General features: G+C 45.9%; 2 protein-coding genes across 4 annotated transcripts; one reads left to right on the top strand and one right to left on the bottom strand.

Moving 5' to 3' along the window:
* Positions 1–10076: 10076 nt before the first annotated feature.
* Positions 10077–20615, bottom strand: c1qa (complement component 1, q subcomponent, A chain). 3 transcript variants are annotated; one of them, XM_065005017.1, is made up of 7 exons: positions 20508–20541; positions 20362–20409; positions 19320–19490; positions 14010–14350; positions 13568–13654; positions 13361–13405; positions 10077–10939 (listed from the first exon to the last, which is right to left on the bottom strand). In XM_065005017.1, exons 1-7 carry the CDS (start codon positions 20524–20526, stop codon positions 10832–10834), a joined length of 819 nt encoding a protein of 272 aa, XP_064861089.1. In that variant the 5' UTR covers positions 20527–20541; the 3' UTR covers positions 10077–10831. The 3 variants fall into 3 exon arrangements, with proteins under 3 accessions (XP_064861089.1, XP_064861090.1, XP_064861091.1); XM_065005018.1 differs by lacking the exon at positions 20362–20409 and having other exon boundaries at positions 20508–20615; XM_065005019.1 differs by lacking the exons at positions 20362–20409; positions 20508–20541 and adding an exon at positions 19668–20119.
* A 31633-nt stretch (positions 20616–52248) lies between these two features.
* Positions 52249–112988, top strand: LOC115114943 (baculoviral IAP repeat-containing protein 2-like). The gene is made up of 15 exons (XM_065005016.1): positions 52249–52354; positions 53732–54551; positions 63225–63339; positions 64695–64860; positions 67217–67326; positions 70043–70217; positions 73548–73818; positions 76111–76210; positions 77491–77569; positions 79875–79923; positions 80512–80624; positions 94348–94477; positions 99001–99099; positions 99636–99788; positions 112720–112988. Exons 2-15 carry the CDS (start codon positions 54458–54460, stop codon positions 112911–112913), a joined length of 1848 nt encoding a protein of 615 aa, XP_064861088.1. The 5' UTR covers positions 52249–52354; positions 53732–54457; the 3' UTR covers positions 112914–112988.
* The last annotated feature ends 27012 nt before the right edge of the window (positions 112989–140000 follow it).

The following is a 140000-nucleotide window of genomic DNA, read 5'->3' as shown; positions in this document are numbered from 1 at the left end:
CCAGTCCCTTCAGCTCCATTCAACCCCTCCCATCTATCTCTAAACACCATCCAGTCCCTTCAGCTCCATTCAACCCCTCCCATCTATCTCTCAACACCATCCAGTCCCACCCTTCAGCTACCCTCAACCCCTCCCATCTATCTCTGAACACCATCCAGTCCCCTCCTTCAGCTCAATTCAACCCCTCCCATCTATCTCTGAACACCATCCAGTCCCTTCAGCTCCATTCAACCCCTCCCATCTATCTCTTAACACCATCCAGTCCTTCAGCTCCCTCAACCCCTCCCATCTATCTCCTAACGCCATCCAGTCCTTCAGCTCCCCTCAACCCCTCCCATCTATCTCCTAACACCATCCAGTCCCTTCAGCTCCCCTCAACCCCTCCCATCTATCTCCTAACGCCATCCAGTCCTTCAGCTCCCCTCAACCCCTCCCATCTATCTCTCAACACCATCCAGGCCCTTCAGCTCCATTCAACCCCTCCCATCTATCTCTGACCACCATCCAGTCCCATTCTTCAGCTCAATTCAACCCCTCCCATCTATCTCTAAACACCATCCAGGCCCTTCAGCTCCATTCAACCCCTCCCATCTATCTCCTAACACCATCCAGTCCTGCAGCTCCCCTCAACCCCTCCCATCTATCTCTGAACACCATCCAGTCCCATCCTTCAGCTCCCCTCAACCCCTCCCATCTATCTCCTAACACCATCCAGTCCTTCAGCTCCCCTCAACCCCTCCCATCTATCTCCTAACACCATCCAGTCCCATCCTTCAGCTCCCCTCAACCCCTCCCATCTATCTCCTAACACCATCCAGTCCCATCCTTCAATTCCCCTCAACCCCTCCCATCTATCTCTGAACACCATCCAGTCCTTCAGCTCCCCTCAACCCCTCCCATCTATCTCCTAACACCATCCAGTCCCACCCTTCAGCTCCATTCAACCTCTCCCATCTATCTCCTAACACCATCCAGTCTTATCCTTCAGCTCCCCTCAACCCCTCCCATCTATCTCCTAACACCATCCAGTCCCACCCTTCAGCTCCATTCAACCTCTCCCATCTATCTCCTAACACCATCCAGTCCCATCCTTCAGCTCCCCTCAACCCCTCCCATCTATCTCCTAACACCATCCAGTCCCATCCTTCAGCTCCCCTCAACCCCTCCCATCTATCTCCTAACACCATCCAGTCCCATCCTTCAGCTCCCCTCAACCCCTCCCATCTATCTCTGACCACCATCCAGTCCCATCCTTCAGCTCCCCTCAACCCCTCCCATCTATCTCTAAACACCATCCAGTCCCATCCTTCAGCTCCATTCAACCCCTCCCATCTATCTCTGAACACCATCCAGTCCCATCCTTCAGCTCCATTCAACCCCTCCCATCTATCTCTGAACACCATCCAGTCCCATCCTTCAGCTCCCTAAACCCCTCCCATCTATCTCTGACCACCATCCAGTCCCATCCTTCAGCTCCCCTCAACCCCTCCCATCTATCTCTGAACACCATCCATTCAGCTCCATTCAACCCCTCCCATCTATCTCTGAACACCATCCAGTCCCATCCTTCAGCTCCCCTCAACCCCTCCCATCTATCTCTAAACACCATCCAGTCCCATCCTTCAGCTCCATTCAACCCCTCCCATCTATCTCTGAACACCATCCAGTCCCATCCTTCAGCTCCATTCAACCCCTCCCATCTATCTCTGAACACCATCCAGTCCCATCCTTCAGCTCCCCTCAACCCCTCCCATCTATCTCTGACCACCATCCAGTCCCATCCTTCAGCTCCCCTCAACCCCTCCCATCTATCTCTGACCACCATCCAGTCCCATCCTTCAGCTCCCCTCAACCCCTCCCATCTATCTCTGAACACCATCCAGTCCCATCCTTCAGCTCCCCTCAACCCCTCCCATCTATCTCTAAACACCATCCAGTCCCATCCTTCAGCTCCCCTCAACCCCTCCCATCTATCTCTGAACACCATCCAGTCCCATCCTTCAGCTCCCCTCAACCCCTCCCATCTATCTCTAAACCCCTCCCATCTATCTCCTAACACCGTGCAGTTTTGATTTCTATATTTTCCCACTGTACTGTGATGCTTCACAAAACTTCTGAACCTTTCTATTCTCATAGCTTCTACAGATTTTAACCTCTTCAGTCGACCCCCTACTTTTTTGAACATTCTGTTAAAAATCGCGCAACATTTCAGCGCCCTGCTACTCATGCCAGGAATATAGTATATGCATTTGCTTAGTCTGTGTGGATAGAAAACACTCAGACGTTTAAAAAACTGGTTAAATCACTGCTGTGGCTTTACCAGAACGGCATTTACATCGAAAAGCACAGGAAAAACTGATCACTGAAAATGGGGAAAATATATCCATGCGCTACTTGAACCCATTGATAAACGTGAACCACAATTAATTGACTGAGGTTGCAGTACCTACAGCTTCCACAGGGTGTCTAGAGTCTTGTCATTTCCCTTCGAGTTTTTTCTTGGTCAAACACATACAGGACACCGTATCTAATCCGGTCTAGGACCGGATATTTTCGTTGAGTTTCTAGCCGGACATTTTTCCAGACGGACAGCTAATGATCTTTACATCGCCTCCTGATGAATTTTATCGCTTATTAACGTTTACTAATACCTAAAGTTGCATTACAAACGTATTTCGAAGTGTTTTGTGAAAGTTTATCGTCGACTTTTTGAATTTTAAAAAATGACGTTACGTTTTGAAACGATGTTTTTTTCGTTTATCACACAGTCTACATATAACGATATCTAGGCTTTATATGGACCGATTTAATCGAAATAAAGACCCAAATAGTGTTTATGGGACATCTAGGAGTGCCAACAAAGAAGATGGTGAAAGGTAATGAATGTTTTCTATTTTATTGTGCGGTTTGTGTAACGCCGAAATGCTAATTATTTTGTTTACGTCCCCTGTGGGTCTTTTGGGGTGTTGCATGCTATCAGATAATAGCTTCTCATGCTTTCGCCGAAAAGCATTTTAAAAATCTGACTTGTTGCCTGGATTCACAACGAGTGTAGCTTTAATTCGATACCCTGCATGTGTATTTTAATGAACGTTTGAGTTTTAACTAATACTATTAGCATTTAGCGTAGCGCATTTGCATTTCCAGAGCTCTAGTTGGGACGCAAGCGTCTCAGGTAGAAGCAAGAGGTTAACTTCTTATGGCTGGGGCTAAATGAAAGATAAAACATTTTGCAAAAAGTATGACTATATTATTGATAAATTGACTATGACTCTTTAAATCACTCTGCAGAGTTAGCTCCAGGTAAATGTAGTTGCCATTCCTGAACCTGCAGGAATGACATGTTACATATGGACAGTACCAAAACAAATGATCTAATGATTCTGTCTCTTCGCAACAAAAATCTGCAGAGCTGGGATGGTTGTATCTCCCATATAAACTCAACAAAAAATAAAAAGTCAATTTTTCAGGTCCCTGTCTTTCAAAGATAATTCATACAAATCCAAATAACTTCACAGCTCTTCATTGTAAAGGGTTTAAACACTGTTTCCCATGCTTGTTCAATGAACCATAAACACTTAATGAACATGCACCTGTGAAATGGTCGTTAAGACACTAACAGCTTCCCCAGATGTTAGGCAATTAAGGTCACATTTAAGAAAACTTAGGACACTAAAGAGGCCTTTCTACTGACTCTGTAAAACACCAAAAGAAAGATGCCCAGGGTCCCTGCTCATCTGTGTGAACGTGACTTAGGCATGCTGCAAGGAGGCATGAGGACTGCAGATGTGGCCAGGGCAATAAATTGCAATATCCGTACTGTGAGACGCCTAAGACAGCGCTACAGGGAGACAGGACAGACAGCTGATCGTCCTCGCAGTGGCAGACCACGTGTAACAACACCGTCACAGGATCGGTACATCCGAACATCACACCTGCGGGACAGGTCCAGGATGGAAACAACAACTGCCCAAGTTACACCAGGAATGCACAATCCCTCCATCAGTGCTCAGACTGTCTGCAATAGGCTGATAGAGGCTGGACTGAGGGCTTGTAGGCCTGTTGTAAGGCAGGTCCTCACCAGACATCACCAGCAACAACGTCGCCTATGGACACAAACCCACCGTCGCTGGACCAGACAGGACTGGCAGAAAGTGCTCTTCACTGATGAGTCGCAGTTTGGTCTCACCAGGGGTGATGGTCGGATTCGCGTTTATCGTCGAAGGAATGAGCGTTACACCGAGGCCTGTACTCTGGAGCGGGATCGATTTGGAGGTGGAGGGTCTGTCATGGTCTGGGACGGTGTGTCACAGCATCATCGGACTGAGCTTGTTGTCATTGCAGGCAATTTCAACTCTGTGTGTTACAGGGAAGACATCCTCCTCCCTCATGTGGTACCCTTCCTGCAGACTCATCCTGACATGACCCTCCAGCATGACAATGTCACCATCCATACTGCTCGTTCTGTGTGTGATTTCCTGGCTCGTTCTGTGTGTTCTGCCATGGCCAGCAAAGAGCCCGGATCTCAATCCCATTGAGCACATCTGGGACCTGTTGGATCGGAGGGTGAGGGCTAGGGCCGTTCCCCTCCAGAAATGTCCGGGAACTTGCAGGTGCCTTGTTGGAAGAGTGGGGAAACATCTTACAGCAAGAACTGGCAAATCTGGTGCAGCCCATGAGGAGGAGATGCACTGCAGTACTTAACGCAGCTGGTGGCCAAATACTGACTGTTGCTTTTGATTTTGACCTCCCCCCTTTTTTCAGGGACACATTATTCAATTTCTGTTAGTGACATGTCTGTGGAACTTGTTCAGTTTGTGTCTCAGTTGTTCAATCTTATGTTCATACAGATATTTACACATTTGTTTATACATTCTTTTTATTTCACCTTTATTTAACCAGGTAGGCTAGTTGAGAACAAGTTCTCATTTACAACTGCGACCTGGCCAAGATAAAGCAAAGTAGTGTGACAAAAACAACAACACAGAGTTACACATGGAATAAACAAACGTACAGTCAGTAACACAATAGAAAATCTGTATACAGTGTGTGCAAATGATCTAAGGAGGTAAGGCAATAAATAGGCCATAGTGACAAAGTAATTACAATATAGCAAATTACACTGGAGTGTAATATGTGCAGATGAGGATGTGCAAGTAGAAATACTGGGGTGCAAAAGAGCAGAAAAACAAAAGCAAATATGGGGATGAGGTAGGTAGTTGGTTGAATGGGCTATTTACAGATGGGCTGTGTACAACTGCAGCGATCGGTGAGCTGCTCTGACAGCTGATGCTTAAAGTTAGCGAGGGAGATATAAGTCTCCAACTTCAGTGATCTTTGCAATTCGTTCCAGTCATTGGCAGCAGAGAACTGGAAGGAAAGGCGGCCAAAGTAGGTGTTGGCTTTGGGGATGACCAGTGAAATATACCTGCTGGAGCACGTGACACGGGTGGGTGCTGCTATGGCGACCAGTGAGCTGAGATAAGGCGGGGCTTTACCAAGCAAAGACCTATAGATGACCTGGAGCCAGTGGGTTTGGCAACGAAAATGTAGCGAGGACCAGCCAACGAGAGCACACAGGTCACAGTGGTGGGTAGTATATGGGGCTTTGGTGACAAAACGGATGGCACTGTGATAGAATGCATCTAATTTGCTGAGTAGAGTGTTGGAGGCTATTTTATAAATGACATCGCCGAAGTCAAGGATCAGTAGGATAGTCAGTTTTGCGAGGGTATGTTTGGCAGCATGACTGAAGGAGGCTTTGTAGTGAAATTGGAAGCCGATTCTAGATTTAATTTTGGATTGGAGGTGCTTAATATGAGTCTGGAAGGAGAGTTTACAGTCTAACCAGACACCTAGGTATTTGTAGTTCTCCACATATTCTAAGTCAGAACCGTCCAGAGTAGTGATGCTGGACGGGCGGGTGGGCGGGTGCGGGCAGCAATCGGTTGAAGAGCATGCATTTCATTTTACTAGCATTTAAGAGCAGTTGGAGGCCACGGAATGAGTGTTGCATGGCGTTGAAGCTCGTTTGGAGGTTTGTTAACACATTGTCCAAAGAAGGGCCAGATGTATACAGAATGGTGTCGTCTGTGTAGAGGTGGATCAGAGAATCAGCAGCAGAAAGAGCGACATCATTGATATATACAGAGAAAAGACATGAGAACTGAACCCTGTGACACCCCCATAGAGACTGCAAGAGGTCCGGACAACAGGCCCTCCGATTTGACACACTGAACTCTGTCTGAGAAGTAGTTGGTGAACCAGGCAAGGCAGTCAGTGAGGGACTTATTTCTGCAGAGATGGATCTTTAAAAGTAAAAGCTCGAACTGTTTGGGCACAGACCTGGATAGTATGACAGAACTCTGCAGCCTCTCTCTACAGTAGATTGCAATTCCGCCCCCTTTAGCAGTTCCATCTTGACTAAAAATGTTGTAGTTGGGGGTGGAAATTTCAGAAGTTTTGGTGGACTTCCTAAGCCAGGATTCAGACATGGCTAAGACATCAGGGTTGGCAGAGTGTGCTAAAGCAGTGAATAAAGCAAACTTGGGGAGGAGGCTTCTGATATTAACATGCATGAACCCAAGGCTTTTACGGCTTCAGAAGTCAACAAATGAGAGTGCCTGGGGAATGGGAATGGAGCTAGGCACTGCAGGGCCTGGATTAATCTCTACATCACCAGAGGAACAGAGGAGGAGTAGGATAAGACTACGGCTAAAGGCTATAAGAACTGGTCATCTGGTGCTTTGGGAACAGAGAATAAAAGGAGCAGGTTTCTGGGTGTCGTAGGATAGATTCAGGGCATAGTGTACAGACAAGGGTATGGTAGGATGAGAGTACTGTGGAGATAAATCCAGGCATTGAGTGACAATGAGAGAGGTTGCATCTCTGGAGGCACCAGTTATGGTGAGGTCTCCGCATGTGTGGGGGGTGGGACAAAAGGGCCTATCTGAAGCATGTTGAGCAGGACTAGGGCCTCCGCAGTAAAATAAAACAACGAGAGCTACCCTAAACAACAGTATACAAGGCATATCGACATTAGAGAGAGGCATAAAGCAATCACAGGTGTTGATTGGGAGAGCTAAGACAACGGGTGAGACAACAACAGGTAAACAGCTAAGACAACAGCAACGGGTCAATGGCGATGAATGGGCAGAGAGGTTAGCTACACACAGGGCCTGAGTTCGAGGCTAGGGCCGACAGTTAAACCAAATTAAGTAGCGTGTTAATGAACAGTCCAGCAGGCATCAGCTGTGTAGCCGTGTGATCATAGGGTCCAGTGAACAGCAATAGATGAAACTGGGAGCTGTTGGGTAGATAATTACTACAGTAGGCGAGCGGGAGACACGGCGTTCAGAAAGCTAGCGGGCTAGCAGATGAATCTTCACTAACATCCACGACGCAGAGGCCGGTTGAGAGCACATCGGCCGAATTACGTCAGCAGACGAGCAGACCAGTCGTGATGGATCGGCGGGGCTCCGTGTCGAGAAAGGGTCCAGGCCAATTGGCAGGAGAGGTATTGTAGTTGGTTTGCAATGATTTGCAACTGCACATGGGGACAAAGATCGTACGTTTTGGAGAAATGTCCTCTGGTCTGATGAAACAAAAATAGAACTGTTTGGCCATAATGACCATCGTTATGTTTGGAGGAAAAAGGTCGAGGCTTGCAAGCCGAAGAACACCATCCCAACCGTGAAGCACGGGGGTGGCAGCATCATGTTGTGAGTGTGCGTTGATGCAAGAGGGACCAGTGCACTTCACAAAATAGATGGCATCATGAGGGAGCAAAATGATGTGGATATATTGAAGCAACATCTCAAGACATCAGTCAGGAAGTTAAAGCTTAGTCGCAAATGGGTCTTCCAAATGGACAATGACCCCAAGCATACTTCCAAAGTTGTGTCAAAATGGCTTAAGGACAACAAAGTCAAGGTATTGGAGTGGCCATCACAAAGACCTGACCTCATTCCTATAGAAAATATGTGGGCAGAACTGAAAAAGCGTGTGCGAGCAAGGAGGCCTACAAACTTGACTCAGTTACATCAGCTCTGTCTGGAGGAATGGGCCAAAATTCATCCAACTTGTTGTGGGAAGCTAGTGGAAGGCTACCTGAAACGTTTGACCCAAGTTAAACCATTTAAAAGCAATGCTACCAAATACTAATTGAGTGTATGTAAACTTCTGACCCACTGGGAATGTGATGAAAGATATAAAAGCTGAAATTAATCATTCTCTCTACTATTATTCTGAAATTTCACATTCTCAAAATAAAGTGGTGATCCTAACTGACCTAAGACAGGGAATTGTTACTAGGATTAAATGTCAGGAATAGTGAAAAATTAAGTTTAAATGTATTTGGCTAAGGTGTATGTAAACTTCCGACGTCATCTGTAGCTGCGATGATCCGGTCCAGAGCTTCCGGTGATGTAGTGAAAAGATTAAATAATGTTAAGTGATGAAAATAAAAGCAGTTGACAGTGAGAGGAAGTTTCTTTTCTCCAATGATCTGTAAGGTCCCTGAGTTGAGCAGTGATTTTCAAACACATATTCAACCACAAAGACCAGAGAGGTTTTCCAATGCCTCGCAAAGAAGGCCATCCATTGTTTGATGGGTAAAAATAAAATAAGAAGCAGACATTGAATATCCTTTTAGCATGGTGACTTTCTTAATTACACTCTGGATGAGGATATTGTATCAATACACCCAGTCACTACAAAGATACATGCGCTAACTCAGTTGCTGGAGGGATTTCATAGTTTAAAGGCTGTGATAGGAGAAAACTGAGGATGGATCAACAATATTGTAGTTACTCCACAATACTAACCTAAATGACATAATAAAAATATTTAAAAACATGCATCCTGTTTACAAAGCACTAAAGTAATACTGCAGAAAAAAGTGGCAAAGAAATGAACTCTTTGTCCTGAATAGAAAGTGTTATGTTTGGGGTGTTTGTTTCCAATACAACACATTACTGAGTACCACTCTCTCACGTTCTGACCATAGTTCTTTTGTGTTTGCTTTGTTTTAGCGTTGGTCAGGACGTGAGCTGAGTGGGCATTCTATGTTGTGTGTCTAGTTTTCCCATTTCTATGTTTGGCCTGATATGGTTCTCAATCAGAGGCAGGTGTTAGTCATTGTCTCTGATTGGGAACCATATTTAGGTAGCCTGTTTTGTGTTGGGTTTTGTTGGGTGGTTGTCTTCTGTCTTCATGTGTCTGCACCAGACAGAACTCTTTGGTTTTTCTTCACATTTGTTATTTTGTTAATGTTTATCGTCTTTATTAAATATGTTGAACACTAACCACGCTTTGGTCCTCTCCTTCGTCCACAGAAAAAATCTGTTACACACTCTCCATACTTTCAAGCACGGTGGTGGCTGCATCATGTTATGGGTATGCTTGTAATCGTTAAGGACTGGGGAGTTTTTCATTATAAAAAAAGAAACGGATTGGAGCTAAGCACAGCCAAATTCAACAGACCCTGGGAAATGAATTCACCTTTCAGCAGGACAATAACCTAAAAACGAGTAAATGTTCCTGAGTGGCCGAGTTACAGTTTTGACTTAATTCTACTTGAAAATTATTGTCTAGCAATGATCAGTAAACAATTTGACAGAACTTTAAGAATTTTATACGAAAACTGGGCAAATACTGCACAATCCAGATGTGTAAAGCTCTTAGAGACGTACCCAGAAAGACTCACAGCTCTTAGAGACTGATCCAGAAAGACTCACAGCTGTAATCGCTGCCAAAGGTTATTCTACAAAGTATTGACTCACAGGTGGGAATATTTATGTCATTGTGACATTTCTGTATTTCATTTTCAATAAATGTGCTACATTACAAAAACATGTTTTCACTTTGTCATAATATTTCATCCATTTTGAATCCAACCTGTAACACAATAAACTGTGGAATAAATCAAGGGTTATGAATCATCTCTGACAGCGCTGTATGTTGCCCTAAGAGTTGGTGGAATCTTATTCAACGTGATTCACAGCTGTAATGGCTGCCGAAGGTGCTTCCAGTATGTATTAACTCTGGGATGTGAAGACATACACAATCAAGACAGCTTCATTTTAAAATTGTATTTTTATTATTCATTTGGAAAATGTTGTATAATTTCTTTAAAATGTGGAGTAGGATGTGTAGATTAAAGAAAAACATCACATGTTAATCCCTTTTGAGATTTAAAGCATCAACAAGTGAAGACTGCCAGGGGTGTGACTTTCACTTGGCACTGTATTTTATATCAATACTGGCAGGGTTGGTATAGATCAGTATAGAACAATATAGATCAGTATAGATCAGTATAGAACAGTATAGATCAGTATAGAACCGTATAGATCAGTATAGATCAGTATAGAACCGTATAGATCAGTATAGAACCGTATAGATCAGTATAGATCAGTATAGAACAGTATAGAACCACATAGATCAGTATAGATCAGTATAGAACAGTATAGATCAGTATAGAACCGTATAGATCAGTATAGATCAGTATAGATCAGTATAGAACCGTATAGATCAGTATAGATCAGTATAGAACAGTATAGAACCACATAGATCAGTATAGAACAGTATAGAACAGTATAGATCAGTACAGATCGGTATAGAACAGTATAGAAAAGTGTAGATCCGTATAGAACAGAATAGAAAAGTGTCGATCAGTATAGATCAGTATAGATGATCAGTATAGAAAAGTATAGAACCTTATGGAACAGTATAGATCAGTATAGAACAGTATAGATCAGTATAGAACAGTGTTAGTAATGGTTGGTTCCCAGGGACAGCTCATGTGACGAGGTCACTGCATGGCGTTGTGACATCACTTCCCGGTGTGGAAGAGCAGGAAGCCGTTGAACACGATCTTCTTGTCCTTCTTGTCTTCCTTCACATTCTCCGGCTGCTCGTCTTTAAATGGCTCCAGCCACACCTGGTTATATTAACACACCTGGTTACACACCTGGTTATATTAACACACCTGGTTATATTAACACACCTGGTTACACACCTGGTTATATTAACACACCTGGTTACACACCTGTTTATAGAATCATTGTGTGCTGTTGGTATGGACGATGCTTCACAAAGACAGCAGTCACATCCCATTCAATCTGACATAATAAGCCAACAGGCCCCAATCATGACAATAAAAATACAACCCTTTAGCATTTCCAAATCAAAATGTACTACTATTAGCTAGCTACATCCCATTGATAACTTATTTCATCAAGTTCTGCACACAAAGTAACCAGTGATCTAAAGTTGAATGCAGTCGTGTTTCACCCAGTCATGGTCACACGTGTTTCACCCAGTCATGGTCACACGTGTTTCACCCAGTCATGGTCACCCGTGTTTCACCCGGTCATGGTCACCCGTGTTTCACCCGGTCATGGTCACCCGTGTTTCACCCAGTCATGGTCACCCCTGTTTCACCCGGTCATGGTCACCCGTGTTTCACCCAGTCATGGTCACCCGTGTTTCACCCAGTCATGGTCACCCCTGTTTCACCCAGTCATGGTCACCCGTGTTTCACCCAGTCATGGTCACCCGTGTTTCACCCAGTCATGGTCACCCGTGTTTCACCCAGTCATGGTCACCCGTGTTTCACCCAGTCATGGTCACCCGTGTTTCACCCAGTCATGGTCACCCGTGTTTCACCCAGTCATGGTCACACGTGTTTCACCCAGTCATGGTCACCCGTGTTTCACCCAGTCATGGTCACCCGTGTTTCACCCAGTCATGGTCACCCGTGTTTCACCCAGTCATGGTCACACGTGTTTCACCCAGTCATGGTCACCCGTGTTTCACCCAGTCATGGTCACACGTGTTTCACCCAGTCATGGTCACACGTGTTTCACCCAGTCATGGTCACCCGTGTTTCACCCAGTCATGGTCACCCGTAGATAGTTAACAGCAAGCGAGATGCAATAATAAAACAGTGCCATGATTATGATCATTTGAACTTCTTGTTGAAAGTTAATCTTGAAAAGGGCGATGGTAACAAATTAGCAAACACATCCTCCTCAGTCCTCAACGATAACACCTACACACTAGCCTACAACACAAACTAACTTGACCATAGGAAAACTAGAGCTCGTGCTATTGGCTCACACTCTCAGCAGTGACATGTCTCTAGCCCTACATTTTCCTTTTTTTTTGTAAAACAGTCCCACCCATTGCAAGTCAAAATGTGATTGGTTGATTCTACTGTCACTCCAAAATTCTGCTCTAATACAGTTGAATGGCAGAGGCTTCTGAAAGCCAATAGCTAAGCTAGTTAGCTGGTTTTATCTCCCCAGAGACCACCAAAGAAAATCCTGATTGGATATTTTTTTCTCTTCACCCTTTCCTCTCTTAACCCTTTCCTTTCCAACACACACTGAAGACATTAAATTAGAATATCATCGAAAATAATAAAGTAATCAGATTACCATTGAAATATTATTGAAAAGATAGAAATGAAATAGAAATTGGAAATTACATTTTTATTTAAAAAAATACATCTATTATTTTATCAACCCTTAGGCCTTCTCTGTAGGTTTAGAAGGCACTTACACTTCACCATTTTCTATGAACAAATAAGGTTTTATATATAAGATGGTTAATTAAATAAAGAGCTAAATTATTGATTATGATATTATTATTTGTGTCCTATAAGAACTCATTGTCACTTCCCACGAGCCGGGTTGTCGTGACGACAACTCACACTCATTCTGATGGTCAATAAATGTATTGTATAGTGTGTGTGTGGCGCTGACCCTGGTGCTAGAGGGGGTACAGCTGACCCTGGTGCTAGAGGGGGTACAGCTGACCCTGGTGCTAGAGGGGGTACAGCTGACCCTGGTGCTAGAGGGGGTACAGCTGGCCCTGGTGCTAGAGGGGGTACAGCTGACCCTGGTGCTAGAGGGGGTACAGCTGACCCTGGTGCTAGAGGGGGTACAGCTGACCCTGGTGCTAGAGGGGGTACACAGCTGACCCTGGTGCTAGAGGGGTACAGCTGACCCTGGTGCTAGAGGGGGTACAGCTGACCCTGGTGCTAGAGGGGGTACAGCTGACCCTGGTGATAAAGGGGGTACAGCTGACCCTGGTGCTAGAGGGGGTACAGCTGACCCTGGTGCTAGAGGGGGTACAGCTGACCCTGGTGCTAGAGGGGGTACAGCTGACCCTGGTGCTAAAGGGGGTACAGCTGGAAGTTGAATGTTTGAAGGAGTACGGGACTATAAAAGGTTTGGGAACCACTGGTATGGAGAATGCTGTGTGGTGATTGGTTAGTTAGGAGGATGCTGTGTGGTGATTGGTTAATATGGATGATACTATGTGCTGATTGGTTAGTATGGAGGATGGTTCCCACCTTGTTGCCGCGTGATAGGTCCAACACCACACCTCCTGACAGAACCTACACATCATGGAATTAACGATAAAATAGTGTTATTAGGAAGAAAAATCTATGTTGTTAAACTCTTTACCCGGTGTCGTCATAGTAACCCAACCTGGTGTCGTCACAGTAACCCAATTTGGTGTCATCAGTCCCTACCTGGTGTTGTCATAGTAACCATACCTGGGTAGTGGCTCTGTTGTTGTAGTCACAGAAACCTAACATCCTCTCTCCCAGGGCGTCACTTTTCAGATACAGACACATGCCCACCTACACACACACACACACACACACACACACACACACACACACACACACAGTTTTACAAGATGTCGAAAGAGAGAGTAATACCTGTCTGTCTGTCTGTCTGTCTGTCTGTCTGTCTGTCTGTCTGTCTGTCTGTCTGTCTGTCAATGTAATACTTGTCTGTCTGTCTGTCTGTCTGTCTGTCTGTCTGTCTGTCTGTCTGTCTGTCTGTCTGTCTGTCTGTCTGTCTGTCTGTCTGTCTGTCAATGTAATACTTGTCTGTCTGTCTGTCTGTCTGTCTGTCTGTCTGTCTGTCTGTCTGTCTGTCTGTCTGTCTGTCTGTCTGTCTGTCTGTCTGTCTGTCTGTCTGTCTGTCTACCTTGGCCTCTGAGTGGAAGACGAAGTAGTAGACTCCAGGTGTGCTGCAGGTGAACATTCCAGTGTTCACACTGATCAGGTTGCTGCTGGTGATGGCGGAGTTATAGGTCAGGGTTTGTTTGTAGGGGGGGTAGGAGATGTCTGTCCGGGACACGGAGAAGGCCGCGCGGTGTTGATGGGATTGGTCCCCGCCCCTCCCTGCAGGGCCAGGGGGGCCAGGGGGCCCAGAGGGACCCTCAGGTCCCAGGTCTCCACTTAAGCCTTTAGGCCCCATGTCCCCGGGGATCCCCCGGCTCCCCTTCCTCCCTTTCAGTCCATGGGGCACCGCATCCGGCTGCAGTGCTGGGAGAAAGATGAGGGAGGGACCGAGGTTTACTAAACAGCAACCATTAGATGTGGACCTCACTTTTCAGCTCAATACCACAGACACTGACCGCCAGACTGACCACCAGACTGACCACCAGACTGACCACCAGACCCTGACCACCAGACTGACCACCAGACTGACCACCAGACTGACTACAGACCCAGACCACCAGACTGACCACCAGACCCTGACCACCAGACTGACCACCAGACTGACCACCAGACTGACCACCAGACCCTGACCACCAGACTGACCACCAGACTGACCACCAGACTGATCACCAAACCCTGACCACCAGACTGACCACCAGACCCTGACCACCAGACCCTGACCAGACTATAACAGACCCTGACCAGACTATAACAGACCCTGACCACCAGACTATAACAGACCCTGACCACCAGACTATAACAGACCCTGACCACCAGACTATAACAGACCCTGACCAGACTATAACAGACCCTGACCACCAGACTATAACAGACCCTGACCACCAGACTATAACAGACCCTGACCACCAGACTATAACAGACCCTGACCACCAGACTGTAACAGACCCTGACCAGACTGTAACAGACCCTGACCACCAGACTATAACAGACCCTTACCACCAGACTATAACAGACCCTGACCACCAGACTATAACAGACCCTGACCACCAGACTATAACAGACCCTGACCACCAGACTATAACAGACCCTGACCAGACTATAACAGACCCTGACCACCAGACTATAACAGACCCTGACCACCAGACTATAACAGACCCTGACCACCAGACTATAACAGACCCTGACCACCAGACTGTAACAGACCCTGACCAGACTATAACAGACCCTGACCAGACTATAACAGACCCTGACCAGACTATAACAGACCCTGACCACCAGACTGTAACAGACCCTGACCACCAGACTATAACAGACCCTGACCACCAGACTATAACAGACCCTGACCACCAGACTATAACAGACCCTGACCAGACTATAACAGACCCTGACCACCAGACTATAACAGACCCTGACCACCAGACTATAACAGACCCTGACCACCAGACTATAACAGACCCTGACCACCAGACTATAACAGACCCTGACCAGACTATAACAGACCCTGACCACCAGACTGTAACAGACCCTGACCACCAGACTGTAACAGACCCTGACCAGACTATAACAGACCCTGACCACCAGACTATAACAGACCCTGACCACCAGACTATAACAGACCCTGACCACCAGACTATAACAGACCCTGACCACCAGACTATAACAGACCCTGACAAGACTATAACAGACCCTGACCACCAGACTATAACAGACCCTGACCACCAGACTATAACAGACCCTGACCACCAGACTGACAAGATATAACAGACCCTGACCACCAGACTATAACAGACCCTGACCACCAGACTATAACAGACCCTGACCAGACTATAACAGACCCTGACCAGACTATAACAGACCCTGACCACCAGACTATAACAGACCCTGACCACCAGACTATAACAGACCCTGACCACCAGACTATAACAGACCCTGACCACCAGACTATAACAGACCCTGACCACCAGACTATAACAGACCCTGACCCACCAGACTATAACAGACCCCAGACTATAACAGACCCACCAGACTATAACAGACCCTGACCACCAGACTATAACAGACCCTGACCACCAGACTATAACAGACCCTGACCACCAGACTATAACAGACCCTGACCACCAGACTATAACAGACCCTGACCACCAGACTATAACAGACCCTGACCAGACTATAACAGACCCTGACCACCAGACTATAACAGACCCTGACCAGACTATAACAGACCCTGACCAGACTATAACAGACCCTGACCACCAGACTATAACAGACCCTGACCACCAGACTATAACAGACCCTGACCACCAGACTATAACAGACCCTGACCACCAGACTATAACAGACCCTGACCACCAGACTATAACAGACCCTGACCACCAGACTATAACAGACCCTGACCACCAGACTATAACAGACCCTGACCACCAGACTGTAACAGACCCTGACCACCAGACTATAACAGACCCTGACCACCAGACTATAACAGACCCTGACCACCAGACTATAACAGACCCTGACCAGACTATAACAGACCCTGACCACCAGACTATAACAGACCCTGACCACCAGACTATAACAGACCCTGACCACCAGACTATAACAGACCCTGACCAGACTGTAACAGACCCTGACCAGACTATAACAGACCCTGACCACCAGACTATAACAGACCCTGACCACCAGACTATAACAGACCCTGACCACTACTAACAGACCCTGACCACCAGACTATAACAGACCCTATAACAGACCCTGACCAGACTATAACAGACCCTGACCACCAGACTATAACAGACCCTGACCAGACTATAACAGACCCTGACCACCAGACTGTAACAGACCCTGACCACCAGACTATAACAGACCCTGACCACCAGACTATAACAGAGACCCTGACCCACCAGACTATAACAGACCCTGACCACCAGACTATAACAGACCCTGACCACCAGACTATAACAGACCCTGACCACCAGACTATAACAGACCCTGACCAGACTGTAACAGACCCTGACCAGACTATAACAGACCCTGACCCAGACTATAACAGACTATAACAGACCCTGACCACCAGACTATAACAGACCCTGACCAGACTATAACAGACCCTATAACAGACCCTGACCACCAGACTATAACAGACCCTGACCACCAGACTATAACAGACCCTGACCACCAGACTATAACAGAGACCCTAACAGACCACCAGACTATAACAGACCCTGACCACCAGACTGACCACCAGATAACAGACCCTGACCAGACTGTAACAGACCCTGACCACCAGACTATAACAGACCCTGACCACCAGACTATAACAGACCCTGACCACCAGACTGTAACAGACCCTGACCACCAGACTATAACAGACCCTGACCACCAGACTATAACAGACCCTGACCAGACTATAACAGACCCTGACCACCAGACTATAACAGACCCTGACCAGACTATAACAGACCCTGACCACCAGACTATAACAGACCCTGACCACCAGACTATAACAGACCCTGACCACCAGACTATAACAGACCCTGACCAGACTATAACAGACCCTGACCACCAGACTATAACAGACCCTGACCACCAGACTATAACAGACCCTGACCAGACTGTAACAGACCCTGACCACCAGACTATAACAGACCCTGACCACCAGACTATAACAGACCCTGACCAGACTATAACAGACCCTGACCACCAGACTATAACAGACCCTGACCAGACTATAACAGACCCTGACCACCAGACTATAACAGACCCTGACCACCAGACTATAACAGACCCTGACCAGACTATAACAGACCCTGACCACCAGACTATAACAGACCCTGACCAGACTATAACAGACCCTGACTATAACAGACCCCAGACTATAACAGACCCTGACCACCAGACTATAACAGACCCTGACCACCAGACTATAACAGACCCTGACCACCAGACTAACAGAACCAGACCCAGACCCACCAGACTATAACAGACCCTGACCCAGACCAGACTATAACAGACCCTGACCACCAGACTATAACAGACCCTGACCACCAGACTATAACAGACCCTGACCAGACTATAACAGACCCTGACCACCAGACTGTAACAGACCCTGACCAGACTATAACAGACCCTGACCACCAGACTATAACAGACCCTGACCACCAGACTATAACAGACCCTGACCACCAGACTATAACAGACCCTGACCACCAGACTATAACAGACCCTGACCACCAGACTATAACAGACCCTGACCACCAGACTATAACAGACCCTGACCACCAGACTATAACAGACCCTGACCACCAGACTATAACAGACCCTGACCACCAGACTATAACAGACCCTGACCAGACTATAACAGACCCTGACCACCAGACTATAACAGACCCTGACCACCAGACTATAACAGACCCTGACCAGACTGTCACAGACCCTGACCACCACACTGTAACAGACCCTGACCAGAGGAGGAGGGAGAGGATGGAGAGGAAGAGAGACAAGGGAGAGGAAGGAGAGGAAGAGAGACAAGGGAGAGGAAGGAGAGGAAGAGAGACAAGGGAGAGGAAGGAGATGAAGAGAGAGAAGGGAGAGGAAGGAGATGAAGAGAGAAAAGGGAGAAGAAGGAGATGAAGAGACAGTAGGGAGAGGAAGAGAGACAAGGGAGAGGAAGGAGATGAAGAGACAATAGGGAGAGGAAGGAGATGAAGAGAGAGAAGGGAGAGGAAGGAGATGAAGAGAGAGAAGGGAGAGGAAGGAGAGGAGGGAGAGGAAGGAGATGAAGAGAGACAAGGGAGAGGAAGGAGAGGTGGGAGAGGAAGAGAGACAAGGGAGAGGAAGGAGAGGAAGAGAGACAAGGGAGAGGAAGGAGAGGAAGAGAGACAAGGGAGAGGAGGGAGAGGAAGAGAGACAAGGGAGAGGAGGGAGAGGAAGAGAGAGAAGGGAGATGAGGGAGAGGAAGAAAGAGAAGGGAGAGGAGGGAGAGGAAGAGAGAGAATGGAGAGGAAGAGAGAGGCGGGAGAGACCCTGACCACACTAACCACACAGTCCTCTTTACTGACAGGTTATGTAACATGCTGTTTCTTCCTCTCCCCTCCTCTTCCACTCTCCCTCCTCTTCCTCTCTCCCTGTCTCCCTTATGTCCCTCCTCTCTCCTCTTCTCCCTTCCTCTCCCTCTCTCTACTTATTTCTTCCCCCTCTCCCTCTCCCCCTCTCCCTCCTCTCTCCTCCTCTCCCCCCTTCTCCCTTCTCTCTTCTCCCTTCTCTCCCTCCCTCCTCTCCTTCCTCTCCCTCCTCTCCCTTCTTTATTTTCTCTCCAATCCCTCCATCTCTCTGTTACCTGGCTCTCCTTTTTCTCCCTTTGCTCCTTGTCGCCCATCCCGGCCTGGAGTTCCTTGCGCTCCTGGTGTTCCGTCCTGGACCAAGCATCCGTTCTGGCATCGCCCCAAGGAAAAGAGCACCGCCACACACACCGCAGACAGTGAAAACCCTGACATCATCCTCGGGAACCCTGAGAGGACAGGACGCAGAGACATGACATCATAGAGGGTCAAATATGACGTCATAGGAGAAATAACTCTATAATACTTTCCCTCCATCCCAGACAACTCCAGATGACTGCTCAAGTTCTATTATTCCACCAACACACCTGAACCCAAAGATTTGATGATTAGTTGATTGGTCTCACCCAAAGGCTTGATGGTTAGTTGATTGGTCTCACCCAAAGGCTTGATGGTTAGTTGATTGGTTCACCCAAAGGCTTGATGGTTAGTTGATTGGTTCACCCAAAGGTTTGATGGTTAGTTGATTGGTTCACCCAAAGGCTTGATGGTTAGTTGATTGGTCTCACCCAAAGGCTTGATGGTTAGTGTATTGGTTCACCCAAAGGCTTGATGGTTAGTTGATTGGTTCACCCAAAGGCTTGATGGTTAGTTGATTGGTTCACCCAAAGGTTTGATGGCTAGTTGATTGGTTCACCCAAAGGCTTGGTGGTTAGTTGATTGGTTCACCCAAAGGCTTGGTGGTTAGTTGATTGGTTCACCCAAAGGCTTGGTGGTTAGTTGATTGGTTCACCCAAAGGCTTGGTGGTTAGTTGATTGGTTCACACAAAGGCTTGATGGTTAGATGATTGGTTCACCCAAAGGCTTGATGGTGATATGCTGATAACCCCCCCCCCCAAGAGGTTTCACAGGTTTCCCAACCCCCCTCCCCCAAGAGGTTTCACAGGTTTCCCAAACCTCTCCCCTCCCCTCCCCCAAGAGGTTTCACAGGTTTCCCAAACCTCCCCCCCCTTCCCCTCTCCCCCAAGAGGTTTCACAGCCCCCCCTACCCCTCCCTGCCCCCAAGAGGTTTCACAGGGCAGAGGAGAGAGTTGGGGAAACCTGGGTTAGAGCATGGAGCTGGTAACTCTTTCCACCTCTGATCCTCTCCTGCTCTCCAAAAAGACAAAAATCATTGACTAAACTCTATTACAAATAAATCTCTACATAACATGTCTATTTAATATGTGTAGATATGTGTCACTCACCAGTGTTTTTGATCAGCATAGAACAGGGACGCCTCGTCTGTCTGTTCCGTCTTTTTAGTTATGTTGAATAAAGTCCATCCTGCAGTTATTACATTGATCACACACACACACACACACACACACACACACACACACACACACACACACAAGCCTGCAGCGTACACACACACACACACACACACACACACACACACACACACACACACACACACACACACACACACACACACACACACACACACACACACACACACACACACACAAGCCTGCAGCACACACACACACACACACACACACACACACAAGCCTGCAGCGTACACACACACACACACACACACACACACACACACACACACACAAGCCTGCAGCACACACACACACACACACACACACACACACACAAGCCTGCAGCACACACACACACACACACACACACACACACACAAGCCTGCAGCGTACACACACACACTGAAACACATGAGTCAGTAGCTTTATTTCCTCAAACTCTGTTTTGACACAAATTGACAACAGAATTTCAGCTTATAGGGAAGGACATTCAACAAGCACAGCACTTACACAGTCTGATGATTGGCTGAGAGAAATGTATAATAAAAAGATTGTGGGAGCTGTTTTGACATTACATTATATGCTGGAAAAACGTAGGTGTTATGGCTTTACTGCTATATTGTGGATAAAGAGTTACCTGTCTAACAGAACACAGAGGGTGTTCTTTAATGGAAGCCTCGCCAACATAATCCAGGTAGAATTAGGAATTCCCCAGGGTAGCTGTCTAGGCCCCTTACTTTAAAAAAAATATTTACTAATGACATGCCATTGACTTTGAGTGAAGCGGATGACTCAACACTATACACGTCAGCTACTACAGAGATTGAAATGACTGCAACACTTAACAAAGAGCTGCAGTTAGTTTCAGAATGGGTGGCAAGGTATAAGTTAGTCCTAAGTTTTTCCAAAACTAAAAGCATTGTATTTGGGACAAATCATTCACTAAACCCGAAACCTCAATGAAATCTGGTAATAAATAATGAAGAAATTGAGCACGTTGAGGTGACAAAATTGTTTGGAGTAACCCTTGGATTATAAACTGTCATGGTCAAAACATATTGATACAACAGTAGCCAAGATGGGGAGAAGTCTGTCCATAATAAAGAGCAGTCTGTTTAAAGGACTAGCACACAGCTCAGACAGCCATGCCCCACAAATCAAATCAAATTTATTTGTCACATACACATGGTTAGCAGATGTTAATGCGAGTGTAGCGAAATGCTTGTGCTTCTAGTTCCGACAATGCAGTAATAACCAACGAGTAATTTAACCTAACAATTCCAAAACTACTACCTTATACACACAAGTGTAAAGGGATAAAGAATATGTACATAAAGATATGAATGAGTGATGGTACAGAAGGGCATAGGCAAGATGCAGTAGATGGTATCGAGTACAGTATATACATATGAGAAGAGTAGTGTAGGGTATGTAAACAAAGTGGCATAGTTTAAAGTGGCTAGTGATACATGTATTACATAAGGATGCAGTAGATGATATAGAGTACAGTATATACATATACATATGAGATGGATAATGTAGGGTATGTAAACATTATATTAAGTAGCATTGTTTAAAGTGGCTAGTGATATATTTTACATCAATTTCCATCAATTCCCATTATTAAAGTGGCTGGAGTTGAGTCAGTGTGTTGGCAGCAGCCACTCAATGTTAGTGGTGGCTGTTTAACAGTCTGATGGCCTTGAGATAGAAGCTGTTTTTCAGTCTCTCGGTCCCAGCTTTGATGCACCTGTACTGACCTCGCCTTCTGGATGATAACGGGGTGAACAGGCAGTGGCTCGGGTGGTTGTTGTCCTTGATTATCTTTATGGCCTTCCTGTGACATCGGGTGGTGTAGGTGTCCTGGAGGGCAGGTAGTTTGCCCCCGGTGATGCGTTGTGCAGACCTCACTACCCTCTGGAGAGCCTTATGGTTGTGGGCGGAGCAGTTGCCGTACCAGGCGGTGATACAGCCCGACAGGATGCTCTCGATTGTGCATCTGTAGAAGTTTGTGGGTGTTTTTGGTGACAAGCCGAATTTCTTCAGCCTCCTGAGGTTGAAGAGGCGCTGTTGCGCCTTCTTCATGATGCTGTCTGTGTGGGTGGACCAATTCATTTTGTCTGTGATGTGTATGCCGAGGAACTTAAAACCTACTACCTACTGTCCCATCGATGTGGATAGGGGGGTGCTCCCTCTGCTGTTTCCTGAAGTCCACAATCATCTCCTTAGTTTTGTTGATGTTGAGTGTGAGGTTATTTTCCTGACACCACACTCCGAGGGCCCTCACCTCCTCCCTGTAGGCAGTCTCGTTGTTGTTGGTAATCAAGCCTACCACTGTAGTGTCGTCCGCAAACTTGATGATTGAGTTGGAGGCGTGCGTGGCCACGCAGTCGTGGGTGAACAGGGAGTACAGGAGAGGGCTCAGAACGCACCCTTGTGGGGCCCCAGTGTTGAGGATCAGCGGGGTGGAGATGCTGTTACCTACCCTCACCACCTGGGGGCGGCCCGTCAGGAAGTCCAGTACCCAGTTGCACAGGGCGGGGTCGAGACCCAGGGTCTCGAGCTTGATGACGAGTTTGGAGGGTACTATGGTGTTAAATGCTGTAGTCGATGAACAGCATTCTCACATAGGTATTCCTCTTGTCCAGATGGGTTAGGGCCGTGTGCAGTGTGGAGGCATATAGCAGAGTAGTGGGGGGGTAAATGTACTACATCACTGATGGTGTAGAGTGGGGGGTAAATGTACTACATCACTGATGGTGTAGAGTGGGAGGGTAAATGTACTACATCACTGATGGTCTAGAGTAGTGGAGGGTAAATGTACTACATCACTGATGGTGTAGAGTGGGAGGGTAAATGTACTACATCACTGATGGTGTAGAGTGGGAGGGTAAATGTACTACATCACTGATGGTGTAGAGTAGTGGAGGGTAAATGTACTACATCACTGATGGTGTAGAGTGGGGGGTAAATGTACTACATCACTGATGGTGTAGAGTGGGGGGTAAATGTACTACATCACTGATGGTGTAGAGTGGGGGGTAAATGTACTACATCACTGATGGTGTAGAGTGGGGGGGTAAATGTACTACATCACTGATGGTGTAGAGTAGTGGAGGGTAAATGTACTACATCACTGATGGTCTAGAGTAGTGGAGGGTAAATGTACTACATCACTGATGGTGTAGAGTAGTGGAGGGTAAATGTACTACATCACTGATGGTATAGAGTAGTGGAGGGTAAATGTACTACATCACTGATGGTGTAGAGTAGTGGAGGGTAAATGTACTACATCACTGACGGTGTAGAGTGGGGGGGTAAATGTACTACATCACTGATGGTGTAGAGTGGGGGGGTAAATGTACTACATCACTGATGGTGTAGAGTGGGGGGGTAAATGTACTACATCACTGATGGTGTAGAGTGGGAGGGTAAATGTACTACATCACTGATGGTGTAGAGTGAGAGGGTAAATGTACTACATCACTGATGGTGTAGAGTGGGAGGGTAAATGTACTACATCACTGATGGTGTAGAGTGGGAGGGTAAATGTACTACATCACTGATGGTGTAGAGTAGTGGAGGGTAAATGTACTACATCACTGATGGTGTAGAGTGGGGGGTAAATGTACTACATCACTGATGGTGTAGAGTAGTGGAGGGTAAATGTACTACATCACTGATGGTGTAGAGTGGGGGGGTAAATGTACTACATCACTGATGGTGTAGAGTACTGGAGGGTAAATGTACTACATCACTGATGGTGTAGAGTGGGGGGGTAAATGTACTACATCACTGATGGTGTAGAGTGGGGGGGGTAAATGTACTACATCACTGATGGTGTAGAGTGGGAGGGTACATGGCATTCTGAGAAAACATCAATAACATTACACTGTTCATACATGCACATTATGTTAGCTAGCCAGCCAGGCATCTAACGTCAGCTAGCCAGCTAATCAATTAACCATTAGGCTATAACTATCAATACAAACTGATTATCATAGCTAGCTAAAGTTAACAAAATAAGTTCAATGTTAGCTAGCTAACATTAGGCTATAACTAGTAATGCAAGATGGCATTCCGAGAAAACATCACTAACGTTACAAACTTCATACACTTAAGGTAATGTTAGCTAGCAAGCCAGCCATCTAATCTCCGCTAGCTAGCTAATAGCAAGCTTTAACTTGGGGTCTTTTGTTTAGACATATAACGTTAACTAGCTAGCTAAAAAAAAAAAAAAAATCCCAAACGATAGAGTAACGTTACTAGCAATACAAACCGATTGTCATAGCTTGTGTAGAGGACTGCTAATTCCTATGTAGGTGACATTACACTACTATAGCTGAGACAACGTATTTTCATAAGTAAAACAGGTTGGGCCCCATACAGGATATTTCTCACACACACACTCACTCAAATCATCCAGAACACTGTCACAACAGGATACTCCTAGCCACAGGTGCTAGCCGGCAGTTCGGCCACAACTCCCCTGAAGATAGGGACGCACACACATTACACACTGACCCCAGAAGACAGGGACGACGCACATACAGTACACACATAGCTGCCGAGGACACCCAGATAAGACACCCACAGATTGGCAGAAAGCCTAGACTTAGAGACAAACTAGCACACACACATAATCTCCCTCCCAGCCGAACATTGTGTGACATCTGGTGCGCACACACCAGATCTACTTTTCAGCTGAACATGGTGTGACGACCAAGAACAGGCATGGCAGGATTCTACGATGACGGACAGACAACAGAGCCAATGCCGGATGACTACACCCCAGCCTGATCCAATCCGAAGATCCGATCTCCTAGAAATCAACCTACTTTCTGTTGTGTATATGAAGCTTGTATTCACTGTTAGCAAGGTTCCTTTCTGCTAGTCTCTGATGAGCTAACAGAGGGGCCCGTATATACGCTGTACCAGATATCTTCACTCTGAATAAACCTGTCGCTTGTCGTACAATCTACCACCTTGTCTGCATCGATCCTTGACCGACTCACCCTTTATCATATCCCATTATCAACACTTGCTAAAGTTAACCAAATTAGGTTCAATGTTAGCTAGCAAGCCAGCCATTGAACTCCAGCTGGCTAGCTAACAGCAAGCTTTAACTTGCAATGAAAACAACTTTCTGTACTGCAAATTCAGAAACGTACCTGAATCTATAGCTAGATTCTTACTCATGTACATGGATGAAAGCTTCACTGCAACACCTCCTATGTCGGTTACGTTCAGTTTGCACATCTTTTTTTGGCCCATTATGCCAAGTCACTCTGAGCATTAAGGAGGGAGGAGACGGTGGGAAAGAGTTCACTGGGGTTAGATTCAGAAGCTTGACATTTAGAGAAAGTGGCTTTAGCAGCACATACAGAGGAAGACAATGTAGAGAGGAGGAAAGGATGATAGGTCCTCCGGAAATTTAGTTTTTCTCCATTTTCACTCAGCTGCCTGTTCTGTAAGTTCGCAATGAGTCACTCAGCCACAGAGCAGGGCCCAGAGGGGACTAACTATCCTTCTGGGACAGTTACAGCCCTCGAGGGGCCTAACTATCAGTCTAGGACAGTTACAGCCCTCGAGGGGCCTAACTATCAGTCTGGGACAGTTACAGCCCTCGAGGGGCCTAACTATCAGTCTAGGAAAGTTACAGCCCTCGAGGGGCCTAACTATCAGCCTGGGACAGTTACAGCCCTCGAGGGGCCTAACTATCAGCCTGGGACAGTTACAGCCCTCGAGGGGCCTAACTATCAGCCTGGGACAGTTACAGCCCTCGAGGGGCCTAACTATCAGCCTGGGACAGTTACAGCCCTCGAGGGGCCTAACTATCAGCCTGGGACAGTTACAGCCCTCGAGGGGCCTAACTATCAGCCTGGGACAGTTACAGCCCTCGAGGGGCCTAACTATCAGCCTGGGACAGTTACAGCCCTCGAGGGGCCTAACTATCAGCCTGGGACAGTTACAGCCCTCGAGGGGCCTAACTATCAGCCTGGGACAGTTACAGCCCTCGAGGGGCCTAACTATCAGCCTGGGACAGTTACAGCCCTCGAGGGGCCTAACTATCAGCCTGGGACAGTTCTTTTTTTTTTTTTTTTTTTTTTTTTTTCTCCCAACTTTATTTAACCAGGTAGGCTAGTTGAGAACACCTTTATTTAACCAGGTAGGCTAGTTGAGAACACCTTTATTTAACCAGGTAGGCTAGTTGACAACACGTTCTCATTTACAACTGCGACCTGGCCAAGATAAAGCAAAGCAGTGCGACACAAACAACAACACAGTGTTACACATAAACAAACATACAGTCAATAACACAATAGAAAACATCTATATAGTACACTATATTCAGCATGTGCAAATGAGGTAGGATGCAAATGAGGTAGGATAAGGTAGGTCTGATGGCCAGGCAATAAATAGGCCATAGTGGCAAAATAATTACAATATAGCAATTCAACACTGGAGTGATATATATGCAGAAGATGAATGTACAAGTAGAGATACTAGGGTGCAAAGGAGCAAAATAAATAAAATAAATAACAATATGGTGATGAGGTAGTTGGATGGGCTATTTACAGATGGGCTGTGTAGAGGTACAGTGATCTGTGAGCTGCTCTGACAGCTGGTGCTTAAAGCTAGTGAGGGATATATGAGTCTCCAGCTTCAGTGGTTTTTGCATTTCGTTCCAGTCATTGGCAGCAGAGAACTGGAAGGAAAGGCGGCCGAAGGAGGAATTGGCTTTGGGGATGACCAGTGAAATATACCTGCTGGAGCGAGTGCTGCGGGTGGGTGCTGCTCTGGTGACCAGTGAGCTGAGATAAAGCGGGGCTTTACCTAGCAACGACTTACAGATATGAAACGAGGGCCAGCCAACAAGAGCATACAGGTCGCAGTGGTGGGTAGTATATGGGGCTTTGGTGACAAAACGGATTGCACTGTGATAGACTGCATCCAATTTGCTGAGTAGAGTGTTGGAGGCTATTTTGAAAATGACATCACCGAAGTCAAAAATCTGTAGAATAGTCAGTTTTCTTAGGGTATGTTTAACAGCATGAGTGAAGGATGCTTTGTTGCGAAATAGGAAGCCAATTCTAGATTTAATTTTGGATTGGAGATGCTTAATGTGAGTCTGGAAGGAGAGTTTACAGTCTAACCAGACACCTAGGTATTTGTAGTTCTCCACATATTCTAAGTCAGAACCGTCCAGAGTAGTGATGCTGGACGGGTGGGTAGGTGTGGGCAGCGATCGGTTGAAGAGCATGCATTTAGTTTTGCTTGCATTTAAGAGCAGTTGGAGGCCACGGAAGGAGAGTTGTATGGCATTGAAGCTCGTCTGGAGATGAGTTAACACAGTGTCCAAAGAAGGGCCAGATGTCTACAGAATGGTGTCGTCTGCGTAGAGGTGGATCAGAGAATCACCAGCAGCAAGAGCAACATCATTATTGTATACAGAGAAAAGAGTCGTCCCGAGGATTGAACCCTGTGGCACCCCCATAGAGACTGCCAGAGGTCCGGACAACAGTTCTCCGATTTGACACACTGAACTCTGTCTGAGAACCAGGCGAGGCAGGCATTTGAGAAACCAAGGCTGTTTCTGCCGATAAGAATGTGGTGATTGACAGAGTCGAAAGCTTTGGCCAGGTCGATGAATACAGCTGCACAGTATTGTCTCTTATCGATGGCGGTTATGATATCGTTTAGGACCTTGAGCGTGGCTGAGGTGCACCCATGACCAGCTCGGAAACCAGATTGCATAGCGGAGAAGGGGGATTTGAAATGGTCGGTGATCTGTTTGTTAACTTTGCTTTCGAAGACCTTAGAAAGGCATGGTAGGATAGATATAGGTCTGTAGCAGTTTGGGTCTAGAGTGTCTCCCCATTTGAAGAGGGGATGACTGCTGCAACTTTCCAATCTTTGGGGATCTCAGACTTTCGTATTGAAAGAGAGGTTGAACAGGCTAGTAATAGGGGTTGCAACAATTTCGGAGGATAGTCTCAGAAATAGAGGGTCCAGATTGTACGGGTCCAGGTTTTGCAGCTCTTTCAGAACATCTGCTATCTGGATTTGGGTAAAGGAGAACCTGGAGAGGCTTGGGCGAGTAGCTGCGGGGGGGGCGGAGCTGCTGGCCGAGGTTGGAGTAGCCAGGCGGAAGGCATGGCCAGCCGTTGAGGAATGCTTGTTGAAGTTTTCGATAATCATGGATTTATCGGTGGTGACCGTGTTACCTAGCCTCAGTGCAGTGGGCAGCTGGGAGGAGGTGCTCTTGTTCTCCATGGACTTCACAGTGTCCCAGAACTTTTTGGAGTTGGAGCTACAGGATGCAAACTTCTGCCTGAAGAAGCTGGCCTTAGCTTTCCTGACTGACTGCGTGTATTGGTTCCTCACTTCCCTGAACAGTTGCATATCGCGGGGACTATTCGATGCTATTGCAGTCCGCCACAGGATGTTTTTGTGCTGGTCGAGGGCAGTCAGGTCTGGAGTGAACCAAGGGCTATATCTGTTCTTAGTTCTGCATTTTTTGAACGGAGCATGCTTATCTAAAATGGTGAGGAAGTTACTTTTAAAGAATGACCAGGCATCCTCAACTGACGGGATGAGGTCAATGTCCTTCCAGGATACCCGGGCCAGGTCGATTAGAAAGGCCTGCTCACAGAAGTGTTTTAGGGAGCGTTTGACAGTGATGAGGGTGGTCGTTTGACTGCGGCTCCGTAGCGGAGGCAGTGATCGCTGAGATCCTGGTTGAAGACAGCGGAGGTGTATTTGGAGGGCCAGTCTATGAGGGTGCCCTTGTTTACAGAGTTAGGGTTGTACCTGGTGGGTTCCTTGATGATTTGTGTGAGATTGAGGGCATCTAGCTTAGATTGTAGGACTGCCGGGGTGTTAAGCATATCCCAGTTTAGGTCACCTAAAAGAACAAACTCTGAAGCTAGATGGGGGGCGATCAATTCACAAATGGTGTCCAGGGCACAGCTGGGAGCTGAGGGGGGTCGGTAGCAGGCGGCAACAGTGAGAGACTTATTTCTGGAGAGAGTAATTTTCAAAATTAGTAGTTCGAACTGTTTGGGTATGGACCTGGAAAGTATGACATTACTTTGCAGGCTATCTCTGCAGTAGACTGCAACTCCTCCCCCTTTGGCAGTTCTATCTTGACGAAAGATGTTATAGTTGGGTATGGAAATCTCAGAATTTTTGGTGGCCTTCCTGAGCCAGGATTCAGACACGGCAAGGACATCCGGGTTAGCAGAGTGTGCTAAAGCAGTGAGTAAAACAAACTTAGGGAGGAGGCTTCTGATGTTGACATGCATGAAACCAAGGCTTTTTTGATCACAGAAGTAAACAAATGAGGGTGCCTGGGGACATGCAGGGCCTGGGTTTACCTCCACATCACCCGCGGAACAGAGAAGGAGTAGTATGAGGGTGCGGCTAAAGGCTATCAAAACTGGTCGCCTAGAGGGTTGGGGACAGAGAATAAGAGGAGCAGGTTTCTGGGCATGGTAGAATATATTCAGGGCATAATGCGCAGACAGGGGGCAGTTAGCGGACCGGGGCTAAAACAAGGTAGCAGTTAGCGGACCGGGGCTAAACAAGCTAGCAGTTAGCAGGCCGAATTAGCAAGCAAGGAGATAGCAAGAGCTAGAGAGTTAGCCTTTGGGGGACGTCGCGATGGGGTGAGTCTGTTTATTCCTCTTCATGCGGTGACATCGATAGACCGGTCGTGGGTCCGGATATTGTAGCCCAGGAGTATGCTACGGTGGTAGCACAGGAGCTCTGGCCGGGCTAGCTTCAAGCTAAGTGGGTGGAAACGCTAGCCAGGAGTAATCATCCGGGGTTGCGGTTAGCTAGATAGCTAGTTGTGAAGATCCAGCTGAAAATGTTCCGTTTGCGGTGGGAATCCGGGGATAAAATAATAATAATAATAGGTCCGTTATGCTCTGGTTAGAGTCGCGTTGTTCGAACTGGCGAGAGCTTTCCGAGCTAAAGGTTAGCTGATGACCGGTTAGCTGAAGACCGCTAGCAATGTTTTGCTGACTGATAGCTGGTAGTTAGCTGGCTAGCTTCAGTTGAGGGGTTCCGGATCCGAAGTAAATATAAATACTTTAGGAAAAATAGCTACATTGGGTGAGGCGGGTTGCGGGTTGCAGGAGAGTGTTTGGAAGTTGAGGTTTAGCAAAATGTTTTAAAAGATATGCGAAGAAAAATATGTAAAAACGAAAAAATATATACAAGGGACACGACACGACAAGACGTCTTACTGCTACGCCATCTTGTTGCCCTTCGTTGATTGCTCCTCTTACTCCGCTATCAGATGGAGGATGAGAGGCTCCCCTGGTGAACGGAAACACCGGCCAGTCGGACAACAAACGACAAGGCGGAGATGCATCTGACAAGTGCGAATGCACGTGCATTTGCAATATGTTTCAATGGGCATTTACCATCACGAATTTGGCATGCTCAAAAATCCTGCAGGAATGCGAAATTGACTGGCCCGATGAACTCGGGATGGCTGGGCAGTGATTCTGGTTCCTCTCCATCGCTCGTTAGGGTTGATTTCAGATTGTCACTTTGGTGATGGTACCTCACTGTTTAAACATATTGAAAATGGACAAAAGTCACCAGCAAGTCACCGTCCATCAGTCAATTAGATATCATTCTGACACCAAACTGATGCAAACTGACACCAAACCCACTTTTTCCAACTCGTTTAGAAGCCAACTATCACATACTTCAGAGCTGGCCCAAAATTCACGACGCCTTCTGTTCAAACCATAATAAAAACGTAAAACACGTAGTTACGTTCTAGCTGCGGGTCCAGTTCTAACATTATGTGTAGGCCTAGCTGAGGCGACCCCGAATTCCAAGTTTCGACTCGATAGGACATTTGGTGCCCGAGCAAGACCCTAATTGGTGCTGAAAATCCATTTTTTTCCATGCCTTGCTACGGGGTCCTTGAATGAGCTATCGGACAGAAACGTTGGGGTCCGTCTATATGGGCCGAGGTGGTCGCAATGCACCTAGTCTTGCGATTTTCGTGATGCAAAAATGAATTGAAGTTATTGCAAATGTACAAGGCTGTTTCTCGGTCCGAGAACCTTCTAGAGCCACGTTACTCACCACGCACTATCGACCTGAGGTCTAGAACAGGTTTCTAAAGTTTCAGAACTCTGGGTCTGACGGTTCTTTAATAGTTCGAACAAGGTTAACTAATGCAGGCAGTGTCTGTCTCTACGCACCCCAATATGTCCCTCCTTCCAAGCTGTGTGTGTGTGTGTGTGATTTAGTTTTTCTTTGAAATTTTATGGGAGAAATGACTGACTTACAGTTCATGGGGGTTGCCTAATCACACATATGAAGTTTGAAAAGATCTGAACTTTTTAACCCTTCGAAACAGCACCTATGACACCATTTTAAGGCACTTCCGGTTTACACAGGAAGCTGAAAGTTTACACATATCCTCATAGGCCTAGACACCATCTTGTTTGGGGCCAACTGCCCATTATGCCAAACCTATGCTCACCAAGTTTCGGCTTCGAAATATTTTCCGTTTAGGAGATAAGGCCACGTCGTGATTCGTGATGTTTTGTACATTTGCAATATGATTGCATTCGCCCTCTTGTGGGATTTACCGGGACAGCGGAAAAATGACCAAAATTGGATTATTTTATAAAACGGAAACCGAATCTCCGAGAGAGTTCGTTTGATGACTTCCCGGAAGATCCAGCCCTGCCGCACGGCCCGACGCCGTCCGCAAATTTTACAAACGTTTTTGGACGTCTAGTAAAGGACCGTACATTTGCAATGTGGTCTTTCTCACTAACCATATGGCGAATGTCAAAATGTTCCCTTAAGGTATGTTTAGTAACCTAGCTAAGTTTTATTTTCCCTTAGGTAGTCAGCTGTTGTTGTATGTAGATATTTTTGTGAGAAATTTAACACAACAAGGCTGTGAAATTGATATAATAGTATTATATTATATTATGTTGTTGAACAAGGTTATAAAGTTAGCAAGAATAACTTTAATAATGGTAGACTTATGTTAAGTATTTAGGACATATTCTAAGCCAACAAGATAGGGATATATGACATCTGTGGTGATCCAGGATCATTGAGAGTATCGAGATAAACTTGATCAACAATGTAATAATCTTAGAGATTACTAATCTTTTAAATTCAGCAATTTCTTTACCTCTCTTCATGGCTGTTTGTCTTATTTCATACTTCATTAATTCCCAATATTTCCCATAAGACTTAAATAGTTGGGCTTTCCTCCAATTTGTACAATTGTCTTGTATAATATCTTTGGCATCCATCTTGAAATTATCATCTTCCAACAGTCTACTATTGAGTTTCCAATAACTCTGATTCGGTTTAACTTCAGATCCATTAATATTTAAAGATAACAATATATAACTTTATGATCAGTAAGAATTGATGGTTCAATGGATACCTTGACTACAGAATGATCTAATGAATTAGAAATCAACCAGAAGTCAGTTCTTGACATGTCCTTGTTACTCCAAGTTTTTTTATCAGGATATTTAGATCTCCAAGTATCGACTAATCCAAGATCAAGACATAAATTATTAAACTCAGGATTAACTAACTAATCCAAGATTAAACTCAGGATTAACAATGCTGGATCTGTTAGGAGGGGGATATCTGTCAATCAGCACATTAGATACAGAATTAAAATCTCCACCTAAAATAATCTTGAAATACACCTATAACTCTATTAATCTCTTCTTCAAATTCTTGAAATAATATCCTGTTGTTTTGTTTGTTGTTTGGATGCATAAATATTCCCTAATAAAAACTAACTAACGTCCAGAGTGGGGAGTCTTACTACTGATGACCTTCCCTTTAAATGCACCTCTTAAAACTGCTACACCTGCAGAGTGGGGAGTCTTACTACTGATGACCTTCCCTTTAAATGCACCTCTTAAAACTGCTACACCTGCAGAGTGGGGAGTCTTACTACTGATGACCTTCCCTTTAAATGCACCTCTTAAAACTGCTACACCTGCAGAGTGGGGAGTCTTACTACTGATGACCTTCCCTTTAAATGCACCTCTTAAAACTGCTACACCTGCAGAGTGGGGAGTCTTACTACTGATGACCTCCCCTTTAAATGCACCTCTTAAACGGCTTCGCCTGCAGAGTGGGGAGTCTTACTACAGATGACCTTCCCTTTAAATGCACCTCTTAAAACTGCTTCACCTGCAGAGTGGTGAGTCTTATTACTGATGACCTTCCCTTTAAATGCACCTCTTAAAACGGCTTCACCTGCAGAGTGGGGAGTCTTACTACTGATGACCTCCCCTTTAAATGCACCTCTTAAAACGGCTTCGCCTGCAGAGTGGGGAGTCTTACTACAGATGACCTTCCCTTTAAATGCACCTCTTAAAACTGCTTCACCTGCAGAGTGGTGAGTCTTATTACTGATGACCTTCCCTTTAAATGCACCTCTTAAAACTGCTTCACCTGCAGAGTGGGGAGTCTTACTACTGATGACCTCCCCTTTAAATGCACCTCTTAAAACTGCTTCACCTGCAGAGTGGGGAGTCTTACTACTGATGACCTCCCCTTTAAATGCACCTCTTAAAACTGCTTCACCTGCAGAGTGGGGAGTCTTACTACTGATGACCTTCCCTTTAAATGCACCTCTTAAAACTGCTTCACCGGGAGTCTTACTACTGATGACCTCCCCTTTAATCCCCTTTAAATGCACCTCTTAAAACTGCTACACCTGCAGAGTGGGGAGTCTTACTACTGATGACCTCCCCTTTAATCCCCTTTAAATGCACCTCTTAAAACTGCTTCACCTGCAGAGTGGGGAGTCTTACTACTGATGACCTTCCCATTAAATGCACCTCTTAAAACGGCTTCACCTGCAGAGTGGGGAGTCTTACTACTGATGATCTCCCCTTTAAATGCACCTCTTAAAACTGCTTTACCTGCAGAGTGGGGAGTCTTACTACTGATGACCTTCCCATTAAATGCACCTCTTAAAACGGCTTCACCTGCAGAGTGGGGAGTCTTACTACTGATGATCTCCCCTTTAAATGCACCTCTTAAAACTGCTTCACCTGCAGAGTGGGGAGTCTTACTACTGATGACCTTCCCTTTAAATGCACCTCTTAAAACTGCTTCACCTGCAGAGTGGGGAGTCTTACTACTGATGACCTTCCCTTTAAATGCACCTCTTAAAACTGCTTCACCTGCAGAGTGGGGAGTCTTACTACTGATGACCTCCCCTTTAAATGCACCTCTTAAAACTGCTACACCTGCAGAGTGGGGAGTCTTGCTACTGATGACCTTCCCTTTAAATGCACCTCTTAAAACTGCTTCACCTGCAGAGTGGGGAGTCTTACTACTGATGACCTCCCCTTTAAATGCACCTCTTAAAACTGCTACACCTGCAGAGTGGGGAGTCTTACTACTGATGACCTCCCCTTTAATCCCCTTTAAATGCACCTCTTAAAACTGCTTCACCTGCAGAGTGGGGAGTCTTACTACTGATGACCTTCCCTTTAAATGCACCTCTTAAAACTGCTACACCTGCAGAGTGGGGAGTCTTACTACTGATGACCTTCCCTTTAAATGCACCTCTTAAAACGGCTTCACCTGCAGAGTGGGGAGTCTTACTACTGATGACCTCCCCTTTAAATGCACCTCTTAAAACGGCTTCGCCTGCAGAGTGGGGAGTCTTACTACAGATGACCTTCCCTTTAAATGCACCTCTTAAAACTGCTTCACCTGCAGAGTGGTGAGTCTTATTACTGATGACCTTCCCTTTAAATGCACCTCTTAAAACTGCTTCACCTGCAGAGTGGGGAGTCTTACTACTGATGACCTCCCCTTTAAATGCACCTCTTAAAACTGCTTCACCTGCAGAGTGGGGAGTCTTACTACTGATGACCTCCCCTTTAATCCCCTTTAAATGCACCTCTTAAAACTGCTTCACCTGCAGAGTGGGGAGTCTTACTACTGATGACCTTCCCATTAAATGCACCTCTTAAAACGGCTTCACCTGCAGAGTGGGGAGTCTTACTACTGATGATCTCCCCTTTAAATGCACCTCTTAAAACTGCTTTACCTGCAGAGTGGGGAGTCTTACTACTGATGACCTTCCCATTAAATGCACCTCTTAAAACGGCTTCACCTGCAGAGTGGGGAGTCTTACTACTGATGATCTCCCCTTTAAATGCACCTCTTAAAACTGCTTCACCTGCAGAGTGGGGAGTCTTACTACTGATGACCTTCCCTTTAAATGCACCTCTTAAAACTGCTTCACCTGCAGAGTGGGGAGTCTTACTACTGATGACCTTCCCTTTAAATGCACCTCTTAAAACTGCTTCACCTGCAGAGTGGGGAGTCTTACTACTGATGACCTCCCCTTTAAATGCACCTCTTAAAACTGCTACACCTGCAGAGTGGGGAGTCTTGCTACTGATGACCTTCCCTTTAAATGCACCTCTTAAAACTGCTTCACCTGCAGAGTGGGGAGTCTTACTACTGATGACCTCCCCTTTAAATGCACCTCTTAAAACTGCTACACCTGCAGAGTGGGGAGTCTTACTACTGATGACCTCCCCTTTAATCCCCTTTAAATGCACCTCTTAAAACTGCTTCACCTGCAGAGTGGGGAGTCTTACTACTGATGACCTTCCCTTTAAATGCACCTCTTAAAACTGCTACACCTGCAGAGTGGGGAGTCTTACTACTGATGACCTTCCCTTTAAATGCACCTCTTAAAACGGCTTCACCTGCAGAGTGGTGAGTCTTACTACTGATGACCTCCCTTTAAATGCACCTCTTAAAACGGCTTCGCCTGCAGAGTGGGGAGTCTTACTACAGATGACCTTCCCTTTAAATGCACCTCTTAAAACTGCTTCACCTGCAGAGTGGTGAGTCTTATTACTGACCTTCCCTTTAAACTCTTAAAACTGCTTCACCCTGGGGAGTCTTAAATGACCTCCCCTTTAAAACTCTTAAAACTGCTTCACCTGCAGAGTGGGGAGTCTTACTACTGATGACCTCCCCTTTAAATGCACCTCTTAAAACTGCTACACCTGCAGAGTGGGGAGTCTTACTACTGATGACCTCCCCTTTAATCCCCTTTAAATGCACCTCTTAAAACTGCTTCACCTGCAGAGTGGGGAGTCTTACTACTGATGACCTTCCCTTTAAATGCACCTCTTAAAACTGCTTCACCTGCAGAGTGGGGAGTCTTACTACTGATGACCTCCCCTTTAATCCCCTTTAAATGCACCTCTTAAAACTGCTACACCTGCAGAGTGGGGAGTCTTACTACTGATGACCTCCCCTTTAAATGCACCTCTTAAAACTGCTTCGCCTGCAGAGTGGTGAGTCTTATTACTGATGACCTCCCCTTTAAATGCACCTCTTAAAACTGCTTCACCTGCAGAGTGTTTGTTGCCATATGATAACCAGATATCGTTACCCCATTGATTTTTCCAAAAAGATAGTAAGGAAGAACAAGCATGAGTCTCTTGTAAAAAGTAAAAGTCTGCATTAAACCGTTTGCAATACAGGAAAATAGCCTTACGCTTGAGTAAATTACGAATACCCCTGACATTAATAGAACAAAGAGATTAAGACAAACTTCAACCAACAACCTTGTTATGCTAATATGAGCTTTTCCTAAGGATATGTAACTCAAAAGGATTTCCATCCCATTATTATCCCCTCCAACAAAAAACAAATATTGGTCATAAAGTATTGTTACTCCCACAAGGGGGAGACATTGTGTAGACTTTACAATAAGCAGTTATTCACCAACAGTTAGTGTTCAGTTTACCAGTTCTCAGGTCAGCCTTTTCTCATTCTTTTCACCTGGCAATCAGTTTACCAGTTCTCAGATCTGTCTGAGTTATACTCTGTCTCAAATGTTCTGATTTGGCCACATTTCTTTCCCATCTATGATCATTCTTGCATCGATAAAAATGGCAGTTTTCCCTGCCTTTCAGGCTACAGCCACCATCGGCCACAGTTTCTCTCTTATCACTTTGTCTGCTGAGGTCAGATCCTCTGTGAACATCAATTTTAGCTTGATGAGGAATTCACAATTCTTCGCTCGCCTCCAGAGAAGCTCTTGTGCAGATCTGTTCTTCGCTCGCCTCCAGAGAAGATCCCGTGTAGATCTGTTCTTCACTCTCCTCCAGAGAAGGTCCCGTGTAGATCTGTTCTTCACTCTCCTCCAGAGAAGGTCCCGTGTAGATCTGTTCTTCACTCTCCTCCAGAGAAGGTCCCGTGTAGATCTGTTCTTCACTCTCCTCCAGAGAAGGTCCCGTGTAGATCTGTTCTTCACTCTCCTCCAGAGAAGGTCCCGTGTAGATCTGTTCTTCACTCTCCTCCAGAGAAGGTCCCGTGTAGATCTGTTCTTCACTCTCCTCCAGAGAAGGTCCCGTGTAGATCTGTTCTTCACTCTCCTCCAGAGAAGGTCCCGTGTAGATCTGTTAGTGAACCGGGTGATGGTTGACCTCGGTCTCTTGATCCTTGAATCTTCCCAAACGATGAACGAAGTCTACATTTTCCTTAAGTTTAGCTTTTGATTCGGGAATGACAGCTCCACAGATGTCAACAACTCTGGAATGTCAGCTCCACAGATGACAACAACTCTGGAATGACAGCTCCACAGATGTCAACAACTCTGGAATGTCAACAACTCTGGAATGACAGCTCCACAGATGACAACAACTCTGGAATGTCAGCTCCACAGATGTCAACAACTCTGGAATGACAGCTCCACAGATGTCAACAACTCTGGAATGACAGCTCCACAGATGTCAACAACTCTGGAATGTCAACAACTCTGGAATGACAGCTCCACAGACGACAACAACTCTGGAATGACAGCTCCACAGATGTCAACAACTCTGGAATGTCAACAACTCTGGAATGACAGCTCCACAGATGACAACAACTCTGGAATGACAGCTCCACAGATGAAAACAACTCTGGAATGTCAGCTCCACAGATGTCAACAACTCTGGAATGTCAACAACTCTGGAATGACAGCTCCACAGATGACAACAACTCTGGAATGTCAGCTCCACAGATGTCAACAACTCTGGAATGTCAGCTCCACAGATGACAACAACTCTGGAATGACAGCTCCACAGATGTCAACAACTCTAGAATGTCAACAACTCTGGAATGACAGCTCCACAGATGACAACAACTCTGGAATGTCAGCTCCACAGATGTCAACAACTCTGGAATGTCAGCTCCACAGATGACAACAACTCTGGAATGACAGCTCCACAGATGTCAACAACTCTGGAATGACAGCTCCACAGATGCCAACAACTCTGGAATGACAGCTCCACAGATGTCAACAACTCTGGAATGACAGCTCCACAGATGTCAACAACTCTGGAATGACAGCTCCACAGATGAAAACAACTCTGGAATGTCAGCTCCACAGATGTCAATAACTCTGGAATGTCAACAACTCTGGAATGACAGCTCCACAGATGTCAACAACTCTGGAATGACAGCTCCACAGATGACAACAACTCTGGAATGACAGCTCCACAGACGCCAACAACTCTGGAATGTCAACAACTCTGGAATGACAGCTCCACAGACGCCAACAACTCTGGAATGACAGCTCCACAGATGTCAACAACTCTGGAATGTCAACAACTCTGGAATGACAGCTCCACAGATGACAACAACTCTGGAATGTCAGCTCCACAGATGTCAACAACTCTGGAATGTCAGCTCCACAGATGACAACAACTCTGGAATGACAGCTCCACAGATGTCAACAACTCTGGAATGACAGCTCCACAGATGCCAACAACTCTGGAATGACAGCTCCACAGATGTCAACAACTCTGGAATGACAGCTCCACAGATGTCAACAACTCTGGAATGACAGCTCCACAGATGAAAACAACTCTGGAATGTCAGCTCCACAGATGTCAATAACTCTGGAATGTCAACAACTCTGGAATGACAGCTCCACAGATGTCAACAACTCTGGAATGACAGCTCCACAGATGACAACAACTCTGGAATGACAGCTCCACAGACGCCAACAACTCTGGAATGTCAACAACTCTGGAATGACAGCTCCACAGACGCCAACAACTCTGGAATGACAGCTCCACAGATGTCAACAACTCTGGAATGTCAACAACTCTGGAATGACAGCTCCACAGATGACAACAACTCTGGAATGTCAGCTCCACAGATGTCAACAACTCTGGAATGTCAGCTCCACAGATGACAACAACTCTGGAATGACAGCTCCACAGATGTCAACAACTCTGGAATGACAGCTCCACAGATGCCAACAACTCTGGAATGACAGCTCCACAGATGTCAACAACTCTGGAATGACAGCTCCACAGATGTCAACAACTCTGGAATGACAGCTCCACAGATGAAAACAACTCTGGAATGTCAGCTCCACAGATGTCAATAACTCTGGAATGTCAACAACTCTGGAATGACAGCTCCACAGATGTCAACAACTCTGGAATGACAGCTCCACAGATGACAACAACTCTGGAATGACAGCTCCACAGACGCCAACAACTCTGGAATGTCAACAACTCTGGAATGACAGCTCAACAACTCTGGAATGACAGCTCCACAGATGTCAACAACTCTGGAATGACAGCTCCACAGATGTCATCAACTCTGGAATGACAGCTCCACAGATGAAAACAACTCTGGAATGTCAGCTCCACAGATGTCAATAACTCTGGAATGTCAACAACTCTGGAATGACAGCTCCACAGACGCCAAATACTCTGGAATGACAGCTCCACAGATGTCAACAACTCTGGAATGACAGCTCCACAGACGCCAACAACTCTGGAATGACAGCTCCACAGATGACAACAACTCTGGAATGTCAGCTCCACAGATGTCAACAACTCTGGAATGTCAGCTCCACAGATGACAACAACTCTGGAATGACAGCTCCACAGATGTCAATAACTCTGGAATGTCAACAACTCTGGAATGACAGCTCCACAGATGTCAACAACTCTGGAATGACAGCTCCACAGATGTTAACAACTCTGGAATGTCAACAACTCTGGAATGTCAGCTCCACAGATGACAACAACTCTGGAATGACAGCTCCACAGATGACAACAACTCTGGAATGACAGCTCCACAGATGTCAACAACTCTGGAATGTCAACAACTCTGGAATGACAGCTCCACAGATGTCAACAACTCTGGAATGACAGCTCCACAGATGACAACAACTCTGGAATGACAGCTCCACAGATGTTAACAACTCTGGAATGTCAACAACTCTGGAATGACAGCTCCACAGATGTCAACAACTCTGGAATGACAGCTCCACAGATGTCAACAACTCTGGAATGTCAACAACTCTGGAATGACAGCTCCACAGACGCCAACAACTCTGGAATGACAGCTCCACAGATGTCAACAACTCTGGAATGACAGCTCCACAGACGTCAACAACTCTGGAATGACAGCTCCACAGATGTCAACAACTCTGGAATGTCAACAACTCTGGAATGACAGCTCCACAGATGACAACAACTCTGGAATGACAGCTCCACAGATGTTAACAACTCTGGAATGTCAACAACTCTGGAATGACAGCTCCACAGATGTCAACAACTCTGGAATGACAGCTCCACAGATGTCAACAACTCTGGAATGTCAACAACTCTGGAATGACAGCTCCACAGATGACAACAACTCTGGAATGTCAGCTCCACAGATGTCAACAACTCTGGAATGTCAGCTCCACAGATGACAACAACTCTGGAATGACAGCTCCACAGATGTCAACAACTCTGGAATGTCAACAACTCTGGAATGACAGCTCCACAGATGACAACAACTCTGGAATGTCAGCTCCACAGATGTCAACAACTCTGGAATGTCAGCTCCACAGATGACAACAACTCTGGAATGACAGCTCCACAGATGTCAATAACTCTGGAATGTCAACAACTCTGGAATGACAGCTCCACAGATGTCAACAACTCTGGAATGACAGCTCCACAGATGCCAACAACTCTGGAATGACAGCTCCACAGATGTCAACAACTCTGGAATGACAGCTCCACAGATGTCAACAACTCTGGAATGACAGCTCCACAGATGAAAACAACTCTGGAATGTCAGCTCCACAGATGTCAATAACTCTGGAATGTCAACAACTCTGGAATGACAGCTCCACAGATGTCAACAACTCTGGAATGACAGCTCCACAGATGACAACAACTCTGGAATGACAGCTCCACAGACGCCAACAACTCTGGAATGTCAACAACTCTGGAATGACAGCTCCACAGACGCCAACAACTCTGGAATGACAGCTCCACAGATGTCAACAACTCTGGAATGACAGCTCCACAGATGTCATCAACTCTGGAATGACAGCTCCACAGATGAAAACAACTCTGGAATGTCAGCTCCACAGATGTCAACAACTCTGGAATGTCAACAACTCTGGAATGACAGCTCCACAGACGCCAACAACTCTGGAATGACAGCTCCACAGATGTCAACAACTCTGGAATGACAGCTCCACAGACGTCAACAACTCTGGAATGACAGCTCCACAGATGTCAACAACTCTGGAATGTCAACAACTCTGGAATGACAGCTCCACAGATGACAACAACTCTGGAATGTCAGCTCCACAGATGTCAACAACTCTGGAATGTCAGCTCCACAGATGACAACAACTCTGGAATGACAGCTCCACAGATGTCAATAACTCTGGAATGTCAACAACTCTGGAATGACAGCTCCACAGATGTCAACAACTCTGGAATGACAGCTCCACAGATGTCAACAACTCTGGAATGTCAGCTCCACAGATGTCAACAACTCTGGAATGACAGCTCCACAGATGTCAACAACTCTGGAATGACAGCTCCACAGATGTTAACAACTCTGGAATGTCAACAACTCTGGAATGTCAGCTCCACAGATGACAACAACTCTGGAATGACAGCTCCACAGATGACAACAACTCTGGAATGACAGCTCCACAGATGTCAACAACTCTGGAATGTCAACAACTCTGGAATGACAGCTCCACAGATGTCAACAACTCTGGAATGACAGCTCCACAGATGACAACAACTCTGGAATGACAGCTCCACAGATGTTAACAACTCTGGAATGTCAACAACTCTGGAATGACAGCTCCACAGATGTCAACAACTCTGGAATGACAGCTCCACAGATGTCAACAACTCTGGAATGTCAACAACTCTGGAATGACAGCTCCACAGACGCCAACAACTCTGGAATGACAGCTCCACAGATGTCAACAACTCTGGAATGACAGCTCCACAGACGTCAACAACTCTGGAATGACAGCTCCACAGATGTCAACAACTCTGGAATGTCAACAACTCTGGAATGACAGCTCCACAGATGTCAACAACTCTGGAATGACAGCTCCACAGATGACAACAACTCTGGAATGACAGCTCCACAGATGTTAACAACTCTGGAATGTCAACAACTCTGGAATGACAGCTCCACAGATGTCAACAACTCTGGAATGACAGCTCCACAGATGTCAACAACTCTGGAATGTCAACAACTCTGGAATGACAGCTCCACAGACGCCAACAACTCTGGAATGACAGCTCCACAGATGTCAACAACTCTGGAATGACAGCTCCACAGATGTTAACAACTCTGGAATGACAGCTCCACAGACATCAACAACTCTGGAATGACAGCTCCACAGATGTCAACAACTCTGGAATGACAGCTCCACAGATGACAACAACTCTGGAATGACAGCTCCACAGATGTCAACAGCTCTGCATTTGATGTCCTCACCCGCCTGCTCTGGAATTCCATTGAGCCTCAGGTTCCACCTGCGCTGGTATCTCTCCGCCTCATTCACCTTCTGCTCGAGTTCAACCACCTTCTTTTTATTTTCCTGGCAGATAACTTCCACTTTCTTCATGTCACTTTTGAGGTTTTTCACTTCTCCAAAGATAAAGTCAACAGATTTTTACATTGCCTCAGTTTTCATCATATTCTCCCTATTCTCCTCCAAGCCATTTTCCCTTTCATCTATCTTTGCTGTCAAAAGCATTACAATATTGTTTTGTATCTCAAGAAGTGACATACCCTCTTGGCCTCTCATCTTTTCCCCCTGGGGCTTGACTGGAGTGCCGGGGTCGTAAGGTAACGGCCTGAGCTGGGGACTGGAGGGGCACAATTTGTGAGCATTGTTGTCCGTGCTCACCACATTTTCATCACCCATTGCAGTATTCCCCCCCACAGTTACATTGTGAAGAGGAGTTCCCAAAATGTCCATCTGACGATCTCTCCATTTCTTTCCTTTTGGTTCTGGTCTTGGAAGTTTCCATGTACGTTCGACAAGCTAGTTTTTGAGCTAGCTAGCTTATCTGGCTATCTAGTGTTGTCACAAACTTAGTTTTAGAGGTGAATAACTTGGAGAAAGTAATCAATTACTTTGGCAAACAAACTAAACAATATTCACACAGGGTTTTATGGCCTTAGAAATTACCCATATTTGGGTAAGGAACTCCAATAATTTCTTCAGCTACCAAAACAAATGATCTGCACTGACCACCATCTTGCGCGTGCTCCCCTATCAGCTAGCTAGCTATCTACAGCAGGTCACGGTGGGTAGGGGGCTTGTTAGCTAGCTAGATAGCTAGCTAGATTTTTCTGCACAGTCGATAGCGCGCTGGACTTCGGGCTAGAAGGTTGAGGGTTCGAGACCTGGTTCCTGCCTGTTTCATTACAATACTATAGCTAAGTGAAATATCAACTGGTTAAAGTCATATTAGCTTGTTATCTTGATGTAGGCCTATTTATCATTGTAGATTAAAAACTCAGGAGGATTCCGCTACCCCATTGGATCCACCTATTTACTCCCATCAACTCACCACCGCTGCCCGCTACGCCACCTGGATATATCTACCCATTCACATTCACTTGTAAATAAATACTCACCTTCTTCCTACTCTCCTTGTCCTGGTCTGCTTCTGGGTTCGATTTTGAAAGAACGTGACAGAACGATCCGGCCAAGGATGAACCCAGTGGACCTGGACTCCGTTTGCCATGCCATTACCCAGCAGGGGAAGACATTGGGACAACACAAGACGGCGCTACAGGAGATAGCGGGTTCAATCCAGAACTTATCTGCTAGCTTGACACAAATCCAGGATCAGCTCAGTTTGCCGGCGATTCATTCACCATCTGTTTCACCCATCTCACCTGCCGTGTCTGGTGCGGTTTCCTTCCGTGAGCCCAAGGTTCCGACACCGGAGAAGTACGAGGGAGATCTGGGAGGATGCCGTTCATTTCTTTTACAGTGTGGGTTGGTTTTTGATCTGCAGCCCTACTCTTACGCCAAGGCTAGGATAGCTTTTGTTATTGAGCTGCTGCGTGGTAGAGCTCTGGAATGGGCTTCAGCTGTTTGGGAACGACGGGACACATGCATGATGTCATACCAGGGTTTCACGGCAGAGATGAGAAAGCTTTTTGACCATCCAGTCCGAGGTAAGGACGCAGCTAAACGTTTGTTCTCTCTTCGCCAAGGAACTCGCAGTGTGGCAGACTTTGTGATAGAATTCAGGACATTGGCTGTGGAGAGTGGTTGGAATGAGGAATCACTACAAGCGTTTTTTACCAGGGGTTGTCGGAGCAACTCAAGGACGAGCTGATCTCCTATCCAGAGCCTAGTGACCTAGATAGTTTGGTCACCTTAGCTATTCGGGTAGATAATAGAGTCCGAGAGAGAAGGAGGGAGAAGCAGTGGGGTCCATCTAATCAATCTGAGACTCGGTTACCATTCGGGTCAGGAAGTGGACCAGAACGGGTTGATCATTTTCCCTCACACGGGATTAGTGGAGGAGTCCTGCCGCCAGATCCTGAACCTATGCAAGTGGGGCGGCACGGGTTAACTAAGGACGAGCACCAACGTAGACGTGAGACCAACAGCTGCCTCTACTGTGGTAGCTCGGGACATTACATCTCCATTTGTCCTCAGCGCCCGTTAAACTGCTCGGCTCGTTAAGTTTGGGAGGTTTGTTAGCGAGCCAGTTTCAACCTCTCAAGAGCCCTGTCAGACCTCGTTTTCCTGCTTCCCTCATAAATAAGAATCAGAGTTTAGCGATTAACGCTTTCATCGATTCAGGTGCCGATGACAGCTTCATTGATGCCGACTTAGTGGAACAGCTGGGGCTTTCCAAGGAGCAATTACCGGAAGCCATTTAAGCAACCACTCTGAACGGCAGTAGTCTGGCATGGATCACTATGAGGACTGAACCGGTTAAGATGTTGTTGTCGGGGAATCATTCAGAGGTTATTTCTTTTTTCATTTTGCCTTCCCCCCATGTTCCTCTGGTTCTTGGATACCCCTGGCTAAGAGAACACAATCCTTCGTTCGATTGGGTGACTGGTAAGGTAACTAGTTGGAGCATTGAGTGCCATGCTAACTGCCTCAGGACTGCCTGTTCTCATGCTGTCCCCAGTCGGGTCAGTGAGTCTGCTCCTCCTGATTTGTCCCTGGTTCCTGAAACATATCACGAGTTGGGTGAGGTGTTCAGTAAGCAGAAAGCTCAGTCACTTCCTCCCCACCGACCTTATGATTGTACAATTAAGCTGTTCCCTGGAGCTGCCTTTCCCAAGGGACGGTTATACAGTATTTCTCGACCTGAGCGGGAAGCCCTGGAGACCTACATAAAGGAGTCTCTTGCTGCAGGTCTCATTCGTCCCTCGTCATCACCCCTGGGAGCTGGATTTTTTTTTGTGAGTAAGAAGGATGGCTCTCTTCGACCGTGTATTGATTATCGGGGGTTGAATGATATTACGGTCAAGAACAAGTACCCCTTGCCCTTGATGAGCTCCGCTTTCGATTCTTTACAGGGTGCTACTGTGTTTACGAAGCTTGATCTACGCAATGCGTATCATCTGGTTCGGATCAAAGAGGGGGACGAGTGGTTGACTGGATTCAATACACCTATGGGACATTTCGAGTACCAGGTGATGCCGTTTGGACTTTCCAACGCTCCAGCAGTGTTCCAAAGTTTGGTGAATGACGTGCTGAGGGATATGATCGGTCTGTTTGTGTTCGTTTACCTGGATGACATTCTGATTTTATCCAAAGAGCTTTCCAGCCACATCCAGCATGTTAAGCAGGTCCTGCAGCGGTTATTGGAGAACCGTCTGTTTGTGAAGGCAGAGAAGTGTGATTTTCACGCCCACACTACATCCTTCCTCGGGTACATCATCTCCAGGGGTGAGATCAAGATGGACCAAGAGAAGGTTCGGGCGGTTCGGGATTGGGCCCGGCCCGGTACGAGATTGCAGCTCCAGAGATTCCTGGGATTTGCGAACTTCTATCGGAGGTTTATCTGTGATTACAGCTGGGTGGCCGCCCCTTTAACTGCTCTGACGTCTTGCACCAGAATTTTCTGTTGGACTCCTGAGGCAGACTGAGCATTTCTGAACTTGAAGAGCCGATTCACCAATGCGCCGATTCTCTCTCAACCTGACACTTCCCGTCAGTTTGTTGTTGAGGTGGACGCGTCTGATGTGGGAGTGGGCGCCATCCTGTCCCAGCGTAGCTCCACTGACTGTAAACTCCATCCCTGCACCTTCTACTCTTGTCGTCTTTCACCAGCTGAGAGAAACTACGATGTGGGTAACCGGGAGCTTCTCGCTGTGGAGCTTGCCTTGGAGGAGTGGCGTCACTGGTTGGAGGGAGCGGAGCAACCGTTTGTGGTCTGGACTGACCACAAGAATCTGGCTTACGTGCAATCGGCTAAACGTCTCAACTCCCGTCAGGCCAGGTGGGCTTTGTTTTTTGGACGCTTCAATTTTTCCCTGACGTTCCGACCTGGGTCGAAGAACGGCAAAGCGGACGCCTTGTCCCGGATGTTCTCCAAGACGGATGAGAGTGGGGCCAAGACTGAGACGATTCTTCCCCAGAACGTTGTCGTGGGAGCCCTTACATGGAGGATTGAGGAGGAGGTGATGGCGGCTCTTCGGACGCAGTCCGGCCCCGGTAACGGTCCACCCGGTCGGTTGTTCGTGCCTGAGTCGGTCCGTTCTGCTGTTCTTCAGTGGTCCCATGCCAGCAAGATAGCTTGTCACCCTGGCGTTGCTCGGACTATGGCGCTACTGCGCAGACGATTTTGGTGGCCTGCCATGGGAGAAGATACCCGGAGGTTTGTTGCCGCATGTCCTGTTTGTGCTCAGAACAAAAGTACCAATCGGCCCAGCTCTGGGCTTCTTCACCCCCTACCTATTCCTCGGCGACCTTGGTCGCATCTGGCCCTGGATTTTGTCACGGGATTGCCCCCTTCTGTTGGGAACACGGTCATTCTGACCATTGTGGACAGATTCAGCAAGTTTGCTCATTTTGCCCCTCTCTCCAAGCTTCCATCTGCCACGGAGACGTCCGAGATCCTGGTTAGGGAGGTTTTCAGGGTCCACGGATTGTTTCTGACCGTGGTCCTCAGTTTACCTCTGCTGTCTGGAGATCCTTCTGTTTGGCCATTGGAGCTACAGTCAGTCTCACTTCTGGATTTCACCCACAATCTAATGGTCAGGCGGAGAGAGCCAACCAGAAGATGGAGTCCACGCTGCGTTGTCTTGTCTCCTCTGATCCCACCTCTTGGTCATCTCAATTACCCTGGGTCGAGTATGCCCATAATACCCTTCCTTCATCTGCCACTGGGATGTCCCCCTTCCAATGCCTGTACGGATACCAACCTCCCTTGTTTCCTTCTCAGGAGAGGGATCTTTCGGTTCCTTCTGTCCAGGCCCACATTCGTCGTTGCCACCGGACCGGGCCAGGAAGGTCCTCCTTAGAGTTTCTGACCGGTATCAGATCCAGGCGAATCGTCGCCGTATTCCTGCTCCCGCTTATACCATCGGAGATAAGGTTTGGTTGGCTACACGGGATCTTCCTCTACGGACTGAGTCGAGGAAACTGTCACCAAAGTTCATTGGTCCGTTTGTGGTGGAGAGAATCATTAACCCTGTTGTGGTCCGACTCAAATTGCTGGCAACGCTTCGAGTACACCCCACCTTTCATGTCTCCTGCCTCAAGCCGGTTCTCCTCAGTCCTCTGTTGCCCCCTCCTCCTCGTCCTCCTCCTCCTCGGATGATCGGAGGTGGTCCTGCCTACACGGTGCGCCGCATAATGGATTCCAGACGGCGGGGTCGAGGTTTCCAATATCTCGTGGATTGGGAAGGATATGGGCCAGAGGAGAGGAGTTGGATTCCTCGGCGTCAGATCCTTGAGGACGACCTGCTTCGTGACTTCTACCGCCTCCACCCTGGCGCTCCAGGTAGTCCGCCCGGTGGCGTTCGTCGGAGGGGGGGTACTGTCAAGTTGGATAGAATTTGTTTGTTGTTTTTTACGTACGAATCCCGCTTCCTGAGTCTGTGTTTGCCTGTGTTTCTGTCCTGGAGTGTGTTTCCGGTGTCCTGGAACAGACAGACTATCTTACCTGTATACATCATCATGCATGATGGATGCGTCTTCCTGTCACAGACGCCATGCCATGGTTGCCCTTAGTTTGAAGATGTAATCCGGAGACAGGTGTTTTCTCCATCTCTTTAGCAACTGTAGCTCTGTAGCTTAACCAACAAGGCTCGTAATTTAACAATTTTATTCATATTTACAGATGCCATACATGTTTGTTATTAAGGCACATGAAAGTTCACATGTTCAAGAAGACATCCCCCCCCCATTTAAAAAAAATGGCTCTCCTGTGAAGTCGTGACTTACGCCATATGCCTAATAATACGAGCAGAACAGCTAATGTAAACCAGGGAAATAATGCACTATCATGCCCTGTGCCCCCACCCAAACCAAAACAACCCTCCCCTATTTTGGACCACCCCTCCCCTGTAAAGGTTGATCTGTCCCTAAATGCAAATGCATCTTTGTAAATGATTTGTTATAAATGATGTCTGAGTGTCTGTATTTACTATGGATCCCCATTGGTATTCTTCCTGGGATTCAGCAAAATTAAGGCAGTTTATACAATTTTAAAAACATTACAATACATTCACAGATTTCACAACAGACCGTGTCCCCTCAGGCCCCTAATCCACCACTACCACATATCTACAGTACTAAATCCATGTGTATGTGTGTCACACCCTGATCTGTTTCACCTGTCCTTGTGATTGTCTCCACCCTCCTCCAGGTGTCGCCTATCTTCCCCATTATCCCCTGTGTATTTATACCTGTGTTCTCTGTTTGTCTGTTGCCAGTTAATTTTGTTCGTCAAGCGGTTCCCCCTTGCTCCTGTCTTTTTTAGTTCCTGTTTTCTAGTTTTCCCGGTTTTAACCATTCTGCCTGCCCTGACCCTGCCCTGACCCTGAGCCTGAGCCTGACCCTGCCCCTGAGCCTGCCCCTGACCCTGCCCCTGACCCTGCCCTGACCCTGAGCCTGACCCTGACCCTGCCCCTGACCCTGCCCTGACCCTGACCCTGAGCCTGCCCCTGCCTGCCATTCTGTACCTTGTTGACCTTTATTATGGACAGACTTCTCCCCATCTTAGCTACTGTTGTATCAATATGTTTTGACCATGACAGTTTACAATCCAGGGTTACTCCAAGCAGTTTAGCCATCTCAAATTGCTCAATTTCCACCTTATTTATTACAAGATTTAGTTGAAGTTTAGTGAATGATTTGTACAAATACAATGCTTTTAGTTTAAGAAATATTTAGGGTTCATTTATTCCTTGCCACCCACTCTGAAACGAACTGCTACTCTTTATGTGTTGCAGTAATTTCAGTCGCTGTAGTAGTTGACGTGTATTGTGTTGAATCATCAGCATATATAGACACTCTGGCTTTACTCAAAGCCAGTGGCATGACGTTAGTAAAGATTGGAAAAAGTAAGGGGCCTAAACAGTTGCCCTGGGGAATTCCTGATTCTACCTGGATTATGTTTGAGAGGCTTCTATTAAAGAGCACCCTCTGTGTTCTGTTAGACAAGTATTCTAGGTCCCAAGAAACAAAGAGATCTTCTGTTGAATCTGACAATTCATCTTGATGGTTGTACAGTTGCCTCAAATAAAACTGTGAAGGACCTCGGCATTACTCTGGACCCTGATCTCTCTTTTTCTCTCTGACGAACATATCAAGACTGTTTCAAAGACAGCTTTTTTCCATCTACGTAACATTGCAAAAATCAGAAACTTTCTGTCCAAAAATGATGCAGAAAAATGTATCCATGCTTTTGTTACTTCTAGGTTAGACTACTGCAATGCTCTACTTTACGGCTACATAAAGCACTAAATAAACTTCAGTTAGTGCTAAATACGGCTGCTAGAATCCTGACTAGAACCCCAAAAATTGCTAGCCTCTACACTGGCTTCCTGTTAAGGCAAGGGCTGATTTCAAGGTTTTACTGCTAACCTACAAAGCATTACATGGGCTTGCTCCTACCGATCTCTCCGATTTGGTCCTGCTGTACATACCTACACGTACGCTACGGTCACCAGACGCAGGCCTCCTAATTGTCCCTAGAATTTCTAATCAAACAGCTGGAGGCAGGGCTTTCTCCTATAGAGCTCCATTTTTATGGAATGGTCTGCCTACCCATGTGAGAGACGCCAACTCGGTCTCAACCTTTAAGTCTTTACTGAAGACTCATCTCTTCAGTGGGTCCTATGATTGAGTGTAGTCTGGCCCAGGAGTGTGAAGGTGAACGGAAAGGCAATGGAGCAACGAACCGAACCGCCCTTGCTGTCTCTGCCTGGCCGGTTCCCCTCTTTTCACTGGGATTCTCTGCCTCTAACCCTATTACAGGGGCTGAGTCACTGGCTTACTAGGGCTCTTTCATACCGTCCCTAAGAGGATAGCGTCACTTGAGTGGGTTGAGTTTTTCCTAGCCACCGTGCTTCTACACCTGCATTGCTTGCTGTTTGGGGTTTTAGGCTGGGTTTCTGTACAGCACTTTGAGATATCAGCTGATGTAAGAAAGGCTATATAAATACATTTGATTTGAGTTGATACCCTTTTTCCACATTATAGCAGGGGGTGAAAAGCCATAACACAAGTTTTTCCAGCAGCAGACTATGATCAATAATGTTAAAAGCCACACTGAAGTCTAAAAAGACAGCCCTCACAATACTTGTATACATTTTATCATGTGCCTCTGGCAACAACAAAAAAATCTTAAAGCTGCATTGTTGGTTAAGGGCTTTTTTAAGTAAGCATTTCACAAATGCCTGTTGTATTTGGAGGATGTGACAAATATAATTTGATTTGATTTATCAGTAAATGTAAAAAAAAACATTTTTTAAATCAATCTATACTTTTAAGTATATTTGAGCAATTCCATTTACTTTTTGTACTTAAGTACATTTAAAACCAAATAAATGTAGACTTTTACTCAAGTAGCATTTTACTGGTTGACTCACTTTTACTTGAGTAATTTTCTAGTAAGGTATATTTATTGGGTACTTTTTGCACCACTGGGAAAACATCAACAGGTGAACTGGCCGTTGTCTATGAGGGTAACATCGATCAAAAGTTTCATGCGTTAACGTTGCAGATGTTACACTAACACACATTCACACCATATTTGACTAAACCACCCACAAGGTACGGTGCAAATAATACTGGTAATTCCCCTTGTGTGTAGGCGAATCGAGTCATAAGCATAGATATAAGGTTCCGCGTGTGGTCTGTAGTCTTTCTGGTTAGGCTGCTGTTAGTTTAGTTCTACTTCCTCCCTGTGATCTGCCTGAATAACTGTTGGACAAAAGTAAGTTAAGCATTTTATTACTCTGTTGTCATGTTCATATTACACACCATAAAATGATCGATCATGTGATCTAAATTAAAACCGACAGTGTCCATTCACGGACAAGCATACATTTCCTATAATGGATGTTGTAACCTCGCCTACTGTACATTTTAAACAACATGGTGTGTAAAACTTATTGAAAATGAAAATGTTGTTTGAAAAAATGTAATTGATTATGGTCAAAAAAATGTGATATTATTATTCAAGGAAATATTACATTTGTTATGTTATTTTGTTTTGCTATGAAATGGCCTGTCATTATAGATGGAATTATCGTGATAACTAATACTTCATCACATTGACGTTTCTTTCTACATAGAGGACTATAGACAGTGGAATTTCTATAACTACTTGGTTTCTTCTCGGGTAAAAAAAAAAAACAACAACGTCGTGGTCACATTTACCGGAACGGAAGTGACGACTGACTGAGGTATTTGTAGAGACTCGCCTTTGATCCGAGATATTTCTTTCTGGAGGGTGAGTCACTGGTCTAACGCCAGAAGGACGGGGACTTAACAGACCTATTTAACCAAGGTTCCCCTTCTGCTTCTGCTGACTGTACTATTTACATATTATCCCCTGTAACCACGTAGCTAGTTAGTTAGCAGTTATGGATAACAACAATGTTCTGACGCCATTTAGCTACACAGACAACACCCGCTAACGTTAGCTAGCTCGTTTAAAAAAAAAGTTTCACCATCTCAGACAATTTGATACATGTTTGTGCACCACAAATTAAAATGTGAAATCACAGCAGATACTAAAAAGTTGTACTGGAGGGGAAATTAACTCTGGAGGGGAAATTAAGCAATATGACTTCGTGCTCCATACAATGCCATTTTAACCTAACTAGCTGACTACCACTGTAGCAAGTCAGCTTGCTGTATTTCAAAATATTACGCGGTGTGTGCGTGTAGGCAACATTTTAAACCTGGTCTGAGGGAAACACTACATACATGGTATGATAAAATCGTCGCTGTGTAGCTTATATGTGTCCTTTGTCTTATTCATTTCCTCCCAATTCAAAAGCAGGAAGTGCTGAACCCGTCACACCAGCTGTTGTCTGAATATGTTTAACCACGTAGCTATGTAAAGCATTCATTACAGGGAAAATCAACCAGTAGGACACGTTGTATTAATGCGATGTTCCTCTGTCTCTCCCCTACAAGCCACCACACCTGCTGTTGTCTAAATAATGGAATTAGCTGTATGTAATTTAGCTGTAATTTGGACCCAGGAAGAGTAGACGCTGCCTCTGCACCAGCTAATTGTTGATCCTAATAATTGCTACTAATATAACATTCTACTAATGTGATATTTCTGTCTCCCCTACAGGTGTTATCAACATTTCTGCAGTAAAGGAGGACAACTTTTACTCTCCCATTAAACCTTCCTCTCAGACAGATACATTTCTTAGTCTGGTTCATCTCTGCTGCCATGGAGACGTAAACAACCCCAGGAGGGTTGTTCCATTCAGGGGGAGAGGGGTGACCAGCCATACCCAGGGCTGTGTGTGTGTGTGTGTGTGTGTGTGTGTTCTGTCCATATTCACCAAGTGGACAGAGTGGTGTGGCCTAGTCTGGTGGTTACAGACAGACAGACAGACAGAGGCAGACAGACACTTCTCTGTGGCTCAGACATGACTGACTACTTACTTTTTCAATAAAATAATCTGCTAAATGGCATATCATATATTATTATAAGGTGTTCTGGCATATTGTGATATACTATTATGACACAAGGTTGTCGGTTTCTCTTCTGTAGGTTGTTAGTCAGATCAGTTCCGGAACCTTCAGTTTTATTTCCAGGCTGATGTGTGAGATGACAGGAAACGCATACTGTTTCCATCAATCACGTGTGTTTTCGTGTGTGTGTGTGTGTGTGTGTTCCCCCTGCCCTGGGTTACTCATCCCTCTCTCCCTGAGGAGAATGGCCCTTCCTTTTCTCTAATTCTACAAACTCTTCATCAAAAAAATCCATCTAGAAGCAAAATCTAGACTCTAATAGCTGTATATCTAGATTCTAGGCTGTCTATATCTAGACTGTCTACCCTGTTTGTAAATGGACACCCTAGTCCATCTCCAGAAGAGCCCGTTCCTCATTGGTCTGTGTCGAAACGGAGCCCCAGTTAACCTGCAGTATGACAACTCCTCAGGTAGGCCTCACACAGACACACATTGCAGTATGACAGTTCCTCAGGTAGGCCTCACACAGACACATTAGACACACATTGCAGTATGACAGTTCCTCAGGTAGGCCTCACACAGACACGTTAGACACACATTGCAGTATGACAGTTCCTCAGGTAGGCCTCACACAGACACGTTAGACACACATTGCAGTATGACAGTTCCTCAGGTAGGCCTCACACAGACACGTTAGACACACATTGCAGTATGACAACTCCTCAGGTAGGCCTCACACAGACACAGACACGTTAGACACACATTGCAGTATGACAGTTCCTCAGGTAGGCCTGACACAGACACAGACACAAACACGTTAGACACAAGGAATCCTGTACAGAATAAACATATTCCAAAACATGCATGTTGTTTGCAACAAAACACTAAAGTAAAACTGCAAAAAATGTGGCAAATGGACCAACTTTATGTCCTGAATACAAAGCGTTATGTTTTGGGACAAATCCAACAATGCATCACTGAGTACCGCTTCATATTTTCAAGCATTGTGGTGGCTGCATCACGTTATGGGTATGCTTGTCATCAGCATGGACTAGGGAATGGCGCAACGGTCTAAGGCACTATATCGCAGTGCTAGAGGCGTCACTACAGACCCTGGTTCGATCCCTGGCCGTGATCGGGAGTCCCAAAGGGTGGCGCATAATTTGCCCAGCGTCGTCCGGGTGAAGGGAGGTTTTGGCCGGGGGGGGTGCTTTACTTGGCTCATCGTGCTCTAGCGACTCCTTGTGGCGGACCGGGCGCCTGCAGGCTGACCTCGGTCGTCAGGTAGGCCGTCATTGTAAATAAGAATTTGTTCTTAACTGACTTGCCTATTTTAAATAAAGTAAAATACAAATTGTCTGGCTGGATTAACGTTGGCAGGCGCCTCATTCTTTTGAAGCAGACAGCAGTTGCTGCTATCATCCATGGACATTAGAAACATGGCAATATCTGTATGACGCATGCATGGGACGAGTGAAAGAAACATATATTTGTTCTCATCACCGTATGACTCTGTCAAAAGACTGCTATTGAGAACCACTAATCTCATTTTTGGCTTGGGGAATTCCTGTGGGTGGGATGGGAACTGTTAGTCTTGTTCGTCACCTTTGTTTTCTCTGTCTAGGTGTACCTGTTTTGTGTACTGTACCTTTTCTTAAAAATAATACAAAACAAACATTTGAAGACAACAACAAAAAAGACCCGGGTTGCAAAAAATGACCAGAAGTATGTGGACACCTGCTAGTTGAACATCTCATTCCAAGGTCATGGACATTAATATGGAGTTGGTCCCCCTTTGCTGCTATAACAGCCTCCACTCTTCTGGGAAGTCATTAATATGGAGTTGGTCCCCCCTTTGCTGCTATAACAGCCTCCACTCTTCTGGGAAGTCATTAATATGGAGTTGGTCCCCCCTTTGCTGCTATAACAGCCTCCACTCTTCTGGGAAGTCATTAATATGGAGTTGGTCCCCCTCTTTGCTGCTATAACAGCCTCCACTCTTCTGGGAAGTCATTAATATGGAGTTGGTCCCCTCTTTGCTGCTATAACAGCCTCCACTCTTCTGGGAAGTCATTAATATGGAGTTGGTCCCCCTTTGCTGCTATAACAGCCTCCACTCTTCTGGGAAGTCATTAATATGGAGTTGGTCCCCTCTTTGCTGCTATAACAGCCTCCACTCTTCTGGGAAGTCATTAATATGGAGTTGGTCCCCTCTTTGCTGCTATAACAGCCTCCACTCTTCTGGGAAGTCATTAAAATGGAGTTGGTCCCCCCTTTGCTGCTATAACAGCTCTTCTGGGAAGTCATTAATATGGAGTTGGTCCCCTCTTTGCTGCTATAACAGCCTCCACTCTTCTGGGAAGTCATTAATATGGAGTTGGTCCCCTCTTTGCTGCTATAACAGCCTCCACTCTTCTGGGAAGTCATTAATATGGAGTTGGTCCCCCCTTTGCTGCTATAACAGCCTCCACTCTTCTGGGAAGTCATTAATATGGAGTTGGTCCCCTCTTTGCTGCTATAACAGCCTCCACTTCTGGGAAGTCATTAATATGGAGTTTCTGCCTCCACTCTTCTGGGAAGTCATTAATATGGAGTTGGTCCCCCCTTTGCTGCTATAACAGCCTCCACTCTTCTGGGAAGTCATTAATATGGAGTTGGTCCCCCTCTTTGCTGCTATAACAGCCTCCACTCTTCTGGGAAGTCATTAATATGGAGTTGGTCCCCTCTTTGCTGCTATAACAGCCTCCACTCTTCTGGGAAGTCATTAAAATGGAGTTGGTCCCCCCTTTGCTGCTATAACAGCCTCCACTCTTCTGGGAAGTCATTAATATGGAGTTGGTCCCCTCTTTGCTGCTATAACAGCCTCCACTCTTCTGGGAAGTCATTAATATGGAGTTGGTCCCCCCTTTGCTGCTATAACAGCCTCCACTCTTCTGGGAAGTCATTAATATGGAGTTGGTCCCCCCCTTTGCTGCTATAACAGCCTCCACTCTTCTGGGAAGTCATTAAAATGGAGTTGGTCCCCCCTTTGCTGCTATAACAGCCTCCACTCTTCTGGGAAGTCATTAATATGGAGTTGGTCCCCCCTTTGCTGCTATAACAGCCTCCACTCTTCAGGGAGGCTTTCCACTAGATGTTGGAACATTGCTGCGGGGACTTGCTTCCATTCAGCCACAAGAGCGTTAGTGAGGTCGGAAACTGATGTTGGGCGATTTAGGCCTGGCTCGCAGTCGGCATTTCAATTAATCCCAAAGGTGTTCGATGGTGTTGAGGTCAGGGCTCTATGCAGGCCAATCAAGTTCTTCCACACCGATCTCCGATCTTCACAACCCATTTCTGTATGGACCTTGCTTTGTGCACGGGAGCATTGTCATGCCGAAACAGGAAACTGTTGCCACAAAGTTGGAAGCACAGAATCGTCTAGAATGTCATTGTATGCTGTAGCGTTAAGATTTCCCTTCACTGGAACTAAGGGGCCTGAACCATGAAAAACAGCCCCAGACCATTATTCCTCCTCCACCAAACTTTACAGTTGGAACTATACATTGGGGCAGGTAGTGTTCCCTTGGCATCCGCCAAACCCAGACTCTTCCGCTGGACAACCAGATCGTGAAGCGAGATTCATCACTCCAGAGAATGCATTTCAACTGCTCCAGAGTCCAATGGCGGTGAGCTTTACCCCACTCCACCCGATGCTTGGCATTTCGGGTGGTGATCTTAGGCTTTTATTTGGCTGCTCTGCCACGGAAACCCATTTTCGTGAAGCTCCCGACGAACAGTTATTGTGCTGACGTTGCTTTCAGAGACAGTTTGGAACTAAGTAGTGAGTGTTGCAACTGAGGACAGACGATTTTTACACGCTTCAGCACTCGGCGGTCCCGTTCTGTGAGCTTGTGTGGCCTACCATTTCGCTGTTAAGCCTATGTTGCTCGTTTCCACTTCACAATAACAGCACTTACAGTTGACTGGGGCAGCTCTAACAGGGCAGAAATTTGATGAACCTACATGTTGAAAAGGAGGCATCCTATGATGGTGCCACGTTAAAGGTCACTGAGCTCTTCCGTAAGTCCATTCTCCTGCCAATGTTTGTCTATGGAGATTGCATGGCGCTGTGCTCAATTTTCTACACCTGTCAGCAACGGGTGTGGCTGAAATAACTGAATCCACAGTTTTTGTTTTTGTCACCTTTTTCCACATTTTGTTGTGTTACAGCCTTATTCTAAAATGTATTACATTGATAAAGGGGGAAAAACAATCTGCGCACAATACCTCATAATAACAAAGAAAAAAGAAGTTTTAAAAAAATGTTTGCAAATTGCAAAAAAAATAAATAAGCTGAACACAGTTCCATAAGTATTCAGACCCTACACAATACTAGCAATACCCCATAATGACATCACAATACCCCATAATGACATCACAATACCCCATAATGACATCACAATACCCCATAATGACATCACAATACCCCATAATGACATCACAATACCCCATAATTACAAAATAAATGTCCCAAGTATTCAGACCCTTTACTCAGTACTTTGTTGAAGCCCCTTTGGCAGCGATTACAGCATCGAGTCTTCTTGGGTATGATGCTACAAGCTTGGCACACCTGTATTTGGGGAGTTTCTCCCATTCTTCTCTGCAGATCCTCTCAAGCTCTGTCAGGTTGGATGGGGAGTGTTATTTTCAGGTCTCAGAGATGTTAGATCGGGTTCAAGTCCGGGCTCTGGTTTGGCTTATCAAGGACATTGAGACTTTTCCCGAAGCCACTCCTGTGTTGTCTTGGCAGTGTGCTTAGGGTCCTTGTCCTGTTGGAAGATGAACCATAACCCCAGGCTGATGTCCTGAGCTCTCTTCCCCTCAAGGATCTCTCTGTACTTTGGTCTGTTCGTCTGTCCCTCGATCATGACTCGTCTCCAAGTCACTGAAAACCACAGTATGATGCTGCCACCACCATGCTTCACCGTAGGAATGGTGCCTGGTTTCCTCCAGATGTGACGCTTGGCATTCGATATTGGTTTCATCAGATTGAATCTTGTTTCTCGTGGTCTGAGAGTACACACTGTACACACACACACTCACCTTACAGACACACTGTACACACACACACACACACTGTACACACACACACTCACCTTACAGACACACTGTACACACACACACACACACACTGTACACACACACACTCACCTTACAGACACACTGTACACACACACACACACACACACACACACTGTACACACACTCACCTTACAGACACGCTGTACACACACACACACCTTACACACGCTGCACACACACTCACCTTACACACGCTGCACACACACACACCTTACAGACACGCTGTACACACACACACACACACACTCACCTTACACACGCTGTACACACACACACACCTTACAGACACGCTGTACACACACACACCTTACACACGCTGTACACACACTCACCTTACAGACACACTGTACACTCTAGTCAAGGACCATATCACCTCCACCCTACCTGACACCCTAGACCCACTCCAATTTGCTTACCGCCCAAATAGGTCCACAGACGATGCAATCTCAACCACACTGCCCTAACCCATCTGGACAAGAGGAATACCTATGTGAGAATGCTGTTCATCGACTACAGCTCGGCATTTAACACCATAGTACCCTCCAAGCTCGTCATCAAGCTCGAGACCCTGGGTCTCGACCCCGCCCTGTGCAACTGGGTACTGGACTTCCTGACGGGCCGCCCCCAGGTGGTGAGGGTAGGCAACATCTCCACCCCGCTGATCCTCAACACTGGGGCCCCACAAGGGTGCGTTCTGAGCCCTCTCCTGTACTCCCTGTTCACCCACGACTGCGTGGCCACGCACGCCTCCAACTCAATCATCAAGTTTGCGGACGACACAACAGTGGAAGGCTTGATTACCAACAACGACGAGACGGCCTACAGGGAGGAGGTGAGGGCCCTCGGAGTGTGGTGTCAGGAAAATAACCTCACACTCAACGTCAACAAAACTAAGGAGATGATTGTGGACTTCAGGAAACAGCAGAGGGAACACCCCCCTATCCACATCGATGGAACAGTAGTGGAGAGGGTAGTAAGTTTTAAGTTCCTCGGCATACACATCACAGACAAACTGAATTGGTCCACCCACACAGACAGCATCGTGAAGAAGGCGCAGCAGCGCCTCTTCAACCTCAGGAGGCTGAAGAAATTCGGCTTGTCACCAAAAGCACTCACAAACTTCTACAGATGCACAATCGAGAGCATCCTGGCGGGCTGTATCACCGCCTGGTACGGCAACTGCTCCGCCCTCAACCGTAAGGCTCTCCAGAGGGTAGTGAGGTCTGCACAACGCATCACCGGGGGCAAACTACCTGCCCTCCAGGACACCTACACCACCCGATGTTACAGGAAGGCCATAAAGATCATCAAGAACAACAACCACCCGAGCCACTGCCTGTTCACCCCATTATCATCCAGAAGGCGAGGTCAGTACAGGTGCATCAAAGCTGGGACCGAGAGACTGAAAAACAGCTTCTATCTCAAGGCCATCAGACTGTTAAACAGCCACCACTAACATTGAGTGGCCGCTGCCAACACACTGACATTGACACTGACTCAACTCCAGCCACTTTAATAATGGGAATTGATGGGAAATGATGTAAAATATATCACTAGCCACTTTAAACAATGCTACCTAATATAATGTTTACATACCCTACATTATTAATCTCATATGTATACGTATATACTGTACTCTATATCATCTACTGCATCTTTATGTAATACATGTATCACTAGCCACTTTAACTATGCCACTTTGTTTACATACTCATCTCATATGTATATACTGTACTCAATACCATCTACTGTATCTTGCCTATGCTGCTCTGTACCATCACTCATTCATATATCCTTATGTACATATTCCTTATCCCCTTACACTGTGTATAAGACAGTAGTTTTGGAATTGTTAGCTAGATTACTTGTTGGTTATCACTGCATTGTCGGAACTAGAAGCACAAGCATTTCGCTACACTCGCATTAACATCTGCTAACCATGTGTATGTGACAAATAAATTTGATTTGATTTTTGATTTGATTTTGACTCACCTTACACACGCTGTACACACACACTCACCTTACAGACGCTGTACACACACACTCACCTTACAGACGCTGTACACACACACTCACCTTACAGACGCTGTACACACACACTCACCTTACACACGCTGTACACACACTCACCTTACACACGCTGTACACACACACTCACCTTACACACGCTGTACACACTCACCTTACACACGCTGTACACACACACTCACCTTACACACGCTGTACACACACACACCTTACAGACGCTGTACACACACACCTTACACACGCTGTACACACACACTCACCTTACACACGCTGTACACACACTCACCTTACACACGCTGTACACACACTCACCTTACACACGCTGTACACACGCGCACCTTACACACGCTGTACACACACTCACCTTACAGACGCTGTACACACTCACCTTACACACACTGTACACACACTCACCTTACACACGCTGTACACACACTCACCTTACAGACGCTGTACACACACTCACCTTACACACGCTGTACACACACACTCACCTTACACACGCTGTACAGACACTCACCTTACACACGCTGTACACACACTCACCTTACACGCTGTACACACACACACCTTACACACGCTACACACGCTGTACACACACACTCACCTTACACACGCTGTACACACACTCACCTTACACACGCTGTACACACACTCACCTTACACACGCTGTACACACACTCACCTTACACACGCTGTACACACACTCACCTTACACACGCTGTACACACACTCACCTTACACACGCTGTACACACACTCACCTTACACACGCTGTACACACACTCACCTTACACACGCTGTACACACACTCACCTTACACACGCTGTACACACACTCACCTTACACACGCTGTACACACACACACCTTACACACGCTGTACACACGCTGTACACACACTCACCTTACACACGCTGTACACACACACACCTTACACACGCTGTACACACACTCACCTTACACACGCTGTACACACACTCACCTTACACACGCTGTACACACACACACCTTACACACGCTGTACACACACACCACACACGCTGTACACACCTTACACACGCTGTACACACACTCACCTTACACACGCTGTACACACGCTGTACACACACTCACCTTACACACGCTGTACACACACTCACCTTACAGACGCTGTACACACACACACCTTACACACGCTGTACACACACTCACCTTACACACGCTGTACACACACACACCTTACACACGCTGTACACACACTCACCTTACACACGCTGTACACACGCTGTACACACACTCACCTTACACACGCTGTACACACACTCACCTTACAGACGCTGTACACACACACACCTTACAGACGCTGTACACACACACACCTTACACACGCTGTACACACACTCACCTTACACACGCTGTACATACACTCACCTTACAGACGCTGTACACACACTCACCTTACAGACGCTGTACACACACACTCACCTTACACACGCTGTACACACACTCACCTTACACACGCTGTACACACACTCACCTTACACACGCTGTACACACACTCACCTTACACACGCTGTACACACACTCACCTTACACACGCTGTACACACACTCACCTTACACACGCTGTACACACACTCACCTTACACACGCTGTACACACACTCACCTTACACACGCTGTACACACACTCACCTTACACACGCTGTACACACACTCACCTTACACACGCTGTACACACACTCACCTTACACACGCTGTACACACACTCACCTTACACACGCTGTACACACACTCACCTTACACACGCTGTACACACACTCACCTTACACACGATGTACACACACTCACCTTACACACGCTGTACACACACTCACCTTACACACGCTGTACACACACTCACCTTACACACGCTGTACACACACTCACCTTACACACGCTGTACACACACTCACCTTACACACGCTGTACACACACTCACCTTATAAAGTTGTGATTATTATTTTCTCCTCAGAACTGTTCCGTATCTCGACCTTTGCCCTCTTCCCGACTGCAGCTGTAACAGAGCGCACCCTGGCCAGGGCAGGATGGTTCTATACTGGTGTTGGAGACAGGGTGCAGTGTTTCAGGTGGGTGATGGTTCTATACTGGTGTTGGAGACAGGGTGCAGTGTTTCAGGTGGGTGATGGTTCTATACTGGTGTTGGAGACAGGGTGCAGTGTTTCAGGTGGGTGATGGTTCTATACTGGTGTTGGAGACAGGGTGCAGTGTTTCAGGTGGGTGATGGTTCTATACTGGTGTTGGAGACAGGGTGCAGTGTTTCAGGTGGGTGATGGTTCTATACTGGTGTTGGAGACAGGGTGCAGTGTTTCAGGTGGGTGATGGTTCTATACTGGTGTTGGAGACAGGGTGCAGTGTTTCAGGTGGGTGATGGTTCTATACTGGTGTTGGAGACAGGGTGCAGTGTTTCAGGTGGGTGATGGTTCTATACTGGTGTTGGAGACGGGGTGCAGTGTTTCAGGTGGGTGATGGTTCTATACTGGTGTTGGAGACAGGGTGCAGTGTTTCAGGTGGGTGATGGTTCTATACTGGTGTTGGAGACAGGGTGCAGTGTTTCAGGTGGGTGATGGTTCTATACTGGTGTTGGAGACAGGGTGCAGTGTTTCAGGTGGGTGATGGTTCTATACTGGTGTTGGAGACAGGGTGCAGTGTTTCAGGTGGGTGATGGTTCTATACTGGTGTTGGAGACAGGGTGCAGTGTTTCAGGTGGGTGATGGTTCTATACTGGTGTTGGAGACAGGGTGCAGTGTTTCAGGTGGGTGATGGTTCTGTACTGGTGTTGGAGACAGGGTGCAGTGTTTCAGGTGGGTGATGGTTCTATACTGGTGTTGGAGACACCTACCTACTAATTGATGTGACATCTAATTGATATGCTCCAGGTGTAACGTGACATCTAATTGATATGCTCCAGGTGTAACGTGACATCTAATTGTTATGCTCCAGGTGTAACGTGACATCTAATTGATATGCTCCAGGTGTAACGTGACATCTAATTGTTATGCTCCAGGTGTAACGTGACATCTAATTGTTATGCTCCAGGTGTAACGTGACATCTAATTGATATGCTCCAGGTGTAACGTGACATCTAATTGATATGCTCCAGGTGTAACGTGACATCTAATTGATATGCTCCAGGTGTAACGTGACATCTAATGGATATGCTCCAGGTGTAACGTGACATCTAATTGTTATGCTCCAGGTGTAACGTGACATCTAATTGATATGCTCCAGGTGTAACGTGACATCTAATTGATATGCTCCAGGTGTAACGTGACATCTAATTGATATGCTCCAGGTGTAACGTGACATCTAATTGATATGCTCCAGGTGTAACGTGACATCTAATTGATATGCTCCAGGTGTAACCTGACATCTAATTGATATGCTCCAGGTGTAACGTGACATCTAATTGTTGCTGCTCCAGGTGTAATGTGACAGCGGAGGGATGGCAGACAGGTGACTGTCCTACCGAGAGACACAGACATCTGTCTCCTTCTTGCGCCTTCATCCAGAGTCTACCCTCTACTGCCAACCTCCTCTCCTCTTCTCACAGCGCCTTCTCTCCGCTATGCAACGCGCACGTCATACCGGTGAGATCGGTGTGATGATGATGATTAAATTGTATTTGTCACATGTTCCGAATACAGCAGGTGTCGACCTGATGGGGGTAATGGTTGTGGTAATGATGGTTTTTGTGGTGATGATGGTGGTGGGGGTTATAATGATAGTTATGGTGGTGGGGGTTATAATGATCGTTGGGGTGATGATGATGGTGGGGGTTATAATGATCGTTGGGGTGATGATGGTGGGGGTTATAATGATAGTTGGGGTGATGGTGGTGGGGGTTATAATGATCGTTGGGGTGATGATGATGGTGGGGGTTATAATGATCGTTGGGGTGATGATGGTGGGGGTTATAATGATAGTTGTGGTGATGGATGGTGGTGGGGGTTATAATGATCGTTGGGGTGATGATGGTGGGGGTTATAATGATAGTTGTGGTGATGGGGGTGATGGTGGTGGGGGTTATAATGATAGTTGGGGTGATGATGGTGGGGGTTATAATGATCGTTGGGGTGATGATGCTGGGGGTTATAATGATCGTTGGGGTGATGATGCTGGTGGGGGTTATAATGATCGTTGGGGTGATGATGCTGGTGGGGGTTATAATGATTGTTGGGGTGATGATGGTGGTGGGGGTTATAATGATGGGGTGATGATGGTGTTATAATGGGGGTGATGGTGGTGGGGGTTATAAATGTTGTGGTGATGGGGTGATGGTGGTGGGGGTTATAATGATTGTTGGGGTGATGATGGTGGGGGTTATAATGATGGTGGGGGTTATAATGATGATGATGATGGTGGGGGTTATAATGATAGTTGTGATGGTGGGGGTTATAATGATCGTTGTGGTGGTGATGGTGGGGGTTATAATGATCGTTGGGGTGATGATGGTGGGGTTATAATGATAGTTGGGGTGATGATGGTGGGGTTATAATGATCGTTGGGGTGATGATGGTGGGGGTTATAATGATAGTTGTGGTGATGGTGGTGGGGGTTATAATGATAGTTGGGGTGATGATGGTGGGGGTTATAATGATAGTTGGGGTGATGATGGTGGGGGTTATAATGATAGTTGTGATGGTGGGGGTTATAATGATGGTGGTGGTGGGGGTTATAATGATAGTTGGGGTGATGATGGTGGGGGTTATAATGATAGTTGTGATGATGGTGGGGGTTATAATGATCGTTGGGGTGATGATGGTGGGGGTTATAATGATAGTTGGGGTGATGATGGTGGGGGTTATAATGATCGTTGGGGTGATGATGGTGGGGGTTATAATGATAGTTGTGGTGATGATGATGGTGGGGGTTATAATGATTGTTGGGGTGATGATGGTGGGGGTTATAATGATAGTTGTGGTGATGATGGTGGGGGTTATAATGATAGTTGGGGTGATGATGGTGGGGGTTATAATGATAGTTGGGGTGATGATGGTGTTGGGGGTTATAATGATAGTTGTGGTGATGGTGATGGTGGTGGGGGTTATAATGATTGTTGGGGTGATGATGGTGGGGTTATAATGATAGTTGTGGTGATGATGGTGGGGGTTATAATGATAGTTGGTGGTGGGGGTTATAATGATGATGATGATGGTGGGGGTTATAATGATAGTTGGGGTGATGATGGTGGGGGTTATAATGATAGTTGTGGTGGTGGGGGTTATAATGATAGTTGTGGTGATGATGCTGGGGTTATAATGATCGTTGGGGTGATGATGGTGGGGGTTATAATGATAGTTGTGGTGGTGGGGGTTATAATGATAGTTGGGGTGATGATGGTGGGGGTTATAATGATCGTTGGGGTGATGATGGTGGGGGTTATAATGATAGTTGTGGTGGTGGGGGGTTATAATGATAGTTGGGGTGATGATGGTGGGGGTTATAATGATAGTTGGGGTGATGATGGTGGGGGTTATAATGATAGTTGGGGTGATGATGGTGGGGGTTATAATGATAGTTGGGGTGATGATGGTGGGGGTTATAATGATAGTTGGGGTGATGATGGTGGGGGTTATAATGATCGTTGGGGTGATGATGGTGGGGGTTATAATGATAGTTGGGGTGATGATGGTGGGGGTTATAATGATAGTTGTGGTGATGGGGTGATGATGGTGGGGGTTATAATGATCGTTGGGGTGATGGTGGTGGGGGTTATAATGATCGTTGGGGTGATGATGGTGGGGGTTATAATGATAGTTGGGGTGGTGATGGTGGGGGTTATAATGATCTTTGGTGGTGATGATGGTGGGGGTTATAATGATAGTTGGGGTGATGATGGTGGGGGTTATAATGATTGTTGGGGTGATGATGGTGGGGGTTATAATGATCGTTGGGGTGATGATGGTGGGGGTGATGTCTAATAACGTGTGTTATCTCTCCCAGGTGTCAGGACCTGGCCCTGCCCCCCTCCCCGTCTCTGCCCCGGTGTCCTGTGAACAGCCCAGTGTCCCACCCCCCTCTGGCCCACTGAGCTCCCGAGAAGTAGAGGACATGTAAGGCTCCTATTGGCTGTTTCTACGCTCCTATTGGCTGTTTCTACGCTCTGATTGGCTGGCTGCAATAACATTTATTTAAGCATTTTTTTACATTTATTTGTCAAATGTTCTCTAAAACCTTTCTGTAGATGTTACAAGGGAAATATTAAATAACTACTTTAATACATGAGACTAATAACTAGGGATGTGACAAATTGACCATTTTTCATAACTTTTAAGCCAAAACAAATATTTAAACGATAAGCAAAAAAGTGTCAAATGACACGTGCATTAGCAATGCGGATTATGGTCGTACCGCTGCTATTGCATGTGACTGCTAGTGGGCAATGAAGTTCTGTGTAACGCATTCATGGTTCTAGACTGGTAGGCTGTATTCATGGTTCTAGACTGGTAGGCTGTATTCATGGTTCTAGACTGGTAGGCTGTATTCATATATCTAGACTGGTAGGATGTATTCATGGTTCTAGACTGGTAGGCTGTATTCATGGTTCTAGACAGGTAGGCTGTATTCATGGTTCTAGACTGGTAGGGTGTATTCATGGATCTAGACTGGTAGGCTGTATTCATGGTTCTAGACTGGTAGGCTGTATTCGTGGTTCTAGCCTGGTAGGCTGTATTCGTGGTTCTAGACTGGTAGGCTGTATTCGTGGTTCTAGACTGGTAGGCTGTATTCGTGGTTCTAGACTGGTAGGCTGTATTCATGGTTCTAGACTGGTAGCCTGTATTCATGGTTCTAGACTGGTAGGCTGTATTCATGGTTCTAGACTGGTAGGCTGTATTCATGGTTCTAGACTGGTAGGCTGTATTCATGGTTCTAGACTGGTAGGCTGTATTCATGGTTCTAGACTGGTAGGCTGTATTATGTCGTGGTTCTAGACTAGGCTGTATTCATGGTTCTAGACTGGTAGGCTGTATTCATGGTTCTAGACTGGTAGGCTGTATTCATGGTTCTAGACTGGTAGGCTGTATTTGGTTCTAGACTGGTAGGCTGTATTCGTGGTTCTAGACTGGTAGGGCTGTTCTAGACTGGTAGGCTGGTTCTAGTTCTAGACTGGTAGGCTGTTCTATTCATGGTTCTAGACTGGTAGGCTGTATTCTAGACTGGTAGGCTGTATTCATGGTTCTAGACTGGTAGGCTGTATTCATGGTTCTAGACTGGTAGGCTGTATTCGTGGTTCTAGACTGGTAGGCTGTATTCATGGTTCGGGAGCCCCGGGTGATGTAGTAACCAAAAAAAGTGTTAAACAAATCAAAATATATTTGAGGTTCTTTAAAGTAGCCACCCTTTGCCTTGATGACAGCTTTGCACACTCTTGGCATTCTCTCAACCAGCTTCATGAGGTAGTCACCTGGAATGCATTTCAATTAACAGGTGTGCCTTGTTAAATGTTCATTTTTGGAATTTCTTTCCTTTACACGTTTGAGCCAAAAGGTGCTGTGATAAGGTAAGGGAAATATACAGAAAGACCAAGTTCATATTATGGCAAGAACAGCTCAAAATAAGTAAAGAGAAACGACAGTCCATCATTACTTTAAGACATGAAGGTCAGTCAATCTGGAAAATTTAAAGAATTTGAAAATTATATGAACTCTTAACTCAATAAAATCTTTGCAATTGTTTCATGTTGAATTTATTCTGGTTGAGTATTTTTAACATACATTCAGAACTGAAAATGAACCTAACTTTAACGTCTGAAAAATATATATTTTAAAATATAATTTTGCTAACTGGGTAAGGGTTCAGATTTTTTGGGAACACACTGAAAAGGAACTGTTTATCAGTCATCGCAAATTTGGATTCAAATGGCATGAGTTGGGTGTTTCTGAATTCATGCATCTTAAGGTAAAGGGCTGGAATTTGGTCTCGATGCTCAAACAGCAACGTGTGGATCTAGATAATTACACTGCAATGCATAGTCGATGCACTACTGGCCGGGTTTACATTCAACATGGCTAACTGTGTTGTGAGAGGCTGGTCTTGGTTGAGGAAATGTAGGTTAGCTAGCAGTGTTTGTGCAGAGAAACTGACTTCTGACTGCACACGTACCTAATCTCGCCAGTTGGACTGTAATCATGGTGGAGTACATGACTAGATGAGCGTTGTATCTATTAGAAAGTAGCAGCGTGGCGGTTTCCAAAAGTTTGGTGTTGACAATCGACTTTACTTAGCTAGCTAGTTAGCCATGCTTTATGGAAGAATGTACTGTAGCTAAGTAGGATATATTGTCAACATTGAGTTGTGGTTGTCTGAATAAAGGTGGCAAGTGTAATGTTCACTTTCAGGACTCTGTAGTCTCGTTGTTATCCTAGATATTGAGCTACGTTTTTGCAAGAAATTTTATTTTTTTCCCTAATGCTAACGACCAGGTAAGAACTCTGTTATGTGGTTCTCGGAAATGGCCGGATGGCTCATGACGAGGCAGGGAGTGGGTTGTGTATCTCCAATCAAGTTGACTTGCATAGTTTCATTGACATTGGTGTCATTTTGGCTTAGATATGATGGAAGGGAGATTTGAAATTAACATCGAGCATCAATCAATCCCTACTATTGAAATCTAGAGTTGCGCTTTCGCCTTCAGCAACCTACTAAGAAGTTGAATATTTAAAGCCCCGTTTGAATAATAATGTAAAAGGAGGACCACGGTGTCAATGTGTTGTTTTACAGGGTCAGCCATAGTTGTACGGCCCACTATATTTGATGATGTGTCTGTAGGTCCCACCAGAGACCCCCTACCTGTCACAACCCCAGTATGAGGAGAGAGCAGGACCGTCTGGACTCCTTCCACTCCTGGATCCTGTCCATCATCACCCCCTCTGAGCTGGCTAAGGCTGGCTTCTATTACCTGGGACAGGGAGACCGCGTGGCCTGCTTCACCTGTGGAGGACAGGTACTATACTACTGCTACATTTTACATGTTAATCTTTTAGCAGTTCCACAGCCACTTAAAGTACTAATTATATAAACTCAGCAAAAAAAATAAACGTCCTCTCACTGTCAACTCTGTTTATTTTCAGCAAACTTAACATGTGTAAATATTTGTATGAACATAACAAGATTCAACAACTGAGACATAAACTGAACAAGTTCCACAGACATGGAATAATGTGTCCCTGAACAAAGGGGGGGTCAAAATTAGAGGTCGACCGATTAATCGGCATGGCTGATTAATTAGGGCCGATTTCACGGTTTCATAACAATGGGTTTATTGTTATGATTACATTATAATCCACGAGGAAACTGCCTGTTAGGGCAGGCTGACCGCCTGTTAGGGCAGGCTGACCGCCTGTTAGGGCAGGCTGACCACCTGTTAGGGCAGGCTGACCACCTGTTAGGGCAGGCTGACCACCTGTTAGGGCAGGCTGACCACCTGTTAGGGCAGGCTGACCACCTGTTAGGGCAGGCTGACCACCTGTTAGGGACCACCTGTTAGGGACCACCTGTTAGGGACCACCTGTTAGGGCAGGCTGACCGCCTGTTAGGGACCACCTGTTAGGGCAGGCTGACCGCCTGTTAGGGCAGGCTGACCACCTGTTAGGGCAGACCACCTGTTACCTGACCTGTTAGGGACCACCTGTTAGGGACCACCTGTTAGGGCAGGCTGACCACCTGTTAGGGCAGGCTGACCACCTGTTAGGGCAGGCTGACCACCTGTTAGGGCAGGCTGACCACCTGTTAGGGCAGGCTGACCACCTGTTAGGGACCACCTGTTAGGGACCACCTGTTAGGGCAGGCTGACCACCTGTTAGGGCAGGCTGACCACCTGTTAGGGCAGGCTGACCGCCTGTTAGGGACCACCTGTTAGGGCAGGCTGACCGCCTGTTAGGGCAGGCTGACCACCTGTTAGGGCAGGCTGACCACCTGTTAGGGCAGGCTGACCACCTGTTAGGGCAGGCTGACCACCTGTTAGGGCAGGCTGACCACCTGTTAGGGACCACCTGTTAGGGCAGGCTGACCACCTGTTAGGGCAGGCTGACCACCTGTTAGGGCAGGCTGACCACCTGTTAGGGCAGGCTGACCACCTGTTAGGGCAGGCTGACCACCTGTTAGGGCAGGACCACCTAGGGACCACCTGTTAGGGACCACCTGTTAGGGCAGGCTGACCACCTGTTAGGGCAGGCTGACCACCTGTTAGGGCAGGCTGACCACCTGTTAGGGCAGGCTGACCGCCTGTTAGGGCAGGCTGACCGCCTGTTAGGGCAGGCTGACAGGCTGACCGCCTGTTAGGGCAGGCTGACCGCCTGTTAGGGACAGCCTGCCCGCCTGTTAGGGACAACCTGTTAGGGCAGGCTGGCCTGAGGGCAGGCTGACCACCTGTTAGGGCAGGCTGACCACCTGTTAGGGCAGGCTGACCACCTGTTAGGGCAGGCTGACCACCTGTTAGGGCAGGCTGACCACCTGTTAGGGACCACCTGTTAGGGCAGGCTGACCACCTGTTAGGGCAGGCTGACCACCTGTTAGGGCAGGCTGACCACCTGTTAGGGACCACCTGTTAGGGCAGGCTGACCACCTGTTAGGGCAGGCTGACCACCTGTTAGGGCAGGCTGACCACCTGTTAGGCAAGTGCAGCTTCAAAATTACCTTGTGGGTGCGATGAGCCACTAGCTAGCATTAAACTTATAAAGAACAATCAATCTTCACATTATCACTAGTTAACTACACATGGTTGATGATATTACTAGGTTAACTAGCTTGTCCTGCGTTGCATATAATCAATGAGGTGCCTGTTAATTTATCATCCAATCCCAGCCTATTCCTACCATTCCATAAAATGGAGCTCTATAGGAGAAAGCCCTGCCTCCAGCTGTTTGTGTAGAAATTCTAGGGACAATTAGGAGGCCTGCGTCTTGTGACCGTAGCGTACGTGTAGGTATGTACGGCAGGACCAAATCAGAGAGATAGGTAGGAGCAAGCCCATGTAATGCTTTGTAGGTTAGCAGTAAAACCTTTAATCAGGAAGCCAGTGTAGGGAGGCTAGCACTGGAGTAATACGATCACATTTTTAGGTTCTAGTCAGGATTCTAGCAGCCGTATTCAGCACTAAATGCAGTTTATTTAGTGCTTTATAGCCGGAGAGTAAAGCATTGCAGTAGTCTAATCTAGAAGTGACAAAAGCATGGATACATTTTTCTGCATCGTTTTTAGACTAGTGTACGTTTTTTTTGGTTCAATGTTACGAAGAAAATGTCCATGTTTTAGGTCAGTTAGGATCACCACTTTATTTTAAGAATGTGAAATGTCAGAATAATCGTTGAGAGAATGATTTATTTCAGCTTTTATTTCTTTCCCAGTGGGTCAGAAGTTCACATACACTCAATTAGTATTTGGTAGCATTGCCTTTTTAAATGGTTTAACTTGGGTCAAATGTTTCAGGTAGCCTTCCACAAGCTTCCTACAATAAGTTCTAAGTTCTAATAAGTTCTCCTGTAGGGGGTGGGTTTCAAAGACCCTCCCCATTATTGATTAAGGGGACCTTAAGATTCATATGTTTTTCTGCAGGCCTTATAATAAGACACTTGCTATGTATCTGAAAACTCTGCCACTATACGTTGCACAAGCATCTATATTAGTCATTGTGGTTAAGCCCGGGCTGTTGTGAGAGTGTGATTGCAGGCTGGGTCTGAGTCAGACCGAAACTAGATAAAGAGAAGTAACAACTCTGGTTTTGACATTTTGATCTTGTGACACAGTGGACAATCCTAATAAATTCACAGAAGCTACTGTACTCGGTTTCTAAATGTTCTGGTAATGTAAATTACATGTTAATGGGAATTACCATATTCTGAAATGTTATGTTAATATAAATTACCATATTCTAAATGTTATGCTAATGTGAATTACCATAATGTAAATGTTCTGTTAATGTGAATTACCATATTCCAAATGTCATGTTAATATGAATTACCATATTCTGAATGTTATGTTAATATAAATTACCATATTCTAAATGTTATGCTAATGTGAATTACCATAATGTACATGTTCTGTTAATGTGAATTACCATATTCTAAATGTTCTATTAATGTGAATTACCATAATCTAAATGTGATTTCTGTTATTCTGAGCACCGTGGTTGGACACCCTAATGGGTTACACACCCAATGCATATGGGTCTGGTAAATTTCTCAAAAGGCGGGTAAATGAAAATCTTCCCGGTCACTTTGTCCAGAGAGCGAGAGATATGATTGATTGAATCTCGTTCCTCTCTGTGTGTCTCTAGCTCAGTAACTGGGAGCCAGGAGACCGGGCCGTGTCGGAGCACCAGAGACATTACCCCAACTGTCACTTCGTCAGAGGAGACCGGGCCGACAACGTGTCCATGGCGGGTGGGGCTAGAGGTGTAGGGGTGCCCCCCGGCCCCCCAGGTCTCAGCAACGTGTCTAACCCAGCCATGCAGCAGCGTGAGGAGAGGTTGCTGACCTTCGTCCACTGGCCCTTACGTATCCCCGTGCGCCCTGACCAGCTGGCCAAGGCAGGGTTCTACTACGTCGGTAAGAGAGACTCAGAATTATATATTTAATTATATACACCTCTCAGCCCCCCGGGGCAGAAGCCCCGGCCCCCCAGGCCCTTGCGCATCCCCGTGCGCCCTGACCAGCTGGCCAAGGCAGGGTTCTACTACGTCGGTAAGAGAGACTCAGAATGATATATTTAATTATATACACCTCTCAGCCCCCCGGGGCAGAAGCCCCGGCCCCCCAGGCCCTTGCGTATCCCCGTGCGCCCTGACCAGCTGGCCAAGGCAGGGTTCTACTACGTCGGTAAGAGAGACTCAGAATTATATATTTAATTATATACACCTCTCAGCCCCCCGGGGCAGAAGCATTGGCCCCCAGGCCCTTACGTGTCCCGTGCGCCTGACCAGCTGGCCAAGGCAGGGTTCTACTACGTCGGTAAGAGAGACTCAGAATTATATATTTAATTATATACACCCTCAGCCCCCGGGGCAGAAGCCCTTACCCCCAGGCCCTGCGTATCCCCGTGCGCCCTGACCAGCTGGCCAAGGCAGGGCCCTCAGCCCCGGGGCAGAAGCCTGGCCCCCAGGTCTGCGCCTGACCAGCTGGCCAAGGCAGGGTTCTACGGTGTAAGAGAGACTCAGAATTATATATTTAATTATATACACCTTCAGCCCCCGGGGCAGAAGCCCCCCCCCATTGATCGTGCGCCTGACCAAGGGTTCTACTACGTCGGTGAGAGAGACTCAGAATTATATATTTAATTATATACACTGCTCAGCCCCCGGGGCAGAAGCCCCTGCCCCCAGGCCCCCTTACGTATCCCCGTGCGCCCTGACCAGCTGGCCAAGGCAGGGTTCTACTACCGGTAAGAGAGACTCAGAATTATATATTTAATTATATACACCTCTCAGCCCCCCGGGGCAGAAGCCCCGGCCCCCCAGGCCCTTGCGTATCCCCGTGCGCCCCTGACCAGCTGGCCAAGGCAGGGCCCTAAGAGAGACCAGAATTATATATTTAATTATATACACCTCTCAGCCCCCGGGCAGGGTTCAGGCCCTATCCCCGTGCGCCTGACCAGCTGGCCAAGGCAGGGTTCTCAGAGAGACTCAGAATTATATATTTAATTATATACACCTCTCAGCCCCCCGGGGCAGAAGCCCCGGCCCCCCAGGCCCTTGCGTATCCCCGTGCGCCCTGACCAGCTGGCCAAGGCAGGGTTCTACTACGTCGGTAAGAGAGACTCAGAATTATATATTTAATTATATACACCTCTCAGCCCCCGGGGCAGAAGCCCGGCCCCCAGGCCCTTGCGTATCCCCGTGCGCCCTGACCAGCTGGCCAAGGCAGGGTTCCAGTCGGTAGAGAGACTCAGAATTATATATTTAATTATATACACCTCTCAGGAGGGCAGAAGGCCCCCAGGCCCTTGCGTATCCCCGTGCGCCTGACCAGCTGGCCAAGGCAGGGTTCTACTACGTCGGTGAGAGAGACTCAGAATTATATATTTAATTATATACACCTCAGCCCCGGGCATATCCCCGTGCGCAATGACCAGCTGGCCAAGGCAGGGTTCTTACGTTAAGAGACTCAGAATTATATATTTAATTATATACACCTCTCAGCCCCCCGGGGCAGAAGCCCCGGCCCCCCAGGCCCTTGCGTATCCCCGTGCGCCCTGACCAGCTGGCCAAGGCAGGGTTCTACTACGTCGGTGAGAGAGACTCAGCATCTGCATTCCAATATAACATTTAGTTAACATGTAGTTTATACTTTTTTTTTTTGTTTAACAGGTAAGTCATTGGCAACAAATGCCCTGTTAGTATCCCCATAGACACTGTTCCTGTGATCGGAGGAACCTTGGAGCTCCTGCTGTTCCCCTGGGCTTTACCCAAACATTTACCTCCTAATCTGACCCTGTGTGTGTGTTGCAGGGTGTAATGATGATGGTGTGTGTGTGTGTTGCAGGGTGTAATGATGATGGTGTGTGTGTGTGTTGCAGGGTGTAATGATGATGGTGTGTGTGTGTTGCAGGGTGTAATGATGATGATGATGGTGTGTGTGTGTGTTGCAGGGCGTAATGATGATGATGATGTGTGTGTGTGTGTTGCAGGGTGTAATGATGATGGTGTGTGTGTGTTGCAGGGTGTAATGATGATGATGATGATGGTGTGTGTGTGTGTTGCAGGGTGTAATGATGATGGTGTGTGTGTGTTGCAGGGTGTAATGATGATGATGTGTGTGTGTGTTGCAGGGTGTAATGATGATGGTGTGTGTGTGTGTTGCAGGGTGTAATGATGATGATGATGGTGTGTGTGTGTGTTGCAGGGCGAAATGATGACGTGAAGTGTTTCTGCTGTGACGGGGGTCTGAGATGCTGGGAGTCAGGTGACGACCCCTGGGTGGAGCACGCCAAATGGTTCCCTAGGTAACCACCCCTTACAGCGTTTTCCAGATTACGTGTGTGTTAGTGACAAGCTGATTGAACAACTGGAAAATAGTACTAGACCGAGCCAGTAGTCAGCTCTCTGAACTGGTCAACAAATAGTACTAGACCGAGCCAGTAGTCAGCTCTCTGAACTGGTCAACAAATAGTACTAGACCGAGCCAGTAGTCAGCTCTCTGAACTGGTCAACAAATAGTACTAGACCGAGCCAGTAGTCAGCTCTCTGAACTGGTGACTAGAAGCCAGTAGTCAGCTCTCTGAACTGGTCAACAAATAGTACTAGACCAGCCAGTAGTCAGCTCTCTGAACTGGTCAACAAATAGTACTAGACCGAACCAGTAGTCAGTTCTCTGAACTGGTCAACAAATAGTACTAGACCGAGCCAGTAGTCGGCTCTCTGAACTGGTCAACAAATAGTACTAGACCGAGCCAGTAGTCAGCTCTCTGAACTGGTCAACAAATAGTAGACCTTCTGGCCAGTAGTCAGCTCTCTGAACTGGTCAACAAATAGTACTAGACCGAGCCAGTAGTCAGCTCTCTGAACTGGTCAACAGTACAACCGAGCCAGTAGTCAGCTCTCTGAACTGGTCAACAAATAGTACTAGCGAGCCAGTAGTCGGCTCTCTGAACTGGTCAACAAATAGTACTAGACCGAGCCAGTAGACGGCTCTCTGAACTGGTCAACAAATAGTACTAGACCGAGCCAGTAGTCGGCTCTCTGAATTGGTCAACAAATAGTACTAGACCGAGCCAGTAGTCAGCTCTCTGAACTGGTCAACAAATAGTACTAGACCGAGCCAGTAGTCGGCTCTCTGAACTGGTCAACAAATAGTACTAGACCGAGCCAGTAGTCGGCTCTCTGAACTGGTCAACAAATAGTACTAGACCGAGCCAGTAGTCGGCTCTCTGAATTGGTCAACAAATAGTACTAGACCGAGCCAGTAGTCAGCTCTCTGAACTGGTCAACAAATAGTACTAGACCGAGCCAGTAGTCGGCTCTCTGAACTGGTCAACAAATAGTACTAGACCGAGCCAGTAGTCAGCTCTCTGAACTGGTCAACAAATAGTACTAGACCGAGCCAGTAGTCAGCTCTCTGAACTGGTCAACAAATAGTACTAGACCGAGCCAGTAGTCGGCTCTCTGAACTGGTCAACAAATAGTACTAGACCGAGCCAGTAGTCAGCTCTCTGAACTGGTCAACTCACTCATCACCTTCAGTATATGTTACTATGGTAACCCGTCAGTATATATTAACCTCTAGGTGTCAGTACCTGCTCCAGGAGAAAGGTCAGGAGTTTGTCCATCAGATCCAGGCTCGCTTCCCTCGGCTCTTTGAACAGGTAACACCTGCTTCTGTCTATACACCGTATTCACACCTAACATCAATGACCTGTCTATACACCGTATTCACACCCTAACATCAATGACCTGTCTATACACCGTATTCACACCCTAACATCAATGACCTGTCTATACACCGTATTCACACCTAACATCAATGACCTGTCTATACACCGTATTCACACCCTAACATCAATGACCTGTCTATACACCGTATTCACACCCTAACATCAATGACCTGTCTATACACTGTCTATACACCGTATTCACACCCTAACATCAATGACCTGTCTATACACCGTATTCACACCCTAACATCAATGACCTGTCTATACACCGTATTCACACCTAACATCAATGACCTGTCTATACACTGTCTATACACCATATTCACACCCTAACATCAATGACCTGTCTATACACTGTCTATACACCGTATTCACACCCTAACATCAATGACCTGTCTATACACCGTATTCACACCCTAACATCAATGACCTGTCTATACACCGTATTCACACCTAACATCAATGACCTGTCTATACACTGTCTATACACCGTATTCACACCCTAACATCAATGACCTGTCTATACACCGTCTATACACCGTATTCACACCCTAACATCAATGACCTGTCTATACACTGTCTATACACCGTATTCACACCCTAACATCAATGACCTGTCTATACACCGTATTCACACCTAACATCAATGACCTGTCTATACACCGTATTCACACCTAACATCAATGACCTGTCTATACACCGTATTCACACCCTAACATCAATGACCTGTCTATACACCGTATTCACACCCTAACATCAATGACCTGTCTATACACTGTCTTCACACCCTAACATCAATGACCTGTCTATACACTGTCTATACACCGTATTCACACCCTAACATCAATGACCTGTCTATACACCGTATTCACACCCTAACATCAATGACCTGTCTATACACCGTATTCACACCCTAACATCAATGACCTGTCTATACACCGTATTCACACCCTAACATCAATGACCTGTCTATACACTGTCTATACACCGTATTCACACCTAACATCAATGACCTGTCTATACACCGTATTCACACCTAACATCAATGACCTGTCTATACACCGTATTCACACCCTAACATCAATGACCTGTCTATACACTGTCTATACACCGTATTCACACCCTAACATCAATGACCTGTCTATACACCGTATTCACACCCTAACATCAATGACCTGTCTATACACCGTATTCACACCTAACATCAATGACCTGTCTATACACCGTATTCACACCCTAACATCAATGACCTGTCTATACACTGTCTATACACCGTATTCACACCCTAACATCAATGACCTGTCTATACACCGTATTCACACCCTAACATCAATGACCTGTCTATACACCGTATTCACACCCTAACATCAATGACCTGTCTATACACCGTATTCACACCTAACATCAATGACCTGTCTATACACCGTATTCACACCCTAACATCAATGACCTGTCTATACACCGTCTATACACCGTATTCACACCTAACATCAATGACCTGTCTATACACCGTATTCACACCTAACATCAATGACCTGTCTATACACTGTCTATACACCGTATTCACACCCTAACATCAATGACCTGTCTATACACTGTCTATACACCGTATTCACACCCTAACATCAATGACCTGTCTATACACTGTCTATACACCGTATTCACACCCTAACATCAATGACCTGTCTATACACCGTATTCACACCTAACATCAATGACCTGTCTATACACCGTATTCACACCCTAACATCAATGACCTGTCTATACACCGTATTCACACCCTAACATCAATGACCTGTCTATACACTGTCTATACACCGTATTCACACCCTAACATCAATGACCTGTCTATACACTGTCTATACACCGTATTCACACCCTAACATCAATGACCTGTCTATACACCGTATTCACACCCTAACATCAATGACCTGTCTATACACCGTATTCACACCTAACATCAATGACCTGTCTATACACCGTATTCACACCCTAACATCAATGACCTGTCTATACACTGTCTATACACCGTATTCACACCCTAACATCAATGACCTGTCTATACACCGTATTCACACCTAACATCAATGACCTGTCTATACAATCATATATTGATTAGGTGTGTATTGATTAGGTGTCTGGTAGAACATTGTGATGTGAATAAAGATCCATCATCTGACTGATCTGACTATCAGTCGAAACAGGAAGTTAACTCTTCTGGCTCCTCCCACTACAGCTCTTGACCAATGGGGACAGCATCTCCAGGGAGTTTGTGGACCCACCAAGTGAGTAACAAAGTTTTTGGACACTTGGTGTCTTGACAATATATAACAAAAAATTATTTTAAACTATTATAAACTATTATTGTAGTTTATTATTGTATTATTGTAGTTTTTTAAATATAGTAGCTGCTGTGTGTTTACAGCTAATTAACTGAACACCTGACTTTACCATCTTACTTATAGCAAGTTAACTAAACAGGCAGAAGAATAAATAGGTGTTGTAGGAAAAACAGGAAAACAGACTAAACTCTGACAACATCCAGAGATGAAGAACTCTCCTTTCCTCTCTCCCTCCCGCTCTCCCTCGTTCTCTCTCCCTCCCGCTCTCCCTCTTCTCTCTCGCTCTCTCCCTCTTTCTCTCCCCTCTTCTCCCTCCCCTCTTCTCTCCCGCTCTCTCCCTCCCGCTCTCCCTCCTTCTCGCTCACCCTCTCCCTCCCGCTCTCCCTCCTTCTCGCTCACCCTCTCCCTCTTCTCTCCCGCTCTCTCCCCCCCCTCTTCCCTCTCCCTCCTTCTCGCTCACCCTCTCCCTCCCGCTCTCCCTCCTTCTCGCTCACCCTCTCCCTCCCTCTCACCCCTCCCGCTCTCCTCTAGTGGTGAACCTGGGTCCAGGTGAGGAGCGGTCAGAAGATGCAGTGATGATGAACACTCCGGTGGTTGTGTCGGCTCTAGAGATGGGATTTGAGCGTGGCCTGGTCAAGCAGACGGTACATAATCTAATTATATTCCATGACGCTGAGTGACTCCCTGTCCTGCGTGTGTCTAGAAAAATACACTGAACAAAAATCTAAACACAACATGTAAAGTGTTGGTTTCATGAACTGAAATAAAATATCCCCGATTTTTATTTTATTTTATTTTTTCCCCATACACACAGAAAGCATATCTCTCAAATTCTACGCACAAATGTGTTTACCTCCCTGTTAGTGAGCATTTGTCCTTTAACAAAAGAATCCATCCACCTGACAGGTGTGGCATATCGATAAAATGCCACTCTAAAATGTGCAGTTTTGTCACACAACACATTGCCACGAAGTCTCAAGTTTTGAGGGAGCGTGTAGTTGGCATGCTGACTGCAGGAATGTCCATCAGAGCTGTTGCCAGAGAATTGAATGTTCATTTCTCTACCATAAGCCACCTCCAACATTGTTTTAGAGAATTTGGCAGCAAGTCCAACTGACCTCATAACCGCAGACCACGTGTATGGCGTCGTGTGGGCGAGAGGTTTGCTGATGTCAACGTTGTGAACAGAGTGCCCCATGGGTAATGGTATGGGCAGGCATAAGGTACAGACAACGAACACGACGACATTTGAATGCACTGAAATACCGTGACGAGATGCTGAGGCCCGTTGTGAGGCCATTTTTTTTTTTTAAGGTATCCGTTAGCAACAGATGCAGATCTGTATTCCCAGTCATGTGACCTCTATAGATTAGGGGCCTAATGAATGTATTCCCAGTCATGTGACCTCTATAGATTAGGGACCTAATGAATGTATTCCCAGTCATGTGACCTCTATAGATTAGGGGCCTAATGAATGTATTCCCAGTCATGTGACCTCTATAGATTAGGACCTAATGAATGTATTCCCAGTCATGTGACCTCTATAGATTAGGGACCTAATGAATGTATTCCCAGTCATGTGACCTCTATAGATTAGGGGCCTAATGAATGTATTCCCAGTCATGTGACCTCTATAGATTAGGGACCTAATGAATGTATTCCCAGTCATGTGACCTCTATAGATTAGGGGCCTAATGAATGTATTCCCAGTCATGTGACCTCTATAGATTAGGGCCTAATGAATGTATTCCCAGTCATGTGACCTCTATAGATTAGGGCCTAATGAATGTATTCCCAGTCATGTGACCTCTATAGATTAGGGCCTAATGAATGTATTCCCAGTCATGTGACCTCTATAGATTAGGGCCTAATGAATGTATTCCCAGTCATGTGACCTCTATAGATTAGGGACCTAATGAATGTATTCCCAGTCATGTGACCTCTATAGATTAGGGGCCTAATGAATGTATTCCCAGTCATGTGACCTCTATAGATTAGGGCCTAATGAATGTATTCCCAGTCATGTGACCTCTATAGATTAGGGACCTCTAGATTAGGGAATGTATTCCCAGTCATGTGACCTCTATAGATTAGGGCCTAATGAATGTATTCCCAGTCATGTGACCTCCATAGATTAGGACCTAATGAATGTATTCCCAGTCATGTGACCTCTATAGATTAGGGCCTAATGAATGTATTCCCAGTCATGTGACCTCTATAGATTAGGGACCTAATGAATGTATTCCCAGTCATGTGACCTCTATAGATTAGGGGCCTAATGAATGTATTCCCAGTCATGTGAAATCCATAGATTAGGGCCTAATGAATGTATTCCCAGTCATGTGACCTCTATAGATTAGGGACCTAATGAATGTATTCCCAGTCATGTGACCTCTATAGATTAGGGGCCTAATGAATGTATTCCCAGTCATGTGACCTCTATAGATTAGGGCCTAATGAATGTATTCCCAGTCATGTGACCTCTATAGATTAGGACCTAATGAATGTATTCCCAGTCATGTGAAATCCATAGATTAGGGCCTAATGAATGTATTCCCAGTCATGTGACCTCTATAGATTAGGGCCTAATGAATGTATTCCCAGTCATGTGACCTCTATAGATTAGGGCCTAATGAATGTATTCCCAGTCATGTGACCTCCATAGATTAGGGCCTAATGAATGTATTCCCAGTCATGTGACCTCCATAGATTAGGGCCTAATGAATGTATTCCCAGTCATGTGACCTCCATAGATTAGGGCCTAATGAATGTATTCCCAGTCATGTGACCTCCATAGATTAGGGCCTAATGAATGTATTCCCAGTCATGTGACCTCCATAGATTAGGGGCCTAATGAATGTATTCCCAGTCATGTGACCTCTATAGATTAGGGCCCTAATGAATGTATTCCCAGTCATGTGACCTCTATAGATTAGGGCCCTAATGAATGTATTCCCAGTCATGTGACCTCTATAGATTAGGACCTAATGAATGTATTCCCAGTCATGTGACCTCCATAGATTAGGGCCCTAATGAATGTATTCCCAGTCATGTGACCTCTATAGATTAGGACCTAATGAATGTATTCCCAGTCATGTGACCTCTATAGATTAGGGGCCTAATGAATGTATTCCCAGTCATGTGACCTCTATAGATTAGGGCCTAATGAATGTATTCCCAGTCATGTGACCTCTATAGATTAGGGCCTAATGAATGTATTCCCAGTCATGTGACCTCCATAGATTCATGGGCCTAATGAATGTATTCCCAGTCATGTGACCTCTATAGATTAGGGCCTAATGAATGTATTCCCAGTCATGTGACCTCTATAGATTAGGGGCCTAATGAATGTATTCCCAGTCATGTGACCTCTATAGATTAGGGGCCTAATGAATGTATTCCCAGTCATGTGACCTCTATAGATTAGGGCCTAATGAATGTATTCCCAGTCATGTGACCTCCATAGATTAGGGACCTAATGAATGTATTCCCAGTCATGTGACCTCTATAGATTAGGGGCCTAATGAATGTATTCCCAGTCATGTGACCTCTATAGATTAGGGCCTAATGAATGTATTCCCAGTCATGTGACCTCTATAGATTAGGACCTAATGAATGTATTCCCAGTCATGTGACCTCTATAGATTAGGGCCTAATGAATGTATTCCCAGTCATGTGACCTCCATAGATTAGGGACCTAATGAATGTATTCCCAGTCATGTGACCTCTATAGATTAGGACCTAATGAATGTATTCCCAGTCATGTGACCTCTATAGATTAGGGCCTAATGAATGTATTCCCAGTCATGTGAAATCCATAGATTAGGACCTAATGAATGTATTCCCAGTCATGTGAAATCCATAGATTAGGACCTAATGAATGTATTCCCAGTCATGTGACCTCTATAGATTAGGGCCTAATGAATGTATTCCCAGTCATGTGACCTCTATAGATTAGGGCCTAATGAATGTATTCCCAGTCATGTGACCTCTATAGATTAGGGCCTAATGAATGTATTCCCAGTCATGTGACCTCTATAGATTAGGGCCTAATGAATGTATTCCCAGTCATGTGACCTCTATAGATTAGGGCCTAATGAATGTATTCCCAGTCATGTGACCTCTATAGATTAGGGCCCTAATGAATGTATTCCCAGTCAGGTGACCTCTATAGATTAGGACCTAATGAATGTATTCCCAGTCATGTGACCTCCATAGATTAGGGCCTAATGAATGTATTCCCAGTCATGTGAAATCCATAGATTAGGGGCCTAATGAATGTATTCCCAGTCATGTGACCTCTATAGATTAGGACCTAATGAATGTATTCCCAGTCATGTGACCTCCATAGATTAGGGCCTAATGAATGTATTCCCAGTCATGTGACCTCTATAGATTAGGGACCTAATGAATGTATTCCCAGTCATGTGACCTCTATAGATTAGGGACCTAATGAATGTATTCCCAGTCATGTGACCTCTATAGATTAGGGACCTAATGAATGTATTCCCAGTCATGTGACCTCTATAGATTAGGGGCCTAATGAATGTATTGCCAGTCATGTGACCTCCATAGATTAGGACCTAATGAATGTATTCCCAGTCATGTGAAATCTATAGATTAGGACCTAATGAATGTATTCCCAGTCATGTGAAATCTATAGATTAGGACCTAATGAATGTATTCCCAGTCATGTGAAATCCATAGATTAGGGCCTAATGAATGTATTCCCAGTCATGTGAAATCTATAGATTAGGGCCTAATGAATGTATTCCCAGTCATGTGAAATCTATAGATTAGGGGCCTAATGAATGTATTCCCAGTCATGTGACCTCCATAGATTAGGACCTAATGAATGTATTCCCAGTCATGTGACCTCTATAGATTAGGACCTAATGAATGTATTCCCAGTCATGTGAAATCCATAGATTAGGGGCCTAATGAATGTATTCCCAGTCATGTGAAATCCATAGATTAGGGCCTAATGAATGTATTCCCAGTCATGTGAAATCCATAGATTAGGGGCCTAATGAATGTATTCCCAGTCATGTGACCTCCATAGATTAGGACCTAATGAATGTATTCCCAGTCATGTGACCTCCATAGATTAGGGCCTAATGAATGTATTCCCAGTCATGTGAAATCCATAGATTAGGGGCCTAATGAATGTATTCCCAGTCATGTGAAATCCATAGATTAGGGCCTAATGAATGTATTCCCAGTCATGTGACCTCTATAGATTAGGACCTAATGAATGTATTCCCAGTCATGTGAAATCCATAGATTAGGGGCTAATGAATGTATTCCCAGTCATGTGAAATCCATAGATTAGGGCCTAATGAATGTATTCCCAGTCATGTGACCTCCATAGATTAGGGCCCTAATGAATGTATTCCCAGTCATGTGAAATCCATAGATTAGGGGCCTAATGAATGTATTCCCAGTCATGTGAAATCCATAGATTAGGGCCTAATGAATGTATTCCCAGTCATGTGAAATCCATAGATTAGGGGCCTAATGAATGTATTCCCAGTCATGTGAAATCCATAGATTAGGACCTAATGAATGTATTCCCAGTCATGTGAAATCCATAGATTAGGGCCTAATGAATGTATTCCCAGTCATGTGAAATCCATAGATTAGGGGCCTAATGAATGTATTCCCAGTCATGTGAAATCTATAGATTAGGGCCTAATGAATGTATTCCCAGTCATGTGAAATCCATAGATTAGGGCCTAATGAATGTATTCCCAGTCATGTGAAATCCATAGATTAGGGCCTAATGAATGTATTCCCAGTCATGTGACCTCCATAGATTAGGGCCTAATGAATGTATTCCCAGTCATGTGAAATCCATAGATTAGGGCCTAATGAATGTATTCCCAGTCATGTGAAATCCATAGATTAGGGCCTAATGAATGTATTCCCAGTCATGTGAAATCTATAGATTAGGGCCTAATGAATGTATTCCCAGTCATGTGAAATCCATAGATTAGGGCCTAATGAATGTATTCCCAGTCATGTGAAATCTATAGATTAGGGCCTAATGAATGTATTCCCAGTCATGTGAAATCCATAGATTAGGACCTAATGAATGTATTCCCAGTCATGTGAAATCCATAGATTAGGACCTAATGAATGTATTCCCAGTCATGTGAAATCCATAGATTAGGGGCCTAATGAATGTATTCCCAGTCATGTGAAATCCATAGATTAGGGCCTAATGAATGTATTCCCAGTCATGTGAAATCCATAGATTAGGGGCCTAATGAATGTATTCCCAGTCATGTGAAATCCATAGATTAGGGACCTAATGAATGTATTCCCAGTCATGTGAAATCCATAGATTAGGGCCTAATGAATGTATTCCCAGTCATGTGAAATCCATAGATTAGGGCCTAATGAATGTATTCCCAGTCATGTGAAATCCATAGATTAGGGCCTAATGAATGTATTCCCAGTCATGTGAAATCCATAGATTAGGACCTAATGAATGTATTCCCAGTCATGTGAAATCCATAGATTAGGGCCTAATGAATGTATTCCCAGTCATGTGAAATCCATAGATTAGGGCCTAATGAATGTATTCCCAGTCATGTGAAATCCATAGATTAGGGCCTAATGAATGTATTCCCAGTCATGTGAAATCCATAGATTAGGGGCCTAATGAATGTATTCCCAGTCATGTGAAATCCATAGATTAGGGCCTAATGAATGTATTCCCAGTCATGTGAAATCCATAGATTAGGGGCCTAATGAATGTATTCCCAGTCATGTGACCTCCATAGATTAGGGGCCTAATGAATGTATTCCCAGTCATGTGAAATCCATAGATTAGGGCCCAATGAATGGGCCCTAATGAATGTATTCCCAGTCATGTGAAATCCATAGATTAGGGACCTAATGAATGTATTCCCAGTCATGTGAAATCCATAGATTAGGGGCCTAATGAATGTATTCCCAGTCATGTGAAATCCATAGATTAGGGCCTAATGAATGTATTCCCAGTCATGTGAAATCCATAGATTAGGGCCTAATGAATGTATTCCCAGTCATGTGACCTCCATAGATTAGGGCCTAATGAATGTATTCCCAGTCATGTGACCTCCATAGATTAGGGCCTAATGAATGTATTCCCAGTCATGTGAAATCCATAGATTAGGGCCTAATGAATGTATTCCCAGTCATGTGAAATCCATAGATTAGGGCCTAATGAATGTATTCCCAGTCATGTGAAATCCATAGATTAGGGGCCTAATGAATGTATTCCCAGTCATGTGACCTCCATAGATTAGGGACCTAATGAATGTATTCCCAGTCATGTGAAATCCATAGATTAGGGCCTAATGAATGTATTCCCAGTCATGTGAAATCCATAGATTAGGGCCTAATGAATGTATTCCCAGTCATGTGAAATCCATAGATTAGGGGCCTAATGAATGTATTCCCAGTCATGTGACCTCCATAGATTAGGGACCTAATGAATGTATTCCCAGTCATGTGAAATCCATAGATTAGGGCCTAATGAATGTATTCCCAGTCATGTGAAATCCATAGATTAGGGGCCTAATGAATGTATTCCCAGTCATGTGAAATCCATAGATTAGGGCCTAATGAATGTATTCCCAGTCATGTGAAATCCATAGATTAGGACCTAATGAATGTATTCCCAGTCATGTGAAATCCATAGATTAGGGGCCTAATGAATGTATTCCCAGTCATGTGAAATCCATAGATTAGGGCCTAATGAATGTATTCCCAGTCATGTGACCTCCATAGATTAGGGGCCTAATGAATGTATTCCCAGTCATGTGAAATCCATAGATTAGGGCCTAATGAATGTATTCCCAGTCATGTGAAATCCATAGATTAGGGCCTAATGAATGTATTCCCAGTCATGTGACCTCCATAGATTAGGGCCTAATGAATGTATTCCCAGTCATGTGAAATCCATAGATTAGGGGCCTAATGAATGTATTCCCAGTCATGTGAAATCCATAGATTAGGGCCTAATGAATGTATTCCCAGTCATGTGACCTCTATAGATTAGGACCTAATGAATGTATTCCCAGTCATGTGAAATCTATAGATTAGGGCCTAATGAATGTATTCCCAGTCATGTGAAATCCATAGATTAGGGCCTAATGAATGTATTCCCAGTCATGTGAAATCCATAGATTAGGGCCTAATGAATGTATTCCCAGTCATGTGAAATCCATAGATTAGGGCCTAATGAATGTATTCCCAGTCATGTGAAATCCATAGATTAGGGGCCTAATGAATGTATTCCCAGTCATGTGAAATCCATAGATTAGGGCCTAATGAATGTATTCCCAGTCATGTGAAATCCATAGATTAGGGCCTAATGAATGTATTCCCAGTCATGTGAAATCTATAGATTAGGGCCTAATGAATGTATTCCCAGTCATGTGAAATCCATAGATTAGGGCCTAATGAATGTATTCCCAGTCATGTGACCTCCATAGATTAGGGCCCTAATGAATGTATTCCCAGTCATGTGACCTCTATAGATTAGGACCTAATGAATGTATTCCCAGTCATGTGAAATCTATAGATTAGGGCCTAATGAATGTATTCCCAGTCATGTGAAATCCATAGATTAGGGCCTAATGAATGTATTCCCAGTCATGTGAAATCCATAGATTAGGGCCCTAATGAATGTATTCCCAGTCATGTGAAATCCATAGATTAGGGCCTAATGAATGTATTCCCAGTCATGTGAAATCTATAGATTAGGGCCTAATGAATGTATTCCCAGTCATGTGAAATCCATAGATTAGGGCCTAATGAATGTATTCCCAGTCATGTGAAATCCATAGATTAGGGGCCTAATGAATGTATTCCCAGTCATGTGAAATCTATAGATTAGGGGCTAATGAATGTATTCCCAGTCATGTGAAATCTATAGATTAGGGCCTAATGAATGTATTCCCAGTCATGTGAAATCCATAGATTAGGGCCTAATGAATGTATTCCCAGTCATGTGAAATCCATAGATTAGGGCCTAATGAATGTATTCCCAGTCATGTGAAATCCATAGATTAGGGCCTAATGAATGTATTCCCAGTCATGTGAAATCTATAGATTAGGACCTAATGAATGTATTCCCAGTCATGTGAAATCTATAGATTAGGACCTAATGAATGTATTCCCAGTCATGTGAAATCCATAGATTAGGGCCTAATGAATGTATTCCCAGTCATGTGAAATCCATAGATTAGGGCCTAATGAATGTATTCCCAGTCATGTGAAATCCATAGATTAGGGCCTAATGAATGTATTCCCAGTCATGTGAAATCCATAGATTAGGGCCTAATGAATGTATTCCCAGTCATGTGAAATCCATAGATTAGGGCCTAATGAATGTATTCCCAGTCATGTGACCTCCATAGATTAGGGACCTAATGAATGTATTCCCAGTCATGTGAAATCCATAGATTAGGGGCCTAATGAATGTATTCCCAGTCATGTGAAATCCATAGATTAGGGCCTAATGAATGTATTCCCAGTCATGTGAAATCCATAGATTAGGGGCCTAATGAATGTATTCCCAGTCATGTGACCTCCATAGATTAGGGACCTAATGAATGTATTCCCAGTCATGTGAAATCCATAGATTAGGGCCTAATGAATGTATTCCCAGTCATGTGACCTCCATAGATTAGGGGCCTAATGAATGTATTCCCAGTCATGTGAAATCTATAGATTAGGGGCCTAATGAATGTATTCCCAGTCATGTGACCTCCATAGATTAGGGGCCTAATGAATGTATTCCCAGTCATGTGAAATCCATAGATTAGGGGCCTAATGAATGTATTCCCAGTCATGTGAAATCTATAGATTAGGGCCTAATGAATGTATTCCCAGTCATGTGAAATCCATAGATTAGGGCCTAATGAATGTATTCCCAGTCATGTGACCTCCATAGATTAGGACCTAATGAATGTATTCCCAGTCATGTGAAATCCATAGATTAGGGCCTAATGAATGTATTCCCAGTCATGTGAAATCTATAGATTAGGGCCTAATGAATGTATTCCCAGTCATGTGAAATCCATAGATTAGGGCCTAATGAATGTATTCCCAGTCATGTGAAATCCATAGATTAGGGGCCTAATGAATGTATTCCCAGTCATGTGAAATCCATAGATTAGGGCCTAATGAATGTATTCCCAGTCATGTGAAATCCATAGATTAGGGCCTAATGAATGTATTCCCAGTCATGTGAAATCCATAGATTAGGGCCTAATGAATGTATTCCCAGTCATGTGAAATCCATAGATTAGGGCCTAATGAATGTATTCCCAGTCATGTGAAATCTATAGATTAGGACCTAATGAATGTATTCCCAGTCATGTGAAATCTATAGATTAGGACCTAATGAATGTATTCCCAGTCATGTGAAATCCATAGATTAGGGCCTAATGAATGTATTCCCAGTCATGTGAAATCCATAGATTAGGGCCTAATGAATGTATTCCCAGTCATGTGAAATCCATAGATTAGGGCCTAATGAATGTATTCCCAGTCAGTCATCCCCAGTGAAATCCATAGATTAGGGGCCTAATGAATGTATTCCCAGTCATGTGAAATCCATAGATTAGGGCCTAATGAATGTATTCCCAGTCATGTGAAATCCATAGATTAGGGCCTAATGAATGTATTCCCAGTCATGTGAAATCTATAGATTAGGGCCTAATGAATGTATTCCCAGTCATGTGAAATCCATAGATTAGGGCCTAATGAATGTATTCCCAGTCATGTGAAATCCATAGATTAGGGACCTAATGAATGTATTCCCAGTCATGTGAAATCCATAGATTAGACCCAATGGACCTAATGAATGTATTCCCAGTCATGTGAAATCCATAGATTAGGGCCTAATGAATGTATTCCCAGTCATGTGAAATCCATAGATTAGGGGCCTAATGAATGTATTCCCAGTCATGTGAAATCCATAGATTAGGGCCTAATGAATGTATTCCCAGTCATGTGAAATCCATAGATTAGGGCCTAATGAATGTATTCCCAGTCATGTGAAATCCATAGATTAGGGGCCTAATGAATGTATTCCCAGTCATGTGAAATCATAGATTGCCTAATGAAATCCATCAGATTAGGACCCTAATGAATGTATTCCCCAGTCATGTGAAATCCATAGATTAGGGGCCTAATGAATGTATTCCCAGTCATGTGAAATCCATAGATTAGGGGCCTAATGAATGTATTCCCAGTCATGTGAAATCCATAGATTAGGGCCTAATGAATGTATTCCCAGTCATGTGAAATCCATAGATTAGGGGCCTAATGAATGTATTCCCAGTCATGTGAAATCCATAGATTAGGGCCTAATGAATGTATTCCCAGTCATGTGAAATCCATAGATTAGGGCCTAATGAATGTATTCCCAGTCATGTGAAATCCATAGATTAGGGGCCTAATGAATGTATTCCCAGTCATGTGAAATCTATAGATTAGGGCCTAATGAATGTATTCCCAGTCATGTGAAATCCATAGATTAGGGCCTAATGAATGTATTCCCAGTCATGTGAAATCCATAGATTAGGGCCTAATGAATGTATTCCCAGTCATGTGAAATCTATAGATTAGGGCCTAATGAATGTATTCCCAGTCATGTGAAATCCATAGATTAGGGCCTAATGAATGTATTCCCAGTCATGTGAAATCCATAGATTAGGGCCTAATGAATGTATTCCCAGTCATGTGACCTCCATAGATTAGGGACCTAATGAATGTATTCCCAGTCATGTGAAATCCATAGATTAGGGCCTAATGAATGTATTCCCAGTCATGTGAAATCCATAGATTAGGGCCTAATGAATGTATTCCCAGTCATGTGAAATCCATAGATTAGGGCCTAATGAATGTATTCCCAGTCATGTGAAATCCATAGATTAGGGGACCTAATGAATGTATTCCCAGTCATGTGAAATCCATAGATTAGGGCCTAATGAATGTATTCCCAGTCATGTGAAATCCATAGATTAGGGGCCTAATGAATGTATTCCCAGTCATGTGAAATCCATAGATTAGGGCCTAATGAATGTATTCCCAGTCATGTGACCTCTATAGATTAGGACCTAATGAATGTATTCCCAGTCATGTGAAATCCATAGATTAGGGCCTAATGAATGTATTCCCAGTCATGTGAAATCCATAGATTAGGGCCTAATGAATGTATTCCCAGTCATGTGAAATCCATAGATTAGGGCCTAATGAATGTATTCCCAGTCATGTGAAATCCATAGATTAGGGACCTAATGAATGTATTCCCAGTCATGTGAAATCCATAGATTAGGGGCCTAATGAATGTATTCCCAGTCATGTGAAATCCATAGATTAGGGGCCTAATGAATGTATTCCCAGTCATGTGAAATCCATAGATTAGGGGCCTAATGAATGTATTCCCAGTCATGTGAAATCCATAGATTAGGGCCTAATGAATGTATTCCCAGTCATGTGAAATCCATAGATTAGGGGCCTAATGAATGTATTCCCAGTCATGTGACCTCCATAGATTAGGGCCTAATGAATGTATTCCCAGTCATGTGAAATCCATAGATTAGGGCCTAATGAATGTATTCCCAGTCATGTGAAATCCATAGATTAGGGCCTAATGAATGTATTCCCAGTCATGTGAAATCCATAGATTAGGGCCTAATGAATGTATTCCCAGTCATGTGAAATCCATAGACCTCCATAGATTAGGGACCTAATGAATGTATTCCCAGTCATGTGAAATTCCAGTCATGTGAAATTAGATTAGGGCCTAATGAATGTATTCCCAGTCATGTGACCTCCATAGATTAGGGACCTAATGAATGTATTCCCAGTCATGTGAAATCCATAGATTAGGGCCTAATGAATGTATTCCCAGTCATGTGAAATCCATAGATTAGGGGCCTAATGAATGTATTCCCAGTCATGTGAAATCCATAGATCAGGGCCTAATGAATGTATTCCCAGTCATGTGAAATCCATAGATCAGGGCCTAATGAATGTATTCCCAGTCATGTGAAATCCATAGATTAGGGCCTAATGAATGTATTGCCTAATGAATGTATTCCCAGTCATGTGACCTCCATAGATTAGGGACCTAATGAATGTATTCCCAGTCATGTGAAATCCATAGATTAGGGCCTAATGAATGTATTCCCAGTCATGTGAAATCCATAGATTAGGGCCTAATGAATGTATTTCAATGGACTGATTTCCTCATATGATCTGTAACTCAGTGGAATCATTGCATGTTGCGTTTTTATATCATTGTTCAGTGTATATTTCCATTAACCTGTGGTGACATCCCATCCCGTTGTCATCATCTGACACTAATTAGCATAACGCAACGGACATAAATCTTCCTATTCATGAAAATCACAAGTGAAATATATTGAGACACAGCTTAGCCTTTTGTTAATCACCCTGTCGTCTCAGATTTTCAAAATATGCTTTAGAGGCAACGCTAGACAAGCATTTGTGTAAGTTTATCATAGCCTAGCATAGCATTATGCCTTGCTAGCAGCAGGCAACCTTGTCACGGAAATCAGAAAAGCAATCAAATTAAATCGTTTACCTTTGATGAACTTCAGATGTTTTCACTCACGAGACTCCCAGATAGACAGCCAAAGTTCATTTTTTTCCCAAAATATTATTTTTGAAGGCGAAATAGCTCCGTTTGTTCTTCACGTTTGGCTGAGAAATCGCCCGGAAATTGCGGTCACCACAACGCCGAAAAAACATTCCAAATTAGCTCCATAATATCGACAGAAACATGGCAAACGTTGTTTATAATCCTCAAGGTGTTTTTCTAATATCTATTCCATAATATATCCGTCGGGACAATTCGTTTTTCTCTAGGACCGATTGGAGTAATGGCTACCTCTGTATTTTACGTGAGAATCTCTCTCGGAGCCACCATGTGACCACTTACGCAATGTGGCCTCCTACGGCTATTCTTCAACAGAAATGCGTAAAACTACGTCACAATGCTGTAGACACCTTGGGGAATACGTAGAAAGCTCGTTGATGGTACATTCATAGCCAAATAGGGAGTCATTGGAACGCAGCGCTTTCAAAAACCTGGTGCACTTCCGGATTGGATTTTCCTCAGGCTTTCGCCTGCAACATCAGTTCTGTTATACTCACAGACAATATCGTTAGTTTTTTATCCAAAGCTGTCAATTATATCCATATTCTAGCATCTTTTCCTGACAAAATATCCCGTTTAAAACGGGAACGTTTTTTTTTCAAAAATGAAAATACTGCCCCCTAACATCAAGAGGTTTTAAGCAGAGGGACTCAGTCTTGTGTGTCTATAATCTACAGGTCCAGAGTAAGATCCTGACCATCGGAGAGAACTACAAGACGGTCCAGGAACTGGTCTCAGACCTGCTGTCTGCCGAGGACCAAAAGAGAGAGGAGGAGAAAGAGAAGCTGACCGAGGAGATGGCTTCTGGTACGGCTGATGGGAGGGAGGGAGGGAGGGAGGGAGGGAGATGCTGACCGAGGAGATGGCTGTGAGTACGGAGGGAGGGAGGGAGGGAGGGGAGATGCTGACCGAGGAGATGGCTTCTGGTACGGAGGGAGGGAGGGAGGGAGGGAGGGGAGATGCTGACCGAGGAGATGGCTTGTGGTACGGAGGGAGGGAGGGAGGAGGGAGGGAGGGAGGGAGGGGAGATGCTGACCGAGGAGATGGCTTGTGGTACGGAGGGAGGGAGGGAGGGAGGGAGGGAGGGGGAGATGCTGACCGAGGAGATGGCTTCTGGTACGGCTGATGGGAGGGAGGGAGGGGAGATGCTGACCGAGGAGATGGCTTGTGGTACGGAGGGAGGGAGGGAGGGAGGGGAGATGCTGACCGAGGAGATGGCTTCTGGTACGGCTGATGGGAGGGAGGGAGGGAGATGCTGACCGAGGAGATGGCTTGTGGTACGGAGGGAGGGAGGGAGGGAGGGGAGATGCTGACCGAGGAGATGGCTTGTGGTACGGAGGGAGGGGAGATGCTGACCGAGGAGATGGCTTGTGGTACGGAGGGAGGGAGATGCTGACCGAGGAGATGGCTTGGGAGGGAGGGAGGGAGGGAGGGGAGATGCTGACCGAGGAGATGGCTTGTGGTACGGAGGGAGGGAGGGAGGGAGGGGAGATGCTGACCGAGGAGATGGCTTGTGGTACGGAGGGAGGGGAGATGCTGACCGAGGAGATGGCTTGTGGTACGGAGGGAGGGGAGGGAGGGAGGGAGGGGAGATGCTGACCGAGGAGATGGCGTGTGGTACGGAGGGAGGGAGGGAGGGAGGGAGGGGAGATGCTGACCGAGGAGATGGCTTGGGAGGGAGGGAGGGGAGATGCTGACCGAGGAGATGGCTTGGGAGGGAGGGAGGGGAGATGCTGACCGAGGAGATGGCTTGGGAGGGAGGGAGGGGAGATGCTGACCGAGGAGATGGCTTGGGAGGGAGGGAGGGGAGATGCTGACCGAGGAGATGGCTTCTGGTACAGCAGACGTCTGTTTCTAGGGTTCAAATCAAATTGTATTTGTCATATGCTTACACAGCGGGTGGATACCAAGAGCTGAATAAATACACAACGAGTAACGATAACTTGGCTCTATATACACACGGAGTAGCAAGTCAACGTGCAGGGGTATGAGGTATGTACAGTACCGTTCAAAAGTTTGGTGTCACTTAGAAGTTTCCCTGTTTTTGGAAGAAAAGCTTTTTTTGTCCATTAAAATAACATCAATTTGGTCAGAAATACAGTGTAGACATTGTTAATGTTGTAAATGACTATTGTAGCTGGAAAACGTCTGATTTCTAATGGAATATCTACATAGGAGTACACAGGCCCATTATCAGCAACCATCACTCCTGTGTTCCAATGGAATATCTATCAGCAACCATCAGTGTTCCAAGAATATCTACAGGTGAGGCCCATTATCAGCAACCATCACTCCTGTGTTCCAATGGAATATCTACATAGGTGTACACAGGCCCATTATCAGCAACCATCCCATTGTGTTTCAACGTTGTGTTAGCTAATATAAAGTTTATCATTTTAAAAGGCTAATTGATCATTAGAAAACCCTTTTGCAATTGTGAGCACAGCTGGAAACTGTTGTGCTGATTAAAGAAGCAATAAAACTGGCCTCCTTTAGACTAGTTGAGAATCTGGAGCATCAGCATTTGTGGGTTCGATTACAGGCTCAAAATGGGCAGAAACAAAGACCTTTCTTCTGAAACTCATCAGTCTATTCTTGTTCTGAGAAATGAAGGCTATTCCATGCAAGAAATTGCCAAGAAACTTAGGATCTCGTACAATACTGTGTACTACTCCCTTCACAGAACAGGGAAAACTGGCCCTAACCAGAATAGAAAGAGTGAGAGGCCCCGGTGCACAACTGAGCAAGAGGACAAGTACATTAGAGTGTCTAGTTTGAGAAACAGACGCCTCACAAGTCCTCAACTAGCAGCTTCATTAAATAGGACCCGCAAAACAGGGTTTTCTTTTGCCCATCTTAATCTTTTCTTTTTATTGGCCAGTCTGAGATGTGGCTCTGTCTTGACAACTCTGCCTAGAAGGCCGGCATCCCAGAGTTGCCTCTTCACTGTTGACGTGGAGACTGGTGTTTTGCAGGTACTATTTAATGAAGCTGCCAGTTGAGGACTTGTGAGGCGTCTGTTTCTCAAACTAGACACTAATGTACTTGTCCTCTTGCCCTCCGTTTCCTGTAGTCCACGATCAGCTCCTTTGTCTTGCTGACATTGAGGGAGAAGCTGTTGTCCTCTGGATTGGCCCAGTTAATAAGCTTCTGGTGCCAGACTCCAACTGAATCGAATGCCAACGCTCTCTCCCTCTCCCAACGCTCTCTCCCTCTCCCAACGCTCTCTCCCTCTCCCAACGCTCTCTCCCTCTCCCAACGCGCTCTCTCCCTCTCCCAACGCGCTCTCTCCCTCTCCCAACGCTCTCTCCCTCTCCCAACGCTCTCTCTCCCTCTCCCAACGCTCTCTCTCCCTCTCCCAACGCTCTCTCCCTCTCCCAACGCTCTCTCCCTCTCCCAACGCTCTCTCCCTCTCCCAACGCTCTCTCCCTCTCCCAACGCTCTCTCCCTCTCCCAACGCTCTCTCCCTCTCCCAACGCTCTCTCCCTCTCCCAACGCGCTCTCCCTCTCCCAACGCGCTCTCTCCCTCTCCCAACGCGCTCTCTCCCTCTCCCAACGCGCTCTCTCCCTCTCCCAACGCGCTCTCTCCCTCTCCCAACGCGCTCTCTCCTCTCCCAACGCGCTCTCTCCCTCTCCCAACGCGCTCTTCCCTCTCCCAACGCGCTCTCCCTCTCCCAACGCGCTCTCTTCCTCTCCCAACGCGCTCTCCCCTCTCCCAACGCGCTCTCCCTCTCCCAACGCTCTCTCCCTCTCCCAACGCGCTCTCCTCTCTCTCCCTCTCCCAACGCTCTCTCCCTCTCCCAACGCTCTCTCCCTCTCCCAACGCTCTCTCCCTCTCCCAACGCGCTCTCTCTCCCTCTCCCAACGCTCTCTCCCTCTCCCAACGCGCTCTCCCTCTCCCAACGCGCTCTCTCCCTCTCCCAACGCTCTCTCCCTCTCCCAACGCGCTCTCTCCCTCTCCCAACGCGCTCTCTCCCTCTCCCAACGCGCTCTCTCCCTCTCCCAACGCTCTCTCCCTCTCCCAACGCGCTCTCTCTCCCTCTCCCAACGCTCTCTCCCTCTCCCAACGCCTCCCTCTCCCAACGCTCTCTCCCTCTCCCAACGCTCTCTCCCTCTCCCAACGCTCTCTCCCTCTCCCAACGCTCTCTCCCTCTCCCAACGCTCTCTCCTCTCCCAACTCTCCCTCTCCCAACGCTCCCTCTCCCAACGCTCTCTCCCTCTCCCAACGCTCTCTCCCTCTCCCAACGCTCTCTCCCTCTCCCAACGCTCTCTCCCTCTCCCAACGCTCTCTCCCTCTCCCAACGCGCTCTCCCTCTCCCAACGCGCTCTCTCCCTCTCCCAACGCTCTCTCCCTCTCCCAACGCGCTCTCTCCCTCTCCCAACGCGCTCTCTCCCTCTCCCAACGCTTCCTCTCCCAACGCTCTCTCCCTCTCCCAACGCCTCTCCCTCTCCCAACGCTCTCTCCCTCTCCCAACGCGCTCTCTCCCTCTCCCAACGCTCTCCCTCTCCCAACGCTCTCTCCCTCTCCCAACGCTCTCTCTCCCTCTCCCAACGCTCTCTCCTCTCCCAACGCGCTCTTCCCTCTCCCAACGCGCTCTCTCCCTCTCCTAACGCTCTCTCCCTCTCCCAACGCTCTCCCTCTCCCAACGCTCTCTCCCTCTCCTAACGCTCTCTCCCTCTCCCAACGCTCTTCCCTCTCCTAACGCTCTCTCCCTCTCCCTCTCCCAACGCGCTCTCTCCCTCTCCCAACGCTCTCTCCCTCTCCCAACGCTCTCTCCCTCTCCCAACGCTCTCTCTCCTCTCCCAACGCTCTCTCTCCCTCTCCCAACGCGCTCTCTCCCTCTCCCAACGCTCTCTCTCCCTCTCCCAACGCGCTCCTCTCCCTCTCCCAACGCGCCTCTCCCTCTCCCAACGCGCTCTCCTCTCTCCCAACGCTCTCTCCCTCTCCCAACGCTCTCTCCCTCTCCCAACGCGCTCTCCCTCTCCCAACGCGCTCTCTCCCTCTCCCAACGCTCTCTCCCTCTCCCAACGCGCTCTCCCTCTCCCAACGCTCTCTCTCCCTCTCCCAACGCGCTCTCTCCCTCTCCCAACGCTCTCTCTCCCTCTCCCAACGCTCTCTCTCCCTCTCCCAACGCTCTCTCTCCCTCTCCCAACGCTCTCTCTCCCTCTCCCAACGCTCTCTCTCCCTCTCCCAACGCGCTCTCTCCCTCTCCCAACGCTCTCTCTCCCTCTCCCAACGCGCTCTCTCCCTCTCCCAACGCGCTCTCTCCCTCTCCCAACGCTCTCTCTCCCTCTCCCAATGCGCTCTCCCCTGTCTCTCCTCTCTCCAGATGGTAATTCGTTCTTGAAGAGACACCAGGCAGCGTTGGTCCTGCGCCTGAAGAGTGTTGAGTCTGTCCTGGAGCACCTCCGAGAGCAGAATGTCATCAGTACGTCTATACTACTAATATATTACTACAGTACTAATGAATATTATATTATTATTTATGTTGTGAAGAGTGTTGAGTCTGTCTTGAACCTCCTCAGGGAACAGAACTTCATCAGTATGTTACTAATACATGGTATATACTACAAGCTGCTACTACTACAATATTAATGTTTAGTCGGTCCTGGAGCGCCCATCAGTATATCTTTATACTATTACAAATATACTACTAGCTACTACTACAGTACTATATTGATGTTATGATACCTCTACAGTAGGTGAGGAATACAGTGGTCTACAGGGCCAGTCCTCTCAGCAGCAGACAGCCAGACTGATAGACTTGGTGCTGACCTCTGACCCCTGTCTCTTCAGGTGGAGAGGAATACAGTGGTCTCCAGGGCCAGTCCTCCCAGCAGCCGACCTCTAACCCCCTGTCTCTTCAGGTGGAGAGGAAGACAGTGGTCTCCAGGGCCAGTCCTCTCAGTAGCAGACAGTCAAACTGATAGACTTGGTGCTAACCTCTGACCCCTGTCTCTTCAGGTGGAGAGGAATACAGTGGTCTCCAGGGCCAGTCCTCCCAGCAGCAGACAGCCAGACTGATAGACTTGGTCTTGACTAAAGGGAACGCAGCAGCTGAGGTCTTCAGAAACTGGATCCAGAAGAACGATGTCTACCTGCTCAGAGACCTTATGGGTAAACCTTACTTCTGACCTTTCAACTCTTACCCCTTACCTCACACCCTAACTTCTTTTCCCCTTACCCTAACCTGCTAGAGACTTTGCCTTGAACATCCCTCACTGTGGCTCGCCCTAGTCCCCTAACTCCTAGTCCCTTTACTTCCTAGATCCCTAACTCCTAGTCCCTTTACTTCCTAGCTCCCTAACTCCTAGTCCCTTTACTTCCTAGCTCCCTAACTCCTAGTCCCTTTACTTCCTAGCTCCCTAACTCCTAGTCCCTTTACTTCCTAGCTCCCTAACTCCTAGTCCCTTTACTTCCTAGCTCCCTAACTCCTAGTCCCTTTACTTCCTAGCTCCCTAACTTCTAGTCCCTTTACTCCCTAGCTCTCTTCTGCTCCTAATCCTCAATTTCCTAAGACCCCTAGCTCCCTAACCCCTAGTCCCTTCTGCTCTCTCTGGAAACCTCAGCTCCTTCACCCCTAGTTTTGGAATCCTCAGCTCCTTCACCCCTTGTCATGGGGTGTGCAGCTCCAGCCTTCCAGGTTTAGGAAGGATGGTGGGATGTGTTGTATCGTTCTGAGCTTGTCTGTGGGAATGATTGGTGGGTAGATCAGGGGTCAGGCACACAACTGATCTAGATCAGCCTACTAAACCATCAGATTGACCCATCCTTGTATAGAAAGGTTATTTTACAGCTCAGGGCCATGCTGAGCCTGAGTTATAAAGTATCGTACAGTTAGTCCCACTTCACCCAGCTCAGTCCAGTTAGTCCCACTTCACCCAGTTCAGTCTAGTTAGTCCCACTTCACCCAGCTCAGTCTAGTTAGTCCCACTTCACCCAGCTCAGTCTAGTTAGTCCCACTTCACCCAGCTCAGTCTAGTTAGTCCCACTTCACTCAGTTCAGTCTAGTTAGTCCCACTTCACCCAGCTCAGTTCAGTTCAGTTAGTCCCACTTCACCCAGCTCAGTTCAGTCTAGTTAGTCCCACTTCACTCAGTCCAGTTAGTCCCACTTCACCCAGCTCAGTTCAGTTAGTCCCACTTCACTCAGTTCAGTCTAGTTAGTCCCACTTCACTCAGTTCAGTCCAGTTAGTCCCACTTCACCCAGTCCAGTTAGTCCCACTTCACTCAGTTCAGTCTAGTTAGTCCCACTTCACTCAGTTCAGTCCAGTTAGTCCCACTTCATCCAGCTCAGTTCAGTTCAGTTAGTCCCACTTCACCCAACTCAGTTCAGTTCAGTTAGTCCCACTTCACCCAGCTCAGTCCAGATAGTCCCACTTCACTCAGTTCAGTCTAGTTAGTCCCACTTCACTCAGTTCAGTCTAGTTAGTCCCACTTCACCCAGTTCAGTTAGTCCCACTTCACCCAGCTCAGTTCAGTTAGTCCCACTTCACTCAGTCCAGTTAGTCCCACTTCACCCAGCTCAGTTCAGTTAGTCCCACTTCACCCAGTTCAGTTAGTCCCACTTCACCCAGCTCAGTTCAGTTAGTCCCACTTCACTCAGTCCAGTTAGTCCCACTTCACTCAGTTCAGTTAGTCCCACTTCACCCAGTTCAGTTCAGTTAGTCCCACTTCACTCAGTCCAGTTAGTCCCACTTCACTCAGTCCAGTTAGTCCCACTTCACTCAGTTCAGTTAGTCCCACTTCACCCAGTTCAGTTCAGTTAGTCCCACTTCACTCAGTCCAGTTAGTCCCACTTCACTCAGTCCAGTTAGTCCCACTTCACTCAGTTCAGTTAGTCCCACTTCACCCAGTTCAGTTAGTCCCACTTCACCCAGCTCAGTTCAGTTAGTCCCACTTCACCCAGTTCAGTTCAGTTAGTCCCACTTCACTCAGTTCAGTTAGTCCCACTTCACCAGTTCAGCTCAGTAGTCCCACTCAGTTAGTCCCACTTCAGTTCAGTTAGTCCCACTTCACCCAGTTCAGTCCAGTTAGTCCCACTTCACCCAGTTAGCTCAGTCCAGTTAGTCCCACTTCACCCAGCTCAGTCCAGTTAGTCCCACCCAGTTCAGTCAGTTAGTCCCCCAGCTCAGTCCAGTTAGTTAGTCCCACTTCACCCAGTTCAGTCCAGTTAGTCCCACTTCACCCAGCTCAGTTCAGTTAGTCCCACTTCACCCAGCTCAGTTCAGTTAGTCCCACTTCACCCAGTTCAGTCCAGTTAGTCCCACTTCACCCAGCTCAGTTCAGTTAGTCCCACTTCACTCAGTTCAGTCCAGTTAGTCCCACTTCACCCAGTTCAGTCCAGTTAGTCCCACTTCACCCAGTTCAGTCCAGTTAGTCCCACTTCACTCAGTTCAGTCTAGTTAGTCCCACTTCACTCAGTTCAGTCTAGTTAGTCCCACTTCACTCAGTTCAGTCTAGTTAGTCCCACTTCACCCAGCTCAGTCCAGTTAGTCCCACTTCACCCAGCTCAGTCCAGTTAGTCCCACTTCACCCAGTTCAGTTCAGTTAGTCCCACTTCACCCAGCTCAGTCCAGTTAGTCCCACTTCACCCAGCTCAGTCCAGTTAGTCCCACTTCACAGTCCAGTCCCACTCAGTCAGTTCAGTTAGTCCCACTTCACTCAGTTCAGTCCAGTTAGTCCCACTTCACAGCCCAGTCCAGTTAGTCCCACTTCACCCAGTCCAGTTAGTCCCACTTCACCCAGTTCAGTTCAGTTAGTCCCACTTCACCCAGCTCAGTTCAGTTCAGTTAGTCCCACTTCACCCAGCTCAGTTCAGTTAGTCCCACTTCACAGTTCCAGTTAGTCCCACTTCACCCAGCTCAGTTCAGTTAGTCCCACTTCACCCAGCTCAGTTCAGTTAGTCCCACTTCACTCAGTCCAGTTAGTCCCACTTCACCCAGTCCAGTTAGTCCCACTTCACCCAGTTCAGTTAGTCCCACTTCACCCAGTTCAGTTCAGTTAGTCCCACTTCACCCAGCTCAGTTCAGTTAGTCCCACTTCACCCAGCTCAGTTCAGTTAGTCCCACTTCACCCAGCTCAGTTCAGTTAGTCCCACTTCACCCAGTTCAGTCCAGTTAGTCCCACTTCACCCAGTTCAGTCCAGTTAGTCCCACTTCACTCCAGTTAGTCAGCTTCACCCAGTCCAGTTAGTCCCACTTCACCCAGTTAGTCCCACTTCAGCTCAGTTCAGTTAGTCCCACTTCACCCAGCTCAGTCCAGTAGTCAGTCACCCAGCTCAGTCCAGTTAGTCCCACTTCACCCAGTCCCACTTCACCCAGCTCAGTCCAGTTAGTCCCACTTCACCCAGTTCAGCTCAGTCCAGTTAGTCCCACTTCACCCAGCTCAGTCCAGTTAGTCCCACTTCACCCAGCTCAGCTCAGTCCAGTTAGTCCCACTTCACCCAGTTCAGTCCAGTTAGTCCCACTTCACCCAGTTCAGTCCAGTTAGTCCCACTTCACCCAGCTCAGTCCAGTTAGTCCCACTTCACCCAGCTCAGTTCAGTTAGTCCCACTTCACCCAGCTCAGTCCAGTTAGTCCCACTTCACCCAGCTCAGTCCAGTTAGTCCCACTTCACTCAGTCCAGTTAGTCCCACTTCACCCAGCTCAGTCCAGTTAGTCCCACTTCACCCAGCTCAGTCCAGTTAGTCCCACTTCACCCAGCCAGTCCAGTTAGTCCCACTTCACCCAGCTCAGTCCAGTTAGTCCCACTTCACCCAGCTCAGCTCAGTCCAGTTAGTCCCAGTTCAGTCCAGTTAGTCCCACTTCACCCAGCTCAGTCTCAGTTAGTCCCACTTCACCCAGCTCAGTCCAGTTAGTCCCACTTCACCCAGCTCAGTCCAGATAGTCCCACTTCACCCAGTCCAGATAGTCCCACTTCACCCAGCTCAGTCCAGTTAGTCCCACTTCACCCAGCTCAGCTCAGTCCAGTTAGTCCCACTTCACCCAGCTCAGTCCAGTTAGTCCCACTTCACCCAGCTCAGTCCAGTTAGTCCCACTTCACCCAGCTCAGTCCAGTTAGTCCCACTTCACCCAGCTCAGTCCAGTTAGTCCCACTTCACCCAGCTCAGTCCAGATAGTCCCACTTCACCCAGCTCAGTCCAGATAGTCCCACTTCACCCAGCTCAGCTCAGTCCAGTTAGTCCCACTTCACCCAGCTCAGTTCAGTTCAGTTAGTCCCAGTTCACCCAGCCACAGTCCAGTCCCACTTCACCCAGCTCAGTCCAGTTTAATTTCAAACTTATGTTTAATTCTTGTTCTCACCCAGCTGACACTTCACCCAGCTCAGTTCCAGTTAGTCCCAGCCCAGCTCAAATCCAGTTAGTCCCATCACCAAGTCAAGATCTCACCCAGGTAGTCCCATCACCCAGCTCAGCTCAGTCCAGATAGTCCCACTTCACCCACTTTCCACATAGTCCCACTTCACCCAGCTCAGTCCAGAGTCCCACTTCACCCAGCTGCCAGCTATAGACACACACAGTCCAGTTAGTCCCACTTCACCCACAGTCCTGGCAAATAGACACACATGACACTCAGCCCAGCTATAGACACACACCAAGTCTGCCTGGCTATATACACACACACACTTTCACACACACACTGCCTGGCTATAGACACACACACACTGCCTAGCTATAGACACACACACACTTTCACACACACACTGCCTGGCTATAGACACACATACACTGCCTAGCTATAGACACACACACGCTGCCTGGCTATATACACACACACACTTTCACACACACACTGCCTAGCTATAGACACACACACACTGCCTAGCTATAGACACACACACACTGCCTGGCTATATACACACACACTTTACACACACACTGCCTAGCTATAGACACACACACACTATATACCTGGCTATATACACACACACATAGACTGGCTATAGACACACACACACTGCCTGGCTATATACACACACTTTCACACACACACTGCCTAGCTATAGACACACACACACTGCCTAGCTATAGACACACACACACTGCCTGGCTATATACACACACACACTTTCACACACACACTGCCTAGCTATAGACACACACACACTGCCTGGCTATATACACACACACTTTCACACACACACTGCCTAGCTATAGACACACACACACTGCCTGGCTATAGACACACACACACTGCCTGGCTATATACACACACACTTTCACACACACACTGCCTAGCTATAGACACACACACACTGCCTAGCTATAGACACACACACACTGCCTGGCTATATACACACACACACTTTCACACACACACTGCCTAGCTATAGACACACACACACTGCCTGGCTATATACACACACACTTTCACACACACACTGCCTAGCTATAGACACACACACACTGCCTGGCTATATACACACACACTTTCACACACACACTGCCTAGCTATAGACACACACACACTGCCTGGCTATATACACACACACTTTCACACACACACTGCCTAGCTATAGACACACACACACTGCCTGGCTATATACACACACACTTTCACACACACACTGCCTAGCTATAGACACACACACTGCCTGGCTATAGACACACACACACACACACAAACACACACACACTGCCTGGCTATAGACACACACACACTGCCTGGCTATAGACACACACACACACTGCCTAGCTATAGACACACACACACTGCCTAGCTATAGACACACACACACTGCCTGGCTATAGACACACACACACACACTGCCTAGCTATAGACACACACACACTGCCTAGCTATAGACACACACACACTGCCTAGCTATAGACACACACACACTGCCTAGCTATAGACACACACACACTGCCTGGCTATATACACACACACTTTCACACACACACTGCCTAGCTATAGACACACACACACTGCCTGGCTATAGACACACACACACTGCCTGGCTATATACACACACACTTTCACACACACACTGCCTAGCTATAGACACACACACACTGCCTGGCTATATACACACACACACAGCTTCACACACACACTGCCTAGCTATAGACACACACACACTGCCTGGCTATAGACACACACACACTGCCTGGCTATATACACACACACTTTCACACACACACTGCCTAGCTATAGACACACACACACTGCCTAGCTATAGACACACACACACTGCCTGGCTATATACACACACACACTTTCACACACACACTGCCTAGCTATAGACACACACACACTGCCTGGCTATATACACACACACTTTCACACACACACTGCCTAGCTATAGACACACACACACTGCCTGGCTATAGACACACACACACTGCCTGGCTATATACACACACACTTTCACACACACACACTGCCTAGCTATAGACACACACACACTGCCTAGCTATAGACACACACACACTGCCTGGCTATATACACACACACACTTTCACACACACACTGCCTAGCTATAGACACACACACACTGCCTGGCTATATACACACACACTTTCACACACACACTGCCTAGCTATAGACACACACACACTGCCTGGCTATATACACACACACTTTCACACACACACTGCCTAGCTATAGACACACACACACTGCCTGGCTGGCTATACACACACACTTTCACACACACACTGCCTAGCTATAGACACACACACACTGCCTGGACATATACACACACACACTTTCACACACACACTGCCTAGCTATAGACACACACACACTGCCTGGCTATAGACACACACACACTGCCAGCACAAGACACACACACACTGCCTGGCTATAGACACACACACACTGCCTGGCTATAGACACACACACACACACTGCCTAGCTATAGACACACACACACTGCCTAGCTATAGACACACACACACTGCCTAGCTATAGACACACACACACTGCCTAGCTATAGACACACACACTGCCTGGCACATACACTTTCACACACACACTGCCTAGCTATAGACACACACACACTGCCTAGCTATAGACACACACACACTGCCTGGCTATATACACACACACTTTCACACACACACTGCCTAGCTATAGACACACACACACTGCCTAGCTATAGACACACACACACTGCCTGGCTATATACACACACACTTTCACACACACACTGCCTAGCTATAGACACACACACACTGCCTGGCTATATACACACACACTTTCACACACACACTGCCTAGCTATAGACACACACACACTGCCTGGCTATATACACACACACTTTCACACACACACTGCCTAGCTATAGACACACACACACTGCCTAGCTATAGACACACACACACTGCCTGGCTATATACACACACACACTGCCTTTCACACACACACTGCCTAGCTATAGACACACACACACTGCCTGGCTATATACACACACACACTTTCACACACACACTGCCTAGCTATAGACACACACACACTGCCTGGCTATAGACACACACACACTGCCTGGCTATATACACACACACACACACACACACTGCCTAGCTATAGACACACACACACTGCCTAGCTATAGACACACACACACTGCCTGGCTATATACACACACACACACTTTCACACACACACTGCCTAGACACACACAGCTATAGACACACACACACTGCCTGGCTATATACACACACACACTTTCACACACACACTGCCTAGCTATAGACACACACACACTGCCTGGCTATATACACACACACTTTCACACACACACTGCCTAGCTATAGACACACACACACTGCCTGGCTATATACACACACACTTTCACACACACACTGCCTAGCTATAGACACACACACACTGCCTGGCTATATACACACACACTTTCACACACACACTGCCTAGCTATAGACACACACACTGCCTGGCTATAGACACACACACACACACACACAAACACACACACACTGGCTGGCTATAGACACACACACACTGCCTGGCTATAGACACACACACACTGCCTAGCTATAGACACACACACACTGCCTAGCTATAGACACACACACACTGCCTAGCTATAGACACACACACACACACTGCCTAGCTATAGACACACACACACTGCCTAGCTATAGACACACACACACTGCCTAGCTATAGACACACACACACACACTGCCTGGCTATAGACACACACACACTGCCTGGCTATAGACACACACACACTGCCTATATATAGACACACACACACTGCCTAGATATAGACACACACACACACACACTGCCTGGCTATAGACACACACACACTGCCTGGCTATAGACACACACACACTGCCTGGCTATATACACACACACACTGCCTGGCTATAGACACACACACACACACACACACTGCCTGGCTATAGACACACACACACTGCCTGGCTATAGACACACACACACTGCCTGGCTATAGACACACACACACTGCCTAGCTATAGACACACACACACTGCCTAGCTATAGACACACACACACACACACACTGCCTGGCTATAGACACACACACACTGCCTGGCTATAGACACACACACACTGCCTGGCTATAGACACACACACACTGCCTGGCTATAGACACACACACACTGCCTAGCTATAGACACACACACACTGCCTGGCTATAGACACACACACACTGCCTGGCTATAGACACACACACACTGCCTGGCTATAGACACACACACACTGCCTGGCTATAGACACACACACACACACACACACACACACTGCCTGGATATAGACACACACACACTGCCTGGCTATAGACACACACACACTGCCTAGCTATAGACACACACACACTGCCTAGCTATAGACACACACACACTGCCTGGCTATAGACACACACACACTGCCTAGCTATAGACACACACACACTGCCTAGCTATAGACACACACACACGCACTGCCTGGCTATAGACACACACACACTGCCTGGCTATAGACACACACACACTGCCTGGCTATAGACACACACACACTGCCTGGCTATAGACACACACACACTGCCTAGCTATAGACACACACACACTGCCTGGCTATAGACACACACACACTGCCTGGCTATAGACACACACACACTGCCTGGCTATAGACACACACACACTGCCTGGCTATAGACACACACACACTGCCTGGCTATAGACACACACACACTGCCTGGCTATAGACACACACACACTGCCTGGCTATAGACACACACACACACACTGCCTGGCTATAGACACACACACACACTGCCTGGCTATAGACACACACACACACACTGCCTGGCTATAGACACACACACACACACACTGCCTAGCTATAGACACACACACACTGCCTAGCTATAGACACACACACACACACACACACACACACACACACACACTGCCTGGCTATAGACACACACACACACACTGCCTAGCTATAGACACACACACACACACACACTGCCTGGCTATAGACACACACACACTGCCTAGCTATAGACACACACACACACACACTGCCTGGCTATAGACACACACACACTGCCTGGCTATAGACACACACACACACACTGCCTGGCTATAGACACACACACACACACTGCCTGGCTATAGACACACACACACACACTGCCTGGCTATAGACACACACACACACACACACTGCCTAGCTATAGACACACACACACTGCCTAGCTATAGACACACACACACTGCCTAGCTATAGACACACACACACTGCCTAGCTATAGACACACACACACTGCCTGGCTATAGACACACACACACTGCCTAGCTATAGACACACACACACTGCTATAGACACACCACAGCTATAGACACACACACACTGCCTAGCTATAGACACACACACACTGCCTAGCTATAGACACACACACACTGCCTGGCTATAGACACACACACACACACTGCCTAGCTATAGACACACACACACACACTGCCTAGCTATAGACACACACACACACTGCCTAGCTATAGACACACACACACACTGCCTAGCTATAGACACACACACACACACTGCCTAGCTATAGACACACACACACACTGCCTAGCTATAGACACACACACACACTGCCTGGCTATAGACACACACACACACACTGCCTAGCTATAGACACACACACACACACTGCCTAGATATAGACACACACACACACACTGCCTAGCTATAGACACACACACACTGCCTAGCTATAGACACACACACACTGCCTGGCTATAGACACACACACACTGCCTAGCTATAGACACACACACACTGCCTAGCTATAGACACACACACACTGCCTAGCTATAGACACACACACACTGCCTGGCTATAGACACACACACACACACTGCCTAGCTATAGACACACTGCCTAGCTATAGACACACACACACTGCCTGGCTATAGACACACACACACACACTGCCTAGCTATAGACACACACACACTGCCTGGCTATAGACACACACACACTGCCTAGCTATAGACACACACACACTGCCTAGCTATAGACACACACACACTGCCTGGCTATAGACACACACACACTGCCTGGCTATAGACACACACACACACACACACTGCCTGGCTATAGACACACACACACACACACACTGCCTGGCTATAGACACACACACACACACTGCCTGGCTATAGACACACACACACTGCCTAGCTATAGACACACACACACTGCCTGGCTATAGACACACACACACACACACTGCCTAGCTATAGACACACTGCCTAGCTATAGACACACACACTGCCTGGCTATAGACACACACACACACTGCCTAGCTATAGACACACACACACACACACTGCCTGGCTATAGACACACACACACACACACTGCCTGGCTATAGACACACACACACACACTGCCTGGCTATAGACACACACACACACACACACACACACACACACTGCCTGGCTATAGACACACACACACACACACTGCCTGGCTATAGACACACACACACACTGCCTGGCTATAGACATTTACATTTACATTTAAGTCATTTAGCAGACGCTCTTATCCAGAGCGACTTACAAATTGGACACACACACACACACACTGCCTGGCTATAGACACACACACACTGCCTGGCCTGGCTATACACACACACACACACACACACACACACCTCTACATACAGGGCTTTTTTTCTGCTTGTAGCTTTGGCTTAGAGACCTGCTGGCCTGTGGAAGGAGGCCTTGGAACTGGGATGGATGGGCGGGGTCAGAAGTGTCATCCTATGGGAGGGGTTTAATCTCCTGAGAGCTGCTATTGGCTGTCAGCGGTGATTGAGTGGGTGGTTCTGAGGCCTCATCACCTCGCACTAGTAAGAGAGAGGTGTGTGCGTTACCACGTGTCAGTCTGTGTTTGTGTGGGTTTGTCTCCGTCCGTTTGCTCATCACACGCGACATGTCAGACACCACTGGCCCGATTTCTGATGAAACTCCGGTGAGAGATGCGTTTGCCATAGAGATCTGTCATTTGGACAATTACACTGATTTTCCAGATGGTGGCGCTAATAACCATCAGTTGAAAATGCTAACTTTGAAAGGGGACGCCCCTAACCCCGTTTGATCCAAAGTCGTGAAATTCAGCACATAGGACCCTCTCTTCACAAGGAACACATTTTCCTCGGGTCCACCAAGATGGATTTAACAGAAGTTAGAATTTAGTGAAATAAAAATGACAACACTACTCATCTGGCACCGAATTAATGATCTGCGGCATCTATGGACAATGGTCTCTCAACGCAATACTTTCCAGACCTAGTACCTAAAACGACTTGGCCTTTATTGACCAATATGTATTCACGTGGGCAGGCATATAAATCGGTCAACGATATTCGTATTGTAACTAAATTTGGTACACATGCTGCAACCACTGTCAAGACTCAACATGTGTGAGGACATCGACCACACGGTGGCGCTATAATAGCCACATATTTATCTCTTTATATTCAGTCTATTCACAAAGTATTCAGACCCCTTGACCTTTTTCCACATTTTGTTACGTTACAGCCTTATTCTACAATGGATTAAATTGTTTGTTTTTTAAACTTCCATCTACACAAAATACCCCATTATGACATCACAATACCCCACAATGACATCATAATATCCCATAATGACGAAGCAAAAACAGGTAGGTTCACCTCTGATGGCCCCAAGGGGGAGCACTGCATCACTGATGGCCCCAAGGGGGAGCGCTGCATCACTGATGGCCCCAAGGGGGAGCGCTGCATCACTGATGGCCCCAAGGGGAGCACTGCATCACTGATGGCCCCAAGGGGAGCACTGCATCACTGATGGCCCCAAGGGGAGCGCTGCATCACTGATGGCCCCAAGCATCACTGATGGCCCCAAGGGGAGCGCTGCATCACTGATGGCCCCAAGGGGAGCGCTGCATCACTGATGGCCCCAAGGGGAGCGCACAGCATCACTGATGGATGGCCCCAAGGGGAGCGCTGCATCACTGATGGCCCCCATCACTGATGGCCCCAAGGGGAGCGCTGCATCACTGATGGCCCCAAGGGGAGCGCTGCATCACTGATGGCCCCAAGGGGAGCGCTGCATCACTGATGGCCCCAAGGGGAGCGCTGCATCACTGATGGCCCCAAGGGGAGCGCTGCATCACTGATGGCCCCAAGGGGAGCACTGCATCACTGATGGCCCCAAGGGGAGCGCTGCATCACTGATGGCCCCAAGGGGGAGCGCTGCATCACTGATGGCCCCAAGGGGAGCACTGCATCACTGATGGCCCCAAGGGGGAGCGCTGCATCATTAAAATCCCTAAGCAAGCAAGGTGGAAAACTCTGCCGTTTTGCCTTTGAGCAAGGCAGTTAGTCAACAACAACTGTTCCCTGGGCGCCGATGACGTTGATTATGGCCCCCTGCACCTCTGATTCAGGAAGACACATTTCAGTTGAACTGCTGAGGCATTCTCTTTCCCTTCCTGTTTATTGTTGTTTTTCACTTTGCATCTCTATTCTTCCCCCTCCTCCTCTTCCCCTCCCTCCTCTCCCCCTCCAGACCTGCCGATGGAGGAGCAGCTACGGCGCCTGCAGGAGGAGCGGACCTGCAAGGTGTGTATGGACAAGGAGGTGAACATTGTCTTCATCCCGTGTGGTCACCTGGTGGTCTGTAAGGAGTGTGCTCCCTCTCTGAGGAAATGTCCCATCTGCAGAGGACTGGTCAAGGGCACCGTCCGAACCTTCCTCTCCTAGAAGACCGAAGAGGAACCAGGCTTGATGTTAGGCGCTGGTAGATCTGTGAAATAAAATAAATATATCTCAAATAAATCAAGTGTTATTCTTCTCAGGATGTAATTAGAACCATTTTCTTCAACGTTTCATTCAACTCAAACTCTACATTCTCAGTCAGGATAACAGCCCACTGTAGAAACCAAACAGCATTCTCAGTCAGGATAACAGCCCACTGTAGAAACCAAACAACATTCTCAGTCAGGATAACAGCCCACTGTAGAAACCAAACAACATTCTCAGTCAGGATAACAGCCCACTGTAGAAACCAAACAGCATTCTCAGTCAGGATAACAGCCCACTGTAGAAACCAAACAGCATTCTCAGTCAGGATAACAGCCCACAGAAACCAAACAGCATTCTCAGTCAACAGCCCACTGTAGAAACCAAACAGCATTCTCAGTCAGGATAACAGCCCACTGTAGAAACCAAACAGCATTCTCAGTCAGGATAACAGCCCACTGTAGAAACCAAACAGCATTCTCAGTCAGGATAACAGCCCACTGTAGAAACCAAACAGCATTCTCAGTCAGGATAAAATCCCACTGTAGAAACCAAACAGCATTCTCAGTCAGGATAACAGCCCACTGTAGAAACCAAACAACATTCTCAGTCAGGATAACAGCCCACTGTAGAAACCAAACAACATTCTCAGTCAGGATAACAGCCCACTGTAGAAACCAAACAGCATTCTCAGTCAGGATAACAGCCCACTGTAGAAACCAAAAAGCATTCTCAGTCAGGATAACAGCCCACTGTAGAAACCAAAGCATTCTCAGTCAGGATAACAGCCCACTGTAGAAACCAAACAGCATTCTCAGTCAGGATAACAGCCCACTGTAGAAACCAAACAACATTCTCAGTCAGGATAACAGCCCACTGTAGAAACCAAACAACATTCTCAGTCAGGATAACAGCCCACTGTAGAAACCAAACAGCATTCTCAGTCAGGATAACAGCCCACTGTAGAAACCAAACAGCATTCTCAGTCAGGATAACAGCCCACTGTAGAAACCAAACAACATTCTCAGTCAGGATAACAGCCCACTGTAGAAACCAAACAGCATTCTCAGTCAGGATAACAGCCCACTGTAGAAACCAAACAGCATTCTCAGTCAGGATAACAGCCCACTGTAGAAACCAAACAGCATTCTCAGTCAGGATAACAGCCCACTGTAGAAACCAAACAGCATTCTCAGTCAGGATAACAGCCCACTGTAGAAACCAAACAGCATTCTCAGTCAGGATAACAGCCCACTGTAGAAACCAAACAGCATTCTCAGTCAGGATAACAGCCCACTGTAGAAACCAAACAGCATTCTCAGTCAGGATAACAGCCCACTGTAGAAACCAAACAGCATTCTCAGTCAGGATAACAGCCCACTGTAGAAACCAAACAGCATTCTCAGTCAGGATAACAGCCCACTGTAGAAACCAAACAGCATTCTCAGTCAGGATAACAGCCCACTGTAGAAACCAAACAGCATTCTCAGTCAGGATAACAGCCCACTGTAGAAACCAAACAGCATTCTCAGTCAGCATTCTCAGTCAGGATAACAGCCCACTGTAGAAACCAAACAACATTCTCAGTCAGGATAACAGCCCACTGTAGAAACCAAACAACATTCTCAGTCAGGATAACAGCCCACTGTAGAAACCAAACAACATTCTCAGTCAGGATAACAGCCCACTGTAGAAACCAAACATTCTCAGTCAGGATAACAGCCCACTGTAGAAACCAAACAACATTCTCAGTCAGGATAACAGCCCACTGTAGAAACCAAACAGCATTCTCAGTCAGGATAACAGCCCACTGTAGAAACCAAACAACATTCTCAGTCAGGATAACAGCCCACTGTAGAAACCAAACAACATTCTCAGTCAGGATAACAGCCCACTGTAGAAACCAAACAACATTCTCAGTCAGGATAACAGCCCACTGTAGAAACCAAACAACATTCTCAGTCAGGATAACAGCCCACTGTAGAAACCAAACAACATTCTCAGTCAGGATAACAGCCCACTGTAGAAACCAAACAACATTCTCAGTCAGGATAACAGCCCACTGTAGAAACCAAACAGCATTCTCAGTCAGGATAACAGCCCACTGTAGAAACCAAACAGCATTCTCAGTCACACATTCTCAGTCAGGATAACAGCCCACTCAGTCAGGAAACTGTAGAAACCAAACAACATTCTCAGTCAGGATAACAGCCCACTGTAGAAACCAAACAACATTCTCAGTCAGGATAACAGCCCACTGTAGAAACCAAACAACATTCTCAGTCAGGATAACAGCCCACTGTAGAAACCAAACAACATTCTCAGTCAGGATAACAGCCCACTGTAGAAACCAAACAACATTCTCAGTCAGGATAACAGCCCACTGTAGAAACCAAACAGCATTCTCAGTCAGGATAACAGCCCACTGTAGAAACCAAACAACATTCTCAGTCAGGATAACAGCCCACTGTAGAAACCAAACAACATTCTCAGTCAGGATAACAGCCCACTGTAGAAACCAAACAACATTCTCAGTCAGGATAACAGCCCACTGTAGAAACCAAACAACATTCTCAGTCAGGATAACAGCCCACTGTAGAAACCAAACAACATTCTCAGTCAGGATAACAGCCCACTGTAGAAACCAAACAACATTCTCAGTCAGGATAACAGCCCACTGTAGAAACCAAACAACATTCTCAGTCAGGATAACAGCCCACTGTAGAAACCAAACAGCATTCTCAGTCAGGATAACAGCCCACTGTAGAAACCAAACAACATTCTCAGTCAGGATAACAGCCCACTGTAGAAACCAAACAGCATTCTCAGTCAGGATAACAGCCCACTGTAGAAACCAAACAGCATTCTCAGTCAGGATAACAGCCCACTGTAGAAACCAAACAGCATTCTCAGTCAGGATAACAGCCCACTGTAGAAACCAAACAGCATTCTCAGTCAGGATAACAGCCCACTGTAGAAACCAAACAGCATTCTCAGTCAGGATAACAGCCCACTGTAGAAACCAAACAGCATTCTCAGTCAGGATAACAGCCCACTGTAGAAACCAAACAGCATTCTCAGTCAGGATAACAGCCCACTGTAGAAACCAAACAGCATTCTCAGTCTGTAGAAACCAAACAGCATTCTCAGTCAGGATAACAGCCCACTGTAGAAACCAAACAGCATTCTCAGTCAGGATAACAGCCCACTGTAGAAACCAAACAGCATTCTCAGTCAGGATAACAGCCCACTGTAGAAACCAAAAACCAAACAGCATTCTCAGTCAGGATAACAGCCCACTGTAGAAACCAAACAGCATTCTCAGTCAGGATAACAGCCCACTGTAGAAACCAAACAGCATTCTCAGTCAGGATAACAGCCCACTGTAGAAACCAAACAGCATTCTCAGTCAGGATAACAGCCCACTGTAGAAACCAAACAGCATTCTCAGTCAGGATAACAGCCCACTGTAGAAACCAAACAGCATTCTCAGTCAGGATAACAGCCCACTGTAGAAACCAAACAGCATTCTCAGTCAGGATAACAGCCCACTGTAGAAACCAAACAGCATTCTCAGTCAGGATAACAGCCCACTGTAGAAACCAAACAGCATTCTCAGTCAGGATAACAGCCCACTGTAGAAACCAAACAGCATTCTCAGTCAGGATAACAGCCCACTGTAGAAACCAAACAGCATTCTCAGTCAGGATAACAGCCCACTGTAGCATTCTCAGTCAGATAACAGCCCACTGTAGAAACCAAACAGCATTCTCAGTCAGGATAACAGCCCACTGTAGAAACCAAACAACATTCTCAGTCAGGATAACAGCCCACTGTAGAAACCAAACAGCATTCTCAGTCAGGATAACAGCCCACTGTAGAAACCAAACAACATTCTCAGTCAGGATAACAGCCCACTGTAGAAACCAAACAACATTCTCAGTCAGGATAACAGCCCACTGTAGAAACCAAACAGCATTCTCAGTCAGGATAACAGCCCACTGTAGAAACCAAACAACATTCTCAGTCAGGATAACAGCCCACTGTAGAAACCAAACAGCATTCTCAGTCAGGATAACAGCCCACTGTAGAAACCAAACAACATTCTCAGTCAGGATAACAGCCCACTGTAGAAACCAAACAGCATTCTCAGTCAGGATAACAGCCCACTGTAGAAACCAAACAGCATTCTCAGTCAGGATAACAGCCCACTGTAGAAACCAAACAGCATTCTCAGTCAGGATAAACAGAAACCAAACAGCATTCTCAGTCAGGATAACAGCCCACTGTAGAAACCAAACAGCATTCTCAGTCAGGATAACAGCCCACTGTAGAAACCAAACAGCATTCTCAGTCAGGATAACAGCCCACTGTAGAAACCAAACAGCATTCTCAGTCAGGATAACAGCCCACTGTAGAAACCAAACAGCATTCTCAGTCAGGATAACAGCCCACTGTAGAAACCAAACAGCATTCTCAGTCAGGATAACAGCCCACTGTAGAAACCAAACAGCATTCTCAGTCAGGATAACAGCCCACTGTAGAAACCAAACAGCATTCTCAGTCAGGATAACAGCCCACTGTAGAAACCAAACAGCATTCTCAGTCAGGATAACAGCCCACTGTAGAAACCAAACAGCATTCTCAGTCAGGATAACAGCCCACTGTAGAAACCAAACAGCATTCTCAGTCAGGATAACAGCCCACTGTAGAAACCAAACAGCATTCTCAGTCAGGATAACAGCCCAGCATTCTCAGTCTAACAGCCCACTGTAGAAACCAAACAGCATTCTCAGTCAGGATAACAGCCCACTGTAGAAACCAAACAGCATTCTCAGTCAGGATAACAGCCCACTGTAGAAACCAAACAGCATTCTCAGTCAGGATAACAGCCCACTGTAGAAACCAAACAGCATTCTCAGTCAGGATAACAGCCCACTGTAGAAACCAAACAGCATTCTCAGTCAGGATAACAGCCCACTGTAGAAACCAAACAGCATTCTCAGTCAGGATAACAGCCCACTGTAGAAACCAAACAGCATTCTCAGTCAGGATAACAGCCCACTGTAGAAACCAAACAGCATTCTCAGTCAGGATAACAGCCCACTGTAGAAACCAAACAACATTCTCAGTCAGGATAACAGCCCACTGTAGAAACCAAACAGCATTCTCAGTCAGGATAACAGCCCACTGTAGAAACCAAACAGCATTCTCAGTCAGGATAACAGCCCACTGTAGAAACCAAACAGCATTCTCAGTCAGGATACACAGCCCACTGTAGAAACCAAACAGCATTCTCAGTCAGGATAACAGCCCACTGTAGAAACCAAACAGCCCATTCTCAGTCAGGATAACAGCCCACTGTAGAAACCAAACAGCATTCTCAGTCAGGATAACAGCCCACTGTAGAAACCAAACAGCATTCTCAGTCAGGATAACAGCCCACTGTAGAAACCAAACAGCATTCTCAGTCAGGATAACAGCCCACTGTAGAAACCAAACAGCATTCTCAGTCAGGATAACAGCCCACTGTAGAAACCAAACAGCATTCTCAGTCAGGATAACAGCCCACTGTAGAAACCAAACAACATTCTCAGTCAGGATAACAGCCCACTGTAGAAACCAAACAGCATTCTCAGTCAGGATAACAGCCCACTGTAGAAACCAAACAACATTCTCAGTCAGGATAACAGCCCACTGTAGAAACCAAACAGCATTCTCAGTCAGGATAACAGCCCATTCTGTAGAAACCAAACAGCATTCTCAGTCAGGATAACAGCCCACTGTAGAAACCAAACAGCATTCTCAGTCAGGATAACAGCCCACTGTAGAAACCAAACAACAGTCAGGATAATTCTAGAAACCAAACAGCATTCTCAGGATAACAGCCCACTGTAGAAACCAAACAGCATTCTCAGTCAGGATAACAGCCCACTGTAGAAACCAAACAGCATTCTCAGTCAGGATAACAGCCCACTGTAGAAACCAAACAGCATTCTCAGTCAGGATAACAGCCCACTGTAGAAACCAAACAGCATTCTCAGTCAGGATAACAGAAACCAAACAGCATTCTCAGTCAGATAACAGCCCACTGTAGAAACCAAACAGCATTCTCAGTCAGGATAACAGCCCACTGTAGAAACCAAACAGCATTCTCAGTCAGGATAACAGCCCACTGTAGAAACCAAACAGCATTCTCAGTCAGGATAACAGCCCACTGTAGAAACCAAACAGCATTCTCAGTCAGGATAACAGCCCACTGTAGAAACCAAACAGCATTCTCAGTCAGGATAACAGCCCACTGTAGAAACCAAACAGCATTCTCAGTCAGGATAACAGCCCACTGTAGAAACCAAACAGCATTCTCAGTCAGGATAACAGCCCACTGTAGAAACCAAACAGCATTCTCAGTCAGGATAACAGATAACAGAAACCAAACAGCATTCTCAGTCAGGATAAACCAAACAGCATTCTCAGTCAGGATAACAGCCCACTGTAGAAACCAAACAGCATTCTCAGTCAGGATAACAGCCCACTGTAGAAACCAAACAGCATTCTCAGTCAGGATAACAGCCCACTGTAGAAACCAAACAGCATTCTCAGTCAGGATAACAGCCCACTGTAGAAACCAAACAGCATTCTCAGTCAGGATAACAGCCCACTGTAGAAACCAAACAGCATTCTCAGTCAGGATAACAGCCCACTGTAGAAACCAAACAGCATTCTCAGTCAGGATAACAGCCCACTGTAGAAACCAAACAGCATTCTCAGTCAGGATAACAGCCCACTGTAGAAACCAAACAGCATTCTCAGTCAGGATAACAGCCCACTGTAGAAACCAAACAGCATTCTCAGTCAGGATAACAGCCCACTGTAGAAACCAAACAACATTCTCAGTCAGGATAACAGCCCACTGTAGAAACCAAACAGCATTCTCAGTCAGGATAAGCCCACTGTAGAAACCAAACCATTCTCAGTAGAAACCAAACAGCATTCTCAGTCAGGATAACAGCCCACTGTAGAAACCAAACAGCATTCTCAGTCAGGATAACAGCCCACTGTAGAAACCAAACAGCATTCTCAGTCAGGATAACAGCCCACTGTAGAAACCAAACAAGCATTCTCAGTCAGGATAACAGCCCACTGTAGAAACCAAACAGCATTCTCAGTCAGGATAACAGCCCACTGTAGAAACCAAACAGCATTCTCAGTCAGGATAACAGCCCACTGTAGAAACCAAACAGCATTCTCAGTCAGGATAACAGCCCACTGTAGAAACCAAACAGCATTCTCAGTCAGGATAACAGCCCACTGTAGAAACCAAACAGCATTCTCAGTCAGGATAACAGCCCACTGTAGAAACCAAACAGCATTCTCAGTCAGGATAACAGCCCACTGTAGAAACCAAACAACATTCTCAGTCAGGATAACAGCCCACTGTAGAAACCAAACAACATTCTCAGTCAGGATAACAGCCCACTGTAGAAACCAAACAACATTCTCAGTCAGGATAACAGCCCACTGTAGAAACCAAACAGCATTCTCAGTCAGGATAACAGCCCACTGTAGAAACCAAACAGCATTCTCAGTCAGGATAACAGCCCACTGTAGAAACCAAACAGCATTCTCAGTCAGGATAACAGCCCACTGTGTAGAAACCAAACAACATTCTCAGTCAGGAAACCAAACCAAAAGCATTCTCAGTCAGGATAACAGCCCACTGTAGAAACCAAACAGCATTCTCAGTCAGGATAACAGCCCACTGTAGAAACCAAACAGCATTCTCAGTCAGGATAACAGCCCACTGTAGAAACCAAACAGCATTCTCAGTCAGGATAACAGCCCACTGTAGAAACCAAACAGCATTCTCAGTCAGGATAACAGCCCACTGTAGAAACCAAACAGCATTCTCAGTCAGGATAACAGCCCACTGTAGAAACCAAACAGCATTCTCAGTCAGGATAACAGCCCACTGTAGAAACCAAACAACATTCTCAGTCAGGATAACAGCCCACTGTAGAAACCAAACAGCATTCTCAGTCAGGATAACAGCCCACTGTAGAAACCAAACAGCATTCTCAGTCAGGATAACAGCCCACTGTAGAAACCAAACAGCATTCTCAGTCAGGATAACAGCCCACTGTAGAAACCAAACAACATTCTCAGTCAGATAACAGATAGAAACCAAACAACATTCTCAGTCACTGTAGAAACCAAACAACATTCTCAGTCAGGATAACAGCCCACTGTAGAAACCAAACAACATTCTCAGTCAGGATAACAGCCCACTGTAGAAACCAAACAACATTCTCAGTCAGGATAACAGCCCACTGTAGAAACCAAACAACATTCTCAGTCAGGATAACAACAGAAACCAAACAACATTCTCAGTCAGGATAACAGCCCACTGTAGAAACCAAACAACATTCTCAGTCAGGATAACAGCCCACTAACAGTAGAAACCAAACAACATTCTCAGTCAGGATAACAGCCCACTGTAGAAACCAAACAACATTCTCAGTCAGGATAACAGCCCACTGTAGAAACCAAACAAGCATTCTCAGTCAGGATAACAGCATTCCACTGTAACAGAAACAAACAAACAGTCATTCTCAGTCAGGATAACAGCCCACTGTAGAAACCAAACAACATTCTCAGTCAGGATAACAGCCCACTGTAGAAACCAAACAACATTCTCAGTCAGGATAACAGCCCACTGTAGAAACCAAACAGCATTCTCAGTCAGGATAACAGCCCACTGTAGAAACCAAACAGCATTCTCAGTCAGGATAACAGCCCACTGTAGAAACCAAACAACATTCTCAGTCAGGATAACAGCCCACTGTAGAAACCAAACAACATTCTCAGTCAGGATAACAGCCCACTGTAGAAACCAAACAACATTCTCAGTCAGGATAACAGCCCACTGTAGAAACCAAACAACATTCTCAGTCAGGATAACAGCCCACTGTAGAAACCAAACAACATTCTCAGTCAGGATAACAGCCCACTGTAGAAACCAAACAACATTCTCAGTCAGGATAACAGCCCACTGTAGAAACCAAACAGCATTCTCAGTCAGGATAACAGCCCACTGTAGAAACCAAACAACATTCTCAGTCAGGATAACAGCCCACTGTAGAAACCAAACAACATTCTCAGTCAGGATAACAGCCCACTGTAGAAACCAAACAACATTCTCAGTCAGGATAACAGCCCACTGTAGAAACCAAACAACATTCTCAGTCAGGATAACAGCCCACTGTAGAAACCAAACAACATTCTCAGTCAGGATAACAGCCCACTGTAGAAACCAAACAACATTCTCAGTCAGGATAACAGCCCACTGTAGAAACCAAACAGCATTCTCAGTCAGGATAACAGCCCACTGTAGAAACCAAACAGCATTCTCAGTCAGGATAACAGCCCACTGTAGAAACCAAACAGCATTCTCAGTCAGGATAACAGCCCACTGTAGAAACCAAACAGCATTCTCAGTCAGGATAACAGCCCACTGTAGAAACCAAACAGCATTCTCAGTCAGGATAACAGCCCACTGTAGAAACCAAACAACATTCTCAGTCAGGATAACAGCCCACTGTAGAAACCACTGTAGAAACCAAACAGCATTCTCAGTCAGGATAACAGCCCATTCTCATTCTCAGGATAACAGCCCACTGTAGAAACCAAACAGCATTCTCAGTCAGGATAACAGCCCACTGTAGAAACCAAACAGCATTCTCAGTCAGGATAACAGCCCACTGTAGAAACCAAACAGCATTCTCAGTCAGGATAACAGCCCACTGTAGAAACCAAACAGCATTCTCAAACAGTCAGGATAACAGCCCACTGTAGAAACCAAACAGCATTCTCAGTCAGGATAACAGCCCACTGTAGAAACCAAACAACATTCTCAGTCAGGATAACAGCCCACTGTAGAAACCAAACAACATTCTCAGTCAGGATAACAGCCCACTGTAGAAACCAAACCATTCTCAGTGATAACAGCCCACTGTAGAAACCAAACAACATTCTCAGTCAGGATAACAGCCCACTGTAGAAACCAAACAACATTCTCAGTCAGGATAACAGCCCACTGTAGAAACCAAACAACATTCTCAGTCAGGATAACAGCCCACTGTAGAAACCAAACAACATTCTCAGTCAGGATAACAGCCCACTGTAGAAACCAAACAACATTCTCAGTCAGGATAACAGCCCACTGTAGAAACCAAACAACATTCTCAGTCAGGATAACAGCCCACTGTAGAAACCAAACAACATTCTCAGTCAGGATAACAGCCCACTGTAGAAACCAAACAACATTCTCAGTCAGGATAACAGCCCACTGTAGAAACCAAACAACATTCTCAGTCAGGATAACAGCCCACTGTAGAAACCAAACAACATTCTCAGTCAGGATAAGTCAGCCCACTGTAGAAACCAAACAACATTCTCAGTCAGGATAACAGCCCACTGTAGAAACCAAACAACATTCTCAGTCAGGATAACAGCCCACTGTAGAAACCAAACAACATTCTCAGTCAGGATACAGCCCACTGTAGAAACCAAACACATTCTTCTCAGTCAGATAACAGCCCACTGTAGAAACCAAACACATTCTCAGTCAGGATAACAGCCCACTGTAGAAACCAAACAACATTCTCAGTCAGGATAACAGCCCACTGTAGAAACCAAACAACATTCTCAGTCAGGATAACAGCCCACTGCCCACTGTACCAAACAACATTCTCAGTCAGGATAACAGCCCACTGTAGAAACCAAACAACATTCTCAGTCAGGATAACAGCCCACTGTAGAAACCAAACAACATTCTCAGTCAGGATAACAGCCCACTGTAGAAACCAAACAACATTCTCAGTCAGGATAACAGCCCACTGTAGAAACCAAACAGCATTCTCAGTCAGGATAACAGCCCACTGTAGAAACCAAACAGCATTCTCAGTCAGGATAACAGCCCACTGTAGAAACCAAACAGCATTCTCAGTCAGGATAACAGCCCACTGTAGAAACCAAACAGCATTCTCAGTCAGGATAACAGCCCACTGTAGAAACCAAACAGCATTCTCAGTCAGGATAACAGCCCACTGTAGAAACCAAACAGCATTCTCAGTCAGGATAACAGCCCACTGTAGAAACCAAACAGCATTCTCAGTCAGGATAACAGCCCACTGTAGAAACCAAACAGCATTCTCAGTCAGGATAACAGCCCACTGTAGAAACCAAACAGCATTTCTCAGTCAGGATAACAGCCCACTGTAGAAACCAAACAGCATTCTCAGTCAGGATAGAAACAAGCCCACTGTAGAAACCAAACAACATTCTCAGTCAGGATAACAGCCCACTGTAGAAACCAAACAACATTCTCAGTCAGGATAACAGCCCACTGTAGAAACCAAACAACATTCTCAGTCAGGATAACAGCCCACTGTAGAAACCAAACAACATTCTCAGTCAGGATAACAGCCCACTGTAGAAACCAAACAGCATTCTCAGTCAGGATAACAGCCCACTGTAGAAACCAAACAGCATTCTCAGTCAGGATAACAGCCCACTGTAGAAACCAAACAACATTCTCAGTCAGGATAACAGCCCACTGTAGAAACCAAACAACATTCTCAGTCAGGATAACAGCCCACTGTAGAAACCAAACAACATTTCAGTCAGTCAGATAGAAACCAAACCCATTCTCAGTCAGAAACCAAAAAGCATTCTCAGTCAGGATAACAGCCCACTGTAGAAACCAAACAACATTCTCAGTCAGGATAACAGCCCACTGTAGAAACCAAACAACATTCTCAGTCAGGATAACAGCCCACTGTAGAAACCAAACAACATTCTCAGTCAGGATAACAGCCCACTGTAGAAACCAAACAACATTCTCAGTCAGGATAACAACTGTAGAAACAAACAACATTCTCAGTCAGGATAACAGCCCACTGTAGAAACCAAACAACATTCTCAGTCAGGATAACAGCCCACTGTAGAAACCAAACAACATTCTCAGTCAGGATAACAGCCCACTGTAGAAACCAAACAACATTCTCAGTCAGGATAACAGCCCACTGTAGAAACCAAACAACATTCTCAGTCAGGATAACAGCCCACTGTAGAAACCAAACAACATTCTCAGTCAGGATAACAGCCCACTGTAGAAACCAAACAGCATTCTCAGTCAGGATAACAGCCCACTGTAGAAACCAAACAAACATTCTCAGTCAGGATAACAGCCCACTGTCAGAAACCAAACAAACATTCTCAGTCAGGATAACAGCCCACTGTAGAAACACAAACAAACAACATTCTCAGTCAGGATAACAGCCCACTGTAGAAACCAAACAACATTCTCAGTCAGGATAACAGCCCACTGTAGAAACCAAACAGCATTCTCAGTCAGGATAACAGCCCACTGTAGAAACCAAACAGCATTCTCAGTCAGGATAACAGCCCACTGTAGAAACCAAACAGCATTCTCAGTCAGGATAACAGCCCACTGTCAGAAACCAAACAACATTCTCAGTCAGGATAACAGCCCACTGTAGAAACCAAACAGCATTCTCAGTCAGGATAACAGCCCACTGTAGAAACCAAACAACATTCTCAGTCAGGATAACAGCCCACTGTAGAAACCAAACAGCATTCTCAGTCAGGATAACAGCCCACTGTAGAAACCAAACAGCATTCTCAGTCAGGATAACAGCCCACTGTAGAAACCAAACAGCATTCTCAGTCAGGATAACAGCCCACTGTAGAAACCAAACAACATTCTCAGTCAGGATAACAGCCCACTGTAGAAACCAAACAGCATTCTCAGTCAGGATAACAGCCCACTGTAGAAACCAAACAACATTCTCAGTCAGGATAACAGCCCACTGTAGAAACCAAACAACATTCTCAGTCAGGATAACAGCCCACTGTAGAAACCAAACAACATTCTCAGTCAGGATAACAGCCCACTGTAGAAACCAAACAACATTCTCAGTCAGGATAACAGCCCACTGTAGAAACCAAACAACATTCTCAGTCAGGATAACAGCCCACTGTAGAAACCAAACAACATTCTCAGTCAGGATAACAGCCCACTGTAGAAACCAAACAACATTCTCAGTCAGGATAACAGCCCACTGTAGAAACCAAACAACATTCTCAGTCAGGATAACAGCCCACTGTAGAAACCAAACAACATTCTCAGTCAGGATAACAGCCCACTGTAGAAACCAAACAGCATTCTCAGTCAGGATAACAGCCCACTGTAGAAACCAAACAACATTCTCAGTCAGGATAACAAGCCCACTGTAGAAACCAAACAACATTCTCAGTCAGGATAACAGCCCACTGTAGAAACCAAACAACATTCTCAGTCAGGATAACAGCCCACTGTAGAAACCAAACAACATTCTCAGTCAGGATAACAGCCCACTGTAGAAACCAAACAACATTCTCAGTCAGGATAACAGCCCACTGTAGAAACCAAACAACATTCTCAGTCAGGATAACAGCAAACAACATTCTCAGTCAGATAACAGCCCAAACAAACAACATTCTCAGTCAGGATAACAGCCCACTGTAGAAACCAAACAACATTCTCAGTCAGGATAACAGCCCACTGTAGAAACCAAACAACATTCTCAGTCAGGATAACAGCCCACTGTAGAAACCAAACAACATTCTCAGTCAGGATAACAGCCCACTGTAGAAACCAAACAACATTCTCAGTCAGGATAACAGCCCACTGTAGAAACCAAACAGCATTCTCAGTCAGGATAACAGCCCACTGTAGAAACCAAACAAACATTCTCAGTCAGGATAACAGCCCACTGTAGAAACCAAACAACATTCTCAGTCAGGATAACAGCCCACTGTAGAAACCAAACAGCATTCTCAGTCAGGATAACAGCCCACTGTAGAAACCAAACAGCATTCTCAGTCAGGATAACAGCCCACTGTAGAAACCAAACAGCATTCTCAGTCAGGATAACAGCCCACTGTAGAAACCAAACAGCATTCTCAGTCAGGATAACAGCCCACTGTAGAAACCAAACAACATTCTCAGTCAGGATAACAGCCCACTGTAGAAACCAAACAACATTCTCAGTCAGGATAACAGCCCACTGTAGAAACCAAACAACATTCTCAGTCAGGATAACAGCCCACTGTAGAAACCAAAAACAGTCAGGATAACAGCCCATTCTCAGTCAGGATAACAGCCCACTGTAGAAACCAAACAACATTCTCAGTCAGGATAACAGCCCACTGTAGAAACCAAACAACATTCTCAGTCAGGATAACAGCCCACTGTAGAAACCAAACAACATTCTCAGTCAGGATAACAGCCCACTGTAGAAACCAAACAACATTCTCAGTCAGGATAACAGCCCACTGTAGAAACCAAACAACATTCTCAGTCAGGATAACAGCCCACTGTAGAAACCAAACAACATTCTCAGTCAGGATAACAGCCCACTGTAGAAACCAAACAACATTCTCAGTCAGGATAACAGCCCACTGTAGAAACCAAACAGCATTCTCAGTCAGGATAACAGCCCACTGTAGAAACCAAACAAGCATCAGGATCTGTAGAAACCAAACAGCATTCTCAGTCAGGATAACAGCCCACTGTAGAAACCAAACAGCATTCTCAGTCAGGATAACAGCCCACTGTAGAAACCAAACAACATTCTCAGTCAGGATAACAGCCCACTGTAGAAACCAAACAGCATTCTCAGTCAGGATAACAGCCCACTGTAGAAACCAAACAACATTCTCAGTCAGGATAACAGCCCACTGTAGAAACCAAACAGCATTCTCAGTCAGGATAACAGCCCACTGTAGAAACCAAACAGCATTCTCAGTCAGGATAACAGCCCACTGTAGAAACCAAACAACATTCTCAGTCAGGATAACAGCCCACTGTAGAAACCAAACAACATTCTCAGTCAGGATAACAGCCCACTGTAGAAACCAAACAACATTCTCAGTCAGGATAACAGCCCACTGTAGAAACCAAACAACATTCTCAGTCAGGATAACAGCCCACTGTAGAAACCAAACAGCATTCTCAGTCAGGATAACAGCCCACTGTAGAAACCAAACAACATTCTCAGTCAGGATAACAGAAACCAAACCATTCTCAGTCAGGATAACAGCCCACAAACAAAACATTCTCAGTCAGGATAACAGCCCACTGTAGAAACCAAACAACATTCTCAGTCAGGATAACAGCCCACTGTAGAAACCAAACAACATTCTCAGTCAGGATAACAGCCCACTGTAGAAACCAAACAGCATTCTCAGTCAGGATAACAGCCCACTGTAGAAACCAAACAACATTCTCAGTCAGGATAACAGCCCACTGTAGAAACCAAACAGCATTCTCAGTCAGGATAACAGCCCACTGTAGAAACCAAACAGCATTCTCAGTCAGGATAACAGCCCACTGTAGAAACCAAACAACATTCTCAGTCAGGATAACAGCCCACTGTAGAAACCAAACAACATTCTCAGTCAGGATAACAGCCCACTGTAGAAACCAAACAACATTTCAGTCAGATAACAGCCCACAGAAACCAAACAACATTCTCAGTCAGGATAACAGCCCACTGTAGAAACCAAACAGCATTCTCAGTCAGGATAACAGCCCACTGTAGAAACCAAACAGCATTCTCAGTCAGGATAACAGCCCACTGTAGAAACCAAACAGCATTCTCAGTCAGGATAACAGCCCACTGTAGAAACCAAACAGCATTCTCAGTCAGGATAACAGCCCACTGTAGAAACCAAACAGCATTCTCAGTCAGGATAACAGCCCACTGTAGAAACCAAACAACATTCTCAGTCAGGATAACAGCCCACTGTAGAAACCAAACAGCATTCTCAGTCAGGATAACAGCCCACTGTAGAAACCAAACAGCATTCTCAGTCAGGATAACAGCCCACTGTAGAAACCAAACAACATTCTCAGTCAGGATAACAGCCCACTGTAGAAACCAAACAGCATTCTCAGTCAGGATAACAGCCCACTGTAGAAACCAAACAGCATTCTCAGTCAGATAACAGCCCACTGTAGAAACCAAACAGCAAGTCAGCCCACTGTAGAAACCAAACAGCATTCTCAGTCAGGATAACAGCCCACTGTAGAAACCAAACAGCATTCTCAGTCAGGATAACAGCCCACTGTAGAAACCAAACAACATTCTCAGTCAGGATAACAGCCCACTGTAGAAACCAAACAACATTCTCAGTCAGGATAACAGCCCACTGTAGAAACCAAACAACATTCTCAGTCAGGATAACAGCCCACTGTAGAAATTCTCAGTCAGGAAACAGCATTCTCAGTCAGGATAACAGCCCACTGTAGAAACCAAACAACATTCTCAGTCAGGATAACAGCCCACTGTAGAAACCAAACAACATTCTCAGTCAGGATAACAGCCCACTGTAGAAACCAAACAAACATTCTCAGTCAGGATAACAGCCCACTGTAGAAACCAAACAACATTCTCAGTCAGGATAACAGCCCACTGTAGAAACCAAACAGCATTCTCAGTCAGGATAACAGCCCACTGTAGAAACCAAACAACATTCTCAGTCAGGATAACAGCCCACTGTAGAAACCAAACAACATTCTCAGTCAGGATAACAGCCCACTGTAGAAACCAAACAACATTCTCAGTCAGGATAACAGCCCACTGTAGAAACCAAACAACATTCTCAGTCAGGATAACAGCCCACTGTAGAAACCAAACAACATTCTCAGTCAGGATAACAGCCCACTGTAGAAACCAAACAGCATTCTCAGTCAGGATAACAGCCCACTGTAGAAACCAAACAGCATTCTCAGTCAGGATAACAGCCCACTGTAGAAACCAAACAGCATTCTCAGTCAGGATAACAGCCCACTGTAGAAACCAAACAACATTCTCAGTCAGGATAACAGCCCACTGTAGAAACCAAACAGCATTCTCAGTCAGGATAACAGCCCACTGTAGAAACCAAACAACATTCTCAGTCAGGATAACAGCCCACTGTAGAAACCAAACAACATTCTCAGTCAGGATAACAGCCCACTGTAGAAACCAAACAACATTCTCAGTCAGGATAACAGCCCACTGTAGAAACCAAACAACATTCTCAGTCAGGATAACAGCCCACTGTAGAAACCAAACAGCATTCTCAGTCAGGATAACAGCCCACTGTAGAAACCAAACAGCATTCTCAGTCAGGATAACAGCCCACTGTAGAAACCAAACAGCATTCTCAGTCAGGATAACAGCCCATTCTGTAGGAAACCAAACAACATTCTCAGTCAGGATAACAGCCCACTGTAGAAACCAAACAACATTCTCAGTCAGGATAACAGCCCACTGTAGAAACCAAACAGCATTCTCAGTCAGGATAACAGCCCACTGTAGAAACCAAACAGCATTCTCAGTCAGGATAACAGCCCACTGTAGAAACCAAACAGCATTCTCAGTCAGGATAACAGCCCACTGTAGAAACCAAACAGCATTCTCAGTCAGGATAACAGCCCACTGTAGAAACCAAACAGCATTCTCAGTCAGGATAACAGCCCACTGTAGAAACCAAACAGTCAGGATAACAGCCCACTGTAGAAACCAAACAGCATTCTCAGTCAGGATAACAGCCCACTGTAGAAACCAAACAACATTCTCAGTCAGGATAACAGCCCACTGTAGAAACCAAACAACATTCTCATTCTCAGTCAGGATAACAGCCCACTGTAGAAACCAAACAACATTCTCAGTCAGGATAACAGCCCACTGTAGAAACCAAACAGCATTCTCAGTCAGGATAACAGCCCACTGTAGAAACCAAACAGCATTCTCAGTCAGGATAACAGCCCACTGTAGAAACCAAACAGCATTCTCAGTCAGGATAACAGCCCACTGTAGAAACCAAACAGCATTCTCAGTCAGGATAACAGCCCACTGTAGAAACCAAACAACATTCTCAGTCAGGATAACAGCCCACTGTAGAAACCAAACAACATTCTCAGTCAGGATAACAGCCCACTGTAGAAACCAAACAGCATTCTCAGTCAGTCAGAAACCAAACAACGTTCTCAGTCAGGATAACAGCCCACTGTAGAAACCAAACAGCATTCTCAGTCAGGATAACAGCCCACTGTAGAAACCAAACAGCATTCTCAGTCAGGATAACAGCCCACTGTAGAAACCAAACAGCATTCTCAGTCAGGATAACAGCCCACTGTAGAAACCAAACAACATTCTCAGTCAGGATAACAGCCCACTGTAGAAACCAAACAACATTCTCAGTCAGGATAACAGCCCACTGTAGAAACCAAACAACATTCTCAGTCAGGATAACAGCCCACTGTAGAAACCAAACAACATTCTCAGTCAGGATAACAGCCCACTGTAGAAACCAAACAACATTCTCAGTCAGGATAACAGCCCACTGTAGAAACCAAACAACATTCTCAGTCAGGATAACAGCCCACTGTAGAAACCAAACAGCATTCTCAGTCAGGATAACAGCCCACTGTAGAAACCAAACAACATTCTCAGTCAGGATAACAGCCCACTGTAGAAACCAAACAGCATTCTCAGTCAGGATAACAGCCCACTGTAGAAACCAAACAACATTCTCAGTAAAACAACATTCTCAGTTAGGATAACAGCCCACTGTAGAAACCAAACAACATTCTCAGTCAGGATAACAGCCCACTGTAGAAACCAAACAACATTCTCAGTCAGGATAACAGCCCACTGTAGAAACCAAACAGCATTCTCAGTCAGGATAACAGCCCACTGTAGAAACCAAACAGCATTCTCAGTCAGGATAACAGCCCACTGTAGAAACCAAACAACATTCTCAGTCAGGATAACAGCCCACTGTAGAAACCAAACAACATTCTCAGTCAGGATAACAGCCCACTGTAGAAACCAAACAACATTCTCAGTCAGGATAACAGCCCACTGTAGAAACCAAACAACATTCTCAGTCAGGATAACAGCCCACTGTAGAAACCAAACAACATTCTCAGTCAGGATAACAGCCCACTGTAGAAACCAAACAACATTCTCAGTCAGGATAACAGCCCACTGTAGAAACCAAACAGCATTCTCAGTCAGGATAACAGCCCACTGTAGAAACCAAACAGCATTCTCAGTCAGGATAACAGCCCACTGTAGAAACCAAACAGCATTCTCAGTCAGGATAACAGCCCACTGTAGAAACCAAACAGCATTCTCAGTCAGGATAACAGCCCACTGTAGAAACCAAACAACATTCTCAGTCAGGATAACAGCCCACTGTAGAAACCAAACAACATTCTCAGTCAGGATAACAGCCCACTGTAGAAACCAAACAACATTCTCAGTCAGGATAACAGCCCACTGTAGAAACCAAACAAGCATTCTCAGTCAGGATAACAGCCCACTGTAGAAACCAAACAGCATTCTCAGTCAGGATAACAGCCCACTGTAGAAACCAAACAACATTCTCAGTCAGGATAACAGCCCACTGTAGAAACCAAACAACATTCTAACAGCCCACAGTCAGGATAACAGCCCACTGTAGAAACCAAACAACATTCTCAGTCAGGATAACAGCCCACTGTAGAAACCAAACAACATTCTCAGTCAGGATAACAGCCCACTGTAGAAACCAAACAACATTCTCAGTCAGGATAACAGCCCACTGTAGAAACCAAACAACATTCTCAGTCAGGATAACAGCCCACTGTAGAAACCAAACAGCATTCTCAGTCAGGATAACAGCCCACTGTAGAAACCAAACAGCATTCTCAGTCAGGATAACAGCCCACTGTAGAAACCAAACAGCATTCTCAGTCAGGATAACAGCCCACTGTAGAAACCAAACAGCATTCTCAGTCAGGATAACAGCCCACTGTAGAAACCAAACAGCATTCTCAGTCAGGATAACAGCCCACTGTAGAAACCAAACAACATTCTCAGTCAGGATAACAGCCCACTGTAGAAACCAAACAACATTCTCAGTCAGGATAACAGCCCACTGTAGAAACCAAACAACATTCTCAGTCAGGATAACAGCCCACTGTAGAAACCAAACAACATTCTCAGTCAGGATAACAGCCCACTGTAGAAACCAAACAACATTCTCAGTCAGGATAACAGCCCACTGCATTCTCAGTCAGATAAACCAAACAACATTCTCAGTCAGGATAACAGCAAACCACTGTCAGAAACCAAACAACATTCTCAGTCAGGATAACAGCCCACTGTAGAAACCAAACAGCATTCTCAGTCAGGATAACAGCCCACTGTAGAAACCAAACAGCATTCTCAGTCAGGATAACAGCCCACTGTAGAAACCAAACAGCATTCTCAGTCAGGATAACAGCCCACTGTAGTAGAAACCAAACAACATTCTCAGTCAGGATAACAGCCCACTGTAGAAACCAAACAGCATTCTCAGTCAGGATAACAGCCCACTGTAGAAACCAAACAGCATTCTCAGTCAGGATAACAGCCCACTGTAGAAACCAAACAACATTCTCAGTCAGGATAACAGCCCACTGTAGAAACCAAACAACATTCTCAGTCAGGATAACAGCCCACTGTAGAAACCAAACAGCATTCTCAGTCAGGATAACAGCCCACTGTAGAAACCAAACAACATTCTCAGTCAGGATAACAGCCCACTGTAGAAACCAAACAACATTCTCAGTCAGGATAACAGCCCACTGTAGAAACCAAACAACATTCTCAGTCAGGATAACAGCCCACTGTAGAAACCAAACAACATTCTCAGTCAGGATAACAGCCCACTGTAGAAACCAAACAACATTCTCAGTCAGGATAACAGCCCACTGTAGAAACCAAACAACATTCTCAGTCAGGATAACAGCCCACTGTAGAAACCAAACAACATTTCTCAGGATAACAGCCCACTGTAGAAACCAAACAGCATTCTCAGTCAGGATAACAGCCCACTGTAGAAACCAAACAACATTCTCAGTCAGGATAACAGCCCACTGTAGAAACCAAACAACATTCTCAGTCAGGATAACAGCCCACTGTAGAAACCAAACAACATTCTCAGTCAGGATAACAGCCCACTGTAGAAACCAAACAGCATTCTCAGTCAGGATAACAGCCCACTGTAGAAACCAAACAGCATTCTCAGTCAGGATAACAGCCCACTGTAGAAACCAAACAACATTCTCAGTCAGGATAACAGCCCACTGTAGAAACCAAACAGCATTCTCAGTCAGGATAACAGCCCACTGTAGAAACCAAACAACATTCTCAGTCAGGATAACAGCCCACTGTAGAAACCAAACAACATTCTCAGTCAGGATAACAGCCCACTGTAGAAACCAAACAACATTCTCAGTCAGGATAACAGCCCACTGTAGAAACCAAACAACATTCTCAGTCAGGATAACAGCCCACTGTAGAAACCAAACAACATTCTCAGTCAGGATAACAGCCCACTGTAGAAACCAAACAACATTCTCAGTCAGGATAACAGCCCACTGTAGAAACCAAACAACATTCTCAGTCAGGATAACAGCCCACTGTAGAAACCAAACAACATTCTCAGTCAGGATAACAGCCCACTGTAGAAACCAAACAACATTCTCAGTCAGGATAACAGCCCACTGTAGAAACCAAACAACATTCTCAGTCAGGATAACAGCCCACTGTAGAAACCAAACAACAGGATTCTCAGTCAGGATAACAGCCCACTGTAGAAACCAAACAGCATTCTCAGTCAGGATAACAGCCCACTGTAGAAACCAAACAAGCATTCTCAGTCAGGATAACAGCCCACTGTAGAAACCAAACAGCATTCTCAGTCAGGATAACAGCCCACTGTAGAAACCAAACAGCATTCTCAGTCAGGATAACAGCCCACTGTAGAAACCAAACAGCATTCTCAGTCAGGATAACAGCCCACTGTAGAAACCAAACAACAGTCAGGATAACAGCCCACTGTAGAAACCAAACAACATTCTCAGTCAGGATAACAGCCCACTGTAGAAACCAAACAGCATTCTCAGTCAGGATAACAGCCCACTGTAGAAACCAAACAGCATTCTCAGTCAGGATAACAGCCCACTGTAGAAACCAAACAACATTCTCAGTCAGGATAACAGCCCACTGTAGAAACCAAACAACATTCTCAGTCAGGATAACAGCCCACTGTAGAAACCAAACAACATTCTCAGTCAGGATAACAGCCCACTGTAGAAACCAAACAACATTCTCAGTCAGGATAACAGCCCACTGTAGAAACCAAACAACATTCTCAGTCAGGATAACAGCCCACTGTAGAAACCAAACAACATTCTCAGTCAGGATAACAGCCCACTGTAGAAACCAAACAACATTCTCAGTCAGGATAACAGCCCACTGTAGAAACCAAACAACATTCTCAGTCAGGATAACAGCCCACTGTAGAAACCAAACAACATTCTCAGTCAGGATAACAGCCCACTGTAGAAACCAAACAACATTCTCAGTCAGGATAACAGCCCACTGTAGAAACCAAACAACATTCTCAGTCAGGATAACAGCCCACTGTAGAAACCAAACAACATTCTCAGTCAGGATAACAACTGTAGAAACCAAACAACATTCTCAGTCAGGATAACAGCCCACTGTAGAAACCAAACATTCTCAGTCAGGATAACAGCCCACTGTAGAAACCAAACAACATTCTCAGTCAGGATAACAGCCCACTGTAGAAACCAAACAACATTCTCAGTCAGGATAACAGCCCACTGTAGAAACCAAACAACATTCTCAGTCAGGATAACAGCCCACTGTAGAAACCAAACAACATTCTCAGTCAGGATAACAGCCCACTGTAGAAACCAAACAACATTCTCAGTCAGGATAACAGCCCACTGTAGAAACCAAACAACATTCTCAGTCAGGATAACAGCCCACTGTAGAAACCAAACAACATTCTCAGTCAGGATAACAGCAAACCACTGTAGAAACCAAACAACATTCTCAGTCAGGATAACAGCCCACTGTAGAAACCAAACAGCATTCTCAGTCAGGATAACAGCCCACTGTAGAAACCAAACAGCATTCTCAGTCAGGATAACAGCCCACTGTAGAAACCAAACAACATTCTCAGTCAGGATAACAGCCCACTGTAGAAACCAAACAACATTCTCAGTCAGGATAACAGCCCACTGTAGAAACCAAACAACATTCTCAGTCAGGATAACAGCCCACTGTAGAAACCAAACAGCATTCTCAGTCAGGATAACAGCCCACTGTAGAAACCAAACAGCATTCTCAGTCAGGATAACAGCCCACTGTAGAAACCAAACAACATTCTCAGTCAGGATAACAGCCCACTGTAGAAACCAAACAACATTCTCAGTCAGGATAACAGCCCACTGTAGAAACCAAACAACATTCTCAGTCAGGATAACAGCCCACTGTAGAAACCAAACAACATTCTCAGTCAGGATAACAGCCCACTGTAGAAACCAAACAACATTCTCAGTCAGGATAACAGCCCACTGTAGAAACCAAACAACATTCTCAGTCAGGATAACAGCCCACTGTAGAAACCAAACAACATTCTCAGTCAGGATAACAGCCCACTGTAGAAACCAAACAACATTCTCAGTCAGGATAACAGCCCACTGTAGAAACCAAACAACATTCTCAGTCAGGATAACAGCCCACTGTAGAAACCAAACAACATTCTCAGTCAGGATAACAGCCCACTGTAGAAACCAAACAACATTCTCAGTCAGGATAACAGCCCACTGTAGAAACCAAACAACATTCTCAGTCAGGATAACAGCCCACTGTAGAAACCAAACAACATTCTCAGTCAGGATAACAGCCCACTGTAGAAACCAAACAACATTCTCAGTCAGGATAACAGCCCACTGTAGAAACCAAACAACATTCTCAGTCAGGATAACAGCCCACTGTAGAAACCAAACAACATTCTCAGTCAGGATAACAGCCCACTGTAGAAACCAAACAACATTCTCAGTCAGGATAACAGCCCACTGTAGAAACCAAACAACATTCTCAGTCAGGATAACAGCCCACTGTAGAAACCAAACAACATTCTCAGTCAGGATAACAGCCCACTGTAGAAACCAAACAGCATTCTCAGTCAGGATAACAGCCCACTGTAGAAACCAAACAACATTCTCAGTCAGGATAACAGCCCACTGTAGAAACCAAACAACATTCTCAGTCAGGATAACAGCCCACTGTAGAAACCAAACAACATTCTCAGTCAGGATAACAGCCCACTGTAGAAACCAAACAACATTCTCAGTCAGGATAACAGCCCACTGTAGAAACCAAACAACATTCTCAGTCAGGATAACAGCAAACCATTCTCAGTCAGGATAACAGAAACCAAACAACATTCTCAGTCAGGATAACAGCCCACTGTAGAAACCAAACAACATTCTCAGTCAGGATAACAGCCCACTGTAGAAACCAAACAACATTCTCAGTCAGGATAACAGCCCACTGTAGAAACCAAACAACATTCTCAGTCAGGATAACAGCCCACTGTAGAAACCAAACAACATTCTCAGTCAGGATAACAGCCCACTGTAGAAACCAAACAACATTCTCAGTCAGGATAACAGCCCACTGTAGAAACCAAACAGCATTCTCAGTCAGGATAACAGCCCACTGTAGAAACCAAACAGCATTCTCAGTCAGGATAACAGCCCACTGTAGAAACCAAACAGCATTCTCAGTCAGGATAACAGCCCACTGTAGAAAACCAAACAATTCTCAGTCAGGATAACAGCCCACTGTAGAAACCAAACAGCATTCTCAGTCAGGATAACAGCCCACTGTAGAAACCAAACAACATTCTCAGTCAGGATAACAGCCCACTGTAGAAACCAAACAACATTCTCAGTCAGGATAACAGCCCACTGTAGAAACCAAACAACATTCTCAGTCAGGATAACAGCCCACTGTAGAAACCAAACAGCATTCTCAGTCAGGATAACAGCCCACTGTAGAAACCAAACAACATTCTCAGTCAGGATAACAGCCCACTGTAGAAACCAAACAGCATTCTCAGTCAGGATAACAGCCCACTGTAGAAACCAAACAACATTCTCAGTCAGGATAACAGCCCACTGTAGAAACCAAACAGCATTCTCAGTCAGGATAACAGCCCACTGTAGAAACCAAACAGCATTCTCAGTCAGGATAACAGCCCACTGTAGAAACCAAACAACATTCAGGATAACAGCCTCAGTCAGATAACAGCCCACTGTAGAAACCAAACAACATTCTCAGTCAGGATAACAGCCCACTGTAGAAACCAAACAACATTCTCAGTCAGGATAACAGCCCACTGTAGAAACCAAACAACATTCTCAGTCAGGATAACAGCCCACTGTAGAAACCAAACAACATTCTCAGTCAGGATAACAGCCCACTGTAGAAACCAAACAACATTCTCAGTCAGGATAACAGCCCACTGTAGAAACCAAACAACATTCTCAGTCAGGATAACAGCCCACATTGTAGAAACCAAACAACATTCTCAGTCAGGATAACAGCCCACTGTAGAAACCAAACAACATTCTCAGTCAGGATAACAGCCCACTGTAGAAACCAAACAACATTCTCAGTCAGGATAACAGCCCACTGTAGAAACCAACAACATTCTCAGTCAGGATAACAGCCCACTGTGAAACCAAACAACATTCTCAGTCAGGATAACAGCCCACTGTAGAAACCAAACAACATTCTCAGTCAGGATAACAGCCCACTGTAGAAACCAAACAACATTCTCAGTCAGGATAACAGCCCACTGTAGAAACCAAACAGCATTCTCAGTCAGGATAACAGCCCACTGTAGAAACCAAACAACATTCTCAGTCAGGATAACAGCCCACTGTAGAAACCAAACAACATTCTCAGTCAGGATAACAGCCCACTGTAGAAACCAAACAACATTCTCAGTCAGGATAACAGCCCACTGTAGAAACCAAACAACATTCTCAGTCAGGATAACAGCCCACTGTAGAAACCAAACAACATTCTCAGTCAGGATAACAGCCCACTGTAGAAACCAAACAACATTCTCAGTCAGGATAACAGCCCACTGTAGAAACCAAACAGCATTCTCAGTCAGGATAACAGCCCACTGTAGAAACCAAACAGCATTCTCAGTCAGGATAACAGCCCACTGTAGAAACCAAACAACATTCTCAGTCAGGATAACAGCCCACTGTAGAAACCAAACAACATTCTCAGTCAGGATAACAGCCCACTGTAGAAACCAAACAGCATTCTCAGTCAGGATAACAGCCCACTGTAGAAACCAAACAGCATTCTCAGTCAGGATAACAGCCCACTGTAGAAACCAAACAGCATTCTCAGTCAGGATAACAGCCCACTGTAGAAACCAAACAAGCATTCTGTAGAAACCAAACAAGTCAGGATAACAGCCCACTGTAGAAACCAAACAACATTCTCAGTCAGGATAACAGCCCACTGTAGAAACCAAAACAGCATTCTCAGTCAGGATAACAGCCCACTGTAGAAACCAAACAACATTCTCAGTCAGGATAACAGCCCACTGTAGAAACCAAACAACATTCTCAGTCAGGATAACAGCCCACTGTAGAAACCAAACAGCATTCTCAGTCAGGATAACAGCTCACTGTAGAAACCAAACAAGCATTCTCAGTCAGGATAACAGCCCACTGTAGAAACCAAACAAGCATTTCAGTCAGGATAACAGCCCACTGTAGAAACCAAACAACATTCTCAGTCAGGATAACAGCCCACTGTAGAAACCAAACAAGCATTCTCAGGATAACAGCCCACTGTAGAAACCAAACAACATTCTCAGTCAGGATAACAGCCCACTGTAGAAACCAAACAACATTCTCAGTCAGGATAACAGCCCACTGTAGAAACCAAACAACATTCTCAGTCAGGATAACAGCCCACTGTAGAAACCAAACAACATTCTCAGTCAGGATAACAGCCCACTGTAGAAACCAAACAACATTCTCAGTCA

Source organism: Oncorhynchus nerka, linkage group LG19 (genome assembly GCF_034236695.1).
Source record: "Oncorhynchus nerka isolate Pitt River linkage group LG19, Oner_Uvic_2.0, whole genome shotgun sequence".
Taxonomy (NCBI): domain Eukaryota; kingdom Metazoa; phylum Chordata; class Actinopteri; order Salmoniformes; family Salmonidae; genus Oncorhynchus; species Oncorhynchus nerka.
The sequence above is the reverse complement of the archived record's forward strand: the minus strand, read 5'-3'. Positions and strand labels throughout refer to the sequence as shown.

Coding starts and splice junctions, on each gene's coding strand:
- c1qa (XM_065005017.1), bottom strand. Junction 14,351..19,319: donor GGGAGAAAAAGGAGAGCCAG/GTAACAGAGAGA, acceptor TCTTTCTCCCAG/CACTGCAGCCGGATGCGGTG. Junction 10,940..13,360: donor ACCTATCACGCGGCAACAAG/GTGGGAACCATC, acceptor TAATATAACCAG/GTGTGGCTGGAGCCATTTAA.
- LOC115114943 (XM_065005016.1), top strand. CDS start 54,458: ATGGACACCCTAGTCCATCTCCAGAAGAGCCCGTTCCTCATTGGTCTG. Junction 67,327..70,042: donor TCCCGAGAAGTAGAGGACAT/GTAAGGCTCCTA, acceptor ATGTGTCTGTAG/GTCCCACCAGAGACCCCCTA. Junction 73,819..76,110: donor GGCAGGGTTCTACTACGTCG/GTAAGAGAGACT, acceptor TGTGTGTTGCAG/GGCGAAATGATGACGTGAAG.